Below are 144,179 nucleotides of genomic sequence, written 5' to 3' on the forward strand. Positions count from 1 at the left end.
AATATGTTTTTATTGATTTTAGAGAGGAGGGGAAAGGGAGAGAGAGATAGAAACATCAATGATGAAGTGAATCATTGATCAGCTGCCTCCTGCATGCCCCCTACTGGGGATCAAGCCCACAACTCTGGCATGTGCCCTGACCAGGAACAGAACGGTAACCTCCTGGTTCATGGGTTGATGCTCAACCACTGAGCAACACTGGCTCAATGAATATTTAAGGTCTCTTTAATAACTTACATATCAAGTAAAGATGGCCATTTGAGATACAGTTCCACACTTTTCCCTTACATACACTTAGTTTATAATTTTTACACACACATACACACACACATATATACTCATATCTCCAGCTGAAAGTGTGTCTCCCACATCTCTTTCCTCAACACCTTTTTTATATATCAATATATTTCTTATAACACAAAAATCAAACATTCCAGGATGAGCCTGAAACTTGCTGCAATATACTTCTCCAGCAAAATTATTCATTTTTACATAACAAGTCTTCTCCTTGATTCTCTGTCATTAATGCTTACCTGTTTGCTTCTTCTAGATATAGCTCAAGACTCTATTTCTGGAAAACAAAAATCTGAAATTTACCTCACTTGAAAACTATCTTATCTGTACTCTATCAGTACTTGGGCATCTTCCTCAAACCACATATAGCACTTTGTGTACTTGGTTTTAAGGCTGTTTTACTTTTATCTTGTCTCTCTAAAGAAGCTGAATGAATGAATGAATGAATGAATGAATGAATGAATGAATGAATGTTGAATGAATATTTCAGAGCTTATTTCTTGCATGGTGTTTGTATCTACTACAGTACTAAGCACAGCTCTGGAGATTTACCATGTTGCTAGCCATTAGATTCTATTTAGACAGGTGAATGGATTATAAATGAATTAAATAAGCATTTTCACATCATCTTTCCCAAGTTAGTTTGTAAATTTAATGCAATTCTGATCAAAATCCCAGTAAAAATTTTGTGATGATTGGACTTTATGTATTCACAAATGATGCAAATGATCATTTTGGAAGAATAAACTAGTAAAGGCATATTATTTTGAAAATAAGAGGGATGAGAGGAAATCTGCTCAATGAGACATTCAAAGTGGTATAATGTTACATTTGTTAAAATAATATGTACAAGAATTGGTATAAAGATAAATAAAGCAGAAGAAAGAGTTTTGAAATAGATTCCAGTGCATAAGAAAACATATTATGTAAGAAATATGGCAAATCAATAGGAAATAAAAATATTATTTAGTTGAAAGTGGCAAATATTTTTATTTGGAAAAAATACTACATATTTTTACTTTATACTCTAAAGTATATTTCAAATGGATAAAAGATAAATTTTTAAAATTCATCTTTGTTGTTTAAAGTATTATAGATGTCCCTTTTTCCCCACATTGACCAACTATACCCAGCTCCTACTCCCTCCCCAGGTCTTCACCTCACTATTGTCTATACCCATGGGTAATGCATATATGCATATAAGTTCTTCAGTTAGTCTCTCTTCACCCTCCCTTCCCACTGAGATCCCTCAGTCTGTTCCATGCTTCCATGTCTCAGGATCTATTTTGTTCATCAGTTTATTTTGTTCATTAGATTCCACATATAAGTGAGATCATGTGATACTTGTCTTTCTCTGACTGGCTTATTTCACTTAGCATGATACTCTCCAGGTCCCTCCATGTTGTCCCAAAGGGTAAGAGATCTTTCATTTTTACAGCTGCGTAGTATTCCATGGTGTAAATGTCCCACAGCTTTTTTATCTACTGACTTACTGATGTGCACTTGGGCTGTTCCCAGATCTTAACTATTGTAAACTGTGCTGCTATGAACATAGGGGTGCATAGATTGTTTCTGATTAGTGTTTCAGGATTCTTAGGATATATTCCTAAGAGTGGAATCACTGGGTCAAATCGCGGTTACATTTTTAATTTTTTGAGGAACCGCCATCCTGTTTTCCATAATGGCTGTGCCAGTCCGCATTCCCACCAGCAGTGTATTTTAAAACCTTAAAGAGGATAAAATTAGGTAAATAAATGTACGAGATCTGAATGGCAAAATACTTTGTAAACATAAGTAATGTAAGAAATTACAAGGGAAAATGTCACTACACGTGTTTGACCACATACTAGCCTGTATATATAAATCACAAATAAAAATAAAAAGGCAAATAAAAACTATGGAAATACAACAGGTATGGCAAAGGAATAGCAACTTTACTCTCTAAAGAGTTCATGTAAATTAATATTTAAAACATTAAGCCTGCAACATAGATATATGTGTACATAAATCTATAATTTTTTAAATACGTTTTTATTGATTTCAGAAAGAGGAAGGGAGAGGGAGAGAGAGATAGAGAGAGAGAAACATCAATGATGAGTGAGAGTCATTGGTCGGCTGCCTCCTGCACACCCCTGACTAGGGATTGAGCCCGCAGCCTGGGCATGTGCCCTAATCGGGAATTGAACCCCGATCGCCTAAATCAGTCATTGAGCCACGCTGGCTGGGCAATGTGCACATAAATCTATAGAGACAATATCCAGAAGAAATTAAAAGAATAAATAAAACATTAAAGAAAGTTATTTCCTTAATTCTCCAATCCAAATAAAAGCAAGATTCAATATTTACCTAGTCTTAATGTTAGTGAATTGAATGAAAATTCAATCATTTTGAAAACAATTTGGGACTATGCATTGAAAACATATATATATATATATATATATATATATATATATGTATGTATATGTATATATATATAATATATTATAGATACTCATAGTTGTAATATTATTTGGTTATTAAAGTTATATTTTTGAATTCTAATTATGTCAGAAAACACATACACAGTGGGCAAAAGTAGGTTTACAGTTGTGAGTACACAAAACAGAGTTTATAACTGTAAATTATTTATTAATTATTGTATTATTTTCCATATAAACCGTTGTAAACCTACTTTGCCCCAACTTGTATAATACAATGAGAAGGTGTACAATATGATCTAAATACACAGTATGATATAAAATATATATATGTACAAGGAAGAATGAAAGGATATATCAACAAAATATAAATGGTGTATTGTGAGGTTATTGAAGAATTTTGTTTTGTTTTTTAATTTTTGGTATTTTAAAACTTTTTACTTTCATAATCAGAAATTGCTTATGAAGATAAATTTTTCTTTTTCAGGATGATGCTTCTTGAAAATTGTTTAGTTGAAAAATGGAGAGACCAGCTTAATAAAAGATCCATAGTAAGTATAATGAACAATAGTAGGAATATGGATTTAAGTGCATGTAAAGAAATTCTGTAGACTTTGGAAATTCTTCCAATTCTTTTGGATAGGTAGATATGAGTATAGCTATTTTCACTTGGAATTTTTATCATAAATCTCTCTTCAACTTCAAAGACAAATTGGTTGTATTCAATACTGACTTACTGGTTATTTCCAGATTAAATTAGGTTTTTGGTTTCTTTATTGTATTACATGTAATTGTTTTAGCAGTCAGGTACTTGAACAGAATTTATATCCAGAGGGATTAAAACAGACATATACATGTAGGGGTGTGAATACCTAGTTCTAAAACTCATCCTGTCACAGTACAAAGCATAATCTTTTTTCCTGTACTTAAAATAATTTTAAGACTTTTGTCAAAGTAACTCATATACAAAAGTAATTATTTTGTATTTTGTACTATCCATGATTTTAATGGTAATATCATAGAAATATTGGTAATTCAATTAGAGGAGTTAGAATAATTTTTTCCCCAGACATGTAAAGTCATACTAGAACTAAAGAAATAACCTCCTTGGTTTGAAAATTTTAAAGTATCTCCTCTCCTGAAAATATGTTAAGATATATTCAGGAGAATTTGTGTTTTAAGGTTCACAAAGGCATTGCTACTGCTTATGATTTCTTTCTCTCTTTTTTTTTTTTTTTTTGCATGAATAAAACACTTGGTTAAGGGGAGAGTGTATATTAATACTGACTTATGTAACACAGTCTCTCCTATTCAGTGCATTTCTGAATAAAAGAACCAAATACTACTGTTATATCTGAGCGAAATATCATGAGTTACTCAGGAGTACGCCTTAGTCTTACTAGACAGAAAATTCTGGTAGAATTAGTTATCTGGTTTCCAAGACTGCAGTAGATTAGCAGCACCAATGTAGAAGGTAAGTCTACCACAAGGACCTAAAGGGAAAGAAAGCTTTCAAGAATCAGCTGTTGGGACCATTTACTTTTGCAACAAATATTACAATATACTTCAGTAAGTATTTTTTTAAAATCACCATACAATAGTAACATACAGCAAAAAGTTTATTATTTTAGGACACCTTAGGAGGGTGAGGACAGTGTTTTTTATTTAATTGTATTTCTTGTGCCTAGGAGAATGTATGCTGTATGGTGGTGCTCAAACTCTAACAAAGTAGGGGCATGTGTATTATAATAAAAAGCAATATCTATTTAAGTGGAACCACTTTTCAATTTTTTTTCTTATATGCACCTGTTTAAATAAATAGTATTTATGTTATAAATAGTAAGTCCTTTTCTGTGAAGGAAACTTGACTATCCAGAATGATGCATTTCCCATCAGTTCTGGATAGCTAACACGAGTGGATTACTAGATGTAGGTGGTGCTTCTGTCTTCTATTGGATGTAAGATTATTAAGTGAATCCTTAAGTATAGAAAGAGGCCCGTGATTTTCGGTGAGGCTGGATAAATTTCTGCTTTTAACCATGTCAACCCTTTTTAGAAGACTTTGCTGTGTAGGAATATTGCATTAGAAGGCCAATGGGAAAAGTTGCATAACTTAGGGCCTTGGGCTCTGGAGTCAGACTGGTGAATTTGAATTCCAGCTTTGATACTTATCAGTTGTGTGGCCTTCTGCACGTAACCTTGGTGTGCTTGTTCCTGGTCATGACAATGGTGCCCACCTAAAAGGGCTGTTGTGAATTTCAATGAAATAAATGCATGTCAGAACTTCATCATATATTCAGGACTTTCCCAAGTCTCTGGTGCATGCTAAGTGCTCAACAATGGGGGGTAATCATTATAACTATTGTCATGATTACTACATAACAGTAGAAAACATTTCATTAGTTCTGATATTAGTTTAATAGCATAAAGGGGTGAGATTATTTGACAGTCATGTTTACAAATTGCCTTCCAGCAGTGGGAAGAGAGGCTGCAGGAACAGCAGAGAACAATGCAGGATAAGAAGCGAACAGCTGGGCGCACCAGTCGTAGTAATCCTCCAAAACCAAAGGGAAAGTCACCTGCTCCCAAACCAGCCATCCCCAAGAAGAACATGAAAGCAAGGAGTGCTCCAAAGAGAACAAACTCAAAAAGAGTATGAGCTAACTGCTTTTCAAAACGGAGACTTCCTCTCAGGATGGGGCCAGGCATTGCCCAAACAGCCTGTGGAAGGCGACACACCCCTTGTCTCAACAACTACAGTACTCTTCATAGACACATTTTGCAGCATTTTTCTTAATGATATGCTTCAATTTTTCTTTTTAAGCCACTGCAAGCATAGTGGTAGGTATGCCCGTTGGTATGGAAGGTATATGAAAGCTGGTCCAAAAAAAACTGGTCAAAAACTGTTTCATGTTCAGAGTAGCCTGTGTGCATACTCTATGAGAGCTCCAGATAGGGAAATATGCTTTTGTTCTTTCAATTTGACCTAGTGTGTGCATTGTAAAATAAATGCCATATTGCAATACAGCACCTAATTATTTCAGTTTGACTTCTGTTGTTAGAATCTTAGCAATTTTTTAAAAATGTGATTAAAAATATGCTTCTAAGGAGGAAAGCAAGAGTAATGAATGTTTAAAAGATCATTATGTGTTTATTGTTTGTGGAAGATTTTTTGTGATGAACGGACTTTTGAGCAATCTAGAAAAGTAAGGTATGGAAAATTGTAATGAGGTTTTGTGTTGTTTTTTGTTGTTTTTTACAAAAAAGCCTTTCTGCTCTGTTTTTAGCTATAAACTCTAGAAAATAAAATAATAATGATGATGATAAATAAATAAAAAGGAAAGGCAGGCAAACAACTTTTGGATCCTTGTTTCCTGGTTACCATGCCATGGTGGAGAGGCTTTGATTCTACATTCATGATGCTTCTCATTAGTACCCTTTAAGTAGCACCAGAAACAGAGTTCTTTTTGTTGTTATGATTGAGGTACCTGCTAGTCAGCTTCAAGTATTTTACACCTGTGGGTGTGGTGCTTGTGTCACTTCCCAGGACATCCTAGGTATCCTGAGGCCAAGTCTCTCTGCTGGTTGCAGGTGACTACAATAGGCATCAGCCTGAGGTGAGAGGGTCAGGATCCAAAACCACCGGTTGGCAGCCTGCTATGACACTACTGCCACATAGCAACTCTGCACCTGGAAAAGGTGGATCCAGCCACTTGTCCATCCACTACTCAGGAATGTAAAAGAACAATCAGAATGATTGAGAATTAAATTTCATTTAGATGTATCATTGTCCTTGCTTCTCAGATAATGGGTAAGGTACACTTCGCATTCACACAAGATAATTCAATAAATAATTTTATTTCATCCCTGTAGCCATGGGGACACAGAAGTGAAGTGTATAGGTAAGCCAGGGGAGAGTGGAAGAATAAGACAGGCAACCTCCTCCCAAAAGCATAACTTTGCCTGCACTGTTACCCCAGGGCAACAAAATTAAAGGAATCCATCCAATAGACAACCCACACAAGGGTATCAAAATACTCGGTTTGTGTTTCTGCTGTATAAAAGCCAAACCTCTTTGTCCCTTAAGGAAGCCAGATTGGTGTTTAGCATAGCATCCAAACTAAAGAAACCCAGGAAAGGCCATTAAAAGGCATTGCTAACCTAGTTTACTTTCTCAGCATACTAGGAATTCTTTGGGGGAGAGGAGTTAGAAATGAAACTCTCCATGGAAAAGGAGAAAAAAATGCTTATGTAAAACCTTTTTTTTTTTTTTTTTTAGTGCAAAAGAAAGTAAAAAGAGTTTGGATACGACTTTATAAATTTAAATACTGATTACTTTGAATGTTTAAATCATATACTGATTATTACACAAAAATTTAATCAGGTACATTTTTCAGTTTGATTAATTGATAAAAGATTAACAATCCACTGTTTGTTTATGTGAAAAAGTTGAAAATGAACATAGCCCACAATATAACAAATGTGGGATTGGCCTTTTGTGTGAGAGCCAAAAGTTTATTTTTCTCACTTAAATATTTCTCCACCTAAATACATGTGAAAGGAGGTAAATATAAATATATGGAGAGGAAATTTGAGGTTCTATCTCTGAAATGAGAATTATTCTCAACACTCCCAACCTTAGGCAGCTGGGAAATGAATTACTGAGCACATCAAAGTGAATATAGTAGGTAGGTAGGTAAGTAAAAAGATGATTGATGATAAATGATAGATTAGATAGATAGATAATAGATGATTAGATAGATGATAGATAGATAGATGACAGATAGATGATAGATAGATAGATGATAGATGATGATAGATAGATGATGATAGATATAGATAGATGATAGATAGATGATAGATAGATGATAGATAGATAGATATAGATAGATAGATAGATGATAGATGATAGATAGATAGATAGATGATAGATGATGATAGATAGGTGATAGATGATAGATAGATAGATGATATAGATAGATGATAGATAGATAGATGATAGATAGATAGATAGATGATGATAGATGATAGATAGATAGATAGATAGATAGATAGATAGATAGATAGATGATAGATAGATAGATGATAGATGATAGATAGATAGATATAGATAGATGATAGATAGATGATAGATGATAGATAGATGATGATGATAGATGATAGATAGATAGATAGATAGATAGATAGATAGATAGATAGATAGATAGATAGATATAGATAGATAGATAGATAGATAGAGATAGGTGATAGATGATAGATGATATAGACAGATATAGATAGATGATAGATGATAATAGATGATGGATAGATGATAGATAGATGATGATGATAGATAGATATAGATAGAGATAGATAGATAGATAGATGATAGATAGATGATAGATAGATAGATGATAGATAGATAGATGATAGATGATAGATAGATAGATGATAGATAGATAGATAGATAGATGATAGATAGATGATAGATAGATAGATGATAGATAGATAGATAGATAGATGATAGAAAGATAGATAGATGATAGATAGATGATAGATAGATAGATAGATAGATAGATAGATAGATAGATAGATAGATGATAGATAGATAGATAGATAGATAGATGATAGATAGATAGATAGATAGATGATAGATAGATGATAGACGATAGATATAGATAGATGATAGATGATGATAGATAGATGATAGATGATAGATAGATGATAGATAGATAGATGATAGATAGATAGATAGATAGATAGATAGATAGATAGATAGATAGATAGATAGATGATAGATAGATAGGTGATAGATGATAGATAGATAGATGATAGATGATAGATATAGATAGATAATAGATAGATGATAGATAGATATAGATAGATAGATAGATAGATGATAGATAGATAGATAGATGATAGATAGATGATAGATGATGATAGATAGATAGATGATAGATAGATAGATAGATAGATAGATAGATAGATAGATAGATGATAGATAGATAGATATAGATAGATAGATAGATAGATGATAGATAGATATAGATAGATAGATAGATATAGATAGATAGATAGATAGATAGATAGATGATAGATGATAGATGATAAATAGATAGAGATAGATAGATGATAGATAGATGATAGTTAGATAGATAGATATAGATAGATAGATGATAGATAGATAGATGATAGATAGATAGATAGATAGATAGATAGATAGATAGATAGATAGATAGATAGATAGATAGAGATAGATAGATGATAGATAGATGATAGTTAGATAGATAGATTAGGTAGATAGATAGATAGATAGATAGATAGATAGATAGATAGATAGATAGATAGATAGATAGATAGATAGATGATAGATAGATGATAGATGATAGATGATAAATAATAGATAGATGATAGATAGATAGATAGACAGACAGACAGACAGACAGACAGACAGATAGATAGATAGATAGATAGATAGATAGATGATAGATAGATATAGATAGATGATAGATAGATATAGACAGATATAGATAGATGATAGATGATGATAGATAGATGATAGATAGATGCTAGATAGATATAGATAGATGATAGATGGATGATAGATAGATAAATTTGTTGACTTCTGAGGAAAACCTATGCAACTTCCTCACTTTGTTTAATGAATCAAATTTAATATAACTTATCAGCTAGAGAAACCAAAGAATAAGGATTTAACAAAAGAGCCAATAGATTTTTTTCTCTTGCCAGCTTTATTTTAAGATACATGAGAACTTAAATAAATAACCTTAGTTTCTTATTTTCCAGTTCTAAACAAATGCAGCCTAATCACACTTTTGGTTTCTGGCATTGGATGCTTATAAGATTGTCCACTGTAAGCTTAGAATAAAATTCTTTTACTTGAGCTAGCTCAAGGGTAATTCTGCTTAGTGGAACCAGTTCCTGAATAAAAAAGAAGAGAACATATTACCACAAGTCTCTACCTGTTGTTATCACCAATTCAAGAAGCAAAAAGTTTATTTGGAAGCATGGAATAAAAAAGTTGAATGGGACTTTAGAAGTCATCATCTAGCTTGCTGAAGTAAGGCTTTGAGAACTTGGTTGATGTTGCACATGTAGCTAGAGAAAGGTCTGGTGCCCCAGAGTTACTCAACTTTACTTTAGCAAACCAAAGTGCAGTAGCTTTTTGGTAACATATAACTGTGCTACTAGAGGGAATACTCATTTATCACAATAGAAACAAGAGAACAAATTTCTGCTTCAGGTTATAATCTGATGTATACTAATACTGACCACATTTCTTAATGGAAAGTACTTTTTGAAAAATGTATTTTATACTGAAAGATATATTATGTTATACTGATAGACATGCCAACCAAAAATTTTAGTTGTCACCTTTGTGACTTAACTGATAAGCAAGTAGTATTGTATTCTCAGATCAGTGGAGTACCTCGGATAGGGTATCTGTCTTAATATCAGTACCCTCCAAGAAATTCTTGATACTTGGATGGCAAAGAAATATTCCCCCTTTTATTATTCAAACAAAAGAGAAGAAAAAATTAAAAAGAAAAGCATTCAAAATGTCAAAATAGCTACCCCAAATGTCAAATTAGCATTTTAGTATGAATCCATTCATACTTTTTCTCTGTTTGTATGTATGAATTTAATAATGACACATAAATATTTTTCCCTGTATGAAATACAACTGAATTTTCATTTTTCACAGCTGCATAGCATGAATGTATGAGTTTACTTTTCCAATAACTTGTGAAAATGGATTTTCAAACGTGGTTCCCAGGCATGCTAGGATAGGACAAATTTTTGTGACAATATGTTTTTTCTTCTATTATTGATTTCTCAGGACCAGAAAAAAGTGGAACATGAATGTGGGGTGGGTTTTGGGGGTATTTTTTTCTAATAAACATGTGTTACTTTTATAATTAGAAGATACTACAAAAATGAGAGAGATGGATTTAAGCCATGTAGACATGCAAAGATGAAAATTATTTCATTGATTATATGTTTGTTAGTCTGTGTCATCAGAGAAGCAGACACCAAAAGGGAGTTAAACTAAATGTGAAAGGATTCTATTAGAAGAAATACCTGTGAGAGAGAATAAGAGGGAGCTGAATTGGAAAGAGGAAAGAAAGCATTTCAGATTGCCTCAGTGCAAGGCTACAGGGAGCACTGAGACAAGCATCAAGGAGTCCCTCACCTCCTGATGACGGCTCTGCCTTTGCACCCTGCTGCACTCAGTCATTGACTGGGAGCAGTCTATGGACAGCCTGGTCTTGATGCAAAGGTAGCAATAGATTTCCGACTGTGGTGTCCAGATACCTGGTTAATTATGGTCCCTGTAGTCTCTAACTCACATCCTCATGTCAATCACAGTATGAAGATTATAAAAATACTGAGATTTTGCCACTACATTTTCAGAAAAATCTATAAAGTGGTGGTGCCAGGTAACAAAATGCCTCTGTCAACTTTTTAAATTGTCATCAATACACTATTTGAATCCCTAAACCTCAAACTTTCATGTCTCCATGTCTTTTTGTCTTTTATGTTTTATTTCAAATTTATTGAAGAGAAATGTGTTGAGCATGACTACAGATCTTAGGTATTTATTCTACCCAAGAAAGATCTCTTTATACTAGAACGTAAGAAAACATTTTTAGAGGTATTTAATGGCAATAAGAAATGCTATGATGTGTAATTTTGCATTACCTGTTCAGGCAGCAGAAGCATAAGCTTAATATATATAGCTGAAATATTTGTATGAGAACATTTTTATAATTTAACAATTCTAAAATATGTAATTGTCATATCTAGTTGAGAAATAGTTTATAATTGGAAGTTTGGATCACATTAGTGATATACTTTGAGAGAGAAAAGGAGCATACTTTATTAATAATTAAACTTAGCTGACAACAGACTCAAAGCGAGAGGGCTGAACCCAAATCTCACAAAATTGTAATAACATGAATAATATAATAAGGTGTAAAGAACTGACATTACGCAAAAAATGGGATTATGAATAAAATTTCATGATGGCACTGAGAAACATCAAATACTGTTGTTGAATCAAATTGATGGATTTTTAAAATTCATTAACATTTTTTGTCCTCTAAAAACTTCAAATATTTATTGTTATTGAAATATTTTATCAGCTGAATAACATGTGGGAAATGGTCTACTAACTTTATTTCTTTATTAAAAGCACTTAAACAACTGGCTAGGAAGGTCATCCAAAGTAGCGTCCAAGGGTGAGCAAGTTTAGACAGTTCAGGCAAGCATCAGTACCAGTAGATCATTCCAGTGAAAAGAGAGGGCACCAAAAGAGTTCAAGAAGAGGATCATAAAATAGAGCACAGCCTATTTTCCATTTTCTACAGAGCATCTGCTTACAGGGAACAGGATCCAAGGAGGGGATGTTGAAAAGTATTATGCTCAAATCAAGAATGCTTCAGGTCCTGTGTCTTGGAAAGATGCTAGAGAAGCTAAATAAGGCAATCAAAGAAGCTCTGATTTCAGAGTCAAGGTACATAACTGAGCCTGCACTAAATAATGAGGACTGTTCTGTATGGTGAAATTCATGAAGGCACAGGCCTCATCCCCAGCTCTGGCTGTTGAGATACATACGCTTCCCTTACAGGCATACCATTGCCTACCTTCTGAACCAGTCTTTGTATTTAGACCCATATTTTCACTATTGTGCTTACAAAACTCAGCTCAGAGCTCTAATGTGTGCCCACCAATATTGCAATCTTCAATTGCCTCAGCAACAATGGCCCAAAACATGTGGGGGTTTTCTGCTTAAAGCCCAGCTGAGACTCAAAACCAACCCCTTTAGCTGGAGCTTTAACAATGCCTTTTCTAACCTTTCTTCCAGGACCAAGAAGATATTCCCAGGTACTATTAATTCCAGTTCCCATATACCTGCTTTATGCAGTGGTGTCCCACCCACTAAATTCAATACCCTTAAGACCAACATCAACAAAAACTGAAGTTTAATTGACTATATCTCTTTGGTCATTAATTATTAGATTTCTGACTAGTTACCTCAAGATTAATTCTATAATCTAAAAGAAATAGCCTTTCTCAATATCTTGCTTATAAAATGTTTGTACAGATATGCACAAACATATAGACAACTGAGTAAAGTTTGCCATCTGCTGGTGAAGTACATTATTAAATTTTAGAGAATTTGTTGTTTTAATGCTTTTGGAGTTCTGAATCATTTAATAACAATGCACCAATTAACACAATTATATTATGGATTCTCAAATACTATCAGGCATGTGAAGCAGCATATAAGAGTATTTTATTTGAAGGAGTAAAGAATGCGAAGGAAGTGAGAAAGGTGAAGATTTTCACTATGTGTATTCCTCTGCACAATCCAAAGAAAGCTAATAATTAATTTACCCTAGTTTTTAAAAAAATGCATTTTGAAGAAAAATTGAGAAACATTCTTACTGATAATTTACATGTGACTAGATTTTGTACATTTTTCAATACAGATGAATATCCACAGGTGAGTTTCTTATAGGATCAGAATACTACAGTTTTGAAGTGAGTAATGTGTTACTAACACTAAATAATTAAGAGATGACATCAGCAAAATGGCAGAGTAGAAAGCTTTGGACCATCATTCCCCTACAAACTCATCAACTCAGCAACAATTCACAGACAAATTACTTATGTGAAAAATTCAGAAACTAAGTAAAAAGCTTCTATACTCTAGGTGACCATGAAACCAGACCTCACTAAATTTCTTGTAGAGATTTGGCACACCCTCTGGCTGGAGTCCCTGTCCCCAGTGCAGAACCGTACGATCAGAAAGAGACCTCCTAACACTTGGCTTCTCCTAGGGGATTGAAAGGGTTCATTCACATGTCAAGTGCCCTAACTGTTCTGAAAGGGATCTCAGAGGACTAAACTCTGTTTGTCAATCTCAGAGGTGGATGGGCCCACCACAGTCTAAAAGCCTGGGGGGAGAACAGTGATGGCATCTTGGGATGGAAAACATAAATTCCCCTTTTTCCCAGTGCATAGAAAGCAGATGAAAAGGCAGAGATATCCAGAGAGCCCCCATATCTCATACAGGCAGCAGAGAATATACCATGTTCATGGATTGCTGGAATTACATCACTAAAATGTCCATACTACCCAAAGCAATCTATAAATTCAATGCAATTCCTATTAAAATACCAATGTCATATTTCAAATACTCCAAAAATTCATATGGAACCAAAAAAAAAAAAAAATCCAAATAGCACCATCGATCTTGAGAAAGAACAAAGTTGAAGGGATCACAATACCAAATATCAAGTTATACTACAAAGCCACTGTAATCAAAACAGCCTGGTACTCTTACAAGAACAAGGATATAGATCAATGGCACAGAACAGAGAACACAGAAATTGACCCAATCCATTATGTTCAATTAATATTTGACAAAGGAGTCAAGAGCATACAATGAGTGAAGACAGTCTCTTCAACAAATGGTATTGGTTAAAATTGGTCAGGTACCTGCAAAAAAATGAAACTTACACCACACAGGGGAATAAACTCAAAATGAATAAAAGGCTTAAATGTAAGCTGCAAAACTATAAAATCCTAGAAGAACCATAGGCAACAAAACCTCAGACATCTCTTTTAGCAATATGTTTGCTCATACATCTCTTAGGGCAAAAGAAACAAAGGAGAAAAACAAATAGAACTACATCAAAATAAAAAGCTGCACAGCAAAAAAAACCATCAACAAAATGAAAAAGGAGTCCAGTGTATGTGAGAACATATTTGCCAATGATACTTGTGGTAAAGGGTTAATATCCAAAGTATATAAAGAACTCATACAACTTAACAAAAGGAAGACAAACAATCCAATTAAACAATGGGCAAAAAACTTAAATAGACACTTCTCCAAAGTGGACATACAGATGGCCAAGAGATATGTGAAAAAATCTTCAAAGTCACTAACCATCAGAGAGATGCAAATCATACCAGTCAGAATGGCTACCACCAACAAATCAACAAATGACAAGTGCTGTTCAGGATATGGAGAAAAGAGAACTCTAGTACATTCCTGGTGAGAATGGAGACTGGTGCAGCCACTATGGAAAACAGTATGGAGTTTTCTCAAAAAATTAAATATAAAACTGTCATTTGACCCAGTGATCCAACCTTTAAGAATATGGCCTAAGAATTCTGAAACACGAATCAGAAAGAATATATGCACGCCCATGTTCACAGCAGCACAATTTACAATAGCTAAGATCTGGAAACAGCCCAAGTGCCCATCAGTAGATGAGTGGATAAAAAAGCTGTGGTACATTTACACATGAAATACTATGCAGCTGCAAAAATGAAGGCTCTCTTACCTTTTGAGACAGCATGAAGGGACCTGGAGAGTATTATGCTAAGTGAAATAAGCCAGTCAGAGAAAGACAAGTATCATATGGTCTCACTCATATGTGGAATATAAAGAACAAAATAAACTGGTGAACAAAATAGATCCAGAAGCATAGAAGCATGGAACAGACTGACAAATCTCAGAGGAAAAGCAGGGGTGGGTGGGTGGGAAGAGATTAACCAAAGAACATATGCATATATGCATAACCTAAGGACACAGATAATAGCGTGGTGAAGGCTTGGGATGTGGGGTGGGGCGTGGGGGTGAGGTAGAAGGGGTCAATGGAGGAAAAAAAGAGGACATTTGTAATACTTTCAAAGAAAACAAACTTTAAAAAAAAGAATATTACTCCTTTCATTTGCATTACAATATAGTTTCCTGAGTGAAATTAAAAGAGATGATGTCACAGCCAACATGCAGAAAATTCTATATAATCCTAGCTAAAAGTTTAAGAGTATATTATCATACTAAACATCACCCAAATTGCATCCTGAGAAAGAAAAACTTAAAAAAAAAAAAAGTGAAAACTTTGGCTTATAACCATCTCCCAACCCCAGAGAAATTTGCGAGGTACACAGCCTGCTCTGTTCTGTAGTTGGATTGCAAGTTATATAAATTGATATGTCATTTTTTCTGGAATGCTTAGAGTCAAATTTTTGGCCAATTTCTAAATATATATTAGGGCCTTGCAGTATGCATTTTGTATATCACTTCACTCTGACATTATCGTATATATATTTTATACTCTTCTTCCCTGTATTCCATGTTCCTCTACAATTATTTTGTTTAATCTTATGTATATTTATATAAGCCATCTTCAACACTTTCTGAAATATGGGGTGAAAATTAAAGTTAAGATTTCTTGAGGGGTTTCACTTTTATTGCATAGCCACATGTTTTTATTTTGAGGTGAATTTTTTACTTGAAGTATCACTGAGTTTCCTTTCAAATAATAGCTTTATAATTATTTCTCCCAGGAAGTTGTGCCACATGGTTATATCTTGATATGAACTTATATGCATTACCTTCTCAAAGTTCTAAGAAAAGAGAGGCAGTCCAATATCGTGATGGAGTAGGTGGATATTATGCTCACCACCTCCCAGGTACAAAATGGAATCACAGCTAAAATATAGAATAATAAACCTGAATAACCAATTGAAGACTAAATAGAAGTCTTATAACCAAGGATTTATAGAATAAGCCACATTGAAACTTGTACAAATGATGGAGATGTGTAAAGGGTTGGCCCCTGCTCCCACAGGCAGTGGCTGAGACTCTGGAAGGACATTTCAGCTGCAAAGGTTTCCCCTGAGGAGCATGGTGTCTCAACTGTAAGAGAGGGACCCCAGCCTAGAAAACCAGAGCCAGGAAGAGGTGCCCACATAACATCTGATTGTGAAGATTCTGTCCACCACAGAGATGGAATCTGCTAGAGACATAGGTGCCCTTTTAAAGGGCCAACACACAAAATCTTATTCATAACCACTCACCCTGAGCTCCTGTGGAGGGAGAACAGTGTAGAATAAAGTCATGTGAGGAGAAACATGATAATGTGGCTCTGGGGAGAGAGCAGAAGAATAGCTACCAGGATACCTGTGCTGAGCCACACTCCCACACTGCAGATGCCATCTTTCTTGGGTAAAACACTCCCCTCCTTACCACATCAGCCTGGGGAAATGCAATAGCCCCACCCTCCAGATTCCCTGTATTGTAGCCTGTAAAGATTATGCCTTGCTGAGGAGTCAACAGTCTGGGTCAGGGTGTAGAGGTCTGGGCAGACTCAGGGGGTGTCAGTGGCTGAATTGTGTAGTTTTTGGATGGGAGCCATGCCTCTCACTTTCCCAAGAACCTGATTAGCACCTCCCCGTCACAAGAGACTCATTAGTCTTGGGAAAACATGAAGTATATCAACATCTGCATCACAGAATGCCAGAAGGAGAACAGAGAGAGTAAGAGATTGAAAAACTATTTGAAGAAATAATGACTGAAAGCTTCCTTAACCTAGTGAAGGAAAATGACACACAAGTCCAGAAAGCTCAGAGAGTCCTCAACAAGAGGGATCCAAAGAGGTTCACATCGAGACACATCATTATTAAAATGGCAAAGGTTAAAGACAAAGGAAAGATCTATAAAGTAACAAGTGAAAGAATCAGTTACCTATAAGGGAATTTCCCTAAGACAGTAGATTGATTTCTCAAGAGAAACATTCCAGGACAGAAGGGATTAGCATGAAATATTGAAAGTGATGAAAAGTAAAAACCTATAACCAAAGCTAATTTATCCAGCAAGGTTATGTTAAAATTGAAGGAGAAATAAAGAGCTTCCCAGAAAAGAAAAAGCTAAAGAAGTTTGCTACCACCAAACGGTATTACAAGAAATGCTAAACTGTCTCTTTAAAAAGAAAAAAAAAAAAGAGGAATGTAGTTATAAAAAATATAATGGCAATAAATATGTACCTATCAGTAAGCTGAAAATCACACAAATATATAGAGGCTAAATACTATCTTAATCACTTTCAATGTAAGTGGCTTAAATCTTAAATCAAAAGATGTGTGGTAGCAGAACTGATAAAAAAACAATATACCCATCTATTTGCTATCTACAAGAGATCCACCTCAGAACAAAAGATAAACACAGACTGAAAGTAAAGAAATGGAAAAAAATATTACATGCAAATGGGGGGAAAAATTGAGGTAGCAATCCTTACATCTGGCAAAATAGACTTTTTAAAAGGCTATATAAGAGACAAAGAAGGACACTACGTAGTGATAAAGGAAAGGATCCAAGAAGAGGACATAATCCTTGTAAACATGTATGCACCCAACATAGGAGCACCTAAATATATAAGGCAAATCTTGATAGACATAAAGGGAGAGATCAACAATAATACAGTCACAGTAGAAGATTTAAACACCTCAGTGACATTAATGGATAGATCTTCCAGGCAGAAAATCAATATGGAGATGGTGGCCTTAAATGACAAACTAGATCAGATGTATTTAAGTGATATTTTCAGAAAATTTTACCCCAAAGAAGCAAAATATACATTTCTTTCAAGTGCACATAGAGCATTTTTTAGGGTAGACTTCATGTGAAGACACAAAACAAGTCTCAATAAATTTAAGAAGATTGAAATCATATCAAGCATCTTCTTTGATGATAATGGTATGAAACTACAAATAAATCCCAAGAAAAAACTGAAAAACACACAAATATATAGAGGCTAAATACTATCTTAATAAACAATAAATGGGTCAACAATAAGATCAAGGAAAAAATCAAAAGATACCTTGAAACAAATGAAAATGAGAACACAACCACCCAAAATCTATGGGATGCAGGGAAAGCAACCCTAAGAGGGGAATTCATAGCATTACAAGCCTATCTCAAGAAACAAAGAAATTCTCAAGTAAACAATTTAACTTTACACTTAAAGGAAATTAAAAATTAAAAAAAAAAAAAACCCAAAATGAGTAGAAAGAAAGAAATAATAAAGATCAAAGCAGAAATAAATGAAATAAAGTCTAAAACACAATGCAAAGGGTCGATGAAACCAAGAGCTGGTTCTTTGAAAAGATAAACTAGATTGACAAACCTTTAACCACACTAGTCAGGTCAAATAAGAGAAGACCCAAATAAATAAAATCAGAAATAAAAGAGAAGTAACAACTGACACCAAAGAAATACAAAGGATTGTAAGAAAACATTACAAACAACTGTATGCCGACACATTGAGCAATCTGGACAAAATGAATATATTTCTAGAAATATACAATCTTCCAAAAATGACTCAAGAAGAATAAAAAAACCTAAATAGAATGATTACAACTAATGAAATTGAAGCAGTAATTAAAAACAGAAACACAACTGTAAGCAAACAAAAGTCCTGGACCAAATGTCTTCACATGTGAACTTTACCAAACATTCAAAGGACTAACAGCTTTCTTTCTCAAACTAATTCAAAAAATTCAAGAAAAAGGAAGACTCCCAGTCTCTTTTTATAAGACCAGCATTATCCTAATATTAAAACCAGATAAAGATACTACAAAGAGAATTATAGATCAATATTCCTGATGAACATAGATGCTAAAATTCTCAACAAATTTTAGCAAACTGGGTCAAGGAATACATTTAAAAGATCATACACCATGATCAAGTGGGATTTATTCCTTGGATGTAAGTCTGGACCAATATCTGCAAATCAATAAATGTGATACACCACATAAACAAAATGAAGAATAAAAATTACATGATCAAAAGAAGATAGTAGTGGAATAGGTGAAAGCAATACATCTGCTCCCAGCGCCAAATTGGAGATACAGCTAAAACTTAGAACAATTAACCTGAGTTAACAACAGAAGTACACCTGTACAGGTGTATTATATCCAAGGAGTGAAAACAAGAAGCTACACAGAGACTGGTAAGAGGGGTGGAGATGTGGAAAGGGCTGGTCCCTGCACCCAGTGGCAGCAGCTGTGAGGCCAGAGAAATATTGTGTCTGCAAAAGCCCCCAGAAGGGAAATAAGGGTCTCAATCCCATGCCAGGACCCCCAACCTAGAACACCAGGGCCTGAAAGAAGAACCTGCATAACATTTGGCAGCAAAAATAAGCAGGGAATTGGACCACTGGAAAAGGGAAGGAGTCTGCTTGAATCACAGGCATTCTCCATAAAGGCCACCACACAGGAACTCAGTCTCAGGCACTCAGTCAGGGTGCTGGTGTAGGAAAGGGACTCAGGGCATGCAGAAGCCATAAGAAGAAGATTGGAGTGGCATAGTGCTGGAGATTGGGAGGCAGGCTTCTGAGGCCCCAGTCCTGAGCCAATAACCCACACTGTCCCCAGACTCCATCTCCCAGGGTCCAGCACTCCTATTCTTAAAGCACCAGCTGGAGAAAATGCACTGTACCATCACCCAAATACTTGCAATACCACCCTGCCAAGCTTGAGTCAAGCATAAAGAACTTTAGGCTGTACCCAAAAAAGGACCTGAACAGTGCTTTTTTTCTTTTGGAAAAAAGACAGATGACATTGAACTGAATGGCTGGGAAAAACAGCCAATCTTCATCCCCCACCCATGGGTTAGGCAGGAACACTCCCCAACAGAAGGCATCCTGGGCAGAGTCTCAGGCTGCAGGAAGCTGCAGAATAAGGGGAAGGCCTACACTACACTTGCAAGCTTCCCTTCAGGATCTTTGGTCAGGTGCCACCAAGCTAGAAAGCCAACAGCTAACTAACCTGCTGAGGTCCTGTGCTACCCCCAATAAAGGCCACCTGAATTTGCATTCCCAAAGCCTAGATTTGTACTCCAAAACCTGCCTGCACTGCAATCCAAGCACAGATCCACAGCAGGAACAAAGTGCAAGCCAGAACTGGGACTTTGGAGCCCCCCTCAGAGGCCTTCACCAAGGCCTCTGGCAGTGAACTGCAGTGATAGAGGGGGATGACAAGTTCTCTACTCCACCCACAAGAGCCAGTCCAACCCCAAGCAGAGGGGGCAGCCTTGATTTATCACTCCAAAAACCACCTGCACCATCCTGCAGGAGCAGACTCGCTAGGAAAAGGGGTCATAAATCAAAATTGTGAAAGCTGGTGTGATCCCCTAGGAGTCTCCCTTCAAGAGCTCTGATGGGGTGACCCTGAACTATATGGCAAGCTCCTAGCTACCTTCTTGAGGGCTGAGGACCTGCATTACCCACAAGGGGCCACTGGGATTTGCATTCCCATAACCAGTTGGCACCATCAGCCAAATGCAAACTAAAAGGGGGGAGGAATTGCAGGTCAGAACAGGCATCTGGAGCTACCCCCTTGGTGGTCAACATCAGAGCCTCTGACAGTGAGCTGCAAGGAGAGAGGAGTTGACAAGCTCTCCCACCCCCTACAAAAGCCAGTACTACCACAAGTGGAGGGGACAGCTTTGATCTATTACTCCAAGTCCCACCTGAACTGTCTTGCAGGTGCAGTCTCACAGGGAATAGGGGTCACAAATCAGAACTTTGGAATCTGGTGCATCTCCTAGGAGCCTCCCTTCCAGAGCTCTGGCATGGAGCTTAAAGGAGAGCACTTACCTCCCTTCTTGAAGGCTAAGGACCTCCACCACCTAAATAAAAGAGTGGATTAGACCAGCATTTCCAGTTTCTGCTGGCCACACCATGCTAATCTCATATCTACTTGGGGAAGAGGGCACAGCAGAGCTTAGACTTTGGACCTGACTCACTCAGGTCATTCCAACAGGACTTCTGGCAGATCACTACAGAGAAAGAAGGAAGCAAGCAGCTCACTTTCTCCTCCCAAGGGCTGGTGACACCCCAAGTGGAGGGGGAAGTCTTGTTCTCTTCCTCCAAGCCCAGCTGGAACATCCCTGTTGGTGCAGCCTCACAGGAGAAAGAGGATATATCCCAGAGCAGGCTCATCTGGTGCAACCCCCTCTAAGCCTCTCCTCAAGGTTTTTTACAAGGCTCTCCTGAGCTAAAAGGCAAGCAGCTAGCTCGCCACAGGAGGTCTGAGGTTTTGTGTCACCCCAATCTAAAGGAGGAAGAACTCCCATCTCCAGCTGGCCCCATCCTGCTAAGTTCAATTCTGTGAAGTGAAAGTCGATCCCATCCATGAACAGGCCAACAACAATCAGCTCCCAGTTACAATAGGAGAGTCCACATAACTCACACAAGGGACATTACTGGAGCATTCAGCTCAGGAGTTCAAGGAGACTTTATACCACCATGTCCTATAGGATACATACTACATAAGGCCACACCATAAAAACAGGGAGTCATAGTAGTTCTAGCTTACACATAGAAACAAAAGCAAAGAGGCAGCTAAAATGAGGCAACAAAGAAACAACCCCCAAATGAAAGAAAAGAAAATATCACCAAAAAAGAACTAGATGAAATGCAAACATGCAATTTCTTAGAGTTTAAAATATTGGTTATAAGAATACTCAAACAACTTAATGAGAACTACAAAGAAATCAATGACAACTACATCAACATGCAGAAAGAGATAGAAACTCTAAATAAAAGCCAGTTGGAAATAAAGAATACCATATCTGACATCAGAAACACATTGAAAGGAATTAAATTAGTCTGGATGAAGTGGAGGATAGAATCAGTGATTTGAAAGACAAGGTAGACAAAAACACCCAAACAGAGCAACAAAAAGAAAAAAAGAATTAAAAAGAACGAGGATAGTTTAAGGGAACTCTGGGAAAACATGAAACATAACAACATCCACATCATAGGGATATCAAAAGGAGAAGAAAGTAAGCAAGAGGTAGAGAAGCTGTTTGAGGAAATAATCACAGAATACTTCCCTCACCTGGTAAAAAAAAAAAAAAAGCTACACAAGTTCAGGAAGCACAGAGAATCCAGATCAAGATGAACCCAAAGAGACCCTAAACCAGGACACATCATAATTAAAATGGCAAATATTAAGGACAAAGAGAGAATCCTAAGAGCCAAAAGAAAGAGATAATCACTGCCCTACAAGAGAGCTGCCATAAGGCTGTCAGCAAATTTCTAAACAGAAACATTTCAGGCAACAAGGGATTGTCATGAGGTTCTCAAAGTAATAGAAAGCAAGAACCTGTAACCAAAACTGCTCTACCCAGCAAGGTTATCATTCAAAATTGAAGGTTAAATAAAGAGCATCCCAGGCACACAAAGAAAAGGCTAAAGGAATTCAGTACCACCAAACCAACATTGCAAGAAATGCTAAAAGGACTGCTTTAAGAAGAACAACTATAGAGAGTAAGGTACATAGGCATAAAGGGGGAAGAAAAAAAAAAGGAGTTAAATAAGTACATATTAACAATAACCTTAAAGATAAACAGATTAAATGCTCCAATCAAAAGGGTAGCTGAATGGATAAAAAAATATCACCCATATATATGCTGTCTACAAGAGACCCACCTGAGAGCATAAGATTCACAAAGGCTGAAAGTGAAAAGATGAAGAAAAAAAAAAATCCCATACAAATGGAAATGAAAAAAAAGCTGAGGTAGCAATACTTATTCCAGAAAAAATAGACTTCAAAATAAAGACAATAACAAGAGGCAAAGAAGGTAACTACATAATATTAAATAAATCAATCCAACAAGAGGATATAACCATAATAAATATATATGCACCCAATACAGGAGCACCTTAATATATAAAAAATTCTTGGTGGACTTTAAGGGTGAGATAGACAGCCACATGATCATAGTACAGGACTTTAACACCACACTGTCGCCGTTGGATAGATCATCCAGAAAAAAATTAATAAGAAAACAGAGATCTTAAATGACACACTAGATTAAGTGGATTTAATTGACATTTAAAGAACATTTTATCAGAATAAACATTCTTCTCAAGTGCACACGGAACATTCTCAAAGATAGACCACCTGTTAGGGCACAAAGAAGCCTCTACAAGTTCAAGAAGATTGAAATCATATCAAGCATCTTCTTGGAACACATGCCATGAAACTAAAGGGAAAAATATATATTGAAAAAATCAAAAACATTCAAACACAAGGACGCTAAATGGCATATTATTAAACAATGAATGGGTTACCAATGAGATCAAGGAAGAACTCAAAAACTTCCTGGAAAAAAATGAAACTGAACACAAAACAACCCCAAATCTATAGGACATGGCAAAAGCAGTCCTGAGAGGAAAGTTCATAGCATTATAGGCATACTTCAAAACAAGTAAAAGGCCTAATAAACTATCTAACACTACAACTAAAAGAATTATAAAGAGAATAACAATAAAAGCCCAGAGGAAGGAAAACGAAGAAAATAATAAAGATCAGAGCAGTAATTAATGACACAGAAACTAAAAAAAAAAAAAAAATACAAAAGATCAATGAAACCAAGGGCTGGTTCTTTGTAAAGGTAAATAAGATTGATTGATGAACCTTTAGCCAGATGCATTAAGAAACAAAGGGAGAGAACCTGAATAAATAAAATCAGAAATAAAAGAGGCAATAAAACAACTGACACCACTGAAATGCAAAGGATTGTAAGAAAATACTAAGAGCAACTATATGTCAACAAACTGGACAACATGGGTAAAATGGATAATGCCTAGAAACATACAAACTTCCAAAACTGAATCAGAAAAATTCAGAAAACCTGAATAGGCTGATAACAGCTGATGAAATTGAAGCAGTAATAAAAATAAAAAAAATTCCCAGCAAACAAAAGTCTGAGATCAGACAGATTTACAGATGAGTTTTACCAAATGTTCAAAGAAGAATTAACACCTATCCTACTCAAACTATTCCAGAAAATTCAAGTGAAGGAAAAACTCCCAAACTCCTTTTATGAGGCCAGCATTATCCTAATCCCAAAACCAGTTAAAGACACTACAAAGAAAGAAAATCACAGGCCAATATCCCTGATGAACATAGATGCTAAAATCCTCAACAAAATTTTAGCAATTCAAATCCAACAATACATTGAAAAGGTTATAAACCATGATCAAGTGGAATTTATTCTGGGGATGCAAGGCTGGTATAATATTCACAAATTAATAAATATGCTACATCACATAAACAAAACGAAGGACAAAAATCATATGATCATGTCAATAGATGCAAAAAAAAACATTCGACAAAATCTAGCACCTATTTTTGATAAAAACTCTCAGCAAAGTGGGAATAGAGGAAACATACCTCAATATAATAAAGGCCATATATGACAAACATACAGCCAGCATCATACTCAATGGGCAAAAACTAAGGTCATTTCCCTTAAACACAGGAACAAGACAGGAATGTCCACTTTCACCACTCTTATTCAACATAGTACTGGAAATCCTAGCCATAGTAATCAGACTACAAGAAAACATAAAAGGCATCCAAATTGGAAAGGAGGAAGTAGAACTGTCCTTAAGGCAGATGACACGATACTGTACATAGAAAGCCTTAAATACTCCACCAAGGTACTACTAGACTTTCTAAATGAGTTTGGCAATGTAGCAGGATACAAAATTAACATCCAGAAATCAATGGCATTTTTATATATCAATGATAAACACTCAGAAAGAGAAACTAAAAAAAAAAAATCATTTACCATTGCAACAAAAAAAATAAGATATCTAGCAATAAACTTAACCAAGGACATAAAAGGCCTGTACTCAGAAAACTACAGAACACTGAGAAAAAAAAAAAAAAATAGAGGAAGATACAAAGAAGTGGAAGACTACACCATGTTCATAAATTGGAAGAATTAATATCATTAAAATGGCCATACTACACAAAGCAATCTATAGATTCAACTCAATTCCTATTAAAATACCAACAGCATATTTCACAGAACTAGAAAAAATGTTCCAAAAATTTATATGAAACAAAAAAGAGACCCAAATAGCCACAGAAATCTTGAGAAAATGAACAGAGTTGGAGGGATCACTATACTAGATATCAAGCTATACTACAAAACCATTGTAATAAAAACAGACAGGCACTGGCACAAGAATCAGCATATAGGTCAATGAAACAAAACAGAAATCCACCCAAGCCATTATAGTCAATTAATATTTGACAAATAAGGCAAGAACATACAATGGAGTAAAGACAGTCTCTTCAATTAATGGTGTTGTTTAAATTGGTCAGGTATATGCAAAAAAATGAACCAACTTACACATTACAGGAGAATAAAGTAAAAACAGATAAAAGACTTATATGTAAGTTGGGAAACCATAAAAATCCTAGAAGAAAACATAGGCAGTAAAATCTCAGACATATCTCATAGGAATATGTTTGCTGGTACATCACCTAGAGCAAGAGAAACAAAGAAAAAATTTAAAAAATGGGACTACATCAAAATAAAAAGCTTCAGCACAGCAAAAGAAACCATCAAATAATGCAAAGGGAACCCACAGTTTAGGAGAACATATTTGCCAACGATACACCTGATAAGGGGTTAATTTCCAAAATATACCAACAACACATACAACTCAGTGAGAGGTAGACAAATAATCCAATTAAAAAATGGGCAAAAGACCTAAAGAGACACTTCTCCAAAGAAGACATACAGATGGCCATTTTTTCAGAGTTTCCATATTTTTTCATGCTGTTGAGCATCCTCACAATCAGTATTCTGAACTCTATATCGGATAGATTGCTTATCTCCATTTCATTTAGCACTTTTTCTAGAGACTTCTCTCGTTCTTTGATTTTGGTTGTTTTTTGTGTGTCCCTATTTTGGCTGCCTATTTGGATTTTTTTCTATGTTTTAGGTAGGTCTGCTAGGACTCTGAGTCTTTTTGGAGGGCCTCTGATGCAGGCCAATGTCAGACACTATTTGTGACTGGCCTTGAGTACCTTATTTGGAGCTATCAACAACCCACAGCTTGAGGTTCCCTGTGTTTGGACTGGGTGATGTTAGACAAGTCCAAAGTCTGTTTTTCCAAGGCTGGGGTCCAGAAGCAGATCAGGCCAAGACTCAAAGCACTCTGAAGTCTGCCTCTACCTGCAGATTGATTGATCTGATTCTCTTAATGAGCCTCAGGCTGTAGAAACTCCACAGGGTGGGGTGGCTGATTGTTATCAGTCTCTTAATGAGCCTCAGGATGTAGAAACTCCACAAGGTAGGGTGAGAGGTTTTTCAGCAGGGTATGGCTAGTACCATATGATTTCACTTATATGTGGAATCTAATGAAAAGAGTAAACTGACAAAATAGTAACTGACTCATAGATACAGATAACAGACTGACAGCTGACAGAGAGGAAGCATTGGGCATGGTGTTGAATGAAAAAGGAGAAGGGATTAATCAAAAAACAACAACTCATAGATACAGACAACAGTATGTTATTATCAGAGGGAAGGGGGGGTGGGACAAGGTAGGAGAGAGTAAAGGGGGTACAAATGGTGATAGGAGACTTGAGTTGAACACATAATACAATGAACAGATGATATATTATAGAATTGCATACCTGAAATCTATATAATTTTATTAACCCATATCACCTTATTAAAAAATTCAATAAAAATAAAAACTTTCTAGGAAAATAAAGAATACACTTAAGATACATTACAAAGCTACATGCTAATTTTAAAGCAGTTATGAGTTTCCTTTTTTCATACAAATTCCTCACATGCAATATAATCATAGAACTTGGGAGGCTGTCTCTTTTCTTTACCTATATGTACTGCCTGATTGAGCAAACAAGCAATTAACAAGAATTTTACAACACAATAAGTTAATGAACAAACTCTTCTGATAGGGTTAAAACTATTTACTTGTAGCCACAACTTTTCATCAGATCCTTTCAAAGATTCAGAATTGCTGAAAGGAGCTGAGAAAGACAATAGGACTGACTGCGCAAATAATTACTGAAAGATAGAGAGTGGGAAGGGAGTAGGCAATGGTGTGGGGAAGGAGCTGCAGGGTCCAAGGGGACTCTGGGGACAGAGATGCCCAATGAGGAGTTTTAGGAATTTGTTGTTATTGTTGTTTTGTTTTGGAAAAATTTTCTTTATTTGGTATCTGTTCAAGAAACTATTAAAAGCTTACTTTTATTTAAGGATTTTTGATGTCAGGATCATATTTTCTTTATGTCTCATAAGACTAGCTTAATTCTGTGTCATTTTAGGAGGAGTTTTGGAGAACTCTGTTGTGAAGGATTTTTATGTTTCCCTGAGGAACTGTTTTTCCTTATATGATTTTTAACCATTTTTAGTAGAAAAATATATATGGTAATAATAATAACATATAGTAAAACACATAAAAATATACAATTTATCATTTTAACCATTTAAAGTGTATAAATCAGTGGTATTAATTACATTCACATTGTTTGCAACCATCAACACAATGTATTTCCAAAATGCTTCATCGCCCTAAACAGAAACTCTTTACCCATTAAGCAATAACTCCCAATTTCTCCCTCCCTCCAGCCCCTAGTACCCTCTAGCCTACTTTCTGTCCCTATGAATTTGCCTATTCTAGGTACCTCTTATAAAGAGAATCATACAATATTTGTCTTTTTGTGTCTAGATTATTTCATTTAGCATGTTTTCAAGATTCATTTATTTTGTAGCTATACTTTATTACTTTTTATGGCTAAATAATAGTCCATTGTATTTATACACCGTATTTGTTCATTCTTCTGTTGATGAACACTTGAGTGTTCTATCTTTTAACTATTATGAATAATGCTGCTGTAAACATTGGTGTACAAGTATATGTTTTCATCCTTGTTTTCAATGTGCTTTGTGTCAACCTTCAGGTAGCCTCCAGACAGGTTAGAGCAGAAAAACACAATAACTATTTAGTAATATCTGCTCTGTTCTCTTTGGAACCAGACACCAGAGTCCTATGCTGAGAACACAGACTGCAGTCTTCAAGACTGTGACCAATTTGGAGAAGTGGTAGGACAAGGGCAAGTAAAAATGTCACAAAGCTTTCATATCATTTTTAAGATGTCCTTTTATTGATTCAGAATTCATTTGGTTACTGTAAACCTTTGATTGTTTTCCAGAGCTCTGACACAGTTTGTTCTGACAGTTTCTGCTTATGTTTTCAATGTCCATTAGGAAGGATGGGAGCTTGTAGCCACCTGCTCTACCATTTTGCTGATGACATTCAAATGAAGCCTTCTTAACTCTGCTACACTGAGGGCCTAACTTACTCTCAACTCAGATGTCTTCTTCCCAACATGAGAAACAGAACTCATTGTATTTCCTTCTGACCTCCTTCTCTCTTCTGAGTTCCCTGTCTGGGGATGATTAGATCATTTCTTCAGTTACTCAAGCCAGGAAGCATTATCTTTTCCCACTTATTTGGTAGAGTGGCAGTGAATCATCAGATTCTGTGGATGCAGTGCAGCCTCTTAAGGATTCTCTGATATTCTCCTTATCGCTAACTCACCATTTCTACAGAGTGCTGTCATCTTCCCACTTTGATTATTGTAGTGCCTCCAGCCTGGGTAGTTTGCATCTCATGCCCCCTCTCAATCTGCTACATGCATCTGCTCAAAGCACTCTGTGGTGACCCCTAATTCTTTATCTCCAGATTTTAGAATCCTAAGCTTCTTTAGGAAAAGAACTGTGTGTATTCAGCCCTGCAACAGTGTCCAGCATAAAGCATGAGCTGAACAAATGATTCTTGAATGTCTAAAACAGATCTACAATACTATCCCTCAAAATGATATGATATAGTATAGTAGGCACAGTAAAAAGCAACCAGCAAAATGTCCTTATATATGTATAAACATCAAGATATACCTATTTAGAAACTTTTAAAACTAAATTCACTTTCTTGTTTCCTTACTTCTGATTTTGAAAATCCTACCCTTTATTCAAGATTATTTCATTTCTTACCTTCTCAAGCTCCTACCCATTGAATACATGTCTGTTAATTCAGCACTGAGTTATACACTAATTTGAAGTCCTTGATACTATTCATAATGCTCCTCTCATTAAAAAGGGAGGGATATACAAATGTTAGCAAAGATCTACATCATGTTGTATTAAATGCTATAAACAGAATGTAGTTGCACTAACCTCCCCAGCCCAAGTTATTCATCACTGTTAAGCTTAATAACATACTGTCTTACAGTAGTTATGATTAGATACTGTTTTTGTGAGTTTTGTTTCCCCATTAGATTGCATCTCCCCGAAGGTAACAAATTCCATTCAACTAGTTTTCTATTAACCAAAAACCCACACTTCAATACATATTTTCCCAATGTAAATGTTTATAGGTTGTACAATCATGCTTTATCAATAATTGAATAAGACTTATAGGATGAACAGTACTATGCCAGAATTTAATTTTATTTTTGCATTTAATGTTTTGCTACAATGTTCTTATACCTGGAGAAATCATAGCCTAAATGACAATATTAAGGGAACAATGTACTGTTCTCTCCTTGGGGAACCTAGATGGGTGTGAAGGGATTTCACATTGTTTTCTCATTATGCTCGGGGGATGGATTCTCAATTTGGCTCATCAAGCTGGTGACAACACTCCACATGTGAGCATTTTGTATGATCATATTCAAGTCAGCATCCAGAGCCATACATGTGTACATTTGTGAGACTGCCCTTTGAAAATAAAGAAGAAAATTAGGTTTGATGGGAAGTCACCTATCTTACACTCCATTTCCCATGTTACCCAGGATAGAAAAGTTCTCAAGTTTTCCATCAACAACTAAGCAGACTCAATCCACGTATATATTATGTAGCTATCTCTCCCCAAATAAGGACCTCTTTGCCAAGGAATAGAAATGACTGACTTTTGCTTCATGATTTCTAGTATTCTGTTATATTATCATATATCACACACAGATAGTTTTTAGTTTCCAAGTTTCCATACACTTAGTGAATAGAATTGAGGCTGCTGAATGAGATCTTGGCAATTCAAATAGGAGAAATGGAGGGGAGTCAAGGAGAGGGACTTCATAAGAGATGGCACAAACAGCTTGAGACCAAGGCTTGCAAACACAAGGGTATCTTGCTTGCCTCACTATCTCCCAGGTCCCTGGCATCTACAAGGTTTGGTTTTGAGGCTTCAGGGCTGCTATGGAACAATGTAATACTTCTGGCAAGAAATAGTTTAATTTAGGAACATGGGGAATGTTCTGATCAAAACAACCTTGTCCTAGACCCAGTCACTGTAACAGCCAAAGAAAAGGAAATAACAGTTATGAAAGAGGTATTGTACTTTAGTTTTCCTCAGGATTCCCAGGAACAAAGTCTTCAAATATTCTATTAATTGTCTCCATTGCCTCAGAAGCATTAGATGATCCATGGACAATATTTCTCAAAACATTTATTCCAAATTTGGCTCTAATACAGTCTGGGGACAATAGCTTTGCTTCATTTGGGTCTGTGGGACCCATCAATCTTCTCCAGTCTGAAACAGCATTCCACTTGTTCAGAATCATGACCAAAGATGGACCCCTGCAAATAACAGTGCTTTCAGAAAACTTGGGCCATTTACAACTGTGAGGATTGCATACATGGTTAAAGACAGAATGCCACAGCTTCATTCAGAGAGCTTTTCTTTGTTCTTCGTACTTATTAATGTGATTTAATGTTTTCTTTTTTGTTTATTTGTTTCATTTAACCCTCTCCCAAAAGGATGTTTTTGGTGCTAGAAAAATGCTGTAGTTTAATTTTAGGAATATATTCCTAGCACTGTTCCAAGTACTTCCAATGTATCAATTATTTAGCCCTCACCACAAACCTGAGATAGGTACTATTCTTATCCCCATTTTACATATAAGAAAACATAGATAAAGGACATTGGTAAACAGGGATTTAAACCCAGACAACCTCTATATCTAATGTGAAGACCTACATTTTTAAAAAGGAAGGAAAGGAAGGAAGGAAGGAAGGAAGGAAGGAAGGAAGGAAGGAAGGAAGGAAGGAAGGAAGGAAGGAAGGAAGGAAGGAAGGAAACAAAGAATAAGGAGAAGAAGGGAGGAAGGAGAGAAAGACAGGAAGGAAAAGAAGGAAAAAAGAAAAAATGAACCCAAAACATTAATAAGGTGTCTTTTCATCAATGAGATTAGATGGAATGTTTCATTTAATTTTTACATTTTTTCTTTCTACAATGAACATGTACTACTTTATAATGCAAAGAACTATATATCAGAAACTTACTCAGACAACACTTCCAGTAGATCTTTATAAAAGTCTTTATGTGTTATTTTAAAATAAATTTTGTCAGCTTGTTCTTTGTTTAGCAGTATTTCCTTCATGTGTGTTATGTCAAATCCAGCCTCTTTAATAAGGTTGAAGATCTCCTCTAGAGAAAACAGGTATTTGCTAATCATGCAGGTTGCCTCTACTTTTGCTCAATGTTCAAGTAGACTGGACTAAGGAAAGTAATAGTTTTACTTGCATGGTCTGATTTTAAAAACCAAAACTATGCTAAACTAAAATGAACTTAAAAAGCACCAGATTGGCATTCAGAAGAACTTTAATATGTATTGTAGGGGTTCAGTCTCTGAGATCCATTTTCCAGGAACCTCCTGAGACATCATATGGACTATAAAAGTGGGAGAGGAGGGGATCTGCTCCTGTGCTAAAAGTGAAGAGATGTTTTCATCTCCATGCTACAAATGCCAAGACATTTTTTGCTAGATATGAGTTGAAGGTGAGAGCCAATCTGAACTCTTCTTCCTTAAGTAGAAGGGAACCACTGAGGGAATTAAATAAAGTAAATCTTGTCAAAATCTCACCCATAGCCTAAACTTTGTTGGTTACATTCTGGGGATGAAGGTGTTCATTGCATTATTCTTTCAACTTTTCTGTAGTTTGAAAATTTTCACTAAATTTGGAGAAAATATATACATTGGCTTTTATTTTTAAATATTTACCTCTTTGTTCTTGTGTTGCATGAGGTTTAATCAGTGCTAAAGTGTTTTGAGGAGGAAAGAAATACTGTATTTCCCTTTCAGCAGCTTCTAACGAATCACTTCCATACAACTGGTTGACAGGCAAACTTCCCATTGCAAATTGTATGCATAAACTTTGGAAAAGAAATCAAGTTAAAAACTGTTATAGCATAGCATAACATAACACAATGTAGCACTATTTATAAACTGTTCAAATTATCAAGCATGCCTGGCTGGCACTCAGTGGTTGAGTGTCAACCCATGAACCAGGAAGTCGCGGTTCGATTCCTGGTCAGGGCACATGGCCAGATCGCACGCTCGATCCCCAGTAGAGGGTGTGCAGAAGACAGCCGATCAATGATTTTCTTATCATTGATGTTTCTGTCTCTGTTTCCCTCTCCCTTCCTCTCTCTGAAATCAATAAAAACAAACAAACATATTTTTTTTAAATGATCAAGCAATAGCAACTCATCCCTATTCTAAGCATTGTGGAAAAGGAATTAAATACAGAGTTGTCTAGGGCATGCTACTTCATTCTAAGGATGTAATAGTCTTTAGAAAGAAAGGACATGGGCATTTAAATAGCCCTGATAATGGAGATTGACAGATAACAGTGAATGGAGAAATGGCTGCCCTAGTGCAGTGACAAAAGCACAAACTATAGACTCCTGATAGCACTGCTTGCTAGCTATGAGATATTATTTAACTTCTCTGTGCTTTAGTTGTCTCAAATACAAATATGATAATAAAGCCTATTTTGAAAGGTAATTTTGAGGATGTAATCTGACGATGTGTTTGAAATATATGGTGCATATTAAGTTCTCAGTAAATATTCCTTTCCCTTCTTTCATCATTCGATAGTATATCAAGCACTAGAGATGGCATTTGACTCTATACCAAAGATACCAAATTATGAATTTTAAATCTAGGAGAAACTGCAATGGAACTTTCCTGGTAAGCAAGAGCAGCAACAAAAGAGGAGCCTACAGGACAGCTTCATGTATAAAGAAGCAGTAGTGATGTTGATGGTCTTGGAAAATTCACGTTGGGTTAAAAAATTTATTGTGCTTCTGTACAATAGATAAATATATATATATCTTAAGTCAATTGTTGTTCCTTGATGTTGTTTTCCCTTTTTCTGTCTCTATTTATCCGTCTATCTATCTGTCTGTCTACATATATTTTAAGAGAGGAGATGCTCACTGGTCATTGTACTTTCTGCCTTTTACACACAGTCTTGAGCAGCCAACCCCGGAAATCCAACAATGGTCAATAACGTCCCTTCCTGTTAATAGAGTGACATCACTGGAAACTTGGCTTTCTATCCTCAGCTTTAAGACTCTCTTCTTGCCTCTCTGGTTTCAGTGACCCATTTTTGCCTTATCCAACTTGACCTTCCCACTCAGGCCTTGACTATTCTCACACCTCTGATTTGTAGATACTTGCAGCCTAAGTCTCTAAGAGCCTGTGATTGCCAGGGATGGGGAATTTGCACAATGGCTGATAAAAACAGCTTAAACTATCACCAGCATTTATTTCATTCAGGGCAGAGAGCTACAACAAGCCCCTCTGTTATGCTGTTAGACATGATTATTGAAAAAAGTATGTGTGTGTGTAAGAATAGCAAAGAGGGGTTACTATATTTATCTTTTACACAAGTGACCATATTTCAGACTGAGCAATGAAGAGTGCCAAATCTGATACCTGAGTACAGGAAAGGGTCAGAGCTCTGTTGAAAGTTATTTCCAAAACAACCTGAAAGATCTGAGCAGAGCCAAGAAAACTGGAAAAGGGGAACCAATCAAATATAATGGTCAGGATTAGTTGTGAGCTTGAGGCAACATAGGGGTCACAAGGGCTCTGGATGGGAATCTTCACAATAATAATGGGGTGGAAGAGTCAGTCAGTCAGTGCTTTCACCTGGAAAAAATGTCTCCATCCTGTTGTACTACCTCCACACTTGGAACCACAATTGCTAAAAGAGTGTGCCTACAGGCATAGGCTTTGTTTCTAAAGTAGTTCCTCTCTCTAATGTTATGCATTGAGTTCTACGTTACATTTCATTAAGAGGATCTACAAGACTCTGCTCACACTGTTTACAGTGTTCAACCCACATTATCCTTGACATCTATTTTCTGGTACAGGAGCAAAGACATAAGTGATTAGGGCTAAATAAGGGGTAAAATGTGCCCATTCAGGACAAGTCAGAGTGAAGATATCCTGCCCAAAAGAAAATATTTCAACTTTTATATAAGTGGTGCTTCATAGGTACTGTTATTTATTGTGTAAACATGTGTCTAGTTTGCTGTGCCCAACAGAGTATCTCTATTCTTGCTCACTTGAAGGGAGAGCCTTTCTTTCCCTGAATTGAATCCTACCCTGCAACTGGCACAAAGAATTTAAGTGAATTGCAAATCAGCTCATGTCCATCCCAAGAATGGAGATGCATGAGATACTATCCCCATCACCCAGGTATAGCAAACCTAATAATTAAGATAAAAAAATATTTACAGAGTGCATCCTGTGTGCCAAGTAATATATCATGTGTTAAATTGCTTACAAAGTTTAGTTGATATCTAAGATTCATCAGTACGCTTAGTAATGGTTCCTGACAAATTACAGACTACATATTAAGTCATTATTGTCTTGAAATGTTATGATCAACTAAAGAACCTACAGCTGCCATCACACCCTTCTCAGAAGAATTTCTCCTAAGATAGGAATTTCTGCCAATAGTTGGCTTTTGCCTGGGTATCCACCACTTAATTCCAAGCTCCAAACCAAACACCCCACAGCCTTCTCTTGCAAAACCTTGGTAGTATTCAGGATGACACAGGGCTGGGCCTCCAGTTAATAGCAGTCCACTCCTGACCCAGGAAAAACAGCTATCCTGAGAACCTCCCTTGAACTAGAGCTGTGGTTCCTGTACCCTATGTCCAAAAGGAAATTATAATGGTTCCCTTGAAAGTAGTTTGGGGCTCATGATATGAATCCAACCTCTCAGGAAGACATTCTTTGGCTTCTTCAACAGTGCCTGGTCCAATTAACCCTTTCCAGTATTGTAAACAATTTTCTCTTAATAAAACAAGAGCTAGAGATGGACCACTGTTAGAAAAGGAAAAATAATGTTAATAAAAATATGACTCAGTAGCTAATTACACATAGGTAATACAGGTGTATTTGTTAAATAGACTACAAAAAGTAAAGACAATCTTTTTATAGAGTCTAAAATTAATGTTTATTGGTGTATTCTTTTTTTTTTTTTTTTTTTTTTTTGGAGTGTGGTGAAGAAGAAAACTTTATTCTTAAAAGCACATTTATAAAAGGATGGATGAAAGCAGAGACATGAAAGGAAGGGCCTTGGTTCTAATATAGTGGTTCCTATATTGTTCCCATACTCCTTCTGATTTATATACCCTTGCTGGATTTCTACCTCAGCTGCTATTTCACTTACTCTTCTAGAAACCTGACAGATTTGTAGCATTTCATACCTATCCTAGAACTAGTGGTCTTTAGGATTACCAAAGCCCTTGAGAGTCAATCAGTTCTCTGCTTGGAATTGATGATGTTGCACACCCTGGATTTCTGACATTCAGCTCAACTGAACTCCAGCAACTTCACCTGGGATATTTCTATCACTCCAATAACATACCATGAGGACTAAAGAAGACAGACAGTTGAACAGAGAATTGATGGGAGGGAGATTGGCAAAAAAGCAAACTCAGAGCTTGTTTACAGAATTGAGAGGTTTGGCAACTTGAGAAGAAAGAAAGATTAAAAAAAGATTTAAATATTTCAGAACTAAATCAGACTATGCTTTCTACATCTGAAATCTACTTTACCTTGTCATCTTTTCTATAAGATTTTGAAAATAATCTTCAGTTTCATATTCTTTGCACAGTGTTTGTGCCTCTTCTTCTGATAATACTATTTGTCTTTGCATTAGTATTTTAAATCCTTCATCTTGAATAATATTCAAAACATCCTCTAAATAAAAAGTCACATAATAAGTTTTAAATTGTTAGGTTATTGGTTATAGACACAATATAAAATATATTATCATGATGGCATATAATGCATTTTATTCTGTAATGAAATTTTTTTAATTGCAAAAATAGCTCATTAGATTTTAATTTAAGGTGAACAATATTCTCAACATATCAAATTATAATGCTACTTCCAATTTTTCATGACATAAGAATCATACAGATACACACACACACACACACACACACACACAAACACTGAAGTATCTCATTAGCAAATATTTTCTATACTATATGCTTTCTCTCTAAGACCGGGTCCCCTCTAACCACCCCTATTTGGCCTAGCTAGTGAAATAATACAAGAAAAGGAAATAAAGGGTATAGAGATTGGGAAGGAGAAAATAAAACTGTCTTTGTTTATAGATGACATGATTTTCTATGTAGAAAATCCCAAAGAAACAACAACAAAATTCCTAGAAGTAATAAGAGACTGTTATAACAAAGTTGCAGGTTACAATTAATATACAAAAGTTAATGACTTTCCTATATACTAACAATGAACATTGAAGTTTGAAATTTAAAACAATACCATTTACATTAGTACACAAAAAATGAAATACAGAAGAAAAAATCTAACAAAATATGTAGAAAACCTAAATGAGAAATACTACAAAACTGTGGTGAAAAGCATCAAAGATCTTAGGAAATGGGGACATATTCCTTGTTCATGAATAGGAAGACTCAATAATGTTAAGATGTCAGTTCTTCCCTACTTGTTCTCTATGTTCTACACAATCCCAATCAAAAGCCTAGCAAGTTAATTTGTGGATATGGATATTGACAAACTGATTCTAAAATTTATGTGGAAAGGCAGAACCCCAGAATAGCCAACTCAGTATTGAAAGAGAAAAACAATTTTTGAGGACTGATATCACCCACTTCAGGAATGACTATAAAATGAACATAATCAGCACTTCCAGAGTGTCTCAGTTGGTTGATGGTCATTCTATGAACAAAAATGTCACCAGTTCAATTCCTGGTCAGGGTACATGCCTGGGTTGCAGGTTTAATCCCCAGCAGGGGGTGTGCAGGAAGCAGCAGATTTGGTGTTTCTCTCAAGAATTAATGTTTCTCTCTCTCTCCCTCTTCCTTCCTCTCTTTCTAAAAAAATAAATAGAAAAACATATTTAAAAAATATTACCATAATCAAGACAGTGAGGGAAAAGAATAGACACATAGATCAACAGAATGGAACAGAGAACCTAAAAATATATCCACATGAATAGAATATGTCAAATCTGTGGCAAATAAGTGAAGGTAATACAGTGGAGCAATGATAGCCTTTTCTACAAATGATGCTGGAACAATTGGGAATACACATACAAAAAAAATCTAGACATAGACCTTATACTTTTCACAAAAATTAACTCAAATGGATTATACTCCTAAATGTAAAGATGCCAAACTATAAACTTTCTGGAAGAAAACAAAGAAGAAAATTCTGGTAACCTTGGGTTTGGCAATGATTTTTTAATTTAAACACTAAAAGAACAATTTTTAAAAGCCTGATAAGTTGGACTATATTAAAAATAGAAACTTTTCAGTGAAAGACACTGTTAAAAACTACGGAGCCCAAAACCTAGAAAAATATTTGCAAATCACATATATATAAAAAACTTGTATTCACAATATGCAAAGAACTCATAATTCAACAATAAGTAAACAACTCAGTTATGAAATGGGCAAAAAAATCTGGAGACATCTCACCATAGAAGATATAGAAATAGAAGTTAACATATGAAAAGATGCCCAGTGTCATATGTTATTAGAGAATTATAAATTAAGACAACAATGAGATACCATTACATACTTATTAGAATAGAAAAAATTCTAAACCACCACCTGTAGAGCAACAGGAACTCTCATTAATTACTGTTTAGAACTGAAAATGGCACAGCCACTTTGAAAGGCATTTGACAGTCTCTTACAAAGTTAAACATAATTTAACCATGTGATCCAGTATTCATGCTTCTAGGTATTTGCCCAACTGAGGTGAAAATTTATGTCTACATATGCAAAAATCATATATTAATGCCTATAGCAGCTTTATTCATAATTGCCAAAAACAGAAAGCAACAAAGATGTCCTTCGGTAGGTAACTTGGTAACATTGGTACCTCCATAAAATGGAATATTATTCAGCAATAAAAATAAATGAGCTATCAGGGTCACAGAAAGACAGAGGAATCTGAAATGCACATTAAGTAAAAGAAAATAGTCTGAAAAGGCTACATACTGTATGATTCCAACTATTTGGCTTTCTGGAAAAGGCAAAACTATAGAGACAGCAAAAAGATCAGTGGTTGCCTGGGGTTAGGAGGGAGGAAGGGAGGAATAAATAGGTGATTCCATTCTGTATGATACTGTAGAGAGGATGCATGATATCATGCATTTGTCAAAACCCATAGAGTACACAAAATAAAGAACTTTAATGTAAACTATGGACTTTAGTCAATAACAATGTATCAATATTGGTTTATTAATTATAAAAATATATCACAATAATATGTTAATAGGAGAAACTGTTAAGCAGACATAAGGGAATTCTGTACTATCTTAATTTTTCTATAAATCTACAACTGTTCTAATTTATAAAATCTATTGATTTAACTAGCCTGTAAATATTAAGAAAGATTTTAAAGGACAAACAAAACATTCCAAAGAAGAAAACTCTAGGCCCAGATAGTTCCGCCAGTAAATTCTGGTACATATTTAAGAAAGATGTAATACCAATTATATGCTGTCTCCTCCAGAAAATAAAGAGAAGTGACAATTTATCTCATTTTATGAGGCCTGAATTATGCTGACACCACCAGATAAAGACATTAGAACAAAACAACAAATAATCCTCATGAATATAAGCATGAAAGTCCTCAACAAAATACAGTGGTACCTTGGTTTTCTAATGTAATTCATTCCGGAAGACCGTTCGGGTTCTGAAATGTTTGAAAACTGAGGGATCAATAGCCGGCAGCTAGGCCTCAGGATCTTGCACTCAGCTGAAGCTGTTTGACTTCCGAAGTGTGTTCCAAAACAAGCATGTACAACCGGGTTTACGGTATTTGTAAACCAATGTTCATCAATGGAGATGTTGGAAAATCGAGGTACCACTGTATTTAAAAATCAGCCTGGCCAGCATGGCTCAGTGGTTGAGCACTGACCAATGAACCAGGAGATCACAGTTTGATTCCCGGTCAGGGCACATGCCCCAGTTGTGGGCTGGATCCCCAGTGGGTGGTGTGCAGGAGGCAGCCAATCAATGAAGTTTCTCTCTCATCACTGATGTTTCTGTCTCTCTCTCCCTCTCTTTTCCTCTCTGAAACCCATAAAAACAATAAAAAATGACATCATGCAAAGATTTTTTTTTTAAAAACTTAAAAATCAAATCCAGAAATATGTAAAAAAGACAATATACAACAGCCAAGTGTGGTTTATCTGGAGAATGAAAAGCTGCTTCAACATTCAAAAATCACAGTAATTGCCATATTATCAAACTCAAGGAAAAAAATAATCATATTAATAGATACAGAAAAAAATTTTTGAGAAAATACATCCACTCATATTTTTTTAAAAATCCCCAAATTAGGAATAAGTGGGAATTTCATTAATTTGATAGAGGATATATAGCACTAACATTAAACTTAATGGTAAAAAACCAAATGCTTTCACTATAAGGTCAGGAACAAGGCAAACCTGTCTACTCTCACCTCTCCCAGTCGACATCGTACAGGAAGTTATAGCCAGTCAGTCCAATGAGGCAAGCAAAAGAAATAAAGGTATACAGATTGAAAAGGAAGAGGTATAATTGTCTTGATTTGCAATGACATTATTGTCTACATCAGTAGTTCTTGGCCAGAAATTTTGCTCACCAAAACTGCACTTGATAATGTCCGGAGAGATTTTTTTGTTGTCACAACAAGGCTTGACAGGGGCTTGGGGATACTACTGGCAATTAATGAATAGAGGCCAAGGGTGTTGTAAACATTTTACAGTGCACACGATACAGCCTCCCTCAACCAAAAATAATCTAGCCCCAAGTGTAAGTAGGTCTGAGGTAGAGAAATCCTGGTCTACATAGAAATTCCCAAGGAGACTACATCACAGCTTCTAAAACTAAGTTCAGCAAGTCAGAGAATGCAAGGTCAATATACAAGCATAGTATTTTCATACACCAGGTATGAAAAAGAATTAATAGTGTGAATTTATGTTTATGTTCTTACTCTGCCATATTCACTCTGCTATGTGAATATGGGATTAGGTTAAAAATAACTATCACTTTTTGAGTGTAGGCACTGTATTTATATTTTCTCATTTTCATCTGATTTGTTCTTTTTTTTAAATTTAGCCTCCTACTTTTCAATTAGAGTTTGCATTCAATATTATTCTGTATTAGAAGAAAGAGACTTGATAAAGCATCTTTTTCAAATCACACTATTAATGAGGGTTTGACTCAAACTTTGAATTAAGGCATTTCAGAAATGGAAGCTTCCAATCTTTGTTATGTAATAATTCCTACCATGTTAAAATCACCTCTAACAAATTCATAAGCTAAAAATTACTTTGTAAACTCTTTGACTACAAAATATTTTATTATTATTGAAAAATTAGTAAATTAACATTAACTAAGTTTCTTACTTTAGGTGCTTTTTCTTCAAAGTTAAATCCTAAAATAATATATTTTAATGTAATTACACTAGGATTTATTCAAATCCATTTTTTAAATTAATTTTATTTTTTTAAATATATCTTTATTGATTTCAGAGAGAAGAAAGGAGAGGGAGAGAGAGATAGAAACACTAATGATTAGAGTCATTGATCCCGTTCCTCCTGCACGCCCCCTGCTGGGGATCCAGCCCACAACCCAGGCATGTGCCTGGACCTGGAATCGAACCCTGGTTGCCTGGATCCTAGGTTGATGCTCAACCATTGAGCCAAGCCAGGCCAGGCCAAATCCATTTTTTTAAATAAACAATTTACGCCTTATTTCTTACCTTTCTTTTCTTGAAAGAGGTCTGGTCTGAGTAATGCCAGTATCCTTTCTAATTTTTTGAATGTCATACTTTTGAAATCAGGGAAGAATATATCAATAAACTTATTAACATTATCTATATTCTCTTCAACATCACAAAACTGAGATATATTTTGTCTTTCCAGATATTCTTGTAAACTGTTGAAATCCAAAATATAATTTAAGATTATAAACTGAATGAAGTTTAATAGCCATGACAGAAAATTAAAACTGATAATATGTTCACAAATAATTTGGGGTTTAGTAAGACAAATAAAAATTTAATTTCACATAAAGATAAGTTGTAAACAACTCTCTAACACATCAAAACATATTTGTTTATTGAAACAATCCAAAGATCAATTAAATGAAAACATGGATGTTTGACTTCATGAGAGAATAAAAAAGACCAAAATAAAATGTTTAAAATTTTTTTCTTTCCTTTGTGTAAAGATTTTTAGATAGTTTCTATTTTTTTCTTTTAATTTTGTCTTTGAATCAAAAGTTATTTAGAAGCATATTTCATATTTCCAAATAAATAAGACATTTTGGTCCTCTTTGTATTGTTTATTTCCAATTTTATTGGATTATAATCAGCAAATGTGTGTGGTGAAATCTTAATCTTAAAAAAAATTGACAGCTGTCAGAGGGGAGTGGAGTTGGGGGCTGGATGAAAGACAGTGAAGGGATTAAGCAATATATATACCTATATATCTATATATCTATATCCATATCGTGTGTGTGTGTGTGTGTGTATAAACAGACACAGACAAGTGAGGAAAAGGGGGGGTAGGGGTAGGTGAAGGTGGGCAAAGTGGGGATAAAGGAGACTCTGCTTTGGACAATGGACAAATGATGCAGTGTGCAGATGATGTTTTATTGAGTTGTACACTTGAAACTTGTATGATTTTGTGAACCAATGTCAAACCAATAAATTCAATTTTTTAAAAAGAAGAAAATTGTTAAGGTTTTCTTTGTAAACAAAGGAAATTTCATTTATGGGATTTAAGATTAGGTATATTTATATTTCATATATTATACATTATTTATTACATATAATTATTGAATATGCATTTTCCATTCCTATGTATCCTTTGTTTATTTTTGTCTGCTGTGTATTGAAATATTTTACCATAGGCATTTTCATCTAGTTCTTTTTCTAATATATTTATTTTTTATATTTTTAACTGTTATGTTGTTTGGGGCATTTTTGACTACTGTATCTTCTTTATAAATGTTGCCTTTTACATCATGTTCTTCTTTATCAAGTTTAACTCTTTTAATGCTCAATTCCAATACTTTATTTTTCCTGTCAAATTTTTTTTCATCCCTTTATTTTTGTTTTTATTTGTGTGTTTCTTCTAAATAATATGAGTTATTAAAAACTTTATTTAAAAATGATAATTGCAAGGCTAGGATAATGAACTCTAAATTCACCAATTGTTAACATTTTGCCACATATGCTCTCTCTCATTCTCTCTCTGCCTCTCATCCCCCAATGTGTGTGTTGTGTGTGTTGGCTGAACCACTTATGAGTAGGCTGTAGATATACTGAACCTCCTAAATACTTTAGGAAAGTTTACATTAGTATAAAACTATTACCTCATTCATAGTCCATATTAAAATTTCATCAATTTTATAATGCTATTTTACCTATAGTAATTTTTTCCTAATCCAGCATCACACACTGCATGTAGTTGTCTTATCTCCCTAACCTCCCTTAATCTCTAATAGTACCTCAGCCTTTCTTTTTTGTCTTTCATAATAGTGATTTTGAGTGTTAAAAAACATTACTTTAGTCATAATTTTTATTCAACATAAATCATAATTAACAACTATATTTAAAATATGAATCAAAAATCTATTTTAAAACTTGCAATTACACTGCCCTTTGCCATATCAGTTACTGTTGTAAAATAACAATCTTTTTCTTTATCAAACACATATAGAAACATCTATTTATAGAGAGCTTCAATGCTAGAGTTAAACAAAATAAAGCATAACTAAACTTTTTCACCAAAAGAAATTTAAATAGATATCTAAATTTAAATAGATATCTAAAATAGATATCTAAATTAAATAGATATCTAATATGTTAAATTTAAATAGAAATTTAGAAATAGATATCTGTGAGGATACTATTCAAAACTGTATATATTTTTTCACACAATGGCTTTAGTATCCATTAATGATTTTTTTCTACATCAATGATTACTATAACAATTTTTAATTTAGTTTTTTTTACTTTAACATAATAGTCTTTGTACTTAATGGGATAATTATCTTTTTCATAATTAGCAAAATAGCCAGATACTACACTATATTCCTTCCATCTTATTTTATATATACTACTTATTTTAAATTATACTTTCTTTTTTCTTTCCCTTGTTTTGCTGGTGTGAGAAAATTGCTATTAATTCCATGTTTTTCCCCTTGTTAATGTAGAAATTCTATTATACTCATTCACTGCACCAATGTTTGCTGTCCTTTACCTGATTCCATTAGCATACATGTTCCAATTATTTCTTGCATTCTGGCACACTGTTTCCCTAATTAACACTCCATTCATCCCCTTTCTGCAAACTCAAATAAGAACCTTAGAATACTTTCAGTTACCCTATTAATCTCATCTTTCATCTCTCCTCTCTGAAATTTTTGAAGCATTTTGCCACACATACTCAGTAACTCCTAGGTTTATTGAGATAATTAAGAATCTATCAGAATTTTCTTCTATTTAGAGTCCTTTGTTAGCTATTATAACCCAGAATTCTGCAGTGTGTGTGTGTGTCTGTGTGTGTATGTGTAAGGGGAGGTGTGGTGTTCATACATTCTAACGTTCACTGGTAACAACTGCTTCCCTTTTATTCCCTCCATGTTGATGTGTTCCTTTTCATTTTTGGTCTTTTTTCATCTTTCCTCAAACATTCTCCATAGGAGGGTTAGATAGGTGATATATTGCTAAGTATATCCTTGAACATCTTTCTTTGCACCATCAAGTAATTATAATCTTGGGTTTGATAAGAATGCAGGGATTGCCCTAGTCAGTTTTGCTCAATGGTTAGAGCATTGACCTGTGGACAGAAGGGTCCCAGGGCTCAATTCTGGTCAAGGGTTCATACCCTGGTTGCAGGCCCCATCCCTGGCCTTGGTGGGGGCACATGCAGGAGGCAACCAATCAATGTATTTCCCTCTCATCTATGTTTCTCCCCCTGTCTCTTTTCCCCCCTCTCCTGTCCACTCTCTCTGAAAAAGCAATGAAAAAAAATATCCTAGGGTGAGAATTAAAAGTAATAATAATAATAATAAAATAAAGAATGCAGGGTTTGGGGTCTTTTCCTCTTATTAATAGTCTGATAAGTCCCACAGCAATCAGAGATTTTTCCTTTGTAAGCAACTTGTTCTCAGTTGCTGCCAACCATGGAGTTGGTGGAAGCGGTAACCTAAAGTGCAATTCACTAGGGGGCTTGCTGTCTGGAGAGAAATTTAAGCCAACTAAAAGTTGAACTGCTTTTATTACCACAATGCACCAACAATTCTAAACAATGCTGGTGGTAAAATATTCCTCCTTGAAAAAAATCTGTTTGTGTACACTCTAAACAATTCATGTGGTAAGTGCTGAATTTTAAAAATATATCATTAGGGAGCTTCCATGATGGCAGTGGATTGAGTGGAAGCTACACTGACACTCTCCTGGGACCAAACTGGAATTACAATGAAAATGTAGAGAAAACATCCTGAATAATCAACTGAAGACTACCTGGAGAGAACCCTCATAACCAAGGATGAAAAGTGGAGACCACATAGAGACTGGTAGGAAGTGCAGAGGAGTGAGAGGGTTGGCTGGCCTCCACAGGCAGCAGCTGAAGGTCCAGAGGGATATCTCAGTTATGGGGGTTCCCATGGAGAACTCTGCAGCCTAAACCCCAAGCTGGGCTCTCCAGCCTAGAGCACCAGAACTGAGAAAGGTGCCACATAACACAGCAAGGTTTCTGTCTGCCAGGGAGAGATGACTATAAATGCAGGTACCCTCTTAAAGGGCCAATGCATAAAGTTTCATGTGTAGTCACTCACTTTGGGCTCCAGCAGAGGTAGGGCAGAGTGGACTACAGCCATGTGAGGAGAATCCAGGGATGATGAATTAGAGGAGAGCTCAGAGGGCAGCTATCTATATTCCTGTGCTGAGTCATTTCCCCATTCAGCAGAGGACAACTTTCTCAGGCAGATATTTACTCTCCAAACAGCTTTTGCCTGAGGGGGGCAGGGGGGAGCAGAAGCAATTTCCCTATGCATTGAAAAACTCTCACCTCACCCTGTGGAGTTTCTACAGCCTGAGGCTCATAAAGGGACTGAAAAACACTCAGCCTCCACGTGATTTGGGTCTTTGCTTGATTTGTTTCTGAATTCAGGGCTTAGAAAAGCAAACCTTGATGCACATCTTGGTCCTTTCCAAACACACCCAGCCCAGACAGAGGAAATCACAAGCTGAGGATTGCCTATAGCTCCAAACAGGGTACTCAAGGCCAGTCACATAGAGCATCTGACATTGGCTGGCACCAGTGGCCATCCAAAAGTCTGGGAGTCATAGATCTACCTAATACATGGAAACAAACCCAAAAAGGCAGCCAAAATGAGGAGACAAAAAACAAGCCCCAAATGAAGGAACAAGTGAGTTCTCCAGAAACAGAGATAAATGAAAAGGAGATAAGTAATCTATCTGATGTAAAGTTCAGAATACTGATTGTAAGGATGCTCAACAGCATGAGAAAATATACAGAAACTATGAAGAAAATTAAGAATGACATAGTAGAAATAATAATTAAAAAAAAGGGGGGGGGAAGGAATAAACAGCAGATTAGGGGAAGCTGAGGATCAGATCAGCAAATTAAAAGACAGGGTAGAAAAAAAAAATCACTCAATTAGAGAACCAAATAGAAAAAACAATTTAAAAACAATAGGACAGTTTCAGGGAGCTGTGGGACAATAGAAAATGTAACAATATTCACATCACAGGAGAACCAGAAGGTGAAGAAAGCCAGCAAGGGATAGAGAACCTGTTTGAAGAAATAATGCAGAAACCTCCCATAACCTGGTGAAGGAAAAAGTCACAAAAGTTCTGGAGGCACTGAAAGTCCCAAGAAGAACCCAAAGAGGCCAATGCCCAGACACATCATAATTAAAATGTCAAAAATTCAAGACAAGGAGAGAATATTAAAGGCAGCAAGAAAAAAGCAATCTGTTACTTACAAAGGAGCTCCCATAAGGCTGTCAGCTGACTTCTCATCAGAAACTCTACAGGCCAGAGGAAATGGCATGAAGTATTCAAGGTAATGAAAAGCAATGATCTGAAACCAAGAATAATCTATCCAGAAAGGTTATCATTCAAAATAGATGGTGAAATAAAGAGCACCTCAGACAAAAAAAAAGGGGGGGGGGATTTATCACCACCAAACCAGCATTGCAAGAAATGTTGAAAGAACTGCTGTAATAAGAAATTGGAATAGAGAGAATGAGAAACATAAGCATAAGTAAAATGACAATAGATAAGTAGCTATCAATAATAACCTTAAATATAAATTGATTAAATGCTCCAATCAAAAGAGAGAAGGTAGCTGAATGGGTAAGAAAACATGACCCAAATATATGCTATCTACAAGAGTCCCACATCAGAACAAAAGACACAGGCTGGAAAAGGAGAGAAAAACCTTCTGGAGGACTTTAAAGGAGAGATCAACAGCAATACAGTCATAGTAGGGGACTTGAACTTTACTGGATAGATCCTCCAGGCAAAAAAATCAACAAGGAAACAGTGACTCTAAATGACACACTAGATCAGATGGATTTAATTGACATTTACAGAACATTTCACCCCAAAGCTGTAGGATATGCATTCTCCTCAAGTGCACATGGGATATTCTCAATGTTAGACCACATGTTAGGACACAAAACAAGTCTCTATAAGTTCAAGAATATTGAAAACATATCAAGCATCTTCTCAGACATTTACACCATGGAATACTATGCAGCTGTAAAAAAGAAGGATCCCTTACCATTTGAGACAGCAGGCTGGGATCTGGAGAATATTATGCTAAGTGAAATAAGCCAGTCAGAGAAAGACATGTATCACATGATATTACTCATATGTGGAATCAAATGAACAAAATAAACTGATGAACAAAATAGATCCAGAGACATAGAAGCATGAAACAGACTGACGAGTCTCAGAGGGAAGGCAGAGGTGGGAAGATGGATGGGAAGATGGATGGGAAGAGATTATACTAATAACTTATATGCATTTATGCATAACCCATGGACACAAACAATAGTGTGGTGAAGGCCTTGGGGGGAGGGTACAGGAGGGAGGGGATCAATGGGGGGAAAGCGGGACATTTGTAATACTTTCAACAATAAAGATAAATTAAAACATTAAATATATATAAATATCATTAGGCTTCAAATTAGCACATTTTTATTACTTATCTTTAATAAACAGTGTACTCTACACTGTACTCTGATTGACTGATGAAAGAATCAATCCTAAAATAAAGTTATTGGCAGTATTTCAATTTTTGGAATTTATTGTGAAACAGAAATTTCATGTATCTCTGTTCATTAAATATCAATATACAGTGGAGGTCAATTTTGAGACAATCACTGACAATTCTTCAAAATTTAGGGCTACAAACAAAAACTATACTTTTTTAAAAAAAAACAACAACACATTAACATAATTAAACTGTAGTAACCTATTGTTTCAGTTTTGGTGTTATATTTTTCTTATATGTTCATATACACACAAAATTACATAAAAGACAATTTCACTGTTTCTTTTCTGTCCATTATTTGTCTTATTCAATAATTAGCATTTAGCATAATGCTGTCATGTAGAGGAGAGGGGTTTTAAGAAAATTATCTACTCTGTGTCTCCAACATATTAAGGACACCACTGCCTGTTTTTTTCTCTCTGGAAACAGAGTGTTTTTCCCAGGATATCCACTGTTTTTCCCAGGTATTTCTTCATTTCAGGTAAATTTTTCCCCTATTATTTTTTGAATTATAGCTTATCCATCTGTCCTTTCTTCTCTGTGTAGGATGTTTATTAGAATATGATATCCCCACCATATTCTCCAGATTGCTTATGTAGGGTCTCAGGATATGTCTCATTTTTTCTGTATTTTGAGCTATTTCTTGTATCTGATTTTCCAAGTCCTTAATTCGAGTCTCAAATGATTATCACACCCTCTCATTCTTCAGTGAATTTATAACTCAAATCATGATTTTTATAGTTCAATTTTGAAAGTCTTTTTTTAGTTTATGTAGCACTTGAAAGTCAAGTACTGCTACTAGTACTACTACTACTACTACTAGTTTATTTAAGAATTTTTCTGTCCCTAGCAGTTCTTTTTCAGTGGGCTTATGTTTTGATTTTTGTGTAGATCTTCCTTTCTCTGGATGGTAGGCTCCCGTGGGTGGATAGTCATTTTTCTATGTTGGCTTCTTGAGGCTGTTGTATAGTGTGTTAGATGTTGGAGACCCTGAAGTTGGAAGATAAAAATGGCCTCTAGGCTATAAGCCAGCAGGCTGTCATTCTCCTACAGGAACAATTAGAAAAAGCTCTTAGAGAGCTGAACTTCAAATTCAGTGATCCTGGTCAGCTCTATCATGGACTTTCAGGAGTCAGGAGGCCCAGTGTACTCCAGGCCTCACCTATGGCCAGCTGCTTATTAGTACAGATTCCCTTTGATTCTGAAGAGGCAAGAAAGGTCTGGAAATGGGAATAAAGAGCAAAGTTATAGAATTCAGACTATTCTGATCCCAGAAACACTTTTAAAGATTATTTTAGAAATTGTACCTATTATCTTTCATTTAAATGAGAATTTCATAAAAGAAAAACTAGCTCTCTATAGCTATGACATGTACAGAGACAAATGGGTTACCAACAATAGGACAGATACAGTCTATGGAGAGAGAAATACAATATATTATAGTAGATAGGAACTTTTATCTTCACTCTCACATAAAGATGTAAAGCTGAAAGAGTCCTTAGAGATCATTTAATTTATGCTCACATTTGTAACTTCAGGACTTGGCACATAGAACTTTAATATATATTAGATGAATGAAACAATGCATAACACATGAATAAATTGAATGAATGAATGAATGAATGAATGAATGAATGAATGAATGAATGAATGAATGAATGAAGACTGTCAGAAACTACTTATATGATTCTGAGCAGTGCAGCTGGGGAACCACACCTTTATCTTCTGAAGAATGACCAGAAAGCAAAGATAAACAACACTGTCCTTTGGGTGTGTTTTTTTTAATCCTTACAGAGGATATTTTTTCCATTGCTTTTTCAGAGAGAGTGTAAGGGAGAGAGAGAAAGAGAGGGAGAGATTGATTGGCTGCACCTGCCCTGACCCAGGGCCATGGATCAAGCCTGCAACCAAAGTAAGTGCCCTTGACCAGAATCGAACCTGAGACACTTCAGTCCAAGGGCTGACGCTCTAACCACTGAGTGAAACTGGCCAGGGCTGTCCTCTGGGTTTTTAATACACAGACTGATTAAGGAGACAAACATGTAAACAGATAATATAAATAATGTGATAAAATACCATCACAAATGAATTTGGAATCTGGGTGAAAAACTTAGGTTCCTGTGTCCTGTTTTCCTGGTTCTTCCTCACTCCTCCTCTGCCAGCCATTGTTGGTATGGACAAAGTTTCCACACACCATGTGGGTTCACAAACTGTGCTTATCTCTGCAGAGATAACCAACTTGACAAAGGCCTAGGGCTCTACTGTCTTGTGACTAGTTCATGTTCACAAAAGGGGCTACCTATCACTCCCACTCTAACTGCTCTGCTTTTATCTTCTCCTCTGCCTCACCCCCCCATCAGCTACCCAGAGAAAAAGGTGAGGAGGCCTTGAGGTGGGGGAGGGTGGCAATAAAGAATGAAAGTGAACAAATGTGTAAATTACTCATGAGAGTTTTCATCCTTGATTCTTTAGGTTCCAGATCTACTTAAAGATGGGAAGTGGAAGCACACAGCACCTGTTAGGCACCACCTCCGGAACAAGAGCTGTGAAAACTTATTCCCAGACCAACATGCCTGAGACCACCCCTTGCTGCCTGCTTGTGGCCACTACTGAGGATAAACATGGGCCAAAAGCAAATGGAATCCCTAAGTTTAGAAAGAAAATATTGCAGACTTTGCCAAAACAAGATTAACACATCTCACTCCACCCTACCCTGCCAATCACCTAAATTGTTCATCCTATTATGTGGGTATTGAAAACTGGAGACAACTGCTTCTGAAAGTTGGAAGTAATGGAGACTTACACCAACAATAGCAACAATAAAATACTGACTTCTCTTATGTCAGTTGTATTAATGAATGTTTCACAGAATTCATCTTTTAATGGCCCCAAAATTCTGGTATCATTGAGCCAAACTCTGTCCACCAAAACCTTCCTTTTCCTCTTTTATTTTTTTTCCATCATCATTTATCCCCCTTATACCCCCTCCACCTCCATCCACACACCCTGCCCCCTGCAATCCCCACACTGTTGTCCATGTTCATGAATTCTTTCTTTTCTTCTTTTTTGATCAACCTCTCCACCTCTGCCCCAATACCCTCTTATCTTCACCAGTGCTGTCAACCTGCTCTCTATCTATGTGTCTATTTCTATTCTGGGTGTTAGTTCAGTTTGTTCATTAAATTCCACATGAGTGAAATCATATAGTACTTGTTCTCTGACTGGCTTTTTTCACTTAGCATAATGTTCTCCAAGTCCATCCATGCTGTCCCAAAGGGTAAAATTTCCTTCCTTTTTACAGCAGAGTACTATTCCATTGTGTAATGTACCACTCATCTACTGATGGACACTTGGGCTGCTTCCAAATCTTACCCACTGTAAATAATATTGCAATGAACATAGAGGTGACTATATTCTTTCAAATTAGTGTTGTGGGTTTTTTTCAGACAAATTCCCAGAAGTCAAATTACTGGGTCATAAGGCAGTTCCTTTCTTAAATTTTGACGTAACTCCATACTGCTTTCCAGTGACTGCACCAATTTGCATTCCCACCAACAGAGCAAGGGTTCCCTTTCCTCCACATCCTCTCCAGTACTTGTTTGTTGATTTATTGACGATAGCCATTTTGGCAGGTGTGAGGTGATATCTCATTGTGGTTTTATTTTGCATTTCCCTGATTAGTGACACTGAGCATCTTTTCATATGTCTATTGACCATCTGTATGCTCTCTTTGGAGAAGTGGCTATTCAGGTCCTTTGCCCATTTTTTAATTGGATTGTTTTGGGGAGGTTGAGTTTTATAAGTTCTTTATAAATTTTGGATATCAACCCCTTATCAGATGTATTATTGGTGAATATGTTCTCCCATTCAGTTGGCTGTCTCTTCATTTTGTTGATGATTTTTTTTTTGCTGTGCAAAACTCTTTAATTTGATGTAGTCCCATTTGCTTATCTTTTTTTTAGTTTTCCTTGGCAGAGGAGGTATATCAGAAAAAATATTGCTACAAGAAATGTTTGAGATTTTGCAGCTTATGTTTTCTTCTAGGATTTTTGTGGTTTTGTGGCTTACATTTAAGTCTTTAATCCATTTTGAGTTTATTCTTGTGTGCAGTGTAAGAAGGTGGTCTAGTTTCACTTTGTTTGAGTATCTGCCCAATTTTCCCAACACTATTTATTAATAGGCTATTTTTAGCCCATTGTATGTTCTTGCTTCTTTGCCAATATAAATTGACTATAAAGATGTGGGTTTATTTCTGGGCTCTCAATTCTATTCCATTGAGCTATATGCCTGTTTTTATATCAGTACCATGCAGTTTTGGTTGTTATGGCCTTGTTTTAGAGTTTGATATCAGGTAGTGTGATTCCTCCAACTTTTTTCTTCTTTATCAAGATTGCTGTGGCAATTCAGGGTCTTTTTTGGTTCCACATAAATTTTTGGAATATGTGTTCTAGTTCTGTAAAATATGCCATTGGTATCTTGATAGCAATTGCATTGAATCTGTAGATTGCTTTGGGTAGTATAGATATTTTAATAATGTTAATTCTTCCTATCCTTGAACACGGTATATGCTTCCATTTAGTTTTCCTTTCTGATAGTTCATTATTTGTGTATAAACAAGCAACTGATTTATGGATATTTATTTTGTATCCTGCTACTTTACTGAATTTATTAATCAGTTCTTGAAGTTTTTCAGTCAAATCTTTAAGGTTCTCTATTTACAGTATCATGTCATAGGCAAATAATGACAGTTTTACCTCTTCCTTTCCCATTTGGATGCCTTTTACTTATTCTTCTTGTCTGATTGCTGTGGCTAAAACTTCCAGTGCTATGTTGAATAAGAGTGGTGAAAAGTGATGTCCACTTTTATCCCCCATTGACCCTTCTCTTTTTTTTCTTGATGAGTCTGTTTAAAGGTATGCCAATCTTGTTTATCTTTACAAAGAACCAGCTTTTGGTTTCACTGATCTTTGTATTGTTTTTTAAACTCTATATTGTTTATTTCTGCTCTGATCTTTATCATTTCTTTCCTTCAACTCAATCTGGGCTTTTTTTATTGTTGTTTTTTCAAGTTACTTTAAGTGTAAAGTTAGATCGTTTATTTGAGCTTTTTCTTGCTTTTTGAGATAAGCTGTAATGCTATGAATTTCCCTCTTAGGACTTCTTTCCATGTCCCACAGATTTTGGGTTGCTGGTTCTCATTTTCATTTGTTTCAAGATATCTTTTAATTTCTTCATTGATCTCATTGTTAACCCATTCACTGTTTAGTACGTTATTTATCTTCCATGGCTTTGTGTGTTTTATAGTTTTCTTGTGATTGATTTCAAGTTTCATAGCATTATGATCAAAGAAGATGTTTGTTAGGATTTCAACCTTCTTAAACTTATTGAGACTTGTTTTGTGTCCTAATATTTGGTCTCTCGTACAAAACGTTCCAGGGGTACTTGAAAAGAATGCATATTCTGCTTCTTTGGGGTAAAATACTCTGATGATATCAATTAAATCCATTTGATCTAGTGTGTCATTTAAGGCCGCCATCTCCTTGTTGATTTTATGTTGGAAGGTCTAACCATTGATGTCAATGGGGTGTTAAAATCCCATACTATAACTGTAGTACTGTCAATTTCTCCCTTTATGTCCATCAAGATTTGCTTTACATATGTAGGTGCACCTATGTCATGTGCATAAATGTTTACAAGGGTTATGTCATCTTGTTGGATTGCTCTCTTTATTATTATGTAATGTCCTTCTATAGCCTTGGTTTTAAAGTCTAATTTGTCAGATATAAGTACTGCTACCCGGCTTTTTTTTCCTTTTCATTTGCATGAAATATATTTTTCTACATCTTAACTTTTAGTCTGTGTGTATGTTTTCTTCTGAGGTGGGTCTCTTGAAAACAGCATAGACATGGGTCTCATTTTCTTATCCATTTAGCTACGTATGTCTTTTGATTGGAGCACTTAAGTCATTTATATTTAAAGTGATTATTCATAGGTACATATATATTGCTATTTTATTTTTTTAACTATGTTCCTATGTTTTGTTTCTCCTCCTTCTTCATCCTCATCTTCTTCATCTCCTCCTCCTCCTCCTTCTTCTGGCAGGCCATTTAACATTTCTTGTAATATTACTTTGGTGGTAACAAACTCCTTTAGCTTTCTCTTGTCTGGGATGTTATTTATTTTTCCTTCAACTTTAAAAAATAGCCTTGCTGGGCAAAGTAGCCTTGGTTGTAGGTCCTTGCTTTTCATCACTTTCAGTATTTCATGCCAATCCTTTCTGGCCTGAAATGTTTCTGTTGAGCTGATAGTCTCATGGGAGCTCCCTTGTAGGTAACTGACTACTTTCACTTGTGGCTTTTAAGATTCTTTCTTTGTCTTTAATTTTTGTCATTTAAAATATGATGTGTCTTGGTGTGGGCCTCTTTGGGTTCATCTTTTTTGTGACTCTCTGTGCTTCCTGGACTTGTATGTCTTTTTCCTTCACGAGGTTAGGGAAGTTTTCAGTCATTATTTCTTCAAACAAATTCTCCTCTCCTTCTGGTATCCCTAATGATGTGGATGTTGTTACACTTCACGTTGTCCTAAAGGACCCTTAACTGTCCTCATTATTTTAAATTCTATTTTCTTTTTGCGGATCTGATTGAGTGTGTTTTTTTCTACCTTGTCTTCCAAATCACTAATATAATCCTCTGCTTCCTGGAGCCTACTGTTTATCTCTTCCAGTGTATTCTTCATTTCTGACTGGTCCTTTTTTATGATATTTATGTTCTTTTTCATGCTGTTGATCATCCTCATAATCATTAGTGTGAACTCTATATCTGATAAACTGCTTACCTACATTTTATTTAGCTCTTCTTCTGGAGAATTCTCTTGGTCCTTCCTTTGGGGCCTGTTTCTTTACCTCCCAGTTTTGGCTTCCTCTTTTTGTTTCTATGTATTAGGTAGATCTGCTATGACTCCCAGTCTTGGTAAGGTGGCTTTATGTAGTAGGTGACTTGTGAAACCCAGTGGCATAGTCTCCCTAATCACCTGAGCTGGGTGCTCTAAGAATGTCTTTTGTGAGCATTATGTGTTCCCTCTATTATAATTGAGTCTTGATTGCTATTGGCATGTTTATGTATGGGATCAACCCCTAAGCTAGCTGACTGAAGCTCAGCCCCCAATAAAGCATGCAAGCTGCTGTAAGGTTGTGATCATACGAGGTGGAATTTGCTTCAGCAGTGATTGGTGACTGCTGAGATTTCCCTGTGGATATGCTGCTTATGAACCTCATTGGATCCTGATTTGTGGTTGTCTGGAGCTGGTGCCTGGGTATATTGGTTTTAGGCCTCTTTGGAGGGACTTTTGTTCAGGCCAATGTCAGACAATGTATGTGACTGGCCCTGGGCAACCTGTTTGAAGCTATCAGTGATCCACAACTTGTGGTTCCCTCTGCTGGACCTGGGTGCATGTGGAAAGGACCAAGCTTCACACCAAGGTCTGTTTTTACTAGCACTATGCCCAGGAGCATGTCAGCAAAAAGTCTCAAAGCATCCAGAGATATGCCCCTGCCTGCAGGCTATCTCTTAAATAAATCACTTAAAGAGCCTCTGGCTGTACCCCCCAGGAGGGCTTAAGCTCCACAGGATGGGGCAAGAGGGATTCCAATGGGTGGGGCTATTGTTTCATCCCAGGCTGATGCTGCATTGAGGGGAATGCTCTGCCTGAGAAAGATGGTGTCCGAAGTATGAGGAAATGACTCAGCACAGGGATCCTGGTGGCTCACCTCTAAGCTCTATTCCCAGAGCCACCAACCCTAGACTCTTTTCATGCAGCTCTAGTTTGCTCTGCCCCTCCTCCAACGGAGCCCAGGGTGAGTGGCTACAAACAAAATTTTGTGTGTTGGCCCTTCAAGAGAGTGCCTGTGTTTCTAGCCATTTCTCCCTGGCAGACAGAAACCTTGTTGCTTTTCACAGCCAGATGTTATGTGCACAAGTTTCCCAGTTTTGGTGCTCTGAGCTAGGGAGCCCAGTTTGGGTTTTAGATTTTAGACTTCTCAGGGGGAATCCTCTATAGCTGAGATATCCCTCTAGAACTTGAGCTGCCATCTGTGGGAGCCTGGCCAGCCCTCTCATGTCTCCACACTTTTTACCAGTCTCAATGTGGCCTCCTCTGTATGTCCTTGGTTATAAGGGTTCTCTCCAGCTAGTCTTCAGTTGGTTATTCAGGACAATTTTTCTATACTTTAGTTGTAATTCCAGTTTGGACCTGGAAGGTGGTGAGTGTAGCTTCTACTTAATCCACCATTGTGTTGGATCTCTTCTCAAACCTTCCTTTTGACAACTGATTATCATTTTCCCTTAAAACTCTGAAAGTAAGTACCACTGTTTATAAAGCCCTTTGTCAGTAGTTGATTTACCTTAATGAGTCCTCCTATCCCACTTAAATCTTGAGATAAGTGATATTAGGGTCTACATGCTACCTAAAAACTTTGACATTGCTAGGAATCGGATGATGTTGGTATGTAAGAAAAGCTAATGCAATTCATTAATAACACAATAAGGAAAATTCTGGAGATTCTCAGCCAGAAAATGAAATGGAGGTGGTCTGCCCAGCATGGGGAGACACAAATCATGAAGTATCAAGACAGCTAATTTCAGTTTTTTTCTCACTCACCCACCTTTCCTTCAGGCACAACTCAGATAAAATTTGTATTAAATTCTGTATTTTCTGAGTCTTCAGAGAAATAAAAGGCACAAATAGTAGTGCATAAAAACCGCCATTCTATAAGTTACTTACATATGGTTTCAAATATGTAAAAATCTGTTACAAAAATATACAACTACTTCATTCTTAGCAATGTAAAACCACTAACTGTCTTAAGCAAAAGGATAGAGTATGTTTGATGTCTTCAGCACACAGGGAAGGTAGAAGTGGAATGTGGGGAAATAGGAGATGAGACAAGGCTGTGAGGGATTATACATGGTCCTAGTCTACCCTGGAGAACCAGCCAATGAAGCAGGCTGGTATGCCCAGCTGTAGAAAGACAAATGGAAATTTATTTTCTTGCTCATAAATTTTTAGGACAATTCCAGCTTTGCTGACTATACAGTATTTTAGAGGGACTGAAATACTTGTGACTTCAACATAAGTATGTTTGTATTTAGATTTTAAGATATTTGGATACCTCTCTTTATTACCTACTAAGATATTGCAAATCATAAAGTCTTGGATTCAAACTACCTGTCCCACTTCTTCATTACTGTAGGTGTGGCCATTTCATGTTGATCTTCAGATGGTTCTTCAGTTTCGATCTGAGGATTAAATACAGTTTCTTCCCAGAGAAGTTCTTGTTCATTGCCTTGAGATACAACTAGAATATAGCTTAGGCTATTTGTCATTGAAGAAACAAAATCTTCAAAGTCAGGCTATAAAATAAAATGATAAACTGTTCAAGTTCCTGAAATGAATAGGCTAACATGGCAGCTACTACCCAAGTCAAGTTGCATCTTCCCCTTCATGATCACTGGGGAAGTGAATGGTATCTTTATAAAGCTCCTGTTAACAAACACATCTTTCAAGGATAAAAGTTCATGCCTAGCAGGGGTTGATCTTAAAGATAGTCTAATAACTATCCTCAAGCTTTAGGAAGTTTCCAAGTCATCTGAAGGGCTTGTTGTGTAAACACAGGTTTCTGGAGTCCAATCTCAGAATTTATGGTTGAGCAGGTTTAGGGTGGGGCCCAGGAATTAAATTTTCTCAAAAACTCCCAGGTGATGCTGATGTTGCTGGTCCAACCCTTTCCTGGGGCTAATAGAGATGTTTTGAGTGATACAGCTAGTTTACAAAGTGCTATTCAGTAGAATTTTCTCTGTAATGACAAGCGTGTCTTGTGCTCTCCAACATATGTAACCACATGCAGCTATTGAGCACTTGAAATGTGGCCAGTGCAATTGAGAGTGAATTTTATATAATTTTAATGAATTTACATTCAAATGGACACATGTATCTAATGGCTACCATATTGGACAGGGAATTTGTAGAATTATGTCTCCTGAACCGAAGCCAGTGCACTTTCCAATACACAGCACCGCCTTTATTGTCATTCTTCAGGGAAGAGAGAATTTTAAAAATAGCTTGAGACAAAGGCTTTTGGATACAGAAAGAATTAAAGTTTTCCTGTAGGGCCCTGGCTGGGTAACTTAGTTGGTTAGAGCATTGTCCCCATATGCGAAAGTTGTGGGTTTGATCCCTGCTCCGGGCACATACAAGAATCAACCAATGAATGCATACATAAGTGGAGCAACAGATGGGAGCTTCTCTCCCTTTCTCCCTTCCTCTCTCTCTCTAAAGTCAATTAAAAAAATTTTTTTAAAGCTTTTCTGTAATGTAAATGACAAGAAGCCTTCAACCTGGGTTAAAAATCTCTAGATAATGCCTGGATATTTACTTCCAGGGCTCATGTAGGGAATCTTAGAGGACATAACATAATGAAGTTTTCACTCCAGAAGAACACAGCTAGACCAGCCACTTTTGCTCAACTTCTGGATATTTCTTCAGAGTCATCATTTTTGGCATTACCATGATATGGACACCAAAAAAGGCACCAGGAGCTTATTTGCTTGGTCACACTTATTCATTTGCTTTTCTATAATGAAGCTCTAAAACTTACAAGAATATAGTCTATTTGAAAACACAGTGGTTTATTTTTTTTAACTTTCTTACCTGGTCTGCTAATTGGCTATAGAAGTTCCTCACTTGCTTTTCAGTGAGTACTCTCTTATCTTCTGCTTCTATGACAAATCCTTTATTGATGATCTTCAATGAGAGAGTAAGTCAGATTGAGAGATTGTGGGATCACATGCAAAACAAGTCAAGGACATTTGGATCCTAGGCTTAACACACCTCCCAGATTTCAATGTATTTCATGTTAAGACCTCAGCACAATCCATGGGGCACTAGATGTAAAGTGGCTTAAAATTATATAGACAAGGAAGGCCCTCATCATGCCCCCTAGTATTTAAGTTTTCAAGGTTTAAACCAGAGAAACCACAATATTTATATTATTTAAGTGAATTGCCTCAAAATGTGAAAAAACTAACTGAATTCTGAAGAAAGATATCATAATCTTCTGAATCACTCATAAAGACATAAATTTATAAGCACTTCTTAACCATCTTTTTTCAAAATCATTTTAATTTTTTTAAGGCTTTACTTTGTTAAGGCTATAACTCATAATCTATTATATTTTACTCTTTTAGCAACAAAAATATGCAAGTTATTTGGAAGGACAGAATTTAAGGTTTAGCCATGCTTTACTTGTTTTAAAGAAAATTTAATTTAATAACAAATTCAGTCTGCATGTCACTCAAGTATAATAAAATGTAACAAAGGGAAGTTTTGATGCTAATCTAACAAGTCCAATGAGGTAATAAACAACTAAATGTAAGTGCAACCTGGGTTCAAAGCAACTTAGTAAATACATTAAATGATAGCAATAATTTGATCTCAATTTTATTTGGAAGTACTGAGTACCAAGTACCTCTGCTTCTATTATTAAAGCAAGCCCCAGACTGGTCCCATGGGCTTCACCTATATTACAGAGCTGTACTTACATCTTAGTGACACCTCTCCTGACACTCCAATTTGAAAATTTTCTAAATACTCAAATCATGTCTGTTAAGTTACTAAGTCTCTGATAAAATAAAATAAGATCCAAGCAACATTTAAACTTGATAACTTCTCCTTTACTATAGTTGAAAAATTCAGTGTGTTTAATTTCTTTTTCATTCAAGACCTTTTTTAAATTTTTTATGTTCAGTTTGTTATGTAGCTTTTTACTGTATTCCAGAGAGGTAAAGTATTTAGTAGATATTTATAATTCACATTCCTGCAATGTTGTTTAGTACATCAAAACAACAAATTTCAGATGAATTGATGATAGTGTTGCCTCAACTAAAGGAACTATATAATTTGAAAATCTTCACTATTATATCTATTAAAACATATAGAATAAAAAACAGTAAACTGTGGGTATGGATATTATTTTTGATAACTTTATAAAATATAAGCAATTTATGGGGGACTGGGATATAGTCTTGTGTCCACCTTCCCACATATACACCAGAATCTGTAATAAAAAAGGGAAACTATACTTAGAGAATGGTATTAATAAAATCAACTCATATTTGGAAGGGAGATTATATATACTATGACCCATGGACTATCATTTTCTTGTAGTTTAATCAGTGATAATGCTACTGTGGCTAAAAAAAGAATGCATGATGGAAGTTTATCAAGAGATACCCAACCCCTTCTGACATAGCTCCCTATGTGATCTCCTCTACTGTACATGCAATAGTCTTTCAAATTTCAATATAATTTTGTTGTTTTAACACAACGTCTTTGTTCAGGGATGAGCAAACTATAGCCTATAGTCAAAACCTGGCCAACTGCCAATTTTTGGAAATGAAGTTTATTGGAATATAGTCACAACCATTAGTTTACATGGTGCCTGCTGGTGCTTTCTCAATATGATCTCATAGCTGTGACAGAGATCATATATGCCACAAACTTGAAAATAGTTACTGAATGGTCCTTTATATAAAATGTCTGCTGACCTTTGGATTAAAATGCAATTTTCCTTTAAAAAATTTATCTTTTCAGGATTGCAAGATGGCAGCAGATTAAGTGGAAGCTACACTGACACTCTCCCAGGACCAAACTGGAATTACAACTAAAATATAGAAAAACCATCCTGAAAAATCAACTGAAGACTAGCTGGAGAGAATCCTCATAACCAAGGATGAAAAGTGGAGACAGCATAGAGACTGTTAGGAAGTTTGGAAATGCAAGAGGGCTGGCTGGGCTTACACAGGCAGCAGCAGTAGTTACAGAGGGGTATCTCAGTTGTGGGGAGTTCCAACTGAGAACTCTGGGGTCTAAACCCCAGGCTGGGCTTCCCAGCTCAGAGCACCAGAACTGAGAGAGGTGCCCACATAACAACTCACTGTGAAAAGCAGCAGTTTCTGTCTACCAGGGAGAGATGGCTGGAAATGCAGGCACCCTCTTAAAGTGCCAACATACAAAGTTTCATGTGCAGGCACTCACCTTGAGCTCCAGCAGAGGAAGGGCAGAGTGGACTAGAGATGTGTGAGGAGGTTGCAGGGTTACACATTCTGGAAATAGACCTCAGAGGGCACCTGTCTGAATTCTTGCTCTGAGTCACCCCCTGCCCTCCTACAACAAAGAACACTTTTTCAGGCAGACCTTTACCCTCCAAGCAGCTTTTGCCCTGGGTATGGGGGGAAGCAATTGCTCTATCCATTAAAAACCTCACATCCCACCCTATGGAGTTTACACCTTGCTATTGTCTATAGCCTAAGGCTCATTAAGAGACTTTGAATAACAATCAGCCTGCAGGCAAAGGCAATCTCTGGGTGCTTTGAGACTTTTCGAATCTGGTTCTGGACCAGGGTTTAGAAAAGTAGACCTTGATGTGCACCTTGCTCCTTTCCAAACACACCCAGACACAGCAGAGCAAACCACAAGCTGTGGATTGCTGAGAGCTCCAAACAGGGTATTCAAGGCCAGTCACAAACACCATCTGACATTGACCTGCACCAGAGATCCTCCAAAAGACTGGGAGTCATAGCAGATCTACCTAATACATAGAAATAAATCCAAACAGACAGCCACAATGGGGAGACAAAAAAAAGAAGCCCCACATGAAAGAATAAGAGAAATCTCCATAAAAAGAGCCAAATGAAATGGAGATCATCAATTTATTAAATATGGAGTTCAGATTACTGATTGTAAGGGTGCTCAGCAGCATGAGAAAAGATATGGAAACTATGAAGGAAATTAAGAATGACACAGCAGAAATTAAAAATACAGTGGAAGGAATAAATAACAGATTAGGGGAAGCTGAGGATTGCGTCAGTGAATTATAAGACAGGATAAAAAAAAATCACTCAATTAGAGAATCAAAAAGAAAAAACAATTAAAGCCCAGCCGGGCGTGGCTCAGCTGTTGAGCATCGACCTAGGGTCCAGGAGATCGGGGTTTGATTCCTGGTCAGGGCACATGCCCAGGTTGCGGGCTAGGCAGCTGATCAATGACTCTCTCATCATTGATGTTTCTATCTCTCTCTCTCCCCCTCTTTTCCTCTCACTGAAATCAATAAAGATATATTTTAAAAAAACAAAACAATTAAAAAACAGAAGGACAGGTTTAAGGGATCTGTGGGACAACATGAAACATAAAAATATTTGCATCATAGAAGAGCCAGAAGGTGAAGAAAGTCATCAAGGGATAGAGGACCTGTTTGCAGAAAACTTCCTTAACCTGGTCAAGGAAAAAGTCACACAAGTTCAAGAGTCACAGAGAGTCCCAAGCAAGAAGAACCCAAAGATACCCAGGCCCAGACACATCATAATTAAAATGCCAAGAATTCCAGACAAAGAAAGAATCTTAAAGGCAGCAAAAGCAAAGCAAAAGCAATCTGTTACCTACAAAGGAGCTCCCCTAAGGCTGTCAGCTGATTTCTCATCAGAAACTCTACAGGCCAGAGGGAATGGCATGAAGTATTCAAAGTAATGCAAAATAAGGATCTGAAACCAAGACTGCTCTATCCAGCAAGGCTATCATTCAAACTTGAAGGTTAAATAAAGAGTTTGCCAGACAAAAAAGGCTAAAGGAGTTTATCACACCAAACCAACATTGCAAGATATGTTAAAGGGACTGCTGTAATAAGAAGTAGAAATAGAGAGAGAAACATAGGCATAAAGAATTAAAATGGCAATAGATATGCACTTATCCACAATAACCTTAAACATAAATGGATTAAATGCTCCAATCAAAAGACAGAGTGTACCTGAATGGATTAAAAAAATGAGCCAAATATATGCTGTCTACAAGAGTCCCACCTAAGAATAAGACTCACATAGGTTGAGAGTGAAGGGATGGTAAAATTTTTTACATGTAAATGGAAATGGAAAAAAAAAAGATGGGGTAGCAATACTCATATCTGACAAAATAGACTTCAAAATGAAGGCCATAACAAGAGAAAAGTCAGGTCACTACATGATACTAAAGGGATTGATCCAGCAAGAGGGTATAACCCTGGCAAACATATATGTGCCCAATATAGGAGCACCTAAATATATTTTTAAATCTTCTGGAGGACTTTAAGGAGAGATAAACAGCAATATAGTCATAGTACGGGATTTCAACATCCCACTGACTACACTGGGAAGATCTTCCAGACAAAAAATCAACAAGGAAACAGTGACTCTAAAGGACACACTAGATTGGATGGATTTAATTAACATTTACAGAACATTTCACCCCAAAGCTGCAGGATATGCATTCTTCTCAAGTGAACATGAAACATTCACAGATAGACCACATGTTAGGATACAAAACAAGTCTCTACAAGTTCAAAAAGATGAAATCATATCAAGCATCTTCTCAGACATTTACACCATAGAATACTATGCAGCTGTAAAAGTGAAGGATCTCTTACCCTTTGAGACAGGATGGTGGGACCTGGAGAGTATTATGTTAAGTGAAATAAGCCAGAGAAAGACATGTATCATATGATCTTACTCATATGTGGAATCTCATGGACAAAATAAAGTGATAAACAAAATAGATCCAGAGACATAGAAGCATGGAAGAGACTGACAAATCTCAGAGGGAATGCAGAGGTGGGGGAATGAATGGGGAGAGATTATCCTAAGAATGTATATGCATATATGCTTAACCCATGGACACAGACAATTGTGTGGTGATTGCCTGGTAAGGGCATCATGCAGAGTGGAGGGGATCAGTGTGGGGCAAAGGGGGGACATCTGTAATATTTTCAACAATAAAGATAAATTAAATTTAAAAATATTTTTCCTCTAAAGCAAAACATTAAATGCATCTTTAAGCTATCATGGATCTATATAGGACCATACATTTTTGACAACATACATAGAATAAAGCAAGCTAATGTGAGATTATAACAAGTATGGGTTGCTAATTACTCAACATGAAAAACATTTGCTAAAATCCAATATAAAAAGAGAGTTATTTAAATAAGTATGTCTGTGTGGGTCTAGCCTTTGTAAAGAGAAAACATTCAAAGCCGTTAGAGGCACCAGAAGTTCATTATATTCTATTTGACTCTAAGTGATAATCTGCTTATCTCTAAATTGACAATTAGCCCGGCTGAGCGTGGCTCAGCGGTTGAGCGTTGACCTAGGATCCAGGCAATCGGGGTTCGATTCCCAGTCAGGGCACATGCCCAGGCTGTGGGCTCGATCAGTGACTCATCATTGATGTTTCTGTCTCTCTCTCTCCCTCTCCTTTCCTCTCTCTGAAATCAATAAAGATATATTTAAAAAATAAATAAATAAATAAACACATAAATAAATAGACAATTAATAGGGTTGTTATTTTTCAATTAATTTAAACTATTATTGCAAAATATCACTTACTTTTTCTTTAATTTCTATAGTTTTTCCAGTAATCACAGCCTGGGGTTTGATAATAGCAATACTGTACAGTTTGTCTAGAAAAAAATAAATAAAGGAACTTCATTTTCTTGATATAAAGTCTAGATAATGAAGGTTTTGGTAATTAAAAATGTAAACTACTAATGTCCAGTAAATTTTTTCCACTGACAGCTTTCTTCTCATTATGGAATTTCAACTACTAAAGATTTTCTATTTGGAATCAAAGTGCACATCTTACATTTCCATACAAGGGAAACATTCACAACAGTTTGTAGTCAATAGGAACACACACACAAAAATAAAAACCCACACACAAAACAGAGTAGGTGGGCACTGGTTATTTTTATAAAATTTACATAAATTAGAATCACACCCATGATTCATTCAACTCAGTATTATTAGTGAGTGGAGTTTCAAATGCAAGCAAACATCACAAACTAATGGAGTTATCATTATGGATTTATCCACATTTATCTACACAGTCTTAGATGTGTTTGCCCCTACTCCCTCCAGAGGATGTGTGCACTTTCATAGACAACCCAGTGAAGGCAGGAAACTATTAACTGTAAAGTAAACTGGGACTGTAGATCATCAAGAAAGATCATTTTCACAACTTGAGGGATGAAATAAGAGGATGCTGCTGTCCAAATTAGTTAGCTCTGGTTTTGCCTGAGTAACCTCTGAAAGGCTCCAGACATAGAGACCAGAGAGAAGGGAAAGGGAGCAAAAGAGGTTTCTTTTTAATATCTGAGTCTAGTATTGCACAAATAATCAATTATCCTACCAATTCCTTATCAACTAATACTGACGTCATTACCAGCTCTTTGCTGCTTTAAGTGATGCTGTAATGAGCATCCATGTATACAAATCCCTTACCATTCTTTAAGTTTTCTTACCAACATTTTTATTGAATACTTCCCCAGCATCTTCTGTATCTGGGTCTACAAACGCAATTTCATTATACTATGGAAGAAAAATGCAAATAAAACAGTTATATTTTAATGTGGTGGTGAGTTTTTTGAAATTTTATTTCTAATAAATATTTATAACCCAAAGGATAAAAGGTAAAGTGGAAATGTGCCTGCATTTATCTAGCACTACTTTTCTCAAGCTTTCCACTAAAATAGAATGAAAAATATTTAAAACAGTTGGAGTAGGAAAACTATCAGAAAAAAAAAATGCGTATACTGTATGCTGTATGGAAATGGTTAAAAACAAAACAAAAAAAACCTTTAAAACTTAAGAAGAGCATAAGGAATACAATAAGAAACATGGATTAACTAGAAAACAATAAATAGCCCAGCTGGTGTGCCTCAGCAGTTGAGTGTCAATCTATGATCCAGGAGATCCCTTCAATTCAAGGTCAGGGCATGTGTTTGTGGCTTGATCCTGTGGGGGTGAGCAGGAGGAAGCCAAATCAATGACTCTCTCATCATTGACATTTATCTCTCTCTCTCCCCCTCTCCCTTCCTCTCTCTGAAATCAATAAAGATATATTTTAAAAATAAAATAAAACAATAAATACATAATTATCATGTTAAAACATAAAAAGAGTATTTGCTGTTTCAAGATCCATTTCTGACCATTACTATTAGTAAATTAGAAACCAAAAGATACTACCTTAACTTTAAAAAAAGTCTTGCTCAAAATAATAACCCATTTCCTACTATAGAGTAAAATACTAGAAAGGATGGGAGGGATGGGGGTCTAAATTACTTGAGAAGCCCAAAAAGTGCTTCTATGATTCTTTATATATTTATATATAAACATTGTTTTGGCAAGAGAATTAGTAACTTCAGATTCTCAATGGAATACTCAAAAATATTTGGATATAACTATACTGGAAGCATTCACCTTTATTAAAATCAGGAATAAGATAATTATGCCAGATATAACTTCAAAACTGATCTGACTTTGCATTTTGTTGAATTTTTGTTGGCCAGTAGGGTAGCCACTAGCCACATAAGTTTATCTAAACACTTGAAATGAAATTAGTCCTAATTAAAATGTATCATAAGTGAAAAACACACAACATATCCCAAAGATTTAGTATAAAAAAGTGAAGGTAGTATACCTTATTTTTTATATTCAGTATATATTTAAATAGAATCTTTTGAATATACTGGATTAAATAAACAATTTTTTAAATTTAGTTTCACTGTTTCTTTTTTATTGTGTCTTTTGTGACTAGTAAAATATTTTAAAGTATGTATGTGGCTCATATTGTGCCTTATATTTTATTACTATCATACATTGCTGTGCTAGAAAAGGCAATTAAATAATAAAGGTAAATAACAGATGTGTCCAACAAAATTGAATATATAAAATAAATGTGATTTAATAAATTTCTTATATATCTATTGTTATTAATTAAAACAGGATGTTGTTCTATAAGAGGGGCTGCAGCCTGAGGGTCAGGCTTAGTCTGACACACATGTAGCTCTAACTGAAATTTTCTCCATAAACCAGGGAAGGTGGCAAGTGCCATCTTTGCACTCTCCCTCTTCTCTGTCCCAGGGCTCTGATGTTCACATAAAGATAGATTGAGTGCCCGGCCAGCGTGGCTCAGTGGTTGAGCATCAGCCTTTGATCCTGGAGATCTCCATTGGATTCCCAGTCATGGCACATGCCCAGGTTGGGGGCTTGATCCCCAGTAGGGGATGTACAGGAGGCAGCTGATCAGTGACTCTCTCTCATCATTGATGTTTCTATTCTCTCTCCCTCTCCCTTCCTCTCTCTGAAATCAATAAAAATAAAAACAATAGATTGAGTGCACATCTGGTATGTCAGCTTTTGTGGCTGCCTCCCAGAGGACACATCCCTTGATAGCCTGGTTCTGGCAGCCAGCAGGGCTGGTGTTGGTTTGTTCAGAAGAACCAGCAATGGATAAACCATTCAGACAGAAAATCAATTAAATCATTGAATTTAAACTACATGTTAGACCAGATTGATTTAAGAGACATTTACAGAAGATTGCATCCAAAAGCAACAGAATACTCATTCTTCTCAAGTACACATGGTACATCCTTTAGGATAGATAATATGTTAGGCCACAAAACAAGTCCTAGTAGATTTAAGTAGATGAAAATTATATCAAGCATATTTCTGACCATAATGGTATAAAACTAAAAATTAACTAGAAAATACATAAATATATGAAGATCAAACAACATACTATTGAACAACCAATGGGTCAAAGAAAAAATCAAAACACAAATCTAAAAACTCTTTGAAGCCAATAAAAATGGAAATACAACATATCAAAACTTAAGGAATGTAACAAAAGAGTTCTAAGAGGGAAGTTTATAGCAATAAATGCTTACACTTAAAAAAAAATCTCAAATAAACAATCTAATTTTACACTTCAAGAAACTAGAAAATGAAGAATAAATGAAACCAAAGTTATCAGAGCAGGAATAAATAAAATAGAAACTAAAAATACAATAGAAAAAAAATCAATGAAACTAAGTGCTATTTTTTTAAAAAAAAAAGAAAACACAAACCATTTAGCTAGACTCTAAAGAAAAGAGAGAACTCAAATAAAATTAGCAATAAAACAGTAGACATTACAACTGATACCACAGAAATACAAAGGATCTTAAGAGACTGCTATTACTACCTATTAAGTCACTATCTTGAAAAGTTATCTGCACTCCCATGTTTATTGCAGCATTACAGTTGACCTTTAAACAACATGGGTTTGAACTGTGTGGGTACTTATAGACAGATTTTTTTCAATAAACATACAGTCAGCCACCCATATCCCTGGGTTTTGCATCTAGATGCAAATCAAAAGCAGTACTTTTGACCCATGGTTGGGAATCCATTGAAGTAGAGGGCTGACGGTACGCATTATTTTATTCCATTTTATATGAGGGACTTGAGCATTGGTGGATTTTGGTGTCTGCAGGTGTCTGCAGGTGTCCTAAAACCAATTCCATTTATACACTGAGGAAGGATTGAGTTTGAGAGGAGTCAAAAGTTATATAGTGATTTTATGACTGTGCAAGGGCTGGTTCTCCTAACCCCCGTGTTTTCAAGGCTCAAGAGTATTTACAATGGTCAGGATATGAAAACAAGCTAAGTGTCCATAACGGGTGAAAAGATAAAGAAAACGAAGTATATATGTACAATAAAATATTATTCATCTATAAAGAAAGAAGGAAAATTTACCATTTTTGACAACATGGATAAATCTTGGGGGCATTATGCTAACTGAAATAGATCAGACAGAGAAAGACAAGTACTATATGATCTTACTTATATGTAGAATCTAAAAAAACTAGCCATAGATACAGAAAACAGAATGATAATTGCCAGAGGTGGAGGGTTGGGAGTTGGGAAATTCAATGAAGTTGGTTAAAAGGTACAAACTTCCAGTTATAAGCAAGCTCTGGGGTATAATATACAGCATGGTGACTATAGTTAATACTATATTGTATATTTGAAAATTGTTAAGAGGGATCTTAAAAGTCCTTATCACACACAAAAAAATGTAATCATGGGAGGTGACAGATGTTAACTAACTTTGGTGTGATAATCATTTTGCAATATATACATATATCAGTCATTATGTTGTACATCTTAAACTAATACAATGCTATCTCAATTATATCTCAACAAAACTGGAGGTGAAAAGATTTCTGTAAGAATTAAATCAGGAGATCTGCTTGTAAAGCTTAGCAAAACAGTAAGTCCTCAATAATTCCTAGTAATTGTAATTTTTAAAAAGAAGCGGGGGAAATGGGGAGAGACAGAGGAGATGATTCCCTGAAAAAGTCAAGAAAAATGTTCTTAGATAAGAAAAATTATTATAATAAATGTAAATTCTTTATATTTGTCATTTATCATTTTTCCATCAAAATGATCATTTTTTTCTTAATGCTCTTAACAAAGTACTTTGTAGATACTGTCAATATTAGCACAATAACACATAGTGCAAGCATTTTTCCCAGTTTACTGCCTTCCTTTTACATTTTAGAGTACACTTCAGTTTTAAATAATCAAATCTATCAACTTTTCCTTTCTGATATCTCTGTTCTGTATTATATTAATATGGACTTCCTCAACCTATGACAATATAAGAGTTTGCCAATATTTCTTTTAATATTTACACTTAGTTTCTTTGTTTTCAGCTCTTTAATTCATCTGTTGTTTATATATGTATGTATGTATGAGAAAATGATACAACTTTTTATGCAAATAGTAAACCCAGTATTCCTAAGCCCCTTTATTGAACTGTTTATCCTTTCTTGATTTAAACTGAAATTTCTATAGCAAGTACTTGCAAAAGTTTGGGCCTATACAGTCTCATCATTCTATTTTTCAATATTTCCTGGCTAGTCTCTACTTTCTGTTTCTTGAATTTATGCTTTCCCTTGTATTTTGCTGTTGTTGTTTGTTGTGTGTATGTTTGTGCTTGTGTATTACAACCAGTTTCTCCTGTTTATTTTCCTATATTTCTGATCACTTTTTTGTGTGGCTTACTTTCTTGTGCTATTATGTTCATACCTCCACATGCTTTATGATTTGTTTCTTAAAATATTTATTTATTCTTACACAGTAATACACTTCAACACAGAAGGTCTCATACTAAATATCCAATGTAAGTGTACTATTTTTATTCATCTATCTTGGCCTCTTTCCACATCAATAATATAGAGCTAAAACACACCAAATAACATTCTACTGTGGATTTGAATAATTATGAAATAAATTAGAGATATTTTATGTATTGACTGTTGCTAGCATTTGTGTTGATTCAAAATGTTGTTTCTAATTTAACCTTTAAAAGACGACATTTAAATTCCCGTAGTGGGGTCTCCAGGCCGGAGCTTTTTTGGGCATTTAAATTCAGCTCTGCAGGCATTTACTTTTTTGCCTCTATCTTATCTATTTTTTGAGTTATTTATGAAAAGTAAAAACATTTATAAAGAAAATGTATTGTTTATTATTAAAGTTATCTTTTAATATATGTTACTGATGTTAAAAAATATAAAAATTACATTTACAATTTAAATTATATTTTGCTGGGAACTAAAGTTCCCTTTCGTCTGATAATTAAAATTTTATTGTTGACACTATTGCAGATGTCTCCCATTCTCCCCAATATATGCCTGGCTCCAAACAGTGCCCTCCCCTCTTGGTCTTCACTACACTATTGTCTGTGTCCATCAGCTATGCATATATGTTCTTTAACTAATCTCTTTACATTCCTTTATTCAGGCCTCCCAGCCCCCTCCTCTCTGATATTTCTCAATCTGTTCCATGTATCCATGTCTCTGGCATTATTTTGTTCATCAGTTTATTTTGTTCATTAGATTCCACATAATAGTGAGAACATATATTTGTCTTTCTCTGACTGGCTTATTTTGCTTAGCATAATAATCTTCAGGTCCACACATGCTGTTGCAAAGGGGAAGAATTCCTTCTTTTTTTAGAGCTGCATAGTATCCCATTGTGCAAATGTACCACAGTTTTTTATCCATTCATCTATTGATGGGCACTTGGGGTGCTTCCAGATCATAGCTATTGTATTTAATACTGCTGTGAACATAGGAGGGTATATATTCTTTCTGATTGGTGCTTCAGGATTCTTAGGATATACACCCATAAGTGGGATTGCTTGGTCAAATGGCAGATCCATTTTTAATTTTTTGAGGAAACTCCATACTGTTTTCCAGTGGCTGCATCAATCTGCATTCCCATCGACAGTAAACTAGGGTTTCCTTTTCTCCGCATCCTTCTCTGCACTGTTGCTTGTTGATTTATTGATAGTAGCCATTCTGACAGCTGTGAGGGAATACCTTATTGTAGTTTTAATTTACATCCTTCTGATTAATAACCTTAAGCATTTTTTCATATGTTGATTGGCCATCTGTATGACTTCTTTGGAGAAGTATCTGTTCAGGTTCTTTGCTCATTTTTTAATTCAATTATTTGTCTTCCTGATGTTGAGTTGAATTAAGTCCTTTATACATTTTGGAAATTAATGCCTTATCAGATGAATCATGGATAAATATGTTCCCAATACAGTGGGCTCCCTTTTCATTTTGTTAATGGTTTCTTTTGCTGTGCAGAAGCTTTTTAGTGTGGTGCAGTCCCATTTGTTTATATTTTTCTGTCTCCTTTGCCCCAGAGACTTATCAACAGAAATATTGCAGCTAAAGATGTCAGAGATTTAACCACCTATGTTTTCTTCTAGGATTTTATGGTTTCATGACTTACATTTAAGTCTTTTATCCATTTTGAGTTTATTCTTGTGAATGATGTATGTTGGTGGTCTAAGTTGCATTTTCTTGCATGTACCAGTCCAATTTTCCAAACATCATTTTTTGAAGAGACAGTTTTTACTCCATTGTATGCTATTGCCTCATTTGTCAAATATTAATTGATCATAAAGGCATGGATTGATTTTTGGGCTCTCTGTTCTATTCCATTGATCCATATGCCAGTACCAGGCTGTTTTTATTACAGTGCCTTTGTAGTACAGTTTTATATCAGGTAGTGTGATACCTCCCACTTTGTTTTTCTTTCTCAAGATCCTTCTTTCTCAAGAATAGTTGAGACTATTCAGGGTCATTTTTGGTTCCATATAAATTTTTGTAAGATTTAGATATGTAAAATAGGCCATTGGTATTTTAATAGGAATTGCATTCCATCTATAGATTGCTTTGGGTAAAATGGACATTTTAACGATAATTCTTTTAATCTATGAATATGATATATTCTTCCACTTGTTTGCATTTTCTTCCTTCAGTGTCATACAGTTCTCTGAGTACAGGTCTTTTACCTCTTTGGTTAAGTTTATTCCTAGGTATCTTATTTTTTTGTTGCAATAGTAAATGAGCTTTCTTAGTTTCTCCCTGTGAGAATTTATTATTGGTGTATAATAATGCCACTAATTTCTAGGTATTAATTTTGTACCCAGAAATCCTGCTACTTTGTTGAATTTATTTATTTAGATTGAGTTGTTGTTTAGTGGAATCTTTAGGATTTTCATGTCATCTGTGAATAATGACAGTTTTACTTCCTCTTTCCAAATTTGGATGCCTTTTATTTCTTCTCTTTGTCTAATCACTATTGCTAGGACTTCCAGCACTATGTTGAATAAGAGTGCTGAAAGTGGATATACCTGTCTTGTTCCTGACCTTAAGTGAAACACTTTTAGTTTTTCCCCTTTGAATATAATGTTTGCTGTAGGTTTGTCATATATGGCCTTGATTATGTTGAGTTATGATCCTTCTATTCCCACCTTGTTGAGATTTTTTTATCATAAACGAGTGCTGGATTTTATTATATGTTTTTTCTTCATCTATTGATATGATCTGTGCTTTTTATTGTTCATTTTGTTTACGTGATGTATCACATTTACTGATTTGCAGATATTGTACCAGCCTTGCATCCACAGAATAAATTCCACTTGGTCATGGTGTATGATCTTCTTACTATATTGCTGGATCCAGTTTGCTAATATTTTGTTGAGGATTTTAGCATATATGTTCATCAGGGATATTGGCCTATAATTTTGTTTTCTCACAGTGTCTTTAACTGGTTTTTGAATTAAGATAATGCTAGCTTCATAAAGAGTGTGGGAGATTAAAGATGGTGGCAGATTGAGGGGAAGCTACACTGACACTCTCTTGGGACAAAACTGGAATTACAACTGACATATACAAAAACCATCCTGAATAATCAACTGCAATTGAATACAAGCTAAAGAGCACCCTCATGATCAAAGAAGAAAAGTGGAAACCACATAGAGGCTGATAGGCAGTGTACAGGAGCAAGAGGACCGGCTGGGCTCCCATGGGCAGCAGCTGAAGGTCTGAAGGGATATCTCAGCTGTGGGGGGCTCCCACTGAAGACTCTGGGGTTTAAACTCAAGAACGGGCTTCCCAGCCAAGAGCACCAGAACTGAGAAAGGTTCCCACATAACATCTGGCTGTGAAAAGCAGCTGGGTTTCTGTCTGCCAGGGAGAAACAGATGGAAATGCAGGCATCCTCTTAAAGAGCTAATGCACAAAATTTCATGTGCAGACATTCACCTTGAGCTCCAGCAGAAGAAAGGAAGAATAGACTGGAGCTGTGTGAGGAAAACCTTGCATTGTGGGCTCTGGGGACAGAGATCAGAGGGAACTCTTCTGAATTCCTGTGCTGAGTCATTCCCCCATACATTTACCTTCCAAGCAGCTTTTGCCTGAGGGGGAGGCAATTGCCTCACCCTGTTGGCAAACCTCTTTTCCTACTCAGTGGTGTTTTGTACAGACTGAAGCTAATTAAGAGAATCAGGTTGATTCTCTGCAAGCAGAGGCAGATTTCAGAGTGCTTTGACCCTTTGCCTGATCTGCTTCTGGACACAGGCCTTGAAAAAGCACACTTTGGTGTGCATTTTGGTCCTGAACAAATGCACGCAGCCACAGTAGAGGAAACCACAAGCTGTGGAGTGCAGAAAACTTCAAACAGTGTACTCAAGGTCAGTCACAAATAGCATCTGACATTAGCCTACACCAGAGACCACCCAAAAGACTAGGAGTCCTAGAAAATACAACTAATTCATAGAAACACATCCAAACAGGCAGACAAAATGGGGAGACAAAAAAAAACAAACCCCAAATAAAAGAATAAGAGAAGTCTCCAGAAAAAGAGCTAAATGAAATGGAGGTAAGCAATCTATCATATATAGAGTTCAGAATACTGATTGTGAGGATGCTTAAAGGCAAAAAAAAAGATATGGAAATTATGAAAACTGACCAGTCAGAAATGAAGAATAACATAGCAGAAATAAAGAATATATTGGAAGGAATAAACAACAGATTAAGGGAAGCTGAGGGTCAGATTAGTGAATTTAAAAACAGGGTAAAAAAAAATCACTCAATCAGAAATCCAAAAAGAAAAAATGATTAAAAAACAGGAGGATAGTCTAAGTGACTGTGGGACAACATGAAATGTAACTATACTCACATCATAGGAGTGCCAGAGGAGGTCAAAAGTAAGCAAGGGTTAGAGAACATGTTTGAAGAAATAATGACAGAAAACTTCCTTAACCTGGTCAAGGAAAAAGTCACACAAGTTCAGGAGGCACAGAGAGTCCCAAGCAGGAAGAATCCAAAGAGGTTCACACCCAGACACATCATAATTAAAATGCCAAAATTTCATGACAAAGAGAGGATATTAAAGGAAGCAAGAGAAAGGCAATCTGTTATCTACAAAGAAGCTCCCATAAGACTGTCCGCTAAATTCTCATCAGAAACTCTACAGGCCAGAACAGAATGGCATGAAGTATTCAAGGTAATGCAAAACAAAGATCGGAAACCTAGAATACTCTCTCCAGCAAGGCTGTCATTCAAAATAGATGGTGAAATAAAGAGCTTCCCAGAAAAGAAAAGAAAAATAGGCTAAAGTAGTGTATCACCACCAAACCAGCATTACAGAAAATGTTAATGGGACTGTTGTAATAAGAAGAAGAAGAAAGAGAGAGAGAGAGAAACACAGGCATAAAGAATCAAAATGACAGTAAGTAACAACCTATCAATAACCCTAAGGACTTTAAGAGAGAAATCAACAGCAATACAGTCATAGTCATGGACTTTAACATCCCACTGACTTCACCGGATAGATCTTCCAGACAAAAAGTCAACACAGAAACAGTGACTCTAAATGGCACGTTAGATTAGATGGATTTAATTGATATTTACAGAACATTTCACACCAAAGCTTCAGAATATAGATTCCTCTCAAGTGCACATGGGTCATGCTCATAGATATACCACATGTTAGGATGAAAAACCAGTCTCTACAAGTTCAAGAAGATCAAAATCAGATAAAGCATCTCAGATCACAATGGCATGAAATTAGAAATCAACTAGAGTGAAAACATTTAAAAACATTCAAACACATGGAGGCTAAATAGCATGTTATTAAGCAATGAATGGGTTACCAATAAGATCAAGAAAGAAATCAAGACAGTGAAAGCAGTCCTAAGAGAGAAGTTCATAGCACTACAGGCCTACCTCAAAAAGCAAAAAAAGTTTTTGTAAACTATCTAACCTTATAACTTAAAGAATTAGAAAGCTCCCCTGTGAAGCAGTCTGGACCAGGGGTTTTGTTTACTGGGAATTTTCTTATTACTGCTTTGAAATATTCAAGGTAATGCAAAACAGCCTATTATTATTAGTCTATTCAGGTTTTCTGATTCTTCCTGATTCAGCTTTACATGACCTCACTCATATATGGAATCTAATAAACAAAACAGACTGAGCGGCAAAATTGATCCAGAGATATAGAAGCATGCAACAGACTGATGAATCTCAGTGGAAAACCAGGGGTGGGGGAGTGGGTAGGGAGAGACTAATCAAAGAACTTATATGCATATATGCATAACCCATGGACACAGACAATAGTGTGGTGAAGGCCTGAGGGGGAGCGGTGGATGCACGATGGAAGGGATCAATGGGAGAAAAAGGGGAGATATCTGTAGCACTTTGGACAATAAAGGTAAACTTAAAATAAAAAAAAGAATTTGCATTCTCTCCTCTTGAATTTTTGGAATAGTTTAAGGAGGATAGGTGTTAGTTCTTTGAATGTTTGGTAAAATTTGCCTGTGAATCCATTTGGTCCTCAAGTTATATCCCCTGGGAATTTTTTTAATTACTGATCCAATTTCATTAGGTGTTATTGATATATTTTGATTTTCTGAATCATCCTGAGTTTTGAAATATTGTTTCTTGGAATTTGTCTGTTTCGCACAGTTTGTCCAGTTTGTTGGCACATAGTTGCTCATAGTATTTTCTAACAACCCTTCTTAATTCTGTGTTGTCAGTTGTTATTTCACCTCTTTCATTTCTGATTTTACTTTTATAGGTCCTCTGTGTTTTATTCTTGTTGAGTCTGGCTAAAGGTCCATTAATCTTGTTTATCTTTTCAAAGAACCAACTTTTGGTTTCATTGATCTTTTGTATATATTTTTTTAGTCTCTATGTCATTTACTTCCACTCTGATCTTTATTATTTCCTTCCTTCTGTTTATTCTGAACTTTTATTGTTGTTGTTTTTCTAGTTCTTTTAGCTGTAGGGTTAGATTGTTCATTTAAGATTTTTTCTTGCTTCTTGGGGTAGGCCTGCAATGCTATGAACTTCCCTCTCAGGACTGCTTTCATAGTGTCCCATAGATTTGGGGATGTTTTGTGTTCATTTTCATTTATTTCCAGGAATTTTTATAGTTCTTCCTTGATCTCCTTGGTAATCCATTCATTGTTTAATAATGGCTATTTAGCCTCCATAAACACCGTTTGAGTGTTTTAGAGGTTTTTATTGTAGTTGATTTCTAGTTTCATGCCATTGAGATCCAAAAACATGGTTGATATTATTTGAATCTTAAATTTGTTAAGACTAATTTTGTGTCTTGACATGTGGTCTATGTTTGGGAATGTTCCATGTGCACTTGAGAAGAATGTATGTTCTGCTGCTTTGGGAAGAAATATTCTGTAAATACCAGTTAAATCCATCTGATCTAGTGTGTCATTTAAGATCACTTTTTCCTTGTTGATTTTTTCTCTGAAATATCTATCCAGTGATGATAGTGGAGTGTAAAAGTCCTCTACTATGATTGTATTTCTGCTGATCTCGCCTTAAAGTCCACCAAGAGTTTTTTGTTGTTTTTCAGTCCTCACCTAAGGATAGTTTTTCCATTGCTTTTCAGAGAGAACTGAAGGGACAGAGACACACATCGACTGGCTGCATCATGCATTTGCACCCACAGGGGCCAGGGATCAAGCCTGCAACCAAGGTACATGCCCTTAGCCGGAATCAAACCCAGGACCATTCAACCCTCAGCCTGACCACTAACCACTAAGCCAAACTTGTCAGGGCCACCATGAGCTTTTTTATATATTTAGTGTTCCTGTATTGGGTGCATAAATGTTTACAAGGGTTATGAATTCTTGTTGGATTGATCCCATTAGTATTATGTAGTCACCTCTTTGTTCCTTTTTGTAGCCTTTGCTTTGAAGTCTATTTTGTCAGATATGAGTACTGCTACCTCAGCTTTTCCTTTTCCATTTCAATGAAATATTTTCTTCCATCTCTTCAACTTCCATTTCTGTTCCATTTCTTTTGTTCTGAGGTGAGTCTCTTGTAGATAGCATATATATGGGTCATGTTTTTGTATCTATTCAGGCACCCTCAGTGTTTTGATTGGGGCATCAATTCCATTTACACTTAAGATTATTATTGACAGGTACTTATTTATTGCCATTTTTTTCTTTAAACCTATGTTCCTTGTTCTGGGTATGTCTTCCTCTTAAAGCAGTCCCTTTAACATTTCTTACAATTCTGGTTTGTTGGTAAAGAACTCCTTTAGCCTTTTTTTTTTTTTTTTTTCTGGAAAGCTCTTTATTTCCCCTTCAATTTTAAAAGATAGCCTTGTTGGATAAAGTTAGTTTTGGTTTCAGGTCCTTGCTTTTCATTACCTTGAATACTTCATGCCATTCTCTTCTGGCCTGTAGAGTTTCTGAGAAATCAGCTGACAGTCTGATGGGAGCTCCTTTGTAGCTAACAAATTACTTTTCTCCTTCTGCCTTTAAGATTCCCTCTTTGTCTTTAATCTTTGCCATTTTAATTATGATGTATCTTGGTGTTGGTCTCTTTGAGTTCATCTTGACTGGGACTCTGTGCATTCTGAACTTGTGTGACCTTTTCCTTCACCAGGTTAGAAAAATTTTCTGTCATCATTTCTTCAAACAGGTTTTCTATCCCTTGCTCACTTTCTTCTCCTGTCACACATATGATGTGGATAGTATTATGTTTCATATTGTACCAAAGTTTCCTTAAACTATACTCATTTTTTAAAATCCTTTCTCTCTTAGTTCCTCTGATTGGGTTTTTTTCTATCTTGCCTTCCAACTCGCTGATTCAATCCTCTTTTTCACCCAGCTTACTTTAAATTCCTTCCCTTGTATTCTTGATATCAGATATTGTATCTTCATTTTTACTGGCTCTTATTGATGCTTTCGATTTCTTTTTCATGCTGCTGTATTTCCCACTGAGTTTCTTGCAGTTCTCACTAATTTCTTTGAGCAACCTTAAAACCATTACTTCAAACTCTCTCTCTGATAAATTATTTGCCTCCATTTCATTTAGCTCTTTTTCTGGAAATTCCTCTTTTTCTTTCATTTGAGGGTGGTTTTTTGTTTCTCCATTTTAGTTGTCTCTTTGTTTTGTTCCTGTGTATTAGATAGAACTGCTATGACTCCCAGTCTTTATGGAATGTCCTTATGTATTAAGTTTCCTGTGAGACCCAATTGTGCAGTCTCCTTGATCTCCTTAGCTGGATGCTCTAGGAATGTCCTTTGTGTGAGTTATTCAGACCCTCTTATTATAATTTGGCCTTGATTGTTTTTGTCCCATTCATGTGTGGAATATCCCCTCAGGTTGGCTGCCTGTCAAGCTCAATCTCAATCATGTCATGGGAGCTGTTGTACAGGTGCTGACACAACAAAACAAAACAAAACAGAACAGAAACATACTAAAGAACCCAACACCTACAACAAAAACAACCACAAAAAAGAAAAAAGATTTAGGAAATAGAAAAAAGAACAAAAATAATAAAAGAGAAAAAAACAATATAAGAAGAAAAAAGGGGAGAGAGAAAAGAATATGAAAGGAAGGAAGGGAGAGAAAAAAATAAATAATAGGAAAAAACAGTAAAAAAGAGAAAAGAAAGAGAAAAAATTAAGAAAAGAGAAAGAGAAAATAGGATAAGAAAATAAGAGAAAAATAAGAAATATGATATAAGAGAAAAAAATAATAATAAAGCAATAAAAAGAAAAAATAAAGAAAATAATGAAAAAGAGCAAAGTGGGTTTTGTCTCAGCAGAGTTTAGTGCTTGCTGGGTTCTCCCTTTGGGTCTTGCTCTTACGTTATTTGAGGTTGTTTTGTGTGTCAGTTCCAGGCTACCTGAGTAGTACTTCAGTGCTAGCCAATTTGCTCTCAGTAATCTGGTGGAAGCTTCAAGAAATCCACAGTTTGTGACTTCCTCTGGTGGGTTTGGCTGTGCACCAGAGGGGCCAAACTGAACTCCACAGCTAGCTTTTAGCATCATAGGGCTCAGGAGTAAGTCAACAAGTGTCCCAAGGCACCTTGGGAGCTGCTTCTGCCCACCTCCATCTGCAGGCAGGCTGTCAGACTTAGTCACTGAAAACGTTGTTTCTGATAGGACTTCAAGTGGAATCCTGATGATGGGACCTCTGAATCTCCTGTGAAAGATATCTTCAAAACTTCAGGGAAGATAGATGTCCCAGAGCCACACATCTGAGTCTGTCCTGAAATATTTCCCTGACAGGGCAGACCACCTCATAGGCCAATTGGGTCTGCTGGAAGCTGGGAGTTTTTATCAGCTCTCCCATGAGTGGAAAAGACCAGCCAGGTTCCCAGGAAAGTGTGGACCCCACCCTAAAGCCAGTCACTGATGCCCCCCAAGTCTGCCCAGACCCACAGGCTGGGTCTCTGCTGCTGCCTCCTCAGCAAGGGCCCAGATGTAGGATGGAGCAAGCAAGATTCCAGAGAGTGGAGCAAGCCTTAACTCAGGTAATTGCCTCTTTCCAGGCTGCTGCTATTGGGAGGGGTGTGTGCCTCTCAAGAAGACTGGCTGCTGTGGTATCATTGGGGATGACCAAGAACATGGATCTCAGCATCTGCTCTCCCACATCTCTCCCCAGTGCCTCCCACCCCAGACTCTCCTCCAGTTACTCCAGTCCACACCTCCTTCCATCTGCTGAAGCCCAGGGTGAATGGCTGTGAACAAAAATTCTGTGACTGGCCCTTAAAAAACATAAAAAGGTGAATTTGTTCTCAGCAGGCTCCATCTCTCCATGGCAGATAGAAGCCCTGCCACCTTTCACCACTGGATGCTACCTAGGGGTGCTGAGTTTGTGGCCAGGCCTCAGTCCTCTCAGGAGAACCTTCCCCACCCCACCCCCACCTGGCTGCAACCCAGGTATTCCTCCCCACCATAGGCCTGCTGCCCTTGGTAGCAGGGCCAGCCCCTCTCTCAACCCCGCCCTTCCTACCAGTCTCCATGTAGTTTTTGCCCTTCATTGTTTAAAAATCTCCTCTTCAGGTAGTTTTCAGTTGATAATTCAGAGTAGGTGTTCCCCAATTTAATTTTATTTCCAATTTGGTTCTGGGAGAAGGGGTGCACAAGATCCACCTGCTCCACTGCAATCTTCTCCAGTGTCTAATTCCAAATTTTTAATAACAGACAACACTGCAATAAACACTTTTTAAATATATTTGTCTCATTATCTTTTTAGGAAAAATTATTGGAAGTGTAATTGCTCAAAGGATACATGGTTTTTTTAAGTCCTTTGATTCATATTTCCAAAATACTTCCCAGAAAGTTTGCAACATTTAGACACCTAGACAGCTATAAAATCAGGAAAAATCCTTTAGAAAAACAACAAAAAATATTTAATGCATTTTTTAAAAAAACAAAGTAGTCAGTAGTCCAAAGTATTACCTGAGGGCGAACCATTTCACCTGCTGCAATTTTCTTCTCCTCATTGATCAAACTAATAATTTTTTTACTAACAAGAGGTGCATTTGCACCCTCAATCTTTGCAACAATTTTGCCATTCTATAAAGAAAAAGAAAGCATAAAGAAAATTTTCATTTTCAAGGTAGGTAAAAATTAACACTGCAACTAAACTAAGTAACCTACACCTCCACCAACCCTCTCTTAGCAACTGTATTAGCCATTTTAATATAAGATATCAGAAGTATGTCTTGATTTGGTAAACCCAGCTCTTTGAGTTCTATCTCCAGTTTTTCCTTCCCCCTACAGCCAAAGATAGGCCATCCTTGCATTGCATTTCAACGGTTCTATGTAGGCCTACCAATATTACCCTTTGATTATATTTGATATTATGTAGCCTTTTCCTGTATTTCAGCACATAATTATTAAATATCTTTTTACTAGCACTGTACCAGGCATTATAGTATGACACAATAGTCTGGTCTATTATTACCTGACCTATTAATACCTAATACCTGACCTAGTTAAATTACCAAAAACCAAACAGACAGACAGCAATAACAACAAAAAATAACATAAATACATGTGAAATAACAACCATGACAGGTATCATCAAGAGAGGAACAAAAAACTGGTGCATCTATAAGAATTGGATCCTAGGATTAAAGATGGTGGCAGACTGAGTGGAAGAAACACTGATACTCTGTCATGGCAAAACTGGAATTACAACTAAAATATAAAAAAACATCCTGAATAATCAACTACAACTGAAGACGAGCTGGGGAGAACCTTTATAACCAAAAAGGAAAATTAGGGACCCCATAGAGGCTGGTAGGAAATGCGGAGGCACAAGAGCTGGCTGTGCTCCCACAGGCAACAGCTGAAGTTCTGGAGGGATACCTCAGCTGTGGGGGTTTCCCACTGAAGCCTCTGGGGCCTAAACCCCAGGCTGGGCTTCCCAGCCAAGAGCACCAGAACTGAGAAAGTTACCCACATGACATCTGGCTGTGTAAAGCAGCCAGGTTTCTGTCCGCCAGGGAGAGATGGATAGAAATGCAGGCACCCTCTTAAAGAGCCAATGCACAGTTACATGTCTAGCCACTCACCTTGGGCTCCAGCAGAGGGAGGGCAGAGTGGACTGGAGCTGTGTGAGGAGAACCTAGGGTTGTGGGCTCTGGAGATTGAGATCAGAGGGCACCCCTCTGGATTACTGTACTGAGTCATTCCCCCATACTGCAGAGGACATCTTTTTTAGGCAGACATATTTGCTGCTTTTGCCTGGAGGGGGAAACAATTGCCCTGCCCTGCTAGAACCTCTCTCCCTACCCAGAGGAGTTTCTAGAGCCTGAGGCTACTTAAGAGACTGCTAACAACCAGCTACCCTGCCCTATGGAGTTATACAGCCTGAGGCTCATTAAGAGAATCAAAACAACCAGGCTGCAAGCAGAGGCAGACTTCTGAGTGCTTTGACCCTTTGCCTGATCTGCTTCTGGATCTGGTGTTCATCTTGGTCCTGTCCAACCTCACTCAGGTCTAGCAGAGAAGATCTCAAGCCAAGGGTTGTTGATAGCTCCAAACAGGGCACTCAGGGCCACTCACAAACTGCATCTGACATTGACCTGCACCAGACAGAGACCCAACAAAAAGACTAAGAGTCCTAGCAGATCTACCTAATACAGAGAAATAAACCCAAACAAGAAGCCAAAATGGGGAGACCAAAAAAACAAGCCCAAAATGAAAGAACAATTGAAGTCCAGAAAAAGCTAAATGAAATGGAGATAAGCACTCTATCAGATACAGAGTTCAGAATACTGATTGTAAGGATGCTCAAGAGCATGAAAAAGATATAGAAACTATGATGAAAATGAAGAATGACATAGCAGAAATAAAGAATACATTGGAAGGAATAAACAGCAGATTAGTTGAAGCTGAGGATTGGATCAGCAAATTAGAAGATAGGGTAGAAAAAAATTACTCAATCGGAGAACCAAAAAGAAAAAATGATTAAAAAACAGGAGGCAGTCTAAGGGAACTGCGGGAAAACATGAGCTGTAACAATATGCATATCATAGGAGTGCCAGAGAAGGTCAAAAGTAAACAAAGATTAGGGAACCTATTTGATAAAATAATGGCAGAAAACTTCCCTAACCTGGTCAAGGAAAAAATCACACAAGTTCAGGAGGCACAGAGAGCCCCAAGCAGGAAGAATCCAAAGAGGCTCATGCCCAGACACATCATAATTAAAATGCCAAGAATTCAAGACAAAGAGAGGATGTTAAAGGCAGCTAGAGAAAAGCAATCTATTATCTACAAAGAAGCTCCCATAAGGCTGTCAGCTGACTTCTCATCAGAAACTCTACAGGCCAGAAGGGAATGGCATGAAGTATTCAAGGTATGCAAAACAAGGATCTGAAATCAAGACTACTCTATCCAGCAAGACTATCATTCAAGATAGATGGTGAAATAGCTTCCCAGACAAAAAAAGGCTAAAGCAGTACATCATCATCAAACCATCATTGCAGGAAATGTTAAAGGAACTGCTGTAATTAGAAGTAGCAATAGAAAGAGAAACATAGGCATAAAGAATTAAAATAGCAATAAATAAGTATCTATCAATAATAACCTTAAATGTAAATGGATTAAATGCTCCAATAAAAACACATAGGGTAGCTGAATGGATAAGAAAAATGACCCAAATATATGCTGTCTACAAGAGACCCATCTCAAAGCAAAAGACTCATACAGGATGAGAGTGTAGGAATGGGAAAAAGAATTTCATACAAATGGAAATGAAAAAAAAAGCTGGAGTGGCAATACTCATATCAGAATAGACTTCAAAATGAAGACCATAATGAAAGACAAAAAAGTCACTACATCATACTAAAGGGATCGATCCAACAAGAGCATATAACCCTGATAAACATATATGCACCCAAAAAAGAAGCACCTAAATTTATTAAAAAAAAAAAAACAAAAACAAAAACAAAAAACTTCTAGAGGACTTTAAGGGAGAGATGGACAGCAAGACAGTCATAGTAGAGCATTTTATCACTCCACTGATTTCACTGGATCGGTCTTCCAAACAAAAAATCAACAAGGAGTGACCCTAAATGACACACTAGATCAGATGGATTTAATTTATATTTACTGAACATTCCACCCCAAAGCTTCAGAATATGCATTCTTCTCAAGAGCACATTAGTAGATGAATGGATAAAAAAACTGTGGTACATTTATACCATGGAATACTATGCAGCTGTAAAAAGAAGGATCACTGATTCTTTTGGCAGCATGGAGGGAACTAGGGAGTATTATGCTTAGGGAAATAAGCCAGTCAGAGAAAGGCAAGTACCAAAGTTTACTGCTTTTCTTCTCTATAGTTTCTCCCAAACCTCTTACTGGACTCCCTCCCTGCCTAGGCTTTATCTCTCTCTCTCTCTCTCTCTCTTCTCAATTCATTTGCATAACTTCTTTCTTTCTTTCTTTCTTTCTTTCTTTCTTTCTTTCTTTCTTTCTTTCTTTCTTTCTTTCTTTCTTTCTTTCTTTCTTTTCTTTTTTCCTCCCTTCTGTCTTCCTGTGTTTTTGTTTAATTGTTAGTTTCCCTTATTCTCTTTATTGTATTTTTATTTTCTCATTTTCAACTATTACCCTATTCCTATTCTGTCCCTTAATTTTTTGCTGGCCCTTCTTTCAGAATCTTTTCTCTGCCTCTTTACCTCGCAGTAGCTTCTTTATTTTTTACATTTTAGTTTATTTTATTACTACTATTTTTTAAATTTTCATCACTATTAACAACAATATACTTTTCTCTCTCTAAGCTTTACTTTTCTTTCTCTTATTTTTACTTTTTTTTTTTTTACTCTAGAATTTGTGCTCTCTCTTCACTCTCCCAGTTCTATTTTCACTTGGGTTGTTTTCACTGTGATTGTAAAGATATTTTGTAAGATACCTCTTGTTCCCTGGAAGTTTAGTTGTGTATTGTCCTGCCTTGACAGCACCCGTACAACAGCTTGCACAACAAGGTTGGGGCTGAGACACACAGCCAACCTGAGAGGAGAGTCCTCGCAAGGACTGGTCAACAACAATCTAGACCCAACCACAGCAGGAGAGCCCAAAGAACCCACAAAAGGGACACGCCTAGAGCAAAGAGCTCAGAAGTATAAGGAAAACACACCTCTGGGTTCCACTGGTCTCATAATACAAAATTCCCATAAGACTAGGAGACAACAAATATATTTAACATATAGGTACAAACACTAAGAGCCACCAAAATGGGCAGACAAAAAAACAACCCCCAAATTAAAGAAAAGATCGCCAGAAAAAGACTTTGATGAGATGGAGTTAAGCAAATTATCAGAAACAGAGTTCAGAGTAATGATTATAAAGATGCTCAAGGAAATTAATGAGAAAAGTCACTAGATGGTGAGATCAAGGATCTTCATGAAAACATGAGAAAAGAGATACATAACATAAACAAAAATCCTACAGAAATAAAGAATGCTGTATCTGATATCAAGAATACACTGGAAGGAATTAAAAGCAGGCTCAATGAAGCAGAGGATAGAATAAGTGACTTAGAAGACAAGGCAGAAAAAAATCACTTAATCAGAGCAGCAAAAAGAAAAAAACACTTAAAAAGCATGAGGACAGTTTAAGGGAGCTTTGGGACAACATGAGGTGAAACAACATTTGCATTATAGGAGTGGCAGAGGGAAAGGAAAGGGAGCAAGGGATAGAGAACTTGGTGGAGGAAATAATAACAGAAAACCTCCCTATGCTGGTAAGGAAGAAAGCCACACAAGTTCAGGAAGCATAGAGGATTCCAAACAAGAGGGACCCAAAGAGACCCACTCCAAGACACATCATAATTAACATGGCAAATGTCAAGGACAGAGAGAGAATATTAAGGGCTGCAAGAGACAGACAAGCAGTGACCTACAAGGGAACCCCCATAAAGCTGACATCAGATCTTTCAAAAGAAACTCTTCAGGTCAGAAGTGAGTGGCATGAAATTCTCAAAGTAATGAAAAGCAAGAACATGCAATCAAGATTGCTTTATCCAGCAAGGCTATCATTTAAAATTGAAGGTGAAATAAAGAGCTTCCCAGACAGACAAAAAAAAAAAAAAAAAGCTACAGGAGTTCAGTACCACCAAACCAGCATTGCAAGAAATGCTAAAAGGACTGCTTTAAGAAAAAGAAGGAATAGTGAGAGAAAGGTACATCAGCATAAAGGGGAAAAATGGCATTAAATAAGTTGATATCAATAGTAACCTTAAATGTAAATGAAATAAATAAGTTGATATCAATAGTAACCTTAAATGTAAATGAAATAAATGGTCCAACGAAAAGACAAAAGGTAGCTGAATGGATAAGAAAACAGGACCCAAATATATGCTATCTACAAGAGACCCACCTGAGAGCAAAAGATTCACACAGGCTAAAAGTGAAGGGATGGAATAAAGTATTCCATGCAAATGGAAAGGTAAAAAAAGCTGAAGTAGCAATACTTATTTATGACAAAATAGACTTCAAAATAAAGACCATAACAAGAGACAAAGATGGTCACTACATAGTACTAAAGGGATCAATCCAACAGGAGGAAATAACCCTTATAAACATTTACACACCCAATATAGGAGCACCTAAATATATAAAAAATGCCTTGGTGGACTTTAAGGGGGACATTGACAGCCACACAATTATAGTGGGGGACTTTAACACCCCACTGTCAGCATTGGACAGGTCATCAAGACAAAAAATCAGCAAGGAAACAGAGATCTTAAATGACTCACCAGACCCAATGGATTTAAATGACATATAAAGAACATTTTATCCCAAAGCAAAAGAATACACATTCTTCTCAAGTGCACATGAAACATTCTCAAAAATAGACCACATGGCCCAGCTGGGTATGGCTCAGCGGTTAAGCATCGACCTAGGATCCAGGAGGTCGCTGGTTCGATTCCCAGTCAGGGCACATGTCCGGGTTGCAAGCTCGATCCCCAGTTGGGGGCGTGCAGGAGACAATAAATCAATGATTCTCTCATCATTGATGTTTCTATCTCATTCTCCCTCTCTTTTCCTCTCTCTGAAATCAATAAAGATTTTTTTTTTTTTAAATAGACCATATGTTAGGGCACAGGGCAAGTCTCTACAAATCCAAGAAGATGGAAATCATATCAAGCATCTTCTTACATCACAAGGCCATGGAACTAGAAATCAACCACTATAAAAAAAAACTCGAAAATATTCAAACACATGGAAGCTAAATATCATGCTATTAAACAATGAATAGGTTACCAATGAGATCAAGGAAGAAATCAAACACTTCATGGATAAAAAAAGGAAAATGAACAGACAACAACCCAAAATCTATGGAACACAGCTAAAGCAGTCCTGAGAGGGAAGGTCATAGCTTTACAGGCCTATATCAAGAAACAAGAAAAAGCTCTAATGAAACATCTAACACAATAACTAAAAGAACTAGAATGAGAACAGCAAGAAAAGCCCCAAGGAAGTAGAAGGAAGGAATTAATAAAGATCAGAACAGCAATTTATGACATAGAGACTAAAGAAACAATACAAAAAAATCAGTGAAACCAAGAGCTGGTTCTTTGAAAAGGTAAATAAGATTGATGCACCTTTAGCCAGACTCACTAAGAAACAAAGAGAGAGGACACAAATAAATAAAATCAGAAACTAAAGAGGCGATATAACAACCGACCCAACAGAAATACAAAGGATTATAAGAAAATACTATGAGCAATTATATGCCAACAAACTGGACAACATGAGTGAAATGAACAATGCCTAGAAACATACAACCTTCCAAAGCTGAATCAACAAGAGGCAGAAAACTAAATAGGCTGATAAAACTAATGAAATGGAAGCAGTAATCAAAAAACTCCCAGCAAACAAAAGTCCTGGACCAGATGGATCGACAGGCCAGTTTTACCAAACATTCAAAGAAGAATTAACATCTATTCTATTCAAAATATTCCATAAAATTCAAGAGGAGGGAAAACTCCCAAACTTTTTTTATGAGATCAACATTATCTTAATCCCAAAACCAGCTAAAGACATTGCAAAGAAAGAAAATTATAGGCCAATATCCCTGATGAACATGGATGCTAAAATCCTCAACAAAATATTAGCAAATCAGATCCAGCAATACATTAAAGAGATTATACACCACGACCAAGTGGGATTTATTCCGGGGATGCAAGGTTGGTATAACATCCTCAAATCAATAAATGCAGTACATCACATAAACAAAATGAAGAACAAAAATCATATGGCCATATCAATAGATGCAGAAAAAGCATTTGACAAAATCCAGCACCCATTTCTGATTAAAATTCTCAGCAAAATGGGAACAGAGGGATCATACCTCAACATAATAAAGGCCATAAATGACAAACCTACAGCCAACATCATACTGAATGGGCAAAAACTAAAAACCATTTCCCTTAAAAACAGGAACAAGACAGGGATGTCCGCTTTCACCACTCTTATTCAACATAGTACTGGAAGTCCTTGCCATAGTCATCAGACAGGAAGAAAACATAAAAGGTATCCAAATTGGAAAGGAGAAAGTAAAACTGTCATTATTTGCAGATGACATGATATTGTACATAGAAAACCCTAAAGACTCCATCAAAGTAGTTCTAGATTTGATAAACAAATTTGGCAAGGTAGTTGGATACAAAATTAACATCCAGAAATCAGTACCATTCTTATACACCAACAATAAACTTTCAGAAAGAGAAACTAAAAAAAAATACTGTTTACCATTACAACTAAAAAATAAGATACCTAGGAATAAACTTAACCAAGGATGTGAAAGACCTATACTTGGAAAACTCCAGGTCACTGAAAAAAGAAATAGAGGAAGATATAAACAAGTGGAAGAAGATACCATGCTCATGGATTAGAAGAATCAATATCATTAAAATGTCCATACTATCCAAAGCAATTTATAGATTCAATGCAATTCCTATTAAAATACCAACAGCATATTTCACAGATCTAGAACAAACATTTCAAAATTTATATGGAACCAAAAAAGACCCCGAATAGCTGCAGCCATATTGAGAAAGAAGAACAGCGTGGGAGGGATCACTTTACCAGATATCAAACTGTACTACAAGGCCATTGTAATCAAGACAGCCTGGTATTGGTACAACAACAGGCATGTAGACCAGTGGAACAGAACAGAGACCCCAGAAATACACCCACACAATTATGGTCAGTTAATAATTGACAAAGGAGGCAAGAACATACAATGGAGAATAGACAGCCTCATCAATAAATGGTGCTGGGAAAAAGGGACAGTTACATGCAAAAAAATGAAACTAGACCACCAACTTTCACCATACACAAAAATAAACTCAAAATGGATAAAAGACTTAAATATAAGTCACAAAACTGTAAAAATCCTGGAATAAAACATAGGCAGTAAAGTCACAGACATCCCATATAGTGCAATTTTCACTGATACATCTCCTAGGGCAAGGGAAACAAAAGAAAAAATAAACATATGAGACTATATCAAACTAAAAAGCTTCTGCACAACAAATCAGTCTCAAAATACAAAGGAACCCCACAGTCTGGGAAAACATATTTGCCAATGATACATCTGATAAAGGGCTAATTTCCAAAGTGTACAAAGAACTCATATTACTCAGCAAGAGAAAGATAAACAATACAGTTTAAAAATGGGCAAAGGACCTGAATAGACACTTCTCCAAAGAGGACATACGGATGGCCAAGAGACATAAGAGAAAATGGTCAACATCGCTAATCATCAGGGAGATGCAAATTGAAACCACAATGAGGTATCACTTCACACCTGTCAGAATGGCCACCATCAACAAATCAACAAATGACATGTGCTGGTGAGGATGTGGAGAAAGGGGAACCCTGGTACACTCTTGGTGGGAATGCAGACTGGTGCAACCACTATGGAAAACAGTATGGATGTTCCTCAAAAAATTAAAAATGGAGCTGCCGTTTGACCCAGTGATCCCACTTCTAGGAATATACGGTAAGAATCCTGAAACACTAATCAGAAGGAATATAAGCACCCGTATGTTCATAGCAGCACAATTTACAATAGCTAAGAACTGGAAACAGCCCAAATGCCCATCAATAGATGAGTGTATAAAAAAGCTGTGGGACATTTACACCATGGAATACTACACAGCTGTAAAGAAGAAGGACTCGTACCCTTTGGGACAGTATGGATGGACCTGGAGAATATTATGCTAAGCAAAATAAGCGAGGCAGAGAAAGACAAACATCACATGATCTCGCTTATACGTTGAATCTAAAGAACTTAATAAACTGATGAACAGGATAGATTCAATGACATGGAAGCATAGATGAGACTGACGAATATCAGGGGATGGAGGAGGGTGGGTGAGTGGAGGGGGAGAGAGTAACCAAAGAAATTATATGCATATATGCACAACCCAAGGACACGGACAATGGTGGGGAGAGGGACTGTGGAGGGGGGTGGGAAGGGGTGAAATGGGTCATTGGGGAGAAAAAGGGACATCTGTAATATTTTAAACAAAAATAAACACACACACACAGACAAAAAGTAATCTACACAGCTGATCTGAAGGCCAGTAAATGACAGGAGTAAGGTGGGGGAGAAGAAATCAAATAGAGTGGACCTCCAACAAACGAGGAAAGGAAAGTTATAATAGTAAGAATTAAGGAAACATCAATTCGACTCTGGTCTCAAGAAACAATCTGAGAAAACAGTTCTGGGCAGCAGAGAAAATGTCCTAAGTAAGGAACCTGACTTAAAGTTACTCAAGGAAGTGGAACTTAAAGAGCCAAGGGTAAAAATCTTAAAAGCCTGACAGTTGTTTACATCAATTCCAAATGTCACACAGTGAAAGGACCTGAGAGATAGGGGAGAACTAGAGAAATGGATCAAAAAAAAAAAAATTCTGAGTATTAGAAGGATGGAGCATGCATGGCTGGGAGGAGGGGAGGACTGATGCTTTGAGCATTGGTTGCAGATAAGAGAAAAATAACTGGATGGTCCATTAAAGGAGGATAGGAACGGGTCTACTGATGAGACCTGACTATCTTGGCAGGGTGATGTTCATCCCAAAGCTCCAGGCTCTACAAGGTGGTCCGCCTACCCAGTCTTTCTTCCTCAGTCCCATGCTCCTAACTGCTACTGCTGCTAGAGCCTCCTCATTGTCCCATTAGCTTAAGCCCATTTCTACTTCATGCAATTACTCATTCTGGTTCCCTAAACTACCTCCAGGCCAGGGGTCAGCAAACTATGACCCAACACAGAGCCAGTATTTTGGCAAAGCTGAAAATACTTAGTATGTGGCCCTTTACAGAAAAGGCTGGCTGACCCCTCATCTAAATCATAAAATCCTACATATCCAGATCTACAATGAAAGTTTTAATTCAGTAATTCAGTTCCTTGAAATAGTTGCAAGAGTATTATTTAACAGAAGGAAACAGTTATATCTAAGAAGTGTTTTTAAATCATTATTTTTAATATAAAAAATGACAATTGAATATCCAGCAGCAGAGGAAATCCATGCCCTCTGCGAGAAGCCTTTCCTTACTACCCCAGTTCTCTAGCTCTCTAGAAGCTACACAATTGTCACACAAGTTAGCACTTAATTGTATACTCTCCTTTTAGAAAAGAACACTTATTATAGTTTTCTGATTATTAAAGTTGTATTTTCATCACAGAATATTTGGAAAATATAGAAAAGTATAAAGAAGAAAACTGAAATTACGCATCTTTCCCCCATACATAGAAAACTTGACATTTTGGTGAATTCCTTTTCTTTCTTCATTAGTAAGTATAGAGATAAAAGTAATATATATTACAAAGTAGTGATCATATAGATATTTCCTTGGATTGGTATACATGAATATTTATAGCAAATTCTCTCCTACTGGGTAACTAAGAAATTTTCAGTTTTTCACTACTGTAAATAATAATTCATCATACAAGTGTCTGATTATTTCCTTGAAAAAGGTAAATACATCTTGTTTTTCTTTTCTCTGATCAGCTCAGTGTGTGGTAGTCTAATCTCTCAATCCAGTATTAGCTCCTAGAAGTCAGGTTATAAAATATATTACTAGATAAGCAAAGATGAAGTTAAAAAAATCTATTAGTATCATCAAAATAGTTCTGTGGTAATTTTACAATGCTACTTGCTCTTTAACTGTAAATTGGAATCTGATAATACATTTGAGGCAATAAATATACTTACAACACTAAAAAGAAAAATAGGTTCACAATTATCTCTAAATGGCTGCAAAGTCACAATGCTGTCAGCTTCAGCCTGGAAAAAATATATTAATACTTCACATGATAATATAAGAAACTATATCCAAGTCATTAGATACACTATGTATAAAAAACACAAATACATATATAATTTTTATTTTTATATTTACTCAACATTCTCTTAGTATGTTATAGTTGTTTTAAGGATCAAGTTGCAAACACCAGAAAGTCAGGCCCTGCATCATTTGACCTCAACCTGACTTCCTGCTGTTCAGCTGTATGTACCCCTGTCCAAAAAAAAAGACTGAAAGAGGCTGAAAGAAAGCAATCTATAATGATAAAGATGATATTAAAAGTAATTAGGTATCATCATTACAATGTTTATATCATAATAAAGCACTAACAAGTAAAGCATTTAATATTATAAAAGAACTACAATAAATAATATTTACTGAATTTTTATATGTATAGGTACAATGCTAGTACAAGTCTTCAAGTCTTTTAAAAGGGAACATAACAGAAAAAAAATTATACTGACCATTCAGCTTAGGGTGATTTCAATAGGCAATCAATTTCATAGGTCGTAATTTTGGATTTAAATTTACAAGTTCAGAAAGGTTCCCTTTCCTTGGCTAACTGCAGAAAGCAAAATATCCGGCAGAGGGCGCCCTTCCATTGCTTACAATGGGGGTTTGGAAGCTATGAATTCATTTTTTTACCCTTTAGGAGGAGGACAGATATTAAAAATAGCATCAATCTATATGAATATACAACTGTTAAGTGCTCTCAAACATAACAGAAGAGAAACTACTTAAGGACAACGCACTGATTTTTTTCGTTAAGCTATTATTGTAAATAGGACATATTTTGGAAAGACTACTAGCACTTCCCAGTAGGATAGACAGTCACGGAACTGATGCGTCGTGGAGTAGGCTGGGGAGTACCCCTGGGAGGACGGTCATAAACCCCAGCCCTGTATCCTCACACAGCTCTGAGCTGTGCTGAGATAGGAGCCTAACAACATATATGGTCTAATTTTCCTTCCACATCCACTCAGCTGCCTCCATCAAAATCCCCACCCCACACACATCCCAGGTTTGGTCCTACTCATACTCAACTACTCAACAAACAAGGAGGGATGTAATGACTCTGGACCACCTGGAAACACAGCATCAAGTTACACTATCTCATTGCCTAAGGACTTCTCTTGCTGTCCTCTGCTCAAGTTTCCTTCCAGCTAGCCTGGGTGAGCAGCGGGGGCTGCCTTGTTGTCAGCCTCTCCCCATTGACCCCCAATTTCCTTTTTAACGCTGGAATTTCCTGATTGTCTCTAGCCCATGAACTTGCACTCCTACCACAAACACAACTGCCAGGATTCATAAGAATTTTCTGATGATGCTTGATTGTCTGTGATCCATTTGCCAGCTGTTAGATTTTTCTGATACTGTTTTTTAACTTATATATACCAACCCATTGTCTATTGCATGTGGCAATCCCCTTTAGGCTCCATCATTCTCTGTCCTCTGAAATTAGGTTTTCCTCCTTGCCAAGGATCAAATATAGAATCACATTCCAACCTCGTTCAGGTGGTTCTGACCCTTCACAGTAAAGCAGGTTGTTATGGAATGCTGCCTTTTAAAACACTACAGGCCCACCTTGGCCAGTGTGGCTCAGTGGGTTGGAGCATCATCCTGTGCACTGAAGGGTCATGGGTTCGATTCCCAGTCAGGGCACATATCCAGGTTGCTGGTTCCATCCCTGGTTAGGGTGCGTGCGGGAGGAAATCAATCGATATTTCTCTCTCTCCCCCCTTTCTCTCTCTAAAATCAAATTTTTTAAAAAAGAATATTATCCTTAAAAAACAAAATACTACAGGGCTCTTATTTAAGAAAGCAATGTCAAGTTCTAGATAAAATATTTAACAATTGTGTATAGCCACCTACTCTATCTCAATTTTTTTTACTCTTTTTTTCTTTTTCTTTGTTGGTTCTTTGCAGCCTACTATCTTGAAGATAAAAAAATGAGGTGAGTTTCTAAGCTTTAGACTGTTTATTTATAACATTGAACTAAGAAAAGAAAATCCTATAAACAATGTGTTTGCAAAAGTGGATGGACAAACACAAGTTAAGATCAGTAATCAATCTCATCCCAAGGTGTGGGTTGGGAGGGGTCATGGAAGGCCTGAAAACATGCAATGTGTTAAGGTTTCATGTTTGCATCAGGGATTATGCATTTTAGGAATAAGGGGTAAAGCTATGTAATTAGTTGTCTGCTTCTGCATCTTAGGTCTGGCAGGTTTGGACATGTGTCTATCCAATAGAAACAGAATGTGAGCCACACTTATACTTTTAAATTTTCTAGTAGCCACTTAAAAAGTAAAAAGAAACAGGTAAAACTAATGTTAGAATATATTTAATGATACAACTTTCTTATACAATAATATATCCAAAAAATTATCATTTTAACATGTGATCAATGTAAACATTATTGAGATATTTCAAATTCTTTTCTTCATACTAAGTCTTCAAAATCTATTGTGTATTTTAAATTTAGGGTACACCTCAACTTATGGGCTAAATTTTAAATCATAAATAATTGGTTTCTAATTTGATTTCATAAAATTTACAGTTAAAAAAATAGAATCACACACCCAAGTTTTTCCAAACAACTTTAAAAGTTTTACAATAACTGAATTGAGTATAGTTTTCAAACTTAAATAAGTTAATTAAAAATAAAAATTCAGTTCCTCAGTCACGCTAGCCACATTTCAGTGCTCAAAAGACACCATATTAGATAACAACACTCTAAGTAGCTAATAACTTAATGTGGACAGATTAAATAATACGATAAGCTCTAATGAGTTTGGCTGTAATATTTTAATCCCTTGTCACCTTTGGGTGGCAAATAAATGAGGGAAATCACTACCATTGGAAAATTGCTACCTGGTAAATGTCCAGCGTCCTTCCCAAAGCTACCCAGTAAACTGTACTAGTAGCCCTTAGTCTAAAAGACACACTGCATAAGTTCATGTGAAAAGAAACAGATCAATAGACAAATATCCATTTTTATACTTTTCTAAAGTTCATAACCATGGTCAATAACCTCATGGTTATAGGAATGGTATAAAAATCATGTTTGTTCTCAGATCAGGTAGAACTAAACATATGATAAAACTACCAAGTAAACACTGCCCATTTTGACAAGTTGCCAGGTGGTTTAAATTAAGACAATACTTAAAGAGATTAACACTTGCAGTAACAAGAAAACAATAGTTTAATGGAAATTAAATCCTTACTACAACAAAATGCAGAATTTCATCTTCGTTCAGCTCATTTTTCAATTTTCTGAATAAAGTTTGCATTGCTTTGCAAGGTCCACACCAGGCTTGGTAAACATCGATCACTAGGAGATGATGATATTTATGAAAGAACAGAGTCAAAGATTCTGAAGCAGCAGCTTACCCCTGTGCTGGGGCAGGGGCAAGGGCAAAGACATAGCAGGACTTTATGCTGGAAGTAGGGATCCCCTGGGTGCCATGAGATGCCCTGGGCCAAACTCCAGGTGACTGCACACGAGGAAGCCCCAGTACCTGTTAGGCCTTTGTTCTGCAGCATCTCATCCCATAGGCTTTGATTATTGATGACTGCCTGCAAAAAGGAAGGTGCTGTAAAAGGTCTTCAAGTGCCAATGAACCGAGTAAGGAATTGTTCATACATAATGCCCACCTGTAACTGGATTTCTCGCTTTTTGCCTGCCATTTATCCACTGTCACATGAAAAATGGGGGGAAAATAGAAAACATGTCAGAGAAATTTAAATAATGTCCTGTTTATACATTCAAGCAGCATCTTAATGTACCGTACAAATTTTCCCTCAGTACTGGCTTATGTACTTTCCCCCTTCTCTACAGAGAGAGGCTCCAATGTCCCTGAAGGACTCTTGGTACTGGGCTCTGCTAAATGCTTACTTACACCAACCAAACTTCTTACTCTCCCAAGAATCCTGAAGCAAGGTAAGAATGATAGGAGTTAGTTTCTTAAAAACAGTTGTTTGTTTTCCTGAAGTATTATGGAGTGTTCTCTATTTTCATTCCCACATGTTATCTGTGAACATGCTGGAGGATCTTTCTTGAGTCCCTCTCCAAGGAGATTTAATTTTTAGAACAAGGCCACGAGTTGTATGGGACACAACATAGACTTTCTACAGGGATTAAATCAGTGAGGCCCAAATACCCTATTCAGTGGCGTTAGGGACCTCGTGAGTGTGGTCAGACACTCGTGCGAAACAAAGGAGTGACCTCGAACAGACTACATCCTAGCAAATCGTGCTGCACTCTCCAACAAGCCTTATGCAAACAGTCTCCTTTAAGCTATACTGGGACATTTAAAGAACAAAAAGGAACAAACCCCGGGGTCTAAATTGTGGCCTTTGTGGAATGAGCTCCACCAAGTCCCAGTACCTGGCGCGGACGGCGCGGGCCCGCTGCTGCTGTGCTTTCGGAGGGCGCCCATCGGGAGAGCCCGGGAAGCGGTAGGGCCGCAACGTCCACTACCAGCCTTTGCGCCGCCCACGAGCCCTGGCACCCCCACCCCCAGCCTTCCCGCGCGCGTGCTCAGGCCTGGCCACGGTTATGTGCGTTTGGCCAGGAAAACTGTCCCGCTCCTGTGCCCCTACCCTGAAGGGACGACAGAGGCCTGTCTTCCCCGCCTCCCTCAGCTACCTCCTCCCTGTCTCAGTCCCCCCATGCAAAGCAATAGGTGGCATTAGGTTTCTAAACATCACTTTTATGCATTGCAAAAAGCTTAAGTGTTGAGGCTTTGAAACATAAACTTGATAGATTTTTATTTGGGTCTTCCTAGAATTGACTTCAAGGGTAAATCTGAAAATGTTATAAGAAAATGTATTTATATTTTATTAGAGCAGAATGTACATTATAAATGCCAAGTAACCTAGAAGAGATGTTACTCTAGAAGGGGTCTAATAGTTTGTTTTGCTCCTTGCATATATATATTTGACATTGTCTTTCAAGATTTGTGACTTGTTAAAAGTGTTCTTTCCTACATTGACTTGCCATTTTCTTCCCGCCCCCACCCCTCACCCCCCAGCACAGCACTATCTAAAGTATTTATTTTCTTGGGTCATAGATTTATTACCACCTGTTTCATTTCTGTATTCACTGGACCTCTCAATATATATGAAGACCCAGAGAAGAGGAACTGATCTTTTTCCAGATTTACTGAATTGTTTTTTGTGTTTTTTTTGTTTGCCATTTCTCATGTGTTGAGTCCATCTAATTTATTTCAGTTATTTTATCTTCTAACTTTAGAATGCCCTTTTTTAATTGTTTGCATTTTTCTGTCGAGATTTCCTATCTGATACATTCATTGATGTCATATTTTCATTAATTTTAAAATGTTCTTTCCTTTCTTTGAACATATCTTTTATACAGCTACCTTGAAATCTTTGCTAAATATAACATTCGGGACCACTCAGGGTTAATTTATATTAATTGCCCTTTTCCTTCCTGAGCAAAGGCTATGCATTTCTGTTTCTTTGCAAATCTGGTAAGTTTTCGTCAAAAACTGGGCGTTATTGATAATAATGTCAGCCTTGTAAAGACTCTGACTGCATTTCACTGTATTATTTTAAACACTGCTGTTTAATTGTTCTAGTAGGCCCCATCATGTGCAGCATTTAATAAAAATATAAGCTTTATCATATAAAGATACAGGCGAGTTGAAAGTCAATGGTGGAAAAGATATATTGTAAACATTAAGCACAGAAAGTTGACATGATTATATCAATATCAGACAAAGTGACCTCAATACAAGAATATTTTCCCAGATAGACATTTCCTGATGATAAAAAGTTTCATCAGGAGAACAAATATTTTTAAATGTTTATACTTAACAAAGAGCTTCAAATACATGGAGCAAAAAGATTGCTTGAATTAAATGAAAGAATAGACACATCCACAATCATAATTAGAGATTCCAATGTCCCTTTGCTGATAACTGATAGGATAAGTATACACAAATCATTTAGATTATTGAAGATCTGAACAACCCTATCAATCATGTTGACCTAACTGATATGTACTGACAACTGCAGATTACAGCATCTCTCAAGTGCACTTGGAATATTTTCTACAATGAACCATAAGGTATGTAATTTTAAAAATCAAAACATTTCAAAAATTGGAATCTTTCAGCATATTTTCTCTAATCATAATAGGAATAAACTATTATGTAGGCTTTTTCACCATTAAAATCATGTTGATTATGGAAATATTTCTAAATATAAATTTTCATATAGTTTTGTCTTCTTACCATGAATTGTTTTTAAAAGTAGTAACTTTGTCACTATTTTAAAATATCATTCTAATCTTGGAGGGATGGATAATGATGATTTTTTCCCCAAAAAATATCTGTTAGATGGCAAAATGCTGATAAGTACATGTCCACAAATTTAAAACTTTTTTTTCCAAAATAAAAATGAACTTTCCCAGAAATAACCAGTAAAAGTCTGTGTGGAACAAAGCATTCTCATAGTTACTCTCCATTCCACAAGAAACATTGCCAAGATTATGTGCTAAGATCATAGTGTTTTGAGGTTTCGTTTTGTGTGGGTTTTTTGTTTTTCCCTCCATGAAATTAACAGCTTGGATGTAAAATGGCATATGAATAGAATCGGTTAATCTCAGCTGAACTGGATTGATGACATATTTATTTCCCAAGCTACTTGGAGCACCACAGTGACTCTTGGCTGACACTATGGAATATATTAAGTAATATAAATGATAATCTGTAGCCATTGGTCCATGAGTTGTTTTTGAATAGACATATGAGCCTATAGTCAGCATTGTTTAAAAATAATAATTAGATTTATAATTTGTACCACCTGATTTTGCTGGAGCTGGAGGGTGAAAGGTAAAGGTCCACACACAGCTGGGATGTGCCTATGTGTGACTACCTTCCTATAAGAAACAACCAACAGCCCTAGAGTTTCTTGGTACCTTTGCATGTATGTGGTGGTTGGAGACCTAGAGACACAGCATGTCCTGTGTGACCCTGAAATGAGAGAAAGAATAAGTAATTGAGGACACTACTGCTGATGAATGCATAAGCATTAAAAAAGCATAGTACCTTTCTAATTTTTCAGATAAGAAACATAATTAGAAATATCTGCCCTCTCCCCCCAAAAAAGAAATACTTTTTTCCCTGTAACCTCACAGATTATTTTGCACACCTCAGGGCAGGTGTGCATAACTCGTTGGAGACTACTGGATATAAGCTGGAGGTATCCAGAAAATATCTAAATAGGAAATAAAGATTTGCATACAATCGGCATACTAAGGACACAGCAATAAGAGGAGATGACCAAGGGAAGTGTGTCATTTGAGAAAGTGAACACTGTAAGGACAGGAAAAAGGCTTCTCTTTTTCTTTGCTGTGGCCTTCCACAATTTATGAGAAGCACCTGGTAAATAAACTCCAACATTGTTGGTTTATCTGTTGTTCAGACTGCAAGATAAGCTACTCTCAATGCTACAATCTTGCATCCCCCTCCTCCCTGCTGTTTTCACAACCCAGGGATAATTCACACCAAGGAGTCTCTAGTTAATAGAAAGGTCCCTCTCCCTCTCCCCTTCAAATAAGCCTCTTTTGCACTCTTCTTAACTTTTGCTCTGAGCTTGTTTTACAGGCTTGGGGAAAATACTGATAAGACACCTCCCTAGGACATCTGACCAACTGTCTCCTGGAAAGCAAACAAACTGTAACTTTTCAAGACAGCCCTTGGCTTTTGCTCAAATTCAACCCCTAAACTCCCTCCCTTCCTTGTCCCTTAGCAACAGCCACAGCTTAAAAAAGGAAGCTGCTGTTTGTTTCTTGCCCTGTATTGACTAGCCATACTTGGCCCTTTCCCCTTGTGGAAAGTAAAATAAACTTCCTCTCTGCATCTCTTCTTTTAGTTGTGAATTCTTTCATAATCCACATCACTGGCCAAACCCTAACAAGCACCCAAGAGAGTACAGGAGAAACATCAACATTTCAGAACAGATAAAGAGAAGCTCATGAAGGAAAATGAGAAGGAATAAGCCAACTAGCTAAGAGAGAAACCAAGAGAGGGTGATATCATAAAAGTCAAAGGAGCAGTAATCAATATTGCCAGTGCTATGAAGTGGTCAAATAAACAAGAAATGGTCAAATAAATGCTGCTCATGTGGCCTGAACAACGAAATATCAGTGTTGAGGTCATGAGAGTATTTTCAGTGGAGTGGTCTAGAGAAAGTCACTTGAGGAAAGAATCTTAAATCAAGAAGTGAAAGCAAAGAGAATCTGGAAACTATAGGGTAAAGAAATGTAGAAAGAGAAGGGACAGCTACCAAGGGAATTTGGGTGGTGGAGAGCTGGTCTTACTTTTTTCAATAAGGTGGAAGATGTTTGACTATAAAAATGCTGATTGTTACAAATCAAGAGATCAGATGTTGAAGAAATAGTAGCCCTAGAGGAGATGGGAGGGCACAGGTGGAGGGAACAGCCTCAGATAAGAGTAGAGGTGTCTTCCAGCATGACTGGAGGAAAAATTACAATGTATTTCTCTATCCTATTTTCCTCCATTTTTTTTATTTAAACATATTATGCTTCCCAGCCAGCATGGCTCAGTGGTTGAGTATCAGTCTGTGAACCAGGAGGTCATGGTTCGATTCCGAGTCAGGGTACATGACTGGGTTGCAGGCTTGATCCCCAGTAGGGGGCTTGCAGGAGACAGCTCAATGACTCATCACTAGTGTTTCTATTTCTCTCCCTCTCCCTTCCTCTCTCTCCAAAATTAACAAAAACATATTTTAATATATATATATATTATGCTTTCAGTGACTTTACTAACATCTTTATGCAAATTATTTCTATTACAAGTATCTTAGAGGTTCCATGTAATCCAAAAATATTACCATTTAAAAATCTACATCCATAAATGATGTTTTAATCCAGTTTATCCATAATCACAACTATTTAAAAATGTATATAAAATGCAAGAAAAAATGAAAAAAGATTAAAGCATTCAGTCTGGAGATAGGGAAGGGCCATCATGAAATTCTGACACATGAGCCTTTTTAAAAGACAAATAGTAGTAAGTAATTGCTCCTCCTGCTCTCCATAAAGGATCAGAGGCAAGAGCAAAAGCTAAGGTAGAACTGAGCATGGAGCATAGAGAAAGGCAGTTGAGGATAAAAGGAGGACAAGAGAGAAAGGTGATTCCAAGTTGGAGAAAACTGTATGCGCAAAGTTATAGAGTGATGAAAGAGCCTGACATATAGAGTAAACTGCAAATGTGATGCTCTCCTGAAATAAAGGATCTGTGTGGGGGTCACAATGAGTTTGGCAATGCCAGGTGGGCCTGGAGCACAGAAGTTCCCATAAGTGTGCTAATAGATTGGGCTTTATATGACAACAGTGTGAAGCATCTCAAAGTTCAAAGTGGGAAGATTTACAACAGATGGGTGACACATAAAGGACTCAGTTTTAGAAAAAACACAGTGACATCAGTGTGGCAATTGAAGAAAATATGGTTGGGGATGTGAAATAAGGGATATTGAGACAGTTAGAGGCCTGTCGCAGCAACTTAGGAGAGCTAGCCTAAGGAGCTAAGTGAAGGCAAACACCATAGGTAAAGAGCGAAGGAGACAACTTTTGAGATATTTGGGGGTTGGTATCAATAGGACTTGGGGAGTGACATTTTGTAGGGGTGAGGAAGAAGAAACCACAGAAAACTCCTAAGTTTCAGGTGTAGGTGAGTGAATGATGCCTTTCACATGAATGAGGGATGTGAACGGAGGATCAGACATGGAGGGAAGCTCATGGTTCAGGTTCGTAGAATAATGTGGAAGGAGGAGACTCATTATCACTACTGACAATTAAATTAGGATTATTATGATACACAGCATTGATGAATCCCCAGGGAACAAGAGTAGGGCAAAAGTCCATCTGAACAATAGCATTAGGCTTAAGTAATAGCATGTTTAAGATCAACCTTGTGCGTGTGATCAGTATTTAGTGAATAACAAAGATTATTACATTATAGCCTTTTTTATCTATCTTTCCCCCTGCTCCAACACATTCACACATGTTCTGTGAAATCTCCATGAGACAATTCTGTGTGTAGTGGTGGCCTTTGTGACCTTGGACAAGTTATTTTACCTCTCTGTACTCCAGTGTCTTTACTGGAGATAATAATGGAACTACTTAATCTCTTCTGTGAGGATTCAATGATTTAAACTATAGTGGAGGGGAAGCAGCAAAGTGGACCTGCTCCCAGCCACGGACTCAATTTCCTCCTAAAATCCTATGTAACCAGCTTGGAAAAACCAGAGAAACATACCTGAGTGGACGGAGTGCGAGTGGGGAACACTGAAGAAACATCATGGAGTCCGGTAAGAGAAGGGGGTGTCGGAAGGGGGAGTCCCCCCTGAAGCCTGTGCTGGGCTCTGAGCCCGGAGGCTTGGAGGCTGCAAAGCTCCCTCCCCTTGGGAGTGCGGACCAGCCTCCAAAAGTGGGGATCCCACACCCGGAGAGGACGAGAGGGTAAGGAGCGCCCCACACACAGGGCAGAGGGAACCACAGGAGCGGTGAGTCCGGAGGGATCAGCGCCTTCCTAGAAAACAAAGCTTCTAGTGGCAGCTGCGACCAGCATCTAGTGCTCAGAGTGCCGGCCATAGGAAGGGCTGCCTCAAAGTGTGTGGCACCGGAGTGGTAAGGGACCAGAGGACTGTGCTGAGCAGCCGCACACGGGGACCCTCTGCCTCCCTGTGGGGCATCATGTTGAACCCCAGAAAGCACTGAATCTGTGCGGTGTGGGAGAGGGGAGGAGCCCTCCTGCCCTGAGCTCCTGGTTTGGAGAGTCTGGGATCTGTGACCAGCCCTGAGGGGCGCTGTGGTGGCGCATGAAGCCGCTCCAGCTTTGCTGAGACCAGCGGTGCAGGGAGCTGCTTGGAGCTGACTTTGCATCCCCTCCCGCTGGGGGCCTTGGTGCACGGGTGGCAGGACCTTGCAGGGCGGACTTTCTGCCTGTGTGTTGCTTTGTGCATTTGTGAGTTTGATCACGGAACTGGCTCCCACCTTCTCAGCATGCACTGCACAGACATACCAGTGGAGGCTGGGATTGGCATCTGCACTGTAGACAGTCTGAGGGGCGGGCCTGGTGCAACCAGCCAACCAGAGCAGAGCAGGGAGGGGCAGAGCCTGCCGGCCTCTCCAGCAGCCAGGAGCACTGCCCCCAACAAGAAAGGGGCGGGTCCAGCTCACTGAAGCCCCAGTCACACCCGCAGGGCACAGTCCTGAGGAGGAAGGGAGAGCAGCTCACAGGAGGACATTATAAGAATAAGACTCTCAGGGACTAATGTTTGGGAACTGGAGGAAAAGCTGAAAACACCTGCTGGGGGCTGGGCAGGCAAAGGGCTCACCAGAATGTGTTTTTAATTGAACCCATTGAGCCCAGGCTGCTGAAATGACCCATAAGAAAAAGCAACAGGCTGAAATCAATCTGAAGCTGCAGCAGGACAGAGCATGGGGAACTAGAATCAGAGGACAATGTAGGGACTGAGGAAATGGTGGTGGAGCAGAGACTGACTTCCACAGAGTGAGTGCCTGAAAGTGAAACCTCTAAGGGGAGTGATACCCTGAGCTACACTAGCCACCCTGCACCCTAAAGACTCTACAGAAGACTCTGGAGTAACACCAGGCAACTACAAGGTTGAAAAATAGTTGACAAGAGGGGGTGGTCCACGGAGAGCATCAGATCAACCATCTACCTGAGGACTCCAGAGCCAAACCTAGATGGTTCCTCACATTGGGTGATACACAAGTACCTCCCAGGAGAACTAAATCAGCACACAAAACAATGACCCTCAGGCAACATAAGTTGCCCGGAAGAAACTCACCTGATTGACTATCTTTTTTTCTTCTGTTTTTTTATTTTGTTTTGGTTTGGTTGTGTGTGTTTTTGTTTTTGTTTTTTTGTTGTTTTTTGTTTGTGTGTTTGTTTGTTTTTTCTCTTTTTTCCTTAGGAAGAAGAGAAAGGGGAGAAAATTTGTTTTTCTTCTTTTTTAAATTTTATAATAATTAAAAAAAATCTTTTTAAACATTTTTTAACTAAATTTTTTTCTCTTTTTTATAAAAGAACTGTCTTGCTTAGCTTGTTTTTAGTTTTGTTTTGGTTATTTGCTTTGTTTTGTTTTATCCTTGCTTCTACTATCAAGACTTTCTTGATATCCCAGCTTAATGACTGGGACTTTATCATTATAACCAAGTTTACTGTTTTCCTCTGTAGTTTCCACCAGGGAAACAAAGACCTTAAATGACTCACTAGACCTAATGGATTTAATTCACATTTACACAACATTTCACCCCAAAGAAGCAGAATACACATTCTTCTCAAGTGTATATGGCACATTCTCAAAAATAGACCACATGTTAGGGCACAAGGCAAGTCTCTACAAATATAAGAAAACTGAAGTCATATCAAGCATCTTCTTGGATCACAATGCCATGAAACTAGAAATCAACCACTATAAAAAAACTCAAAAATATTCAAACACATGGAAGCTAAATAGCATGTTATTAAACAATGAGTGGGTTACCAATGATATCAAGGAAGAAATCAAACACTTCATGGACAAAAAAAGAAAATGAACAGACAACAACCCAAAATCTAGGGGACATGGCAAAAGCAGTCCTGAGAGGAAAATTCATAGTATTACAGGCCTATCTCAAAGAACAAGAAAAAGATCTAATGAACCATCTAACACAACTAAAAGAACTAGAATGAGAACAACAAGAAAAGCCCCAAGGCAGTAGAAGGAAGGAAATAATAAAAATCAGAGCAGAGATTAATGGCAGAGAGACTAAAAGAACAATACCAAAAATCAAAGAAACCAAGAGTTGGTTCTTTGAAAAGGTAAATAAGATTGATGCACCTTTAGCCAGACTCACTAAGAAACAAAGAGAGAAGACCCAAATAAATAAAATCAGAAATGAAAGAGATGATATAACAACCGACCCAACAGAAATACAAAGGACTTTAAGAAAATATTATGAGCAACTGTATGCCAACAAACTGGACAATGTGGGGGAAATGGACAAATTCCTAGAAGCATACAACCTTCCAAAGCTGAATCAAGAAGAGGCAGAAAACCTGAATAGGCCGATAACAACTAATGAAACTGAAGCAGTAATAAACAAAACTCCCCCCAAACAAAAATCCTGGACCAGATGGATTTACAGGCAAGTTTTACCAAACATTCAAAGAAGATTTAACAACTCTTCTATTCAAACTATTCCAGAAAACTCAAGAAGAGGGAAAACTCCCAAACTCTTTTTATGAGGCCAGCATCATCCTAATCCCAAAACCAGATAAAGATACTAAAAAGAAAGAAAATTACAGGCCAATATCCCTGATGAGCATAGATGCTAAAATCCCCACTAAAATACTAGCAAACTGGATCCAGCAAGACATTAAAAGATCATACATCATGACCAAGTGGGATTTATTCCGGGGATGCCAGGGTGGTATAACATCCTCAAATCAATAAATGTAGGACATCACATAAACAAAATGAAGAACAAAAATGATTATCATATCAATAGACGCAGAAAAAGCATTCAACAAAATCCAGCAACAATTTCTGATAAAAACTCTCAGCAAAGTGGGAACAGAGGGATCATACCTCAACATAATAAAGGCCATATATGACAGACTTACAGCCAACATCATACTCAATGGGCAAAAACTAAAACCATTTCCCTTAGAAACAGGAACAAGACAGGGATGTCCACTTTCACCACTCTTATTCAACATTGTATTGGAAGTCCTTCCCACAGCCATCAGACAGGAAGAAAACGTAAAAGGTATCCAAATTGGAAAGGAGAAAGTAAAACTGTCATTATTTGCAGATGACATGATACTGTACATAGAAAACCCTAAAGACTCCATCAAAGTACTACTAGATTTGATAAATGAATTTGGCAAAGTAGCTGGATACAAAATCAACATCCGGAAATCAATGGCATTCTTATACACCAACAATGAACTTTCAGAGAGAGAAATTAAAAAAGCAATACCATTTACCATTGCAACTAAAAAAGCAAGATGCCTAGGAATAAACTTAACTAAGGATGTGAAAGACCTGTACTCGGAAAACTATGTCACACTGAAGAAAGAAATAGAGGAAGATATAAACAGGTGGAAGAATATACCATGCTCATGGATTGGAAGAATTAATATCATTAAAATGTCCATACTACCCAAAGCAATTTATAAATTCAATGCAATTCCCATTAAAATACCAACAGCATATTTCACAGATCTAGAACAAACATTTTGAAAATTTATATGGAACCAACAAAGACCCCCAATAGCTGCAGCCATCTTGAGAAAAAAGAACAGAGTGGGAGGGATCACATTACCAGACTTCAAACTGTATTACAAAGCCATTGTAATCAAAATGGCCTGACATTGGTACAACAACAGGCATATAGATCAATGGAACAGAACAGAGACCCCAGAAATAGACCCACACATTATGGTCAGTTAATATTTGACAAAGGAGGCAAGAGTATCCAATGGATTAAAGACAGTTTCTTCAATAAGTGATGCTGGGAAAATTGGACAGGTACATGTAAAAAAATGAAACTAGACCACCAACTTTCACCATACACAAAAATAAACTCAAAATGGATAAAAGACTTAAATGTAAATCATGAAACCATAAAAATCCTGGAAGAAAACAGGCAGTAAAGTCGCAGACATCCCACATAGTGGAATTTTCACTGATACATCTCCTAGGGCAAGAGAAACAAAAGAAAAAATAAATATATGAGACTACATCAAACTAAAAAGCTTCTGCACAGCAAAAGAAAACAGCCTCAAAATACAAAGGAATCCCATGTTTTGGGAAAACATATTTGCCAAGGATGTATCAGAGAGGGGTTAATTTCCAAAGTGTACAAAGAACTCATATTACTCAGCAAGAGGAAGACAAACAACCCAATTAAGAAATGGGCAAAGGACTTGAATAGACACTTCTCCAAAGAGGACATACAGATGGCCAAGAGACACATGAGAAAATGCTCAACGTCGCTCATCATCAGAGAGATGCAAATTAAAACCACAATGAGGTACCACTTCATACCTGTCAGAATGGCTACCATCAACAAATTAACAAACAACTCCTGCTGGTGTGGATGTGGAGAAAGGGGAACCCTAGTACACTGCTGGTGGGAATGCAGACTGGTGCAACCACTATGGAAAACAGTATGGAGGTTCCTCAAAAAGTTAAAAATGGAGCTGCCTTTTGACCCAGTGATTCCACTCCTAGGAATGTATCCTAAGAATCCTGAAACATTCATCAGAAAGAATATATGCACCCCGATGTTCATAGCAGCACGGTTTACAATAGCTAAGATCTGGAAACAGCCCAAGTGCCCATCAGTAGATAAGTGGATAAAAAAGCTGTGGGACATTTACACCATGGAATACTACACAGCTGTAAAGAAGAAGAATCTCGTACCCTTTGGGACAGTATGGATGGACCTGGAGAAAATTGTGCTAAGTGAAATAAGCCAGACAGAGAAAGACAAACATCACATGATTTCACTTATATGTGGAATCTAAAGAACTTAATAAACTGATGAACAGAATAGATTCAATGACATGGAAACATAGATGAGACTGACAAATGTCAGAGGGATGGAGGAGGGTGGATGGGTGGAGGGGGAGAGAGTAACCAAATAATTTATATGCATATATGTACAACTCAAGGACACGGACAGTGGTGGGAAGAGGGACTGGGGAGGGGGATGGGACTCGGTGGAACAGGTCATTGGGGAGAAAAGGGGACATCTATAATATTATAAACAAAAATTAAATAAATAAATAAATAAACTATATCAATGTCTTGCCCTAGTCAGCTTTACTCAGTGGTTAGAGCATCGGCCCATGGACTGAAGGATCCTGGGTTCAATTCTGACCTCGGTTGCAGGCTCAATCCCTGGCCCTGCTCTTGGTGCTTGTGGGAGGCAACCAATGGATGTGTCTCTCTCACATCGATGTTTCTCTTTCTCTCTCTCTCTTACACTCTTCCTGAAAAGCAATGGAAAAAATACCCTAGTGTGAGGATTAAAAAAAACAACAACAATAATAATAAAACAACAGCCATGTATTAAGAATGAAGCCTTCGTTTAAAAAAAATTAAAAATAAAAATAAAATAAAATAGTCTCCAGCTTAAGATGAGCATTAATAATAGTGATCTATTGTCATGCCGAAATATAACTCTAAAATACTTTTATTAGTAATCCTGTATGGAAATCCAGTTTATCTAAAACTTGCAAAAGTATCTTTTCACAAAAATTTCTATCACCATTAAATAAGAATTGAATGAAGATGGAGGAGAAAGAATTCTAGGGAGAAAGAGTGGGCATGGGAAGGGAGAAGAATTACATGACTAAAATGTTTTTAGATAATAGCTACTGATATCCTTTTATGCCCATGATTCTGTGATTGATTACTAAATGAGAACAAAATTTGATTATAGTATCTCTATGTAGGTCACCTTAGCGTTATTATAACATCTCAGACAAATTGCACAACCCACAGAATAAGGTCATAAATATATATGACTTGTTATTATATTTTGTTACATATTATATTGTGTGGTTCATACCCAGATGGAGTAACAGGGACCAGATTTAACCTACTACTTGAAACAATAAAGAACTGACAAAATACATGTAATGGTGGTTTTAAAGACATTGGATGGACATCAGGCAAAAAAGGAGAGTTATCAATGAAAGATGGGAAACAAATGAGATGAGCCCTATAATTGCCCCATCTTACTGCCTTATAAAAGTTTCCAGTTTGCAATATCAAAAAAGGGAATCCAGACAGAATCCCTGGGTGAGAAGGCTCATCTGAGAATACAGGGAGCTATAATTTGCAGGGCAGGGTAACAGAAAGTAGACAGCAAAAAAGAGAAAGAATTCCAGGCATTTACGGAGAAACCACCCTACCCCCAACCAAGGTATTCAGATGAATACTGATCAATCTGGGGGAAGGGTACATGTAAGAAGATTAGTAGAAATTATACTTAGTGCTCACACAGGACTGGGAATAGTACATGTTCCCACCAGACAGGTTGAAGAATATAATAACAACTTATGGGACACTAGCTTAATAGTACTCAAGAAGTTCTTGCCTGAATAGTAGGGAATAAGTACCTCTAGATTGAACACTGCTCTGGATCTGCCTAACAAATCATAAAAACAACACCTAAAGGGATCAAACTGTACCCCAGAAGATAGCTGAAGAATATTTATAAGAATACAAAAATATTAAACATCTAACCAGATAAAACTTACAATGAATGGCATCCATTAAAATTGTCAGACACATAAAGAAGGAAGAAGATATAACCCTAATGGGGGGGAGGGGGGGAAATCAATCCAAATTGATCCAGAAGTAGCAGATAAGGACATTAAAACAGTAATTATAATTTTGTTCCATATATTACCACAAAGTAAAGAGGTATAAAAGATATAAAAAGGACCCAAATCAAACTTATAGAGATGAACAAACACTGTCTCGTGAAAAATACTCTATATGGGATTAATGGCAAGTTAGACATTGCAGAAATAATGATCAGTGACCTTGAAGACAAAACAAACTATCCAAATAAAACACACAAAGAAAAAAGTAACTTAAAAAAAAAGCCCATCAATGCAGTGAAGGAAATTTATAGCTATAACACAGTTAAAAAGAAGAAAAATCTACAACCTAACTTTACCCCTTAATGAACTTGGGGGGGGAAGCAAACTCAATTTAATGCTAGTAGAGGGGAGGAAATAATACAGTTTATACTAAACATAAATAAAATAGAGAATAAAATAGAAAAACAATAGAGAGAATTGACAAAACCAAAAGGTGATTCTTAGAAAACATAAAATTTGACAAACCATTAGCTAGACTCACAAAGAAAATAAGAAAGATGGCAAAATTAGAAATCAAAGTGGGGAAATTACTACCAACCTTACAGAAATAAAAAGGATTTTAAGAGCATACTGTGAACAATTGTTTGCTAACAAAGTGGATAACCTAGATAAAATGCACAAATTCCTATCAACATACAAGTTACGTGAAATGACTCAAAAAGAAAAATTCTCAACAGACCTGTAACAAGTAAAAAAATGAACTCAGTAACCAAAAACCCCACAAGAGCCCCAGCAGGTTTAGCTCAGTGGTTATAACATTGGCCAGCAGACTAAAGGGTCTCAGGTCTGATTCCAATCAAGGGCACCTACCTCTGTTGCAGGTTCTATCCCATCAGGGAACACATGTGGGAGGCAACCAATTGATGTATCTCTCTCACATTGACATTTCTCTCTCTCTCTCTCTTTCTCTCTCTCTCTCTCTCTCTCTTCCGCTCTCTCTGAAAAGCAATGGAAAAATATCCACAGGTAAGGATTAAAAAAAAACAAAAAACAATAAAAACCCCACAACAAGAGTCCAAGACCAGATGACTTCAAAAGTGAATTCTAACATTTAAAAACTTAATACCAAGCTTTCTCAAATGCTTCCAGAAAATGCAAGAGGAACACTTTCAAACTTATTTTATTAGGCCAGAATTACCCTGAACTCAAAGCTCTAAATGATAACATAGTCGGGGGAGGGGGGGGGCTGTCAACCTAGAATTCTATACCCAGTGAAAATATATTTCAAAAAAAGAAATAAAATAACATCTTCTTAGAGGATAACATTGTGTATGTTAGATCTCTTTTTCTGTGTTCATAACTTATTTTCTTGCTGATTGTTCTTAATTTTTTAAAATGTTTTATATAATTATTTTTGCTTTTTATCAATCTTTATTTCCAGGTCTTTTTTCATGTTTTAAGCAATCTCAATGGTCTTTTATGAGATTTTTAATATGGTCTTCATTACTGAATGTTTTTGGTTTCTTATTCTTTGAAATGTGCACACTTATATTCTATCACCTATTTTCTTACCATATTTAACTGATAAATTTTATCTCTTTTTGCTTTTGTTTTAGAAGGAATTACTTCAATAAGGAAAACTTCTTAACATGGGCATTTGTCAACATTTTTCTCCATATTTCTCTACCCTGCTCTCTGCTCAGAGAAGCTGCCCTGTATGAACAACCTCAACAGGCTCTTGCCTTCTGGGCTTCTGGGGAATTCAACCAATAAAAAATACCAAAAGTTTGGGGAGATGGAAAATAATAAGACTGTGGTATTTATTCCACTGACTTATTTTCTGCAGTGTTGCTCTAAGATGATTGCATTCCTCAACCAAAGGTCATAGTTTCTTTCAAAGCAGCTCACTCCACATTACTCCTCTTTTCAGTTTTTGGTAACCACTCCCCTCCCTTTGCCATTTTAGGTCTAGGAGTAGTAATAGTGCTGCTGTTACTAGACCTAGAATATTATTATTTTTGGTTTCCCTACATTAGTCTCTCATCATTGAATTTTCCTTGTATTATCTTGGTTTGCGTGATATCCATTTCCTGATGGTACCTTGACTGGATATAAGCTGAACTACTTGATTCAGCTGACATCCCCTTTCTAAGCCTGAAACATTGACAATTCTGGGTTTAGTATCAGTAAAGTAGGAAGACAGTTTATCTTCCTTGTAGTTCCTCATAAATGGAGAATTTGATAGTAGCCTTTAGTGTGCTGAATTTTATTAAAGATTTATCTAGTAAGTGACAGAATTACTGGCTGAGAGGAAGACAAAATAATCAGTAAATCAGTAAGTCAGAAGATTTTTTCTGATAATGTCTGAGGTCTATTCTGCTCTGCAACTGGATAACTTTCACTCTGAGTATCCCCCATGTGTTCATCATCTTCCAGACTGATAAATATTTGCACAAACCCCTACCTGCCCAGGTTTATGAGGTCACTGGCTGGTTCTCTATTATGTGAAAAGCTTGCATTTTGGGCAGATGGCTTATATGAACAGATGACTGCTGTCTGAGGACATATTCACAATATCAAGCCCCCTGTGTCTGATTTCACCCTTTGCTAGCTTAAAGAATGGTTTGATTTGCAAGTTGGGGTTAAAATATACAATCAGATAAGACCCATTCCTTTCTTGCTCTCAGTTATCTCATGGTATGAAGAATAGGAAGTATAATAGGGAACTACATATAGAAAAATAATTATAGGACAAGTTACAAGAACAGTATAGATGGTCTGTACAGATGTGTTTGTCACATATCTGTTAGTAATGTCTAATATGTTATCATATATTATCTTGATGGTTATTTTGCTTTTAACTCATTGCCTCTTAAAAGTTTTGGAATGAAAAGAGTTCAAAGGTAAATACTGAAAGGATTCCTACAAGGATGGTATGGAGCTAGACAGTATACAGGAATGGTAACGAAGGTTCTGAGAAATGAAGATGAAAAAAGTTAAATGAGCCAAGGAAGTCTGCACATGACCAAGAACTAAAAATTAATGAATATTCAAGATCTAAAGAAATTTCTGTTTTTAACCTGGTTTGAACTTATAAGATATAACCAAATGGAGTGCCAGCTATTTGAACTTCAGCACCCTTAGTAGCACGTCCTTCATGTACATTCATCCATTGCTCTAGGCTGTCCTTTCAGAGGTAGCTGCCCTAAATCTGAGCTTTAAGTGTAGCTCCTAAAGTCAGCTTTTAATATGCTAGAGCTTGAATAGGGAGACTAAGGAAAAGAAGAGGAGGAAAAATATTGGTCTTGAGAGAACCTTTGCCAAACAAGGAATTAGTAAAGGAAATTTCTAAGATGCAGTGGAGCCCAGATACAGGAGCCTCAATCTAAACAATATATGTCAGCTAACATAAAAAGGAAAAGCCATTAAATAAATTATTATAACATACCAAGCCAATATTTTTTCTTTTGGGGTATTATTATCACTGTTGTTATCATCGCTGTCATCATTGTGTGTTTAATGTGTAACCTGGTATGTTCAATGGCTCTGGCTTTCTGAGGTCATGCGTTGTTTTGTACAGCCTAATAAAATGGCTCAAATACCTTTTCTATATATGTCTTGTAGTGATTCAGTGCCTTCTCATATATATACAAAAATTCTCCAAAATTGGTGCCTTCCTGGGGACCTTCAGGCTAAATTCTCATGGTGTCCCATGGCCCCAGTTGCCTCAACATCCCACCATGCCCATTCCATCCATTTCCCCAAAGCACTAATAATCTAAGGCTGATAGTTGTGTGTAAAATGTTGTGCAAAAGTTTTAATATAGAGGCACAAAATAAAACAGAAAACAACTAAAAATAAAATAGAGAACATCAGCCCTGGCTGGTGTGGCTCCATTCGTCGGGCTTTGTCCAGTGCACCAAAGGGTTGCTGGTTTGATTCCCAGTTGTGGCACATGCCCTGGTTGCAGGCTAGATCCCCAGTAGAGGGCATGCAGGAGGCAGCCAATCCATGTTTCACTTCCACATGGATGTTTCTTTCTCTCTCCCTCTTCCTTTCTCTCTCTTTAAAAATCAATAAAAATGTATTTAAAAACAAACAAACAAAAAATAATAAAATAGATAAATATTTAACATTTTCAGTGTCCTTGATCATTTCTTCCTTAGAGTCATCATTCGTCCTCGGTCTGTCCTTTAAAATATTGAAGTTGCCATATCTCCCAACTGAAACACTACTCCAGGTAGTCTCACTGAGTCCCTAAGTTTCTTTTTAAACATCTAGGAAATACCCAAATTCTGGCTACTTCCCATTTTTCCAACTAGACTAGCTGGAAGAATTCACTCAGTTTTTTTCAATCACTACATTTCATCAAGCTACTTCCCTTAAACAAAGACACATTTTATTTCTATAAAAAAACCTTTTATTTATATCAAAAAAACTTTTTGAGAAAGAATATTGTCATTGTTTGAATGGTCTTCTGGAACTGTGGATTTCAGATTACTTTAAGCTTACATTTTTATCAGTAAGAAATATGTATACATCCCCATTAAATATATATTTATTCATACTTTATACCCATGCACTCCTGATAGTTCATTTATGAAATGTAATTACTTTACATAAGTAGTTACAAGTACAATATGTAATTATATATTTTATGTAAAAACAAAGTAATTATATTGTACTTATAATGTGTATAATTACTTTGTTTTTATATAAAATAAATAGAAATAAATTTATACTATTCTTTTGCATCCCACAAAATCATTCTGCCCACTCTCTGAAGACTACTGCTCTAAAACAAATGACTCAACATAAAAGAGGGGGAGAAAAGTGTCCCCTGCTACAGGTGTATGATGTTGACTTCATTGTATGGTGTACTTTAGGTTCTGCATCATTTCTCCTTAAGGGGGTACCATTTCTTTCTCCTTTTCAAGTAATCTACTTGACATTTCTGCCTGATAAGCCCAGTAGAAAGTCATGTGGAAATAAAAACTTGAAAGCCAACTTCAAGGTACATACATTTGTAATTATTGGTGGATTTTTTTTCAGTTCTTTCCAAAATCTAGAATGAGTTGGATTTTTCATAAGAGGGTGATGGAGCCAAGTCAGAGCCTCCTGCTAGGTTCTTCAGTGCTCTGGCACAAAGTTGTCTCTTCTGAAATTAAAGCCTCTGGCCTTGTTCACTGGGGGTAGGGAAGAGGGAGTGAGCTCCCTTTATGGATGCATAAAAGGTCTTGTTTACCTCTTGATCAAACACCCTGATTATATATTATTTTTAACAACTCCACCTCCACTCCCGCCACCCCATTATTTGTTTCAATAGTTTGCAAATAGTGAATTTTTTTCTTTTATGAGAAGGGGAAGAGGAAGTTTGAGTTAGGATAGCCCAAGAAAATGGAGAGTATGGGACTGTTTATCTTTCTACTCTGTCTTAAGAAATGAATTTGAGGTTTTAAGGAATATCAGTCAGCTTCTTCATAGGAAATAGAATGCAACTCAAATGGAGAAACTGAAGAGGCATTAATGAAGGTGCTCTTTTCAGAAGCATTAGCAGAAATGAGGAAGCCAATAAGGGGTACTGATATAAGCAGAGACTAGTAACAGCACATCCAGACCTGAAGTCACAAAGGGAGAAAAGAGACTCAATGGAACCCAGAGGCCACCTTGCAGGAGCTGTAGCCTGGAAGGGCTGCAGGCCATGCTGGAACTGTGGTGATGCAGAAGGGAGGCAGCAGAGAATAAATACTGCAACCTCACTCCTCCCTCAGGATGAAATCTCCAGCCTGTCAAATCCAACCAGTAGCTCATTAGCATAAAACACCCATAGCCTTCTGGTGCTCAGAGCAGGGTAGGGTATAGAAAAGCAGCAAATAGAAAAGTACATAGGGTTGGAAAAGGGATAGTTAGAAACATACAGAAGTGTTTATTAAAAAAGAGAGAGAAAGACTTAGATTCCAGACTAGAACGAAGGCCAAAGCTAACAAAACTGAAAGACAGAGCTTGTGAAACTGGACCCAAGCAAATTATTTTGCAGGTCAGGCAAGTAAGTGTGGCTTGAATTTAGAGAGGGGACTATTCATTTTGTCTGTCCTTGGAACCCAGCAGAGCTCTGGTATTCCATGGACTGCAAGCACTGGAAGAATCAGAGAATCTGGAGTATGAACATTAGAGATCATGCACCATCTTGTGGGGAGAAGATTTTGCCAACCAGCAGCATGAGGAGGAGAGGAAGGACAGGGCAGATCTATGTGCTGGCTGCAGCTGATGATCTAGTCTGTGGACTTGCAGGAGGAAGGCTTCCTGACCTTTAGATCTGTGGGTCTGCAGCAACCATAAGTTGTTTAATAAAAACATACTTGACATTTTTCTATAACCAAAAGCTAGTGATGCCTGGGATATTTTATGTCACACATTATGTCAGGTTTCTCTAGAGAAACAAACCACACACACACACACACACACACATACACGAAAGATTGCTTGTGGGGAATTATGGAGGCTGAGAAGTCCTACCATCTTTTCTCTGCAAGCTGGAGACCCAGGAAAAGCAGTGGTTAATTCAGTCCAGGTCCAAAGGCCTGAGAAGTGGGAGCTGAGGTGTAAATCCCAGCCTGAGAGCAGGAGAAAATGAGATGAGATGTCCCAGATCAAGTAGTGAGGCATAAAAACTGGGGGCTAATTCCGTCTTTCTTCCTCCACCTTTTGTTCCATAGGTTGAGTGATGGTCCCCCATACTGGAGGTCAGTTGACTCACCAAATCCACTGATACAAATTCTAATCTCATCTAGAAATACCCTCACAAACAAACCCAAGAAATAATGTTTAATCTGAACACTCCATCATCAGTCACTTCGACACATTAACCATCACACACGTGCTTAATGTATTTGTTTAGTTTAATTGAGTAACTTATGTGGATACTTAGAACCAAATACACATTAGGTGAGAGAGAAGACCTGGTGGGAAAGTAACATAGACTGGCTCAAAGGAGATAGGGTCAAAGGAGAGCACTTTCCCAACAAAGGACTACCCTTTAATCCAGGGGTGGGGAACTTCCGGCCCTCAAAATCACTTGTTCTGGCCCCTGCCAAGTCAACTGCAGGCGGACTCGAAATTCAATAAATCTAGCAGGCTAATTTTTAAGCTGATAATTTTGTATGGCCTGTGAATGATGTTATAAATATCCAAATGGCCCTTGGCAGAAAAAAGGTTCCTCACTCCTGCAATCGAATGTTTATTTGTAACACTAAAGCCATTGACAGCTGAGATCTGAGATGGTACAGGGATGGAGGAAAAAGCAGGGGAGTGTCAGCAAAAGGAAGAATGGGACTCTGTTGGGAATGTCCAAGCTAAATCATCCCAGAAACATTGCACAGCATCTGATCACACAGTTGTCTGTCATGTTTCCTTTTCCTCCCAATACATATAAGGATGGTAAAAATAATAATACTCCACTTATTGAAAATTTGCTACATACTAGGCACTGTTATTGCACCTTATACAATACCATTTAATTTTCATAACTCTCTGAAGTAAGTTCTATTATTCCCATTCTACATAGAAGGAAACTGAATGTCACAGAGATACAGGGCCAGTCTCCTGTAAGGAAAGGTTCCTCAGGTGCATCCTTTGGAGGACTGCTAGATGATCTGTACCTGTGCTGTTCAATATATTAACCATGAGTCATGTGTGGCTACTGAAATGTGGCTACCCAGAATTAGGATGTGCTATAAGCACTGAATGCAAACCAAATTTTAAAGAACTTAGTATGAATAAAAGAATGCAAAATACCCCATAATTTGTATATTGATTATTTCTTAAAATAATAATATTGTGAATAGAATGAGTTAAATAAAGTATATTATTAAATTAAATTTTACCTCTTTCATTTTAATTTTTAATATGGCAACTAGAAAATCTTAAATTACATATGTGGCTCACATTTGTGACTTACATTATATTTCTATTGAGCAGCACTAATCTAGAATTTTATCTGTAGTGAATCGTTATTGTTGTAATTATCTATTGGTGCATAATAAATTACCCCCAAAATCTAGTGACTTAAAACAACCATTTCATTATACCTTTTAACTGTATGGGCAAGAGTTAAGGCAAAATTGTGTGAGCAATTTCTCTATACAAGGTGGAATGGCATCCATGTGTCAGCTGGTCTGATTTAGAGAATGCTCAAGCAGTTTCTTTTACACACCTGGTGCTTTGGGTGAAAGGCTGGGCTTATCTAGGTTTATCTTTCCTTCCTCTCTATGTAGTCCTAGGCATCTCCAGGCTTTCTCTCCAGCAGAGAAGTCAGACTTCTTGACAATTCGGGCTCCAAGAGTGAGTGTTTGGGGGACAGGAAATGAAGGTTACCAGTCTCTTAAGGCCTGCTCCTGGAAATTGGCAGTGTCATCTCTGTGTCCTGTTGGTTGGAGCTATCACAAATTCCACCAATAGTGAAGGGTAGGGGTATAGATTCCACCTCTCAATGGAGCTGCATTAAAGAATTTGTGTCCTATTTAAAACCTATCTACTAAATCTAGAGCAGTGTTTCTCAGATGTTAGCTCACATCAGGATCACCTGGGAGGCTTGTTAAAATACATTGTCATAAGGTGTTGCTGATGGTGGTGGTCTGGGAACTACACTTGGAGAACCAGCATTCATACATCAATATGACTAACAAAAAGCATTTGCTACCCACTCCCCAACTGGCCCCCTTGCAATCTTTACCCTAAACCACCCCAGTGTATTTCCATGTACTATCATATATTCCTACTTGTACTCTTTAGGGATAGACATAAAGCTTCTATAATACCAGACAATTCTTATTGACTCAGAGAACAGTCAAGGATGTGTTTGTTATTGTGGGCAACTGGAGCAGACAATAATAACAAGTGGACTGTAAATGTCAGACACGAGTACCTATGTGGCAGCATTTCACAGGTGTAAATAATTTGCTTACTGTACTTATTATCTATTGCTGCATAACACATTATTCTAAAATTTACTGGCTTATAACAACAAATATTTCTTATATCTTAGTTTTATGTCAGGAATCTAGGAGCAGATGAGCCAAGTGGTTCTTGCTCTTTCATGAGGCTATAGTCAGTGTCAGCCAGGGTCGCAATTATCTCAAGACTGAACTGGGAGAGTAGCTGCTTCTGAGATCACTCTATGTCTACTTTCAGGTCTCAGAAAATCCACTTCCAAGCTCATTCACATGGCTGTTGTAATGTTTCACTTCTATACCATGTGTGCTGCCTCATGACATGACAAATGATTTCCTCCTGAGTGAAGCAATCTAAGAGAGAACAAGAAAGAAAGAGTGCCCAACATGCAAGCCACAGTCTTTTTGTAACATAACATTGGCAGTGATATCCCATTGTTTTGCTCTATTCTATTCATAATAAGTAGATTAAATGAAGGAGCTTACACAGGGGTAGGAATATTAGTAGACTTTTGATTCCTGATACCCACCATAAAAGCAGACTTTTGATCCCTGATGCACACTATATTAAAAGAAACTCAAAGAACCCAACACATTTGTAAGTTGAGTAATGACTATATAGTTAGTAATGACTAACTATAACTAATCACAATTAATCGTGACATGACTATTACATACATATAACATGTCCCTGTTGGGGTGAAAAATAATTTCCCTCCCACCTTTCTAAGTTCTTCTGACAGGGTTAATAATCAAATTAACATGAGGCAGATTACCAGGAGAAAAACAAATTAAAGTTTAATAACACTTATACCTCCTGTATACATGGGAAAGATCCAGGAAAACTGAGTAATTCACCAAAACGGCAGAAGCCATCACCTTAAATAGCACCTTCAGCTAAAAACAAAGAAACTTCAAGTAAGTTTTACATTTCAGAAGCTAAGTTGATAGACTGCACCATATTTCATTAAACAAGTCTGTCTTGAGAATCGGTCAGTTCAGTTAAGCAGTTGTGTCTCATTTTAGGAGGTAGTCTTGCACGTGGGTTCCCAAAGTTAGGCCTATATTGTGAAAGACTTAGGTAACTAATCAGGGTCATTTCTATGGAAATAAAAACCAAAGGTTAATGATTGGGAAAAAATTTAATCTAAGTTTCTGAGTTCTGAAGGCAGGCAGTTGAGAAGATTAATAGATGTCAGGGTCAAACAACTTTTGTAGTTCGAAAGTCCCTGATGATCTTTCTTCAACGGGCACAAAGACCATCCAAATATGAGCTGTTGTGGTGATTTCTCAGAAGTTTATATCAAGTTGTCTAGAGGTAGTTTGCAGGACTTTGGAGGAAAAGGGAAGTTTTAGTTCTCAATCATTCCAAATCAAAGAATGGAGAAAACTGGAAAAATTAGTTTGGAGAGTGAAACCAAATATTGGGGGAATCTAGAAGAATTCAAAATCTCATCCAGTCCACAGGTAGAAAACAAACCCTCAAAGAGAATTAATTAGCTGAACAAGAATCTAATATTCACAAATATGTATTATAGTTTCTATTAAAACATAACTTTTTATCTCTAAAATCACCCTTATTTTTACCAAAGGTAACCAAATTAAGACTAGTTTATTTGCAAAATAAACTTGACCTGATTATTTGTATAAGTACAAGAGCTATTAATCATATAGGGTCTTTAAATCTGCTTTGATGGGCTTTTCTCTTTTTTCCCCTCCATTGAGGCCCTGTACCCTGCATCCGCCCAACCCCCAGGCCTTCCCCATACCAATGTCTATGTTCATGGGCTATGCTTATAAACACATAAGTTCTTTGATTAATCTCTCCCCACCCACTCCACCACCCCAACCTTCCCTCTGAGATTCCTCAGTCTGTTCCATGCTTCTGTGTCTCTGGATCAATTTTGTTCATGTTTATTTTGTTTATTACATTGCACATATGAGTGAGATCATGTGGTCCTTGTTTTTCTCTCACTGGCTTATTTCACTTAGCATAACACTCTCCAGTTCCCTCCATGCTGTCCCAAAGGATAAGATTTCCTTCTTTTTTACAGCTGCATAGTATTCCATGGTGTAAATGTACCACAGGTTTTTTATCCACTCATCTACTGATGGGCACTTGGGCTGTTTCAGATCTTAGCTATTGCAAATTGCACTGCTATGAACATAGAAGTGCATAAGTTCTTTCTGATTGGTGTTTTGGGTTTCTTAGGATACATTCCTAGAAGTGGGATCACTGGGTCAAATGGCAGTTCCATATTTAATTTTTTGAGGAAACTCCATACTGCTTTTCTTAGGGGCTGCACCAGTTCGCATTTCCACCAGCAGTGTACCAGGGTTCCCTTTTCTCCACACCCTCGCCAGCACTTGTCATTCACTGATTTGTTGATGGTAGCCATTCTGACAGGTGTGAAGTGATACCTCACTGTGGTTTTAATTTGCATGTCTCTGATGATTAGCAACGTTGAGCATTTTCTCATATGTCTCTTGGCCATCTGTATGTCTTCTTGGAGAAAGTTGTATGAGTTCCGTATATATTTTGGATATTAACCCTTTACCAGATGTGTCATTGGCAAATGTGTTCTCCCATACAGTGGGCTCCCTTTTCATTTTGTTGATGATTTCTTTTGCTGTGCAGAAGTTTTCTATTTTGAAGTAGTCCCATTTGTTTATTTTCTCTTTTGTTTCTCTTGCCCTAGGTGATGTACCGGCAAATGTATTCCTACAAGAGATGTCTGAGATTTTGCTGCCTATGTTTTCTTCTAGGATTTTTATGGTTTTACATCTTACTTTAAGTCTCTTGAGTCAGAACTTCATTCTGAGTTTATTTTTGTGTATGGTGTAAGTTGGTGGTCTAGTTTCATTTTTTTGCATGTACCTGTCCAATTTTCCCAACACCATTTATTGAAGAGACTGTCTTTTCTCCATTGTATGCTCTTGTCTCCTTTTTTAAATATTAATTGTCCATAATGGTGTGGGTTGATTTCTGTGTTCTCTGTTCTGTTCCACTGATCTATATGTCTATTCTTGTGCCAGCACCAGGATGTTTTGATTACCGTGGCTTTGTCGTATAACTTGATATCAGGTATTGTAATCCCTCCAACTTTGTTCTTCTTTCTCAAGATTGCTGTGGCTATAAAGGATCTTTTTGGTTCCATATAAATTTTCAAAGTGTTTATTCTACATCTGTGAAATATGCTGTTGGTATTTTAATAAGGATTTTATTGAATTTATAGATTGCTTTGGGTAGTATGGAAATTTTAGTAATGTTAATTCTTCCAATCCATGAACATGATATATTCTCCCACTTGTTTATATCTTCCTCGATCTCTTTTTGCAATGTCCTACCTATAGTTTCCTGAGTACAGGTTTTTTACCTTCTTAGTTAAGTTTATTCCTAAATATATAAATTTTTTTGTTACAATGGCAAATGGGATTGGTTCTTTAGTTTCTCTTTCTGGGAGTACATTACTGGTGTATTAAAATGCCATCATTTTCTGGGTGTTAATTTTGTATCCTGCTACCTTGCAGAATTCATTTATTAAATCTAGCAGTTTTTTGGTGGAGTATTTAGGGTTTTCTATGTACAATATCATGTCACTTGTAAATAATGACAGTTTTACTTCCTCCTTTCCAATTTGGATACATTTTATGTTTTCTTCTTGTCTGATTGCTGTAGCTAAGACTTCCATTACAGTATTGAATAAGAGTGGTGAAAGTGGACACCACTGTCTTGTTCCTATTCTTAGGGGAAAGGGTTTTAGTTTTTGCCCATTGAGTATGATGTTGGCTGTAGGTTTGTCATTAATGGCCTTTATTATGTTGAGGTATGATCCTTCTGTTCCCACATTGCTGAGAGTTTTTAATCAAAAATTGTTGTTGGATTTTATCAAATGCTTATTCTGCATCTATGATATGGTCATGTGATTTTTGTCTTTCAATTTGTTTATGTGATGTTTCATGTTTATTGATTTGTGAATATTGTACCAGCCTTGTATCCCTGGAATAAATTCTACTTACTCTTGGTGTATGATCTTTTTAACATATTGTTGTATTGGATTTGCTAATATTTTGTTGAGGATTTTAGCATCCATGTTCATCAGGGATATTGGCCAGTAATTCTTTCTTTGTAATGTCTTTATCTGGTTTTGGAATTAGGCTAATGCTGGCCTCATAAAAGGAGCTTGGAATTGTTCTTTCCTCTTGAATTTTTTGGAATTCTTTTTGAGGAAGGTAGGTATTAGTTGAAAGTAGGTGTTAGGTTAATGTTAGGTAAAAGTCCCTTCTTGTGAAGCCATGGAGTCCAGTGCTTTTGTGTGATGGGAGCCCTTTGATTACTGCTTCAACTACATCAGTGGTTCTTGGCTTATTCAGGTTTTATGACTCTTCCTGACTGAGTTTTGGAAGGTTGTATTTTTCTACAAATTTTTCCGTTTCATCCAGGTTGTCCACCTTAGTGGTATATAGTTTCCCATAGTATTTTCTTACAATCCTTTGTATTTCTGCTGGGTCAGTTGTTATTCCACCTCTTTTGTTTATGATTTTATTTGGGCCCCTTCTCTTTGTTTTTTGATGAGTCTGCCTAAAGATTCATCAATCTTTTCAAAGAATCAGCTCTTGGTTTCATTGATCTTTCGTATTGTTTCTTTAGTCTCTATGTCATTTATTTATTCTATGATCTTAATTATTTCCTTCATTCTTCTTACTCTGTGCTTTTCTTGTTGTTCTTGTTCTAAGTTTTTAGTTGTAGGGTTAGAGAGTCTATTAGAAGTTTTTCTTGTTTTTTGAGGTAAGCTTATAGTGTTATGAACTTCCCTCTCAGGACTGCTTTCATTGTGCCCCATAGATTTGGAATTGTTTTGTGTTCATTTTCATTTGTTGCCAGGAAGTTTTTTATTTCTTTCTAGATCTCTTTGGTAACCCATTCATTTTTTAATTACATGCTAATTAACCTCCATGTGTTTGAATGTTTTTTAGTGTTTTTATTATAGTTGATTTCTAATTTTATGCCATTGTGGTCCAAGAAGATGTTTGATATGATTTAAATCTTCTTGAACTTGTAGAGACTTATTTTGTGTCCTAACAAGTGGTCTATCTTTGAGAATGTCCCATGTGCACTTGAGAAGAATGTATATTCTGCAGCTTTGGGGTGGAATGTTCTGTAAATGTCAACCAAATCCACCTGATCTAGTGTGTCATTTAAGGTCACTGTTTCCTTGTTAATTTTTTGTGTGGAAGACCTATCCAGTGAAGTCAATGGGTGTTATAGTCCCCTAGTATGACCGCACTGCTGTCGATCTCTCCCTTAAAGTCCTCTAGAAGTTTTTTTTATAAATTTAGGTGCTCCTATGTTTGGTGCATATATGTTTATCAGGGTTATATCCTCATGTTGGATTGATACCTTTAGTATTATGTAATAACTTTTCTTGTCTCTCATTATGGTCTTTATTTTGAAGGCTATTTTGTCAAATATAAGTATTGCTACCCCAGCATTTTTTTTCATTTCCATTTGTTTGGAAAATTTTTTCCATCCCTTCACTCTCATTTTATATGAGTCTTTTGTTCTGAGGTGGGTTTTTTGTAGACAGCATATATTCATGTCATGCTTCCTTATCCATTCAGCCACCCTATGTCTTTTTGTTGGGGTATTTAATCTGTTTACATTTAAGGTTATTATTGATACTTATCTATTGCCATTTTAGTTCTTTATGCCTATGGTTCTCTCTCTATATTTCTACTTCTAATTATAGTAGTTCTTAACATTTCCTGCAATGCTGGTTTGGTGGTGATAAACTCCTTTAACCTTTTTTGTTGTGGAATCTTTTTATTTCACTATCTATCTTGAATGATAGTCTTGCTGGATAGAGTGATCTTGGTTTCAGATCCTTGTTTTGCATTACCTTTATACTTCATGCCATTCCCTTCTGGCCTGTAGAGTTTCTGATGAGAAGTAAGCTGACCAACTTATAAGAGCTTCTTTGTAGGTAACAGATTGCTTTTATCTAGCTTCCTTTAAGATTCTTTCTTTGTCTTGAATTCTTGACATTTTAATTATGATGTGTCTAGACATGGGTCTCTTTGGATTCTTCTTACTTGGGACTCTCTGTACCTCCTGAACTTGTGTGACTTTTTCCTTGACCAGGTTAGGGAAGTTTTCTGCCATTAATTCTTCAAAAAGGTTCTCTAATCCTTGCTTATTTTCGACCTCCTCTGGCATTCCTATAATGCAGATATTGTTACATTTCATGTTGTCCCACAGTTCCTTAGACTGTCCTCCTGTTTTTTTAATTTTTTTTTTTCTTTTTGTATCTCTGAGTTATTTTTTCTACCCTGTCTTCTAATTCGCTGATCAGATCTCTGGCTTGCTCTAATCGGCTGTTTATTTCTTTCAGTGTATTCTTTATTTTTGCTATGTCATTCTTAATTTCCTTCATAGTTTCCATATCTTTTTTCATGCTGCTGAGCATCCTTACAATCAGTATTCTGTACTCTGTATCTGACAGATTGCTTATCTCCATTTCATTTCTCTCTTTTTCAGGAGACTTCTCTTGTTCTTTCATTCAGGGCTTTTTTTTTTTTTTTTTGGTCTCTCCATTTTGGCTGTCTATTTGAGTTTGTTTCTCTGTATTAGGTAGATCTGCTAGGACTCTCCATCTTTTTGCTGGGTCTTTGGTGCAGGCCAAAGACAGACACTGTGACTGGCCTTGAGTACACTGTTTGAAGGTTTCTGCACTCCACAGCTTGTGGTTTCCACTGCGGTGGCTGGGTGCATTTGCGCAGGATGAAGATGCACTCCGTAGTCTGTTTTTCAAAGGCCCGGGTCCAGAAGCAGAACAGGCAAAGAGTCAAAGCACTCTGAAATCTGCCTCTGCTTACAGCCTGATTGATCTGATTCTCTTAATGAGCCTCAAGCTATAGAAACTCCTCTGGGTAGGGAGAGAGATTTTCCAGCAGGGTGGAGAAAGCAAAAGCAGCAAATTGTCTACCTGAGAAAGACGTTCACAGTATGGGGGAATGACTCAGCACAGGAATCAAGATGGGTGCCTTCTGATCTCTATCTCAAGAGCCCACAACCTCAGATTCTCCTCACACAGCTCCAGTCCACTCTGCCCTCCTTCTGCTGGAGCCCAAGGTGAGTGGCTATACACAAAACTTTGTGCACTGCCTCCTCAAGAGGGTGCCTACATTTCCAGTTGCCTCTCCCTGGCAGACAGAAACCCAGCTGCTTTTCACAGCCATTTGTTATGTGGGCACCTTTCTAAGTTCTGGTGCTGTAGGCTGGGAAGCCCAGCCTTGGGTTTAGGCCCCAGAGTCCTCAGTGGGAACCCCCACAGCTGAGATATCCCTCTAGACCTTCAGCTGCTGCCTGTGGGTGCCCAGCCAGCACTCTTGCTGGGTGTTTCCTACCAGGGTCTATGCAGTCTCCAATTTTCCTCCTTGGTTATGAGGATGCTCTCTTGCTCATTTTCAGTTGATTATTCAGGATGGTTTTTCTATATTTTAATTGTAATTCCAGTTTGGTTCCAGGAGAGTGTCAGTGTAACATCCACTCAGTCTGTCATCATCTTGAAGCTCCTGATAGGATTTTTCATAAGGAATCTCCTGATTGAACTTCCTTTTTTAAGACTTTTAATTCATTTTTAGAGAGAAAGGAAGGGAAAGAAAGAGAGAAACATCAATGAGAGAGAGAGAAATATTGCTGTCATAGCAAAACATTGATTGGCTGTCACCTTCAAGCCCCCACCAAGGACTGAGCCCACAACCAGCCATGTGCCCTGACAGGGAATCAAACCAGCAATCTTTTGATGCATAGAATAATGCCCAACCAACTGAGCCATACTCTCTAGGGCTCTAGATTGAACTTTTAACAGCCTCTCGAGGCTGAGGCCAAGCCAAGAACTTGCCATCAGACTGTACCTGCAATACCTATAGATTTAGGTTACTTCCTTTCTTCTGAGGTCTTCAAAATGTCCTGAGGTTCCTAAACCTTCCAGGAAGTAATCTTTCTTACTCACCTGGTAAGGTGCTGGGAACCCTGTAAGAAATATATCAGGCTGATTTTTTGAAGGGGGCTTTTTATTGGCTTACAGAGTCAATCTAGTTCCTTAAATCTATCTGGGCATAACTGAATCTATGCAAGTCTCTTTCAAACATTACATTCTAGTCAAAGCTTTGGTAATATAACCAATTTCCATTTGTATCTTGTTACAAGAAGAACAGAATCCTATTGAACTTATGCAAATAACAATCTTGCCATGAAAATAAGAAGATTCACTGACAGTGTCCAAATTCTGGAGAGATAAGTAGAGAGAAAAAGATAAATGTTCTTCATTTCTTTCTGTCCTACATTATTAAGATTTGTGGGGTTTTTTTTTAATCTAATATTTTCATTAGTCCTAGTGACCAAGCATGATTATTGAGAGTGATAGGGCAATGTTAATTCCAAGAGGTCTGCAAGGCCTTTATGAGAGCTTGTATGATTTGCTCAATGAAGCGGGTTCCTCAGTCGCTAGAGATTGTACAAGATATACCCCAAGTAGGAAGCACAGTTTCTAACAATTTTTTTTGCCACTGTAAAGGTATCAGCTTTGCAGCAGGGGAAGACTTGAACCCATCTTGAAAATATACATGCAACAATAGTGACATGTTGATAACCCAAACTAAGTGGCAATTGAATTAAGTCCAGTTTAAATGCACTATGTTGAATGAAGAAATGCAAAACTGAAAATAGAGTTTGCAAGGGAGCTGGAAATAAAACAAGCAGCCATCTTTGTTTTCTCATAATACCAACCATTTATTTAATTTACAACTATTGTTTAATCATACAATATACCCTAGAAATTTACCATCACTTATTTGAAAATGATTCCCATGCAACTTAACATACCAAATAGTCCTAATTAGTTTAATGTCTCTTATAAGGAGATAAAAAGAGAGTCTGAAATGTTCTAAGGGCAGTTTTTGAAAATTGTTAATTTCAGGTTAAAAAATACTATTTAAAATTTGATTTTTGGAAAGTTTGTCAAACAAATCAAAAAGTTTAGATATCTGACAAAAAAGATCACAGATTATTGTAAAACAGTACTTATCTATTTAACTAAAGTGATGATAGAAGATTTCAAAGATCAATACAGAAGGTTACACAATTGTTAGCAAAACTTTAGCTCTTACTATTGAGAAGATTCAGTTTTCTTAAGTAATCATGGACTTGATTAAGGCAACATAAAACATACAAAATTATTTTTTATAAAACACAAAATCTTTGCTTTCTAGGCAGGAAACTTTTCACAATATCTTATCAGAAACAGACTACCAGTACAAGAAAACTTTATCCTTTTCCCAGTTGATTTTAGAGGGAGAGAGAAAGAAAAATATCAATGTGAAAGAGAAACATCTATTAGTTGCCTCCTATATCCCCCCCCACACACACACACCTGGGACTGAACCTGAAACCTAGGTATGTGTCCTGACCAGGAATCACTGAATGACTCTCCAACCAATTAGCCACACCTGCTGTTCTGGTGTGACCCGAGACAGATGACCACCAGAGTTTGTGTTTGAATTTTTGGAGCCTTTATTAGCTGGCCAGCAGCTACAGTTACAGCGTCTCACCCATGTAAGAGCCAAACTGCAGCCCTGACCCTCAGCTCTTCCCACATTTTATACTCAGTAGCTACAAAGACAACTATGGTAAAGGGTCTTCTAATAATTTGATAATTTGTTAGGTTGTCAGCTTTTGTAACATGAAACAAGGTGTGGGGGGACCCTTAGTAACATAAAAGGGATGATTGAAACACAATGTCTTACAATGAGTAATGGGGTTAGGCTTGACCGGAGTGTGACTGGTTTGTTTTGTTTTTCTAAAGGACTTCAGGGAGAGAGGTAATTATTGGGTTAGCTTGTCAGGCCTTGTCCTGTACAATAGGGATATTTTTCTACTTTTACTGTTAGTTCCTTAGGTGTTCTTCTGGCCATGGTGGCCAGAACAATGATGGCCAGAACACTGCCAGGGCAAAAACCAAAATCTTAATTTCAAATCAATTTACATATGATATTTTAATTTACTTAATCAAGTGTATTTAAATCTTACTCAGCTTAAGAACACATACAATTTTCTTTGTCAAGCTTCCTTTTCATCAACGGTCTAGCACCTTATTTTTCAGAATTCAGATTTTGTTCTATTTTTTTCTTTTTTAAATTTTGCATCTCTTTAAGACAAAATTGTGTCTTTTTTTCAATAAAATATATTTTTGTTTCTTATACATTTTTTACTGAAAATATCTTAATTCTATACACATTAATCTGAATTCTTTTTTTTAAATCCCCACCCAAGGATATGTTTATAGATTTTAGAGAGAAGGGTGATAGGAGAGAGAGAAAGAGAGAGAGAGAGAGAGAGAGAGAGAGAGAGAGAGAGAGAGAGAGAGAGAGGGAGGGAGAGAGAGAGGAAGGAAGAGAGAGAAACATCAATTGGTTGCCTTCCATATGTGCCCCCACTGCAGATCAAACTTAAAACCTAGGTATAGCCTTGACTGGGAATCAAAATAACAACCTTTTGGTATATGATCTAATCAACTGAACCACACCAGACAGGGCAATCATAATTCTTAATCCTAAGAGTGAAAACTAAAAAATAAGCAATTAGTTTTCTTTAGCTGACCATTTATGAAAACATTTATTAAAACCTAGAAACATATGTTCTTTTACTTCATAATTTTTGGGAAAATGCTTCCTCAACAAAGTACAAGCAATATTCATTTACAGATCCAAATTTATCTTTTAGTTTCTCTGCAATAAGGAACCAAAAGTTGATAAATTTAGGCTTATTAAGCAATTAATGTTTCAATATTTTATTTGAAAATGATCTAAATATTCACTAATTTTCATCATTTAATTTATCTTAGGAAAAGTAATGTTTCAAGTTACAAAAGAATTTAGGGATACTATTTTTAAGCACATATAACATAATTACTGCTAAAAAGTTTTATATAAACACTTTCTATTTTACTTATATCTATTTAGTTCATTAATATTTAACAATTATGTTTCCATTACCCATGAAAACTTCATGAGACATTGAAATCAATTATTCTCCCAAGCTATTTTTCCTTCTGATAAATTTTGTGACCAAGATAACATGAACTTATTTTTCTAAACCAAACTAAAGGAAAGTATTATATTTAATGCCAGTAACCCTAAAGACACGTCTTTTTAAATTAAATCAACAAACTTAAACTAGCTTTAATTCTGAATATTTTTCCCAAATCACATGAACCTGAACAGCATTTGGGTTAGTTTTCTGTTGTTGTTTTCTGGCTGAACACATGAAAGTTTTTATGAGAGCTGTTACTACATGTTTATGTCTTGAAACAAGTAAATCTAGTTAGAGCCCAAAATTAAGTGGTTTTGGATGGAAGTTTGTTTATTATTCTTCTCACACAACAATGCAACCTGCATTGTGATCCAGTGACTAGGAGGTTTCTTCCTGAATAAATACACTGATGTTAAAATGTTTGAGGGTACACCAAATGTTGGCAAAGTTCATGACCTCTTAGTTGTCTGATCAACTGGGAATTCAAAATTATAGAGTTCTGAGTCTGTCTGGTTATGTTAACAGCAAAAGGACATCAGAGGTTAGACCTCAGTTCAGCAACTTTGGTACTTGAATTCTGATTAAGATTCCAATTATAAAAGGCAGTTAATTTAGAAAGTTACAGAGATAGAAAAGGTGAGCCAGCTGAGCTGCAGGGGCTCAGAAAGTAAGTTACAGAGGCAAAAAAGGAGCGGGGCTTTGAAGCTTAGGAGAGAGAAAGGCAAAGGTAACAGCCTGGGGGGAAGAAGAGGGGAAAGGAAAGACAGGGGCACACTCCAGAGTGAGTGTGCGCTGGGCCCTTGTCTTAAGGTTCTTATCTATTTTCTGAAGGTGGGAATTCTAGGGGAGGTCTTTAAGGAGCATCACAATAAAATATTCATCAGCTTTATGCGATGGGCCTGACTTTAACCATCCTTGGGTGTGGCTGGCACAAAAGGCGCTAACTGGATTTCTGTTATCTATCTCCCATAGTAGGGTGATTTAAAATCTGGTTGGGGAGGAGAAGTGTAAACCATTTACTCTTAAGTGTCCTGGGTTAGGGAAGATAGGATTTTGCAAAGATAAGATTTTTTGATTTACTAGCTGGCTATAAACTGCTTGACTGTTTAACTATCTGCCTGGGTTTTCCTATTTTACTTGTCCTGTCTTACTAACCTGTCTCATTTAAAAGTATTTGAGCCCAGCTGGGTGTGGCTCAGTAGTTGAGCTTCGACCTAGGATCCAGGCGATCAGGGTTTGATTACCGGTCAGGGCACAAACCCGGGTTGCTGACTTAATCCTCGGTTGGGGCGTGCAGGAGGCAGCTGATCAATGACTCTCTCATCATTGATGTTTCTATTTTTCTCTCTCCCTCTCCTTTCCTCTCTCTGAAATCAATAAAGATATATATTTTTTTAAAAAGTATTTGATGTTTCAGTGAAAATCTTTATTGAGAAGAAGTATATTGAAAAAAAAACCAGCATATCTCACAAAGCAGCAAGACTTCCCATATTTTTTCTTCATGATTCCACCTTGCCCCCTCAATGAATAAACCAAAAATGTGAACCCTAATATGTGGAATCTGTGCCCTTGTAGAAATGGGTTAGTTTTTATATTTCTGAGAATTTTAGAATACTCAACCCTTAATTTACCAGGTGGGGCAAAAGTCAGTTTACAGTTGTGAGTAGACAAAACAGAGAGTTTATTCTTGTATTATAATTTATTAATTATTGTATTATTTTCCATAAGAACTATAAACCTTCTTTTGCCTTACCCTGTATATAGTGCTTGTTTGTTCTTAAGTCAATTAAATGGAACTCTTCTACAAATTAACAATATCATCCAGATGTAGAAAAACACCGCATATATAACCCATCTATATACACACATGAACATACAAACAAATACAGAGACCTCACGGCTTCCATAAATAAAGTCAGATCTATTCAAATGAGCTTTCTCTGCCACCTGTTCTTTCTCTTGACAAGAATTGTCTTTCTGAAATTTTTATTTTAAAACAATAGCCTAGATAAAAGTTCCTGGAAAAGAACAAGTATCACATCACAAAGTCACAAGGGAAAAGGCCTCTTTGTGCAATGGTAACTCATCTGACTTTGGATCAAAGTCACAGGGAAAAACATGCAAGCTCCTCCTAGAAGGACTTTCACTTCCTACAGCCAATATTTACAAGCCTTTTGAGATGAATAGGTGAGTTTCAGGGATGATAAAAAGGATTAGGAGCCTTTGAATGGTTTCTGCATCCAAGCCCCTGTAAAAGATATAATCTGTAAAAGATTATATTTGTAAAACTAAAAAAACTTTTAAATTCCTAACATAATTTAGTTGCTGTCAAAATGACATCATAGGTTAATCCACTCATCTAACTTCAAAACCGGACACTATGGATCTGGGCACCTGTCACCATTTGAGCCAATTAAGCAGGGACAGAGTTGAATCATATACAGAGTTTATTCCAATAATGTCAGCAGTTTGGGAGAGAAAAGCAGGATTTGTCTACATAAAATCTGCCCTCCCCTCCCTTTACTAGCTCACTGATTATATAGCAATAAGAAATAAAGGCTGCATTTGAAAGAGAAGTGGGAGTCTCCTTCAAGGATCTTAAAGTCTGATAACAAGGCAGATACGTTTTAATGGTGTTAAAACCCAGCTCCATCCATTCCTAGGACCTGAGAATGGTCAGAATTCCTGAGGCAAACTCCCAGAGGGGGTCAGGATCCAGGTACAACAACCAAATCAAAGTGCATCCTGTCCTTTGTCTGTTCTCAAAATGCATTGTCTTTTCTGAGCAATGGACCCATCCAGGCCCCAAGGTGTCTCATCCTTTTACAGCTCTGTTTTTCTTCTTGCAGCACATCACCCAGTTGCCTTAGGTCTGTTAGAAAACCTCTTATCTATAGTTAGTAAGGTGACTAATCATTAAACAACTATGCTCCTATTTCTATTAGGTGCTCTCCCTCCTTTCACAATCATGGTCAACAGAGCACAATTAACCACTTTGCCCCCAACACTGTTGGCAGTGATATATTAATAAACAATTACCCTACATATCAGAAACCAACCAGCCGGCAGCTTAGTATGTCCATTACTATAGGGAAGGGTCATAACAATTTATATTGTAGCTATCAGATACTGAAAGACAGTAACCAGAACACTTGATAAAAGTCAGATGTTTGTCACAGGAAGCAACCTTTATAGAAGCAAACTTCTGCAACCTTTATAGAAAACATCCCTGTATCTTTTTCCCAGACAGTGGGTCCCATCTACTTTCCTCCAGTTGATTTCTGGCCATCTGGTTTTGTATGTTTTCAGTAGAATTATCTCTCCTGCTTGGAAGGAATGTAGCAGATGTGTAACAGAAAATAATCCCTGGGGGCAAGGTTCCACACTACCCTATGATTGTCCCTTCTTAGGCGCCTGGTGCTTTTCTACCCTGGTAACCTTCTGTACCTGGCCCACCATTCTTGCCCTGCTCCTGTCTGTCTAACTGCCTACTACATCTACTCATCAATGATCTTGACTCTAAACTGTTTCAGAGTAAAATGGAACAGTGTCTTTTCTGTAGCTGCTTCACGCTGAGGGGGGACAAATGTTTTCTTCAGAGCCAAGAAATCCTTGCTCTTTGTCAGAAGAATGATGAGGCCTGGGCACTGAGGGAGACGGTGATGGTATCTAGATATGGTTTTCCCTGAGTACAAGTAGGGTTTGTAACCTGATGGAGGCAAACTGTGTTATAAATTTTACTATTTTTGGAGCAAAGCTAGAACAACAAGAATTATGACAAATGGTTTGGTGGAAGGAAAAAACATTTCAGTTCTAATAATTCCTTTTTAAAACACAATTTTCCCCCCTCAAATCACCCTCATTTTTTGTTTAAGAGCCAAATTACGACCAACTTGTTTACTGTATTATTTAGTTTTAGTTTAGCCTGATTGTTTGTATGAACACAATAAGAATAGCAATTGATCATATAGGCTTTTTAAAATCTACTTTGCTGGAATCTCATGACTGAGCTTTAATCAGCCCCTCTGGGCAAAGAAGCTGAGCTACCTGATTGCCATCAGGCTTGCCTGTAATACCTTTAGACTTGGGTGAATTCAAGTTCTTGAGGTCCCCAATGATGTCTTGAGGTTCTTTCCTTGCCATCTCTCAGGAAAGCAACCCTCATTCCTTACCTAGAAACACTGTCATGAACCACATGATCAAGCAAAGTACCAGGCTTTCTACAGGATGTTCTTTTTGGCTTCAAAGTCATTCTTCATTTCTTAAGGCTTTCTGGTGGCATCCAGAGCCAGGCATGTCTCTCACTTAGACATGATATTCCAGTCAAAGTCTTGGTTAATAAAATCACAATTGGAAACTGGTCTTATTGATTCATGCAAAGAAACATATTGCCATGACTCACTCATTAAGAAATGCCAAATTCTGGAGAGAACAGGTAGGGAGACAAATATATAATTTATTAAATTGCTTTAAAAATGTTTATTTTTATCTGAAAAACAAAAAGAGTAAAAATCAGCAATACTTTTAACAAAAGATTACAAAAATTATAATTAATTTCAGTTCATTCAGTTCCATTATCAATTTTTGTTTCCCTTGGTTTTTCTTGCCGGTACTTCTATAAATCCAGATACTTTATAAGTTCTAATCATTTTCATCTAGTTTGAAGGGGGTGATCTGAAATTTATCCTTAGAGATATGTAATTTAAAATAAGTCATAGTTTTCCCATGGATCGCTCAGAAGATGTGACATTTTTGCAAATAAATTAAAACAAAACAGTGACTATCTCTATATGACAAGAAGAAATTTAAAATGACATAGTTATGGATTTGATTACAATGCAATTGACATGGAATCCTGTCCTTTCTGTGAAACACAATATTCTAGAATAACAATTAGAGTTATAAATGAGAGCATATCAGAATTTATAGACTCCTGGAGATTTTTACATCTATTTGATTAATATGCATATATAAATAGAATATAGTTATTTCTTTACTTGACAAAGCTTCCCATGTACCTTAAGTATAAGCTTTTCCTTGAGGCATTCCATGGTCTTTTGGGTTGACCTAAATTAAATTCTATGTCAAGAAAAAGTTTCTTAAAACTCAAACACTGGGAAGGTTGTCAAACTTATTCGATCAAAAGATCATATATCATTATTATTATGAAACAGCATTAGCCTATTTATTCATTCAAAGTGACAACAAAAGTTATTAAACACAAACATAGGTTAGCAAAACCATTTCCCATGATTAAGAAGGTGGCTTTTTTTTTTTAAGTAATCAAGTACCTGATTAATATAACATAATATATAACTATTTCAATAATTCATAGAACTTTTGCTTCCTAGGCAAACACAGGAAAGACTTTTTCCCTTTTAACATACTTGTAAAAGACCAAACAAATTCTGTATTAGTTTACTTTAGATTCATGTATCTAATTAAATTTATTATTCAGATTACCTATAATTTTTTTTAAGATTTCTCTTCAATCCATATATATATATATATATTTTTTTTTTTTTTCAATTGGCACACACCCTCTGCAATTTTCCCTTTCGGTTTTTTCTAACTACTTCTGAAATAACCAACTTTAGAACAATCTGTTTTCAATTTTACATTACCAGAACAATATAATTTCTTTCCAGTTTAATTAGAATTCTTAGTTCTTAGAAACCTTGACCCTTTCAGTGACAGGTAATTAATTAGCATTCCTCAGATTAGCGATACATTCACATTTTTAAGAGTCATATTTCAAATAATATACAAGACATATTCATTAACAGATTCAAATCCATCCTCTAGATTCTCTGTAATAAGAAGCCAAAGTAGGCAAGTTCAGATTAATATTTAAGCATTTTGTCATCCGAAAATACCTACATATTCAATAATTTTTTTACTATTTAACCAAGAAAAACTCCAAAGTCTTAAGTTATATATATAATTATTACTGAAAAGCCTTATCAAAAATGCTTCACTTTAGTTATATCTGTTTATTATGTCTTAACAACTTTATGAGACTTTAAAGCCAATTACTATTTCCCAAGGCATTTTCTTGACAGATTTTGTAACTCTCAGGCCTCTAGCGGCCTTACTGTGAAAGTACCTTTTTTTTCTTTACCTAATGGGCATGACTCCCCACTGCTGCTTCCTGCCTGAAGGCATTTATCCAGCTCTGACCTTTCTGGGAGAAAAACTTGGGGTGCTTAAAAGATTTACTTCCCATATTGTTCTTTCTGAGTAGAATGTAACAACATGAAATCTTGCACAGGAGAAGAGATCTTATCCTATTTCAAAACAAAAACAAAAGCCAACCCCTAAAGTAAATAAATGAGTGCTCTCAAAAGGAGGGATAGGGACATTAGCCTTATAATCTTCTATCACACTAACTCAGCATAAAAATGACCTTCAGTCTAAGCTGTGCAAAGCCCAAACAGCAGACAGAGGATTCCCTGTGTTCATAAAAAGACAAGAAAGCAGCAAAGAACATCTGTAACCAAAGTCACACTACAGATAGACAAATCTCTCACTAATTAAGCATTTAGGGCTGCTGATGCTTTGAGAGGGAGAGCCTGCCCCAAGCAGCTGGGACCTCCAGCAAATTGTGATATGCACCTATCTTTAAAAAAATTAAACCAAACAACAAAGAAACACAAAACTATAATCAACAGAGGCACTCTTATGTACAATATTTACAGGCATGTACAACCCACAGACAAGAGCTTCATACCATGCTTCTTATCTCTCCAGCCACAGTCAAATGCCTTGCATTAAAACACAAAACAAAACACTGAAGCAGAGCACTGTCTCTCATCCCAGAGTGGATCAGACTAAGGGCTCAGAGACCAGGCAAAGATAGCTGGAGGTCTCTTTCCATCCAGACCTGAAGAGGTATACAAGACCCATGCCAAATGAGAGGGAGTAAATGCTCCTCGTGTCCTATAAAAAAACCCCAAAAACTCTCGATTCAACTTAAATCTTAGGTGAGGAGATGGGGATTGCTGAGTTTGGGAGTCAAAACAGGAAAATTCCTGGCAGTTCATCAAATAAAATTCCAGGCCTCAGCTCCAGGAACCCCCAGTCCAGGCAACAAGTGGGAGCCTCAGTACTCATCCCAGAAGGGTCCCCCACGCATGTCCCTTTGTGGTTTGCCTGAATATGAAACCAGACACGATGGGTCCAGGCAGCCTGTCATCACTTGAGTCAATTAAGCAGAGACAGGTTGAATCATATATGAGCTTTTATTCCAACAATGCTTGAAGTGTGGGAGAGAGAAGCAGGATTTGTTCACATAAAACCTGACCTCCTCACCTTCTATTAGCTGGCTGATTATATAGGGGTAAGGAAGAAAGTCTGCATGCAAGGGGGAAGGAGTGAGAGGGAGGGGGAGGATGGTTTCAGGGTCTATGGTCCCCATGTCTCCTTCCAGGATCTTGAAGTCCAATAACAAGGTAGTTAATTTTTAATGGTGTTAAAACCCAGCTCCTCCAGTCCCTAGGACCTGAGAATGGTCAGATTTCCTGAGGCAAACTTCCAGAGGGGGCCATGATCCAGGGACAACAACCAAATCAAAGTGCATCCTGTCCTTTGTCTGTTCTCAAAATGCATCCTTTTCTGAGCAATGGACCCATCCAGGCCCCAAGGTATCTCATCCTTTTACAACTTTTTTCTTCTTGCAGCACATCATCCAGTTTCCCAGGGTCTGTAAGAAAACTTCTTATCTATAGTTAGTAAGGTGATTAATCATTAAACAACTATGCTCCTATTCCTATTAGGTGCTCTCCCCTCTTTCACAATCATGGTCAATAGAGCATGATCAACATCTCTGGCCCCAACCACAAAGGTCATGGATAGAGACCCCACGTGACAAATTCCTCTGAGAGCTGGCATGGTAAGACAAAAAGGCAAAGGATGTCCATCAATTGGCTACAGCTTCCCAGTGGCAAGCCCCAGGTATTCCTGTGCTTCTGTACAGCTGGATATATCTGCCTGGAATCCCCATTTTATTTGACTGGCTACCAAAGGTATGCTGATATGTGCAACTTCCAGATGACAGAGAACAAAGAGGAGGTCAAAACCAAGTTTATAAAACATAGAACAAGACAAAGACAAATGACATAAATGAATAAAATAATGACCATCTCTTGGAGGAAAGGATCAGTTATTTTTTAAAAACCAAGATCAATTATAAAAACAAAAACAAGGCCCAAGAAGCTAGTGTCAACGTAAGAAACACCCAAACCTGTAGATAATTTTTATGAATTTATTTGAGCCAAACTGATGACATACACTGAGGAGCAAAATATCAAATGGTCCTGAGAATAACAGTTTTGTAACTTCTTTTATGCATTTTAAATTAAGGAGAGAATGTAAGGAAGATTACATAGAGGTGGGAGAAAGCAATGCAGGGATTAGTTACAGGACAGCTAACAAGATTATGTGTTCTCTTGAGATTGGTTACGGCGTATTTCAAAGGTTATTAACCTAGATGCACAAAAACAAAGGACAGGGCTTGCTTAAGAAAGAGATAAACCTTTCACTAAACAGTTATATGCCTGTGGGGGTGACTATCCACCATGACCTGCCCAGTTACGAACTTTGTGAGGTTGTAATAGATGGAAAGGCTCAGTGTCTAACTCCATTTTGTTCGAGCCTGCTCTGTTCCCATGGCTTCAAGCTAATAGTTTCTGTTTAGTCTTGCATATAGATATGCTAATCATTAAAAGACTTGGACTTGCAGCTTGAGTTTTACAAAAACAGCCACTCCCTTTCCCCTTTCTTTGACATAAAAGAAGCCTGAACTCTGTACTTTCTTAAGTTGAATTTGAGGTACCACTGATAAAGGAAAACCTGGTCTAAAATGGCCAACAATTTCACCCTGGGGCTTCCCTTATTGCCATCCTGCTATGTTCCTGAGCACGCCAAACCGGAAAGGGCTTTTCCCCACCGTAAGCAAGGTATAGCTGCCACGTAGGAGGAAGAATGTACAGTATATAACTCCTTGCCCAATTGTTCTCTGGGCTCAGACTTTGGAGTTGGACTCCTCTGGGCCTGCTGGCATAGAATAAACCTCCTGAACCCCGAGCCACCGAGTGCCGCTTGGTCTTTCCATAAGGTGAACGTCTTTGGTTCCACACCACCACTATGGCTCCCATCTTCTCAGTTGGTGCCTTCTTGATCAATACACCTTTCCCTACTCAAAAGTCTGATATTTTGAGTTTTGGCCCTCTAACCATCAGATATATGGACTTTGGACCCTGAACAAGGTTACTTTTCCAAAGAAACCCCTTTTTTCATCCACACTAGCTTCACAAATATTTTCTCCTGTTAATCTAAATTTTGCTCACCAATTCTAACTTCCATTGAATCCAAAAAAACAGAGATCAAGGATGCTGACAAGGTAAGAATGTTTACCTCTTGCTAGCTCTTTTTCAGACATCACAAATCTCTCAGGTATAGCTGTAACCTGGGAGCAAGCAATGTACCAGCCAGTCAATTATTCTGGCTGGCTTGCCAAAACTGTCAGAGTTGAAAAATAATTTTTCTTCCATATTTCTATTATTTTTGTGGTTTGACTAAAAATCAAATTGCATGAGACACATTAGGAGGAGAAAAATAAACTGAAGTTTAATAACAGGTATATCTCCTTTATAAATGGGAATAACCCGGGAAAACTGAGTAACTCACCAAAATGGTAGAAGCCATTTAAATAACACCTTCAGCTAAAAACAAAAGAAGATGTTGGGTGTGGAGAGTCAGTTATGGGAGGTTAGCAAGAAAAGCACAATAAATTTGGTAAGGTTGTTATGCAGATTTAAGTTGTGCCTTTTCCATTGATAGTGAAAGCAGACCTGGTACAGTGAGGGAAATTTCCCTTGCAAATGTAAATATCCTTTTACACAAGATAATTTCTACTTGGCTTTCAGAGTTTCTCCCATGTCTGTCTATTGTTTCTTAAAATTAGCCAGCCTAAAATAATCAGTGTCCCAAAAAGGCATATTTTAAGGTGGCAAACTCTGTTCCCCTTAGTCCCCTAAAAAACTGATTACATGCAATTTAAGCATATTGCTACATATCTTTTTCTGTGACACCAGGATTATAAAATGGTTCTATTATATTATTTTAAAGTATAATTAATAATTATAGTAATGACAATAACAGTTCTCTTTAATTTATCTTTATTGTTGAAAGTATTACCAATGTCCCCCTTTTTCCCCCCTTTGATCCCTTCCTCCTTGTACCCCTCCCCCCCAGGACTTCACCACACTATTGTCTGTGTAAATGGGTTATGCATACATGCATATAAGTTTTTAGGTTATTCTCTCCCCACCCACCCACCGACCCACCCCTGCCTTCCCTCAGATTCATCAATCTGTTCCCTGCTTCTATGTCTCTGGATCCATTTTGTTCATTAGTTTATTTTGTTAATTAGATTCCACATATGAGTAAGATTATGTGATACATGTTTTTCTCTGACTGGCTTATTTCACTTACCATAATACTCTCCAGTTCCCACCATGCTGTCTCAAAGGGTAAGGGATCCTTCATTTTTATGGCTGCATAGTATCCCATGGTGTAAATGCCTGAGATGATGCTTGATATGATTTCAATCTTCTTGAACTTATAGAGTCTTGTTTTGTTTCCTAACATGAGGTCTATCTTTGAGAATGTCCCACATGCACTTGAGGAGAATGTGTATTCTGCAGCTTTGGGGTGAAATGTTCTGTAAATGTCAATTAAATCCATCTGATCTAGTGTGTCATTTAGAATCACTGTTCCCTTGTTTATTTTTTGACTGGAAGATCTATCCAGTAAAGTCAGTGGGGTGTTAAGTCCCCTACTGTGACTGTATTGCTGTACATCTCTCCTTTAAAGTCCTCACTCAGGTTTTGGTTTGTTTTTTCTTTTTTTTTTCTTTTGGTCTTTTTTTGTCTATTTGTCTTTTGTTCTGAGGTGGGTCTCTTGTAGACAGCATATATTTGGCTTCAGCTACTCTATGTCCTTTGATTGGAGTGTATAATCCATTTATATTTAAAGTAATTATTGATAGGTACTTATCTATTGCCATTTCACTTCTTTAGGCCTATATTTCTCATCTCTCTATTTCAACTTCTAATTATATCAGTTCCTTTAACATTTCCTGCAATGCTGGTTTGGTGGTGATAAGCTCCTTTAGCCTTTTTTTGTCTGGGAAGCTCTTTATTTCACCATCTATTTTGAATGATAGCTTTGCTGGAGAGAGTAGTCTTGGTTTCAGATCCTTGCTTTTCATTACCTTGAATACTTCATGCCATTCTCTTTTGGCCTATAGAGTTTCTGGTGAGAAATCAACTGCCAGTCTTATGGGAGCTCCTTTGTAGGTAACAGATTGCTTTTCTCTAGCTTCCTTTAAGATTCTCTCTGTCTTGAATTCTTGGCATTTTAATTATGAAGAGTCTGGGCATGGGTCTCTTTGGATTCTTCTTGCTTGGGACTCTCTGTGCCTCCTGAACTTGTGTTACATTTTCCTTCACCAGACTAGGGAAGTTTTCAGCCATTATTTCTTCAAACAGTTTCTCTAACCCTTGCTTATTTTCTACCTCTTCTGGCACTCCTATGATGGCAATATTGTTACATTTTATGTTTTCCCACAGCTCCCTTAAACTGTCCTGTTTTTTATTTTTGTATCTCTGATTGAGTGATTTTTTTCTACCTTGTCCTCTAATTCGCTGATCTGATCCTCAGCTTCTGCTAATCTTCTGTTTATTCCTTCCAATGTTTATTTTGTTTTGTTTTGTTTTTATTTCTATTATTTAATTCCTCATAGTTTCCATATCTTTTCTTATGATGTTGATTATCTTTATGATCAGTATTCTGAACTCTATATCTGATAGATTTCTTGTCTCCATTTCCTTTAGTTCTTCTGGAGAATTCTTTCCTTCTTTCCTTTGGACCTTGTTTTTTGTTTTTTGGGGTTTTTTTCTTTTTCTTTTCTTTTTTTGTCTCCACATTTTGGCTGTCTGTTTGAATTTGTTTCTATGCAGTAGGTAGATTTGCTAGGACTCCCAGTCTTTTGGATGGTCTCTGGTGCAGGCCAACACCAGGTGTTGTTTGTGACTGTCCTTGAGTATCCTGCTTGAAATTTTCTGTACCCCAGAGCTGTGGTTCACTCTGCTGGGGCTGGGTGTGTATGGACAGGACCAAGATGCACACCAAGGTCTGCTTTTCCAAACCCTGTGTCCAGAAGTAAATAAGGCAAAGATTCAAAGCACTCAGGGCCAGTTATTCAGTCTTATTGAGCCTCAGACCCTCAGGCTGTAGAAACTCCACATGACGGGGAGGAGATGTTTTCCAACAGAGTGGGGTGATTTCTCCCCCGCCCCCTCCAGGTAAAAGCTCATTGGAAATTAAATGTCTGCCTAAGAAAGATGTCCTCTGCAATAATGGGGAATGACTTAGTACAGGGATCCAAATGGCTGCCCTCTGAGCTCTATTTCCCCTGCCAGCACCCCTGGTTCTCCTCACACAGCTCTAGTCCACTCTGCCCTCCTTCTGCTTTAGCCCAAGGTGAGTGGCTGCACACAAAACTTTGTGCATTGGCCTTTTAAGAGGGTGCCTGCATTTCCAGTCATCTCTCCCTGCAGACAGAAACCCCACTGCATTTCAGAGTCAGATGTTTTGTGGACACCTTTCTCAGTTTTGGTGCTCTAGACTGGGGAGCCCAGCTTGTGGTTTAGACCCCAGCATTCTCAGTGGGAACCCCCCCACAGCTGAGATATCCCTCTGAACCTTCAGCTGCTGCCTGTGGGAGCCCTCTTGCACCTCCACTCTTCCTACCAATTTCTATTCAGTCTCCACTTTAGGTTCTTGATTATGAGGGTTCTCCCCAGCTAGTCTTCAGTTGCAGTTGATTATTCATGATAGTTTTTCTATAGTTTAGCTATAATTCCAGTTTGGTCCTGGGAGAGTGTCAGTGTAGCTTCTACTAAATCCACTGCCATCTTGCAATAATGACAGCTCTTATAGACAAAAACAGGAATAATCATCCATTTATTAATTGATTAAATGAAGTCATAAAACACGAGATCAACACTGATAAATAGCATCTGAGCCTCTAAAATATATTTCTATATGGAGAAACATTTTGGGCCTATATATTACAATTTTCTTGCAAAAAGGTGTCACTGTATTAGGAGGAAAAGTACAGTTGATTCTTGAGCAATGTGGAGGTTAGGGATGCTGATTCCCTATATAGTTGAAAATCTATATAGTTATTGTCTATATTTCATATAGTTATTGTCCCCCAAAAAACTAAACTACTAATCTTCTTTTGACCAGAAGCCTTACCAATAACAGTAGATTAACACATATTTTATATGTTCTATGTATTATATACTGTATTCTTATAATATAATAAGCTAGAGAAAAAATGTTATTAAGAACATCATACAGAAAAGAAAATACATTTATAGTACTGTAAATATTCATTGAAAAAAATCTTCCTTTAAGTGGAACCACACAGTTGAAACCTATATTTTTCAAGAGTCAACTATAATATTATTCTGAATGCCATATGTGATGTACTATGCCACTATTTAACACATATTGTTATCTTGTTTCAGCTCTACCAAAACCCTATAATATAGAAAACTGGGGCTCAAAGAATATAAATATAGTAGGCAGTTAGACAGACATGAATAGTGTAGGAAAAATAGGCCAGGTATAGAAGGTCACCAGGGTGGAAAGCCCTGAGTGCCTAGTAATGGACAATTGTAGGGTGGGACTTGCCTCCAGGATGACCTTTCCTCCCCTAGCATATAACTGTTTATGTGGTTTAGACCTCCTGGCCTTTTATATCACTGGTCATCTTGTTTGGGTCCTCCCTTCACCTTTCCTCCCCTAGCATGTTGCTAGTCATGTTTAGTAGGAGGAACAAGGGGAGCAGAGAATAACCTCAAACAACTCCCATACAAGCCCTTGCATGACCATGCCCTTAAGCATTAAGCCCTCAAGACAGTGTGGTTCTGATCCAAATCAAATGATTTTAGGAATAAAGCCTTGGGTCTATTAACTAAAGAGATAGAGATATCTCTTTTTTTGATCAAAAAAGAGATAACATCCAGGCCTCAGTTGTGTTTTAGCTCCAGGCTCAGAAAAGGAGGCAAACCAGACAGAATGACACTATGGCGATATTAGGACCAGGTGCAATGACTAATGAACCCTTCTCCTGAAAGGGCACACCTGAAAAAGTTGATGAATATTCTATTGAGATAGTCCCCTGGGAACCTCCCCTAAGATTCTCACCTTTAGAGAGGGAATAAAAACACTGAGGAGAGAGGACCCAGTGCTATCT

At 36.9% G+C, this 144,179-nt stretch overlaps 2 protein-coding genes across 2 annotated transcripts in view; one reads left to right on the forward strand and one right to left on the reverse strand.

Annotated features, from left to right (window-relative positions):
- SFRP4 (secreted frizzled related protein 4) overlaps positions 1 to 5,370 on the forward strand; it is a 10,060-nt gene extending 4,690 nt beyond the window's left edge. Inside the window, exons 5-6 of the mRNA XM_016199157.2 lie at positions 3,199 to 3,262; positions 5,185 to 5,370. Of these exons, the coding sequence (XP_016054643.1) occupies positions 3,199 to 3,262; positions 5,185 to 5,370 (250 nt within the window). The remainder of the gene's footprint in view (positions 1 to 3,198; positions 3,263 to 5,184) is intronic.
- Positions 5,371 to 30,758: 25,388 nt separating this feature from the next.
- On the reverse strand, positions 30,759 to 96,313 carry NME8 (NME/NM23 family member 8). Its single transcript, XM_016199137.2, has 15 exons — positions 96,054 to 96,313; positions 95,918 to 95,975; positions 95,624 to 95,730; positions 92,312 to 92,383; positions 81,031 to 81,147; positions 65,411 to 65,477; positions 64,497 to 64,570; positions 58,738 to 58,830; positions 57,256 to 57,440; positions 41,475 to 41,650; positions 36,281 to 36,425; positions 35,436 to 35,543; positions 32,421 to 32,572; positions 31,702 to 31,846; positions 30,759 to 30,996 (listed from the first exon to the last, which is right to left on the reverse strand). Exons 1-15 carry the CDS (start codon positions 96,084 to 96,086, stop codon positions 30,759 to 30,761), a joined length of 1,770 nt encoding a protein of 589 aa, XP_016054623.2. The 5' UTR covers positions 96,087 to 96,313.
- Positions 96,314 to 144,179: the final 47,866 nt, after the last annotated feature.

The sequence above is a fragment of the Miniopterus natalensis genome, chromosome 10 (genome assembly GCF_054644295.1).
Source record: "Miniopterus natalensis isolate mMinNat1 chromosome 10, mMinNat1.hap1, whole genome shotgun sequence".
NCBI lineage: Eukaryota > Metazoa > Chordata > Mammalia > Chiroptera > Miniopteridae > Miniopterus > Miniopterus natalensis.

Bases quoted from the DNA above. Each gene is read 5' to 3' on its own strand.
- NME8 (XM_016199137.2), bottom strand. From the start codon at position 96,086: ATGGCAGGCAAAAAGCGAGAAATCCAGTTACAG. The intron at 95,976-96,053 runs GTGGGCATTATG...TCCTTTTTGCAG, and splicing joins AGCGAGAAATCCAGTTACAG to GCAGTCATCAATAATCAAAG. The intron at 95,731-95,917 runs GTACTGGGGCTT...ATCATCTCCTAG, and splicing joins GCAGAACAAAGGCCTAACAG to TGATCGATGTTTACCAAGCC.